The following is a 144,179-nucleotide window of genomic DNA, read 5'->3' as shown; positions in this document are numbered from 1 at the left end:
AAACTGTAGACAAAGACAGGCACATGGGACAAAGAAAAAAAAAGTTAGTTTTATAGAAAATTAAATAAAACTGAAAATAGCTGGAGAGAAAATAAAAAGCAATGCTTCTTAAACAAAGAGTTAAATCAACTGCCAATAGAGACAGAAATATCAATATCAAAACAAAGAAGGAAAGGTAAACAGAGATACAATGATGGACTTCTGAGATAGAGATGGAGAGAAAACAAAGAAGAGGCGAAGCAAACACTCCTCCAGCAGCCTGTGTTTGGTCATTTGGAAACTCTTCTTCTCGTTCTTGGATGATGTTCCCCTGAACCCAGTGTGTGTGTGCAAGTGTGTGTGTGTTTGCACGCAAACACACATTGGCCGCCATTGCTCGGGTTTTGCCTGCCAACATCAAAAATGAAGTGGTCAGCGGACAGCTTGGCTTGTCACAGGACGCAGTAGGCAGCCACGCCACATGTAGCTCAGAGGACAGGCCAAGGAGGGGCGGGGGGTGAGGACTGGGGGAGGGAGGGGGTTTCTTGGAGGAAAATAAAGGGGATAAGGCCGTAAGGAAGCGTCTCCGAACACCCCCTAACCTGATCTCATCATGCCACATCTGCTGATGTGAACCCGTGAGGTGCAGGTGCTCAAGGGAAGGTGTCGTCATCCATATTTGATGAGTTTTACACATTTTCTGTGTAAGGCTTACACTTTTTCATTGGTTAGGACTATAAGACCACCCCCCCCCCCCCCACATTAGTAATGAACACAACTTTGTTACTCCGGTCTCAGATTTGGTGACAGACGTCCTAAGAGTTGTTGAATTTGGTGTGTTCATTAGCTTTAATGTAATGTTGACCAACATGGTTATAACGAAAAAGTGATATTAATCGTTTAAACAACTATCTAAATCTGTTTTACAAGCATTTAGGGTGGCATGAATATGAATTTACCAAGAGGGGAACTCTTTTTTCTGATCATACAGACACCACATGAACGAAAACTTATTTTGAAAAAGTAATGAAAAAGGAACATTAGTCGTCCGTCCATCCTGTGATCTGGATCTGCTTCAGTTATATGAGTTGTTCCTTGGCTTCGTAGTTTCTTTCCTAAGTGAGTTTCAAGAAAATATGACCTAGTGTTTCTCTAATCCTGCTGAGAGACAAATAGACAGACAAACTGAGTGCAAAACATAACCTCATTGGTGCAGGTAAAAACAAAACACTAGTTCAAAATAACTTGAAACATTCGCAAAAATGTCAATATGTTTTTAGCTTTATCTACCGCAGGAACAAAAACCATAATGATAAATAATGTCAGATAATGCTATTTTACCATCTGCTTAAAATAGCTTTCTCAGGTTGAAATAAAAATGTCACTCCTGTAATAAGTACATATGTTACCAACCCGTAATCACTTTCAATGGTTAGGGTGAGGGCATCTTCATCCACCAGCGTCTTCCTTTCATTTGTATTGAGGCCTGCTGTATTCAGTTCAACCAGAACTGTTATCTAATTATTTCAAGTCAAATTATAGCTCTTCTTTAAAGTATGTTCTTCAAGTATGTATATGAAATACATCCTGAACAAATGTATTCTCCAATGTTATCCAGAAGAACAGAATTAGGGTTTATTTGAAAGAAAAAAAAACACATAAAACACTGCTTACTCTTTGAAGAAGACTATTTGGGGCATCTTCTAAGTTCAGCCTGTCCTCCTCCAAAAAACGACCAAATAGGTCGATTGTTCAGCAGCTTATTACGACCTATAGTCACGTTTTAAAGTTTAGCACCTCCAGTGGTCCTGTAAGAAACAGCAATTTGCGGCATATGGGCTGATGCTCCCGTTGATTGCAAACGCTCCGGAGTGTTGTATATTCACAAATAACCCTCTCTGAAAAATCCTAAATTGTAGAATAGTTTGGCCATTAAAATGCTTTTTGATTTGATTTCTAGCGAGAAGTGTATATTGTACTTTTAGAATCCAGGTCCAGTGGATGTGTAGGATCTATAGTTTGATAGATATTACAAAGATGATTTGAGGTCTCGCCAGGAGAACGTGTATATACTACGTCTTTCCCCTATTAATTTCTATTGACGGCAGCGTCCATGTAAAGTTGGCGTCAACCCTCACGGGGTGAAAACAGTATTTCCCGTCTCGAAGTTTTCATAATAAAACCGGAAGTATTCCCCTCACTGTCAAATTATTTTACAGTAATATCTGCCGTACTCATCCACTAAAAAACATCAGTTTATCTTTGTTGATTACACAACATTGATTGGTTTGAATTGTGTACTATGCTTTTGTGTTTTTAACCTTCAATTCGGAGAAACAAATAGTTTTTTCGGAGTTTAGGATGGCCGAAGACACTACGCTACCCATAATCCTCAGCTATCGTTTGGGACTACAACATCCGCTTTGCTTGATAAACCCTGTGATTAGTCCTCAAGCCCTGTGATTGGATGTTGGAGTGGCAGTGCGCCAAGGTTACGCCGAGCGTCAAACAGCTCTTTGAAATGGAATGAAACCACGGCAGACTATCCAAAACTGGACTCGAACGGGTCCAGCCCCACCCCCCAGAACTACACATGCTGGCTAATTGTGTTTCGCAACATGTTCTATGGCAGGTCTCTACTGGGAATTGTAGTTTTAAAATGTCCCATTATTAGAAGTTGCCAGTATTAAACTGTGTACATCCCTGGAGGTTTAGGGGATGGGAAACACATTGGTGTCATCACATTTAAAACATATAATTAATAAATGGGTGAAAATTGCTTGTGCCCATAATGGGCAGCATTAATATACCCACATGACAGCTAAGGTCAGAATAGCTTTATTTAATAGCTGGTCTTATGTCTGTGACCCCTCCTGTTGTTAATTGATAAGCCTGAAACATGCACTTGTCAAGGTTCAGAGGCACATTTTGCAAATATGGCAGTAGCCATCGATCATCTTAAGATAAGATATACTTTACTGATCCCAAGTTGGGAAATGTTTTTGTTACAGCAGCATGTACAACATGCAATTTATTGTTACTTTGTAATTCTACTCCACTACAATGCAGATGTTGACCTGATATTTTTACTCCACTACATTTATTTTAGTTACTTTGCAGATTCTGATTATTGATGTGAAATATAAACAACCCTTAAATCACCCGAGTGAAATTCAGGGAATATATGACCCTCCGGAGCGTTTGCAGTCAACTGGAGCACTAGAGGTCGAAAACTTTAAAACGTGATTATAGGTCGTAATAAGCGCTTGAACAATCAACCTATTTGGTCGTAATAAGCGCTTAAACAATCGACCTATTTGCAGCAGATGTTGAATTAAAAAAGACACAATATCACTATCTGGTATTATTGATTGAAGCAGCTAGAGCACAACAGCCTACCCCTGTCTGTACGTTGCGGTAGCATTCAGACTCGGAGGGCTCCTGTAATTGGGGGGACAAAGAAGGAAGAGCTAGCAAGGTTTTAACAATCCCACGTCAGCAGGGTTCCATCAGCCGTGAAACAAAAGGGACCCAGTGATTTATGCAGCAGAAGGAAGGAGGGAGCGACGACGGCGAGGAATTATCCGGAAAGGTCATCCTCAATTTCTGTCAAGAAATGATCTTTTCCCACTATGTAATAAACATTTATCTGATCCCTTTATTGGCTTTATTAGATCTGACAGTTTAGTTAAGCCATTTCCAGCCGGGCCGCCGCGGGTCGTGACAGTTAACGTTGCGCAAAAAGTTCCATTGCCTAGGTTCTTATTCACAGGACTGAAGAGACAAGGTCAGCAGGTCTGGGCCCGGTATTATTACCACTGTGAAACAAAGGCTCTGCACATTTAGATGCCCATAAATATCCCTCCAGCACATAGCAGAGCAGAACATCCAGACACTGTGTTGTTTAAGGAGAACAGCTGAATGTCAATTGGGTGTCATTACTGTAAAAGCTGCACTTATGAAAGAGGTAAATGGGCTTGACAAAAATAATGTAAACACCTCATGACAAAGGACGTTAAAAAGTGATTTAAGATAGATGCAATTTTAAACACAACCCTTAAAATGTGGCTCATAGTCGTTGAAAGGAATTGACTGCCGTGGTTGTAGCTACGTATGGCGACTTTCATATGAGTTTTAAAAGCAATATGCTAAAACAAACAGCTTGGAAGATGCCAAATTAACTCAAAAACAAAATTGGGAATTCAAACTGCACAGTTGTTAAGGCAAAATACGTCAATTTAGAAATAGAAAATGTTTATTCTGCTTTAAGCTTTTTATCAAAATGATAACAAACAATTATGAGATAATTGTGACTGAATGTAATATACTTTTTTAATTATTATAATTATATTTGTATTTATTTATTTATTTCATTCTCATTATAACTATTTAATCTCTCCTTTTTTTCTCACATTTAATCATTTTTCTTAGTGTGCATTTGAATGCTTACATGTATTTGTTTATGTTTTATTTTTTGTAAACAAATTTATAGATCTTCGAAATGTGAATCCCTTATTGTTTTTAAACAAAAAATGCATTTAATGCTTATTAAATTATTTTAAACAATAATTAATTCCATTTGACTGTAATGTTTGCAATTTGATTAAGCTTCTTTGTTTAATCATGACATGCCTGAGTGCTGTCCTATATTTGTAAAATAAATACAAGCACAGTTTTGAGTTGAATGTTCTATTCTGCTAAATGTAATTTAAATGCCACAGGTTTAATTCTGACATCAGTGTATTGAATTGTAATCAGTTAGTATATTGTTGATAATGTCTGAGTGTGTAGCATTCACAGGCTAATATGCTGGATGAGGTAATGACAGTAACATCCCATCTAGTGATTAGCAGGTTACAAATCTTTCAGAAAAGCTGATAAATGTTTCTTTAAGACACTCTCCCGTCCTTTCTGTAATGACAGCCAATCCTGCTGTTGACGCTCGCATCAGTATGCAGCGATAATGGTGCGGCCGCAGAAGCAGTTGGGATTGTAAACAACGTCTGTCATTCAGTTTAATAGACTTGAGGGCATTGTAATGGCTCTGTACCGCTTTCACATTCACTGCACCAAATGTGTAGAGCAAAACGCCAGAAGATCATTTTACCTCAGAAATAGATTAAATAAACCTCTTTTATAGCTCTATCTCAAGGACAGCCCCCCCTCCCCCACCACCACCGCTCCTAACTGTGACTGCTGAATATATTCTGTCTCTATTTCAACCATTTGTGCGGGCAAATTACAAAAGGTCTTTGAAATGAATTCTTATTTGTCTATTTCAATGTTTCTGTATTTACTCAGCTGTCACCGGGTGACTTACTGCCCATCTCAGCCACATTACCCGCCCTCTCCTTCCCTGACTTAACTGATAAGAACATCAAATAAAGTATTCTCAATCCTCTTCCGAATAATGATTTGCCTGTGCGCCCATGTTCCTCCTATTTCAGAATGTACTTCTTATTAGTGAGATTTATGAGGCCTCCAACACCATACTCTTGTGGTGGACCAGCCACTTCAGCATTAGTCATTGGCATCCCAAGGTTAATTAGGTTGATCATGTCTTTAAATAGCAGGATCATCATTGCTGTTCTCTTTCTCTACTCCCCCTGGTTCCCTCTGCCGGATTGCAGCAAGACTGCTCATCGGCTGGGCTCCCATTCAGGAGCTGTCAGGTTTTTTTCCTCTTTTCTTTTTTTTAACCAAATCCTGGCGCCCAATGTGGGGCAGGCGGGCTAAGTTAGCGCGAAAGTGAAGTTGTCACTCAGAGACAGAGGAGGTGCGGTGCAGTGTGGGCCGGAGGAGCTAACGGTTTGCCTGCGCCTCGCCTCCAATCCAGACCATCTGTGGCCCCAGCTGGAGTGCCAGCGATGGTCTGGCACTTGTACCGCGCCATATTTACAGATCTAAACACAAATGGCTACTGCCTGATTGTTTCACGATTCATTAGTCAGACAAGCTCGGCTCCCGCGCCAGCCCAGCTGTTACAGAGTAAACCTTTGTCACTTAATAGGGCTGCTTATTGCCTCCCCATCAAACGTATTGATCTGTGGCCTCCTCCTTTTAAGGTGAGGTGACTGGGAGCGTGGGGACAGACAGGATGAGGAGAGTGTGACATGGTGGGGGTCAGGAGGATGAACGGAGGGGTTTATTGAAACATGATCCACCAGGATAGAGGTGAAATAGAACAAAAATATCAACAATTGATCTTTGCAACTTTTACATGATGTTGTGTTGTTATGTCTCTATAGTCTTTAAGGAAGTTTACAACATTTACTTCAAGGTAGATATTAAAATGTAATCTTGATTTTGGTTAAAGTTGGGTGAAATCTAATCTTGTAGTATTTTAAATATAAACCAGCATGCTTCTGGACTGACATGGAAAATTACAATCTTTTTTTTTTATTGCGGTTGGGTTGGGGTTAGGGTTACAACTTTAGAAAATCCTCAAGCTCAAACATGAATGCTTACAGTAAAGGCTGTAGTCTTTTGTACTCCATTGCTCCTACATTTCTTCACATTGTGCTGTAATTACAGCTCTTAAATTATCCTGTAGTTTATTTATTAAATAAATAATTCACCCACAGTTGTATCATTTACATCATGTGTATATCAATTACCTTTCCTTGTTGAACAAAACGTTGTTTTTCTTGCATGCCTTCATGGTAAACAAGGAATACAAAGAACCAGAACATGCTTGATGACTTGTAGCAAATGTGTGGATGCAAAACTACATCAAGGCATCTGTTCAGAAAAATCGTACAGATGTACTGAAGAATAATCGTAGTCTAATGTATCCAGACGTATGCTTACTACTTACTCCGAACACATATTTTCACTAAACCTTACTATTTAAAACACTTCTTCATTGAGAATCAAACACTGAGTTTGTGTTTTAAATACGATTTTAGCTAAAAATGCATGTGTTTGTAAAGTAATGTGCATTCAACAGGATGAATTAGACTTATGCTGCATGAGTTATGTAAGAATGTGTTAACAGAATCTGAAATAGTTGTCCTGTTCTTCCTATTCTTCAAGACCTTTCTCAATATTGTTTTTTAATTCTTTGTTCAACGTGGAGTAATAGATCAAAAGTATATCAGGAATCCAAGGTAACACAGGGGGAGTAGTTGATGGTCGATTTGTAGGTGAAGTTTTCTTTTAAGCTGCTTTGTATAAATATAACTTACACTACTACTTACCGGGGCGAGGACTACTATTGGTCTGTGAATGTGAAAATGAAGGGAAATCTTTATGCTGCAGCAGAAAATTGTAATTTAAACATTTGTCTCCAAACTTCTTGGTGAAGGTATACAACAATACGGCTTTTCCCTCTTTGGTCTGAAACTTTTCAGGCCTTGAACCCGTCCAATACCTTTGGGATGAACTGGAGCACTGCCTGTGAGCCAGACCTGATCACCCAACATCTGTGCTGGACCTACTGTGTAATGTTATGGCTGAAATCCCTGCAAACAGGTTATAACACCATGTGGAAAGCCTGGAACTAGAAGAGTGGAGGCTGTTGTAGCTGGATATCATGAAAAGGTGATGTCCATCTTGAACAAATAATCATCATCATCATATAATACTTGGGATTTTTTTGTTTGACAACTGCTCCACTTTAGAATGAAATAAATACAAAATATATAAGTTAATAAATATTAAAGATGTGCAATACAAGATAAGATTCAATAAAATAAAGATATTTTTATAAACATATTAAGTTAAGTTTAAACGCCCAATAAAAGATAAAACAAAACAAAAATTGAAAAAAATATTTATATAAACATAAGAAATTAAAGTATGAATGTGCAATACAAAAACAAAACAAAAACAGTAAGGATATTTATTTAAGCATAAGAAGTTAAAGTAAAATGTCCAATACAAGATCAAATAAAAATAAAAACAACATAAGGGGCCCTATTATTCTTTTTACGGGTGTTCCCTTACCTGTAGTGTGTTGTATAGGTTTGTGTGCATGTAAATGGTATGAAAGGGTAAAATCCATAAATTCCCTCTAGAGGCAGTTCATCTCCAACACACTCCAACCACCTGCCTGAAACACATCCATTTGAACATTAAAGCATGTCACAGTAGAAACAAAAAATACAAATATGAAACCTGAAAATGAGCATAATAGGGCCCCTTTAAAGATTGGGATGTGGTTGAGGCCAGAGTCTCCAGAGCCTCCCCCCGCCCCCCCCCCCCCCCCCACCGCCTGATAAAACAGAAAGAGCAGCCTCAGCAATATGTGTATCGCTACAAAAATAAAATCTGTCCTGAAATGTACGGATCCATTCCTTAGAAGACAAAGAGAGGGGTAAAAAACTAAAAGGTCAATCCTCAGGTCAAGCGTTTTACACTAGTAAGTGGAAGAGGGTGTATTGATTTCACATTAAGAGCACCGGGACAGGCTCCACACTGTCAAAATAATTCACTGATCTTATCCTTTAAAGACAAGCTCTGCTATTGGCTTTCTGCCATTTTGAATCCTGCTCTAAAGAATCTATGATCGTCGACTGAGCATTCAGCTTATTGCTGCGTATGGCGGCCTAAGCAGCGACATTGATCCGGAAGCATTTTTGTGTGTAAATGTGTCACAGCTGATCACATGAAGAAGTAATTAGATTTGTTAAGGTTGGAGGTTGGCAATATAACAATGGTGCGAACAGGGAAATCCCAACAGAGCAACGAGGGTCGGGATTAACAAACACCGTGACATTTTTATTGACTCGCTGACTTCACTGCTGTAACTTGCATGTGCAGGCATACTGTCTCTCTCTACAGTGCTGTAGTAAAAGCATTACACGTCTCAGAACTTTAAATACTTGATGTAATTAACATGTTATAAGCTAATTAGCGCATGTTGATTAATGCTCTATTAATTCTCCATTGACTCCTTGATGGCTACATTGGACATTCAAGTGGCAAACGGTGTAATTAGCAGAGCAGGTCTGGTGGGTTTGCAGCTGTGCCGAGTTAAGATGATTTGCAAATCAAAGCCAAAGAAAAATTGGTGATATACTTCTGGTTGTAGTTTTAGATTTGATTAGGGTGGTCTTTGGATTAGCTCAACCTGGGCACTGGATATGATGACTGGAGGCGGAGCGCAACATTAATGCATGGAATCACAGCTGACTGCTGGAGAGAGCAGAACAATGTAAAAGTTTGACTGCAGCACGATGATTGGCTGCTGGAGATTGTGGTAAAATGTAACTGGACGCCCATAATGAGCTGATTATATGCAGCTGAGGAGTGAATGAATGTAGCCAGTCTTCCTGATAGAACTTAGCTTCTGCTTTAGCTTCAGTTCCATATTGAATTTTGGAAGTGTTAGTTGTTTTAGATTTGCTGGGTATGTGTACAGCAGTCCGTTTATGGCTCTGGGGGGAAAAGTCTATTGAATACAAAGTACAATATTTACAACATTTATATAGAATACTAGATCCTAAAAATTGCCTGTACTTGGTTAGAAGTACTTAGTAATGTTCCACTGCTGGTTTTTAGTGTTTCTACATACAGTATGTGTACTGGTGTTTAATGTAAGTGTGTGTATATAACAAGGTGTTAATGCAAATGTGGGTTTGCATATGTGCAGGTGAGTGTGTGCATACATGGGAGTCGAGAATCAACACTGTGAATGCCTGTGTGTGTTATTATGCATGTGTGTTGTTTTCTGCACACACACTCTGGGTGTTTCTCAATGTCAAGGAAGGCTGCTCCAGAGCCACTATTTCAAAGGATGCTACGTCATCGAGTCCCGCCAAAGGACTTTTCCAATGTCCAGGCTCCTTGGAATTCTACCGATCCCGGCGTCCTTCGTAGTGAGAAATCTCGAGGCTGCACATGTGTATCCTCCGCAGTCTTAAAATCCCCACAATGCTTTGCGCACAGACCAATTTCCAAATCTTTGGCAGAAATCGCGTTCCATTTAAGGCGGGGCCTCGCATATGACACACACCTGCACACCTGTTAGCCTGTTCCACCATTCTTGGTTTTCCGAGGCTAGGAAGGATTCATGCCTCACTTCTGAAGGAAGTGACCCGGAAGACATGTCCTACCAAGGAAGCGTCCTCAACATTGAGAAACACTCACTCTCACACACACACACACACACACACACACACACACACACACACACACACACACACACACACACACACACACACACACACGCACACACACACACGCACACATACACACAGAGGCTCAGACGTAGTACAGCTGCCGCCCCTCAGAGAGGCGTGCTGGGGCAGCGTGAGCCTCCAGTGCATCTATCATCACGCTGACAGGGCTGCCGTCCCCACACACTGTTCAAAGTGAGATCTTCAGTATGGCTGCTTAGCAAATAATTGATGGGGTGCTTCCCGGTTTTTAAGGAGAGGAGCGCTTAGACGGCAGGCCAGCGACAAGCACTTTTAAAGTGACGCGTGAATCACTCTTTCATGACCCATAAAGCCATCTGGAATAACAAAGTACCCGACAACCGTTTGGGTCTTTATTCAGAGTTTCAGGGACTCACCTGTGGAGGTGCTCTTTTTGTTTTAAACACCGATGACCAGTCCCCAAATACCTCATTGTCTTTTTTTGCAATCAATCTAGTATTGTTTCTAAGGCATCTTGTCGTCTTTCTGGGAAATACTGAGACCTACAAGTTGTCATTGTTACACAATTAAGTTCTGATTGGTCAACCGCTTAGAGATGAGTCGAAATGGTCCCGCCCCTTAGCCAGTCATGTACAATGTGTTGGAGTGCTAGCCAATATAAGTGTGAGTGTTAAATATTGATGTCATAATGTTACGGAAGTAAACAAATGAGTCCAATGGAGGCAGAGTGTGGGAGAGAAACTCCCTCTTGAGTGAAAACAGGGATTTTATTCTTTGCAGACCATTTACATGCACACAAACCTATACTACAGGAATGGCAAAACCCCAAAAATCACAATAGAGCCCCTTTAAGTCATGAGTCCTAAAACTTGTCATATGCGCTCAAAGCCACATCTCGAGTTATTTACCTCTGTTCATGTGGATGAGCCCGAGACGGATGCATGGTTAAAGCCAGTGTGCCTCAGAAGTCAAACTGTTTTGGCTTTATGCTCCACCGAGTCCCACTTACAACAGTTTTCTTAATACATCCATGGGTGGTACAGGAACATTTGGGAATGTACTGTCTTGTATAACTGTACCCAGTGCTGGAATTGGGCCGGTACTCACCGGTACGCAGTACCGGCACTTCTGGTTCTGACCCATGGAGTACCGGCACTTCTTGCTCAGTACCGGCATGCTGGCGGTACTCCGGTACTCATGCACCGTGCCAGTACTCAACACTCTCCCGCCGTTCTTATTATACATCCATATACAGTGCTGGAATTGGGCCGGTACTCACCGGTACGCAGTACCGGCACTTCTGGTTCTGACCCATGGAGTACCGTTACTTCTTGCTCAGTACCGGCATGCTGGCGGTACTCCGGTACTCATGCACCGTGCCAGTACTCAACACTCTCCCGCCGTTCTTATTATACATCCATATATATATATATATATATATATATATATATACAGCCGCCCGGTACTCAGTAGATGCGTCATGAGGTGCCGAACGGACATTCTCATCGCTCTAACCGCTGGAGTTTCACAGCGGCTGTCAGCTGTTTACTCCTGTCATTCAAACAGAACGTGCTGGAGAGGGGGCGGGGCTTATCTTCTCCATGTAAATACTGTGGTGGAAACGACTATGTCAAAATTAACCTATTTGACCGTGATTTAATAGTAATACACGTTTCAAAATAATAATAATAATAATGACGAAGTAACAACATACTGAAAACTGTTAGTAAAACCATGTTTTAATGCTTTACAATTTACATACCTAGATGCACGTGTGTTGTGTTTATGCAGTGCAACTCCCACCCAGTGGGTGGCTATGTAGAGTGATAGAACAGAGCAGGCACGCCCCCGAGAGAAGGAAAGCAAGTCACGTCACAAATTAGCATTTCTAAAATGTTAGCGTGGATTAATAAAAGTGCAAAAAGGCAGCGGTTGTCGCCGGAAGAAACTTCAAATACAGAGAATGCTGTGCCTGTGTTGGAAATTGTGTCTGATGGGGAGCTTTCTTTGGTTGATCCTCCTGCTCCAAGTTCTAGTGCATTAGCATTAGCACTAGCTCCGCCGCCTCCTCCAGAGCCTCTAACGTTAGCTGCTGCTGGCGCAACTGCCACCACCAACACCGGGCAAAGCGATGCACCTGACTGCTGGACAACGGACCAGGTGCAATATTTTTGCAAGACCAATGCATGGCTCCTTCTTAAAGATAAGAAGCTAGGATGTCGGATATGCAGAGATGTCAAATCTTTGGGAATACACACTGGACAAGGACTGAAACTGTCAACTGAATGGGGTGAGTGTCTCATTTCGGTGTTGACAAGGGCAAACAACAAGCTAGCCTGAGAAAAAAAAATCAAAGAACATAAAGAATCACAAGCCCATGTAAAAGCTGCTGACATCCTTACATCTGCTTCACGTGAAACTATTCAACATCAAGTGCAGTCTATGCATAAATCTGAATTAGACACCACTATCAGAGTTTTTCGAACGGCATATAAAAGTGGCAAACATAGCCGGCCATTCACAGACATGCCAATTGATTTGAATGTACAGAAACTGAATGGGCTGAACGTGGGCAGGGTTTTGCACTCCAATAAAACCTGTGGCGAAATCATCGACCACATAGCTCATGAGCTGAAGAAAAAAATGGCAAAAGACATTACAGAAAACCAAAGAAAACTCTGTGTTTTGGTCGATGAATCTACCACTATTAGTGGTAAAACGGTGCTTGTTGTGCTCAGCATTAGCTGATGCTGAGCCCGAAACGTTTTTTTGGGAGCTGATCGAGTTGGATGGAACAACGGCTGATGACATCACAAAGGCGTTAATGGAGTGTCTTGGAAGAGATTTTAACGAGGACTTTTTAGGTCAGTGTTTCGTTTCTTTTGCATGTGATGGGGCTTCAGTCATGCTAGGGAAGAGAACAGGCGTTGCTACCCAGTTGTGTAGTAAATTCCCAAGCCTGTTTGTGTGGCACTGCTCCAATCATCGTCTAGAGCTGGCAGTTGGGGATGTGGTCAAGGAGGTCTCAGGGCTCAATCATTTCCAGATCTTTTTTGACAAACTCTATTCCTTGTTCCATGCCTCCCCCAAAAATCAGAGGCAGTTAGCGCAGTGTGCGCAAGCAGTCAGACAGCGTCTCCTGGTGATAGGGCGTGTTTTGTCCATCCGCTGGGTGGCTTCAAGTGAAAGGAGCGTCAGAGCAGTCTGGGAAAACTACCGAGTGCTTCATGATCACTTCACAAATGCTGCAAACGACACGAGCAGGGATTCCAGAGACAGAGCAAAGTACAAGGGCCTGGATGATGTGCTCACATCTGCAACGTTTGTCAGCAATCTGGGACTGATGTACGATGCGCTCACAGAGTTCGGCGACCTCTCTCGGCAACTCCAAAAAAGAGAGATGACACTGCCTACAGCAGATAGGCTCTTAACTCGAGAAATACGAGTTTTTGAATCCATGGTCACCATGCCTGGCCCACACATGACTACAGTTCATACAGCTCTAGCTGAGAAGTCCTTCAAGGGTGTTGCCCTGCGTGAGAATGGCAGGCTTGTACAGATTCATGCAGGTCAGTTTTTCCGCAGTATGGTAGAGAATCTGAGACACAGAATGACTTCCACAACCTCCTCTCATGTCAGCACAAGAGAAATCCCATTACATGGCCGGGAGGCCCGGGACAATCAGCTAATCCAGGACATGAAAGTTATCCATCCTGGAAGTTGGCCTGAAGAGGAGTTAGACGTACAGTATGGGGACGTAGAGGTGCTACGTTTGTGCGAAGTGCTGAAAGTGGACAGAAGAGAGACTGTTCAGGGCTTTCGCGAATACAAGGAAACCAGGGCATCCCGTACACCTGCTGCCATGGAGCCTCTACTGAAAGCAGTCCGAACCATCGCTGTCTCCACTAGTGAGTGTGAGCGGGCATTCAGCTGCATGAACGATATCCTTACTGCAAAAAGGAATGCTCTCTCTGTCAGCCGACTGTCCAGCCTGGTTTTCATTAAATGTAATGGACCATCACTAGGACAGTTCAATCCGGAACAGTATGTGAGGTCCTGGCTGGCAAAGGGAAGGAGAAGTGCTGATGAAAGAGCCTGTCCAGCTCCAGCCCCTAATACTGATGTCCCCAAGGCCTTCTGGAGCCTTTTCTAACAATGTGAAGTATATTGCAAAGCAGCTCACCCAGTGAGAAGACTTTTGGCATAATGTGCCGATTTGTACAGATCCTGGAGATAGAAGGACTTCAGACCAACCAGGGAGTTATCTGATCAGCTTGGTGTTCAATGTAACTCTTTACCATGGCTCAGACTTTGTTACTTGCAGTTACAGTTTCTCATTTTAGATTGTGCAAATTTTGCATTTGTTTTTACATGTTCTTTGTTCATGCTCTTTATCATTTTTCTGAGTTGGAAAGTTAGATTGCATCATAGTTTACTTTATACATATTTGTATTCTTCAGTGGTGAAGTATATTGCAAAGCAGCTCAGCCATGTGAGAAGACTTTTGGCACTTTTTCGTTTTTCGTTTTTCTGAGTTGGAAAGTTAGATTGCATTCAAAATGTACAGAAATACTTAATTTTGTTAAAGCTTTTTATAAAAAATGCTTCTGACCAGAGCTTTGTTTCCTTGTCATTAATGTTGAACACCACCAGAGGGGCTCTCACCTGAAAGGTCTCTGCTTCATGTGTCTTCAGCAGAAGATCTAGACTTTGATTGCTATATTTTCAGTTAATATTGACCTTACTGAGCTTTAGCCATATCCGCTGCCTATCATAAAAAATGTTAAGTACAGTGAACCTTTCTAAAATATACAGTAGTAAAGAGACAAACCCACCAGCATTATAGTAGCCAAATTCTTGTTTGTGGGCTGTATATATAAAATTGACTTGAAAAAGTTGCTGATTTTAGAGTACTGGCACCTTTTTCATTCCAATTCAAGCACTGACTGTACCAGTGCTTTAGCCTCCAAAAGACAGGGTGTACGAATGTAAGGAATTACTTAATAAGGAAATCAATATATCTTAACAATTCACAAGTTGCAACATGAACAGTGAAGTGTGATGCCTGCAACGTCTGCATGCTGTCGTCCCACTTCCTGTTATTGTCCAGCATGTTTGAATGGCGTCTGGAGCCCACTGCACCTTCCCAGCAGATGGACTGCAAATATGGCCTCTGATTTATCTGGCCACTGATTAACTGTGAGAAAACAACACTCCACCAAATGTGTATGTGTGTGGTGGGTGGCGGTGGTGGCGGGTGGTGGGGAGGACGCTAATATATTCATGAAAATGTATTCATAAAAAATGATAATTGTGATCAAAACCCCTCAGAGGATGAGTCAATAAAAAGCAGGCGAAATTGACAGGCGCCTGTTATATGGACAGCACTTGCAATAACAGATGGGGGGGCAGAGGGATGGACTGTGCACGGCCGCCGGATTGATCACACCAAAGTGGGTGAGTGTTAAAATGTTACGCAACAAGCTTTTATTTCCTCCGTTTTGCACTATTTCATCATACATGATTCTTCTACGGTGAGAGGAATATTTTGTTCAATCTATTTTCAGGATGTAACACCTCTGAACGTTTCCAGTTGTTTGCTTGCAAGTCATTAAGGGTAAATGTGAGCTAATTCTAATCTCTATACGTTTCCATATCAGTAAGTAGATAGAAGTAAATAAGTAATTCAGTTTGGCTGTCTTTCCTCTGCAAAAAATGTCCTTTTATTTGTTACTCGTCGGAATTCAGCTCCCTTGTTGTATGAGCTTTAATTGGCGAGTTGGACAAAACTCAGACATGGATGAATGTCAGCCATTATCGCAGGCAGCCATTTGTGCTGGTATTTGACTCACTAATGATCGTCTTCCAAGCAGGGTTCATCAGCTTCATTGCAGACAGACAGACTGATTAAAATCGGAGCTAATTTGTCCCTCTAGTTTACCATTTCCCCAGAACAATCAGCTCTTCCACAATGCACACTCACAGTTTCCCATTTAAAGCACAGGAGTTTGGCGACAGGTTTTGCTGTGTTTCAAGGAATAGTAATATTAGTCCTAGTGTGGACTCTTGGCCTGGGCAGACCCCCTGCTGGTCTGTGCCAGCCTTGTGTGTTGGCAGGCCCACCTGGACCCAGCACCTGCTTCTGTCACTGGACATGGCAGGGTGATGAGTGTTCGGAGGAGGGTATTTGTTTATTTGCAAGTGCCTTAGGAATAAATCAACTCAAGCTGCACGGGGGCAAACCTTTTTGTAAGCAAAACAACATCTTATCAAGCATCACCACAAACTTTTAGTAGGTCAGACTTTTACTGTTGAGCCAAAAATGATCTAATTGTTTGTGTTGATCTCAAATATGTGGAGACAAATATCCATCATTTCGATATGAAATAGAAAGAAGGGTTCAAGCTCAGTATTTGTGATACGAACATAGCTACAGTGTAGTTATGACGATGAAAATCTTAGGTCAGGCTCCTCCAACAGTTCAACACAATAACACAGATAAACAGAAACATATAGTGCAAGTAAATGTTGCACTATAGTAATAGTAAATAAGCAATAGTAAATACAAAAAGAAAAATAGTTTAAAAAGTGAAATAGTGAAATAGTGCAATAAGAGTCTATACTGTATGCAAGTTATTGGAATATGATATATTAGATAACTACATTCTATGTAGCAGCCAGATGAATATTATGGATGTTGTTTCAGCAGTTCAGGTGTTTAATGGCGCGTTTCCACTGCAGGCCTCGCTCGGCCTCGCTCGGTTTGGTTAGGCCTTATTAGGCCCGGCTCACTTTAATGCTGCGCTTCCATTACAGTTTAGGAACTGGGGCAGTTACTATAGTAACGCAGTGTAGGCGGAGCCGTGACGTCATCTTCAATGAGAGCCCCAGAAAAACAACACAGCCGTTAGCTTTTATCACTCAGAGCTCACAGCTCCTGATATCTGTTCAGAAACTAGACAAAAGTTAAACAAGTACAAACCACAGACTGCCTGTGTCATGGCGAATACAGTCGCTGGTTTATTTATGTCTGTATAGGCCGTTGTTGTGAGTGTGGACGGTCGGAGCATATATAACGTTAGCTTAGCCAAGCTCCATTTAGAAAACATGCATTTTAAAAGGGTTTTTCGCCTGCCGTCTGTCTGCAGACTTGTCAAAGCATTAATTCATGGTTTTTACTAACCGGTATCAGTATGTTGTTACTTCGGCATCATTTTGAAACGTGTATTACAATTAAATCACGGTCAAATATGTTCATCTTGTTGTAGTTGTAGCCCCCTTGCCAGCGATTCTCTCTCTAGTTTAGCATACTCAGCCCGACTCAGCCTGGTTGTTCCTGGCCCTAGAACCACGATTTAGTCGGGCCAGAAAAAAGGTGAAAAAGTAGCCCCGGGCCAAAACTAGGCCAAGTGGAAACGCAACCAAAAACGGGCCCCGCACGGCTCTGCACGCTTAAAGCGAGCTACCCGCTACAGTGGAAACGCGCCATAATAGTCTTATGGCCTGTGGGATGAAACTGTCCCTGAGTCTGGTGGTTTTAGTTCTGATGCTGCGGTAACGCCTGCCAGACGGCAGCAGACAGAACAGTTTGTGGCTGGGGTGATGGGGCTCTTTGATAATCCTGAGGTTTTTCTTCCTGAGCCGCTGGGAGTAGAGGTCCTCCATGGATGGCAGCTCCGTCCTGGTGATGTGCTGTGCAGTTTTCACCAGCCTCTGTAGAGCCTTACGGTTGAGGACGGTGCAGCTGCCGTACCAGGCCGTGATGCAGCCAGTCAGGATGCTCTCTATGGTGCACCTGTAGAAGGTCAGGATGCTCTCTATGGTGCACCTGTAGAAGGTCAGGATGCTCTCTATGGTGCACCTGTAGAAGGTCAGGATCCTCTCTATGGTTGTTACTAGGGATGCTCCGATCGCCAATTTCGGGGCAGATCGCCGGAATCAGTATCGGCCGATATCGATCACCGATCCGATCGAGTGGGCGGGGCCTAAATGGAAGATTTAAACATCACTTTAAATCTTCCATTTAAAGTGATATTTAAACTCAGTTAATGGGGCTCATTCACTGGAGCTTCCACAAACAACAATCAACTTAATTATTACATTCAAATGATGTACATTATCCCGATTTTCGCGGGACACTCCCGATTTCCTCCCGGGGTCATATTTCTCCCGATTTCTGACAAAATCAGATTTACTCAGGACTGTTTCCACTCGGACTTTAATACAGCTACACCATTGTTTGGTTTCCATGGTAGCACGTCCCTTTAGTAGCGCGCGCAACTAAAAGTCTGAGAGGGTGAGGAAGACAGTCACAGCAAACAGAGCAACTCGACCCTCTGCTCACTCCTTTCCTGTAAAATACAGGTCCAGCCCACACATATGCTCCATCAAGGATGGTGCTAAAGGCAGCAAGGCAGTGCACTTACAACTACAATAAGTATGTTAATGTTAATCTAACACAGCTCTGGCGTGAGGCGTCTGATTAGCACAGCAGACCCTCCCGAATGATGTCAGTCCGCGGCCTTTGTACTCCTTCCCCGGAAGGTGTGTTGGATGGGTGCAGGGATTGGAGGACGTCGATCCAATCCCCTCTCCGGAAACGCGGGCGGGACAGCCAATGACATCTAAGGAACCTCACAGCTCATTTGCATACACACAGAACAGAGTTAATGACACCAGGGAGCCAGGCTGTAACAATGGTGCACCTGTAGAAGGTCAGGATGCTCTCTATGGTGCACCTGTAGAAGGTCAGGATCCTCTCTATGGTCCACCTGTAGAAGGTCAGGATCCTCTCTATGGTCCACCTGTAGAAGGTCAGGATCCTCTCTATGGTGCACCTGTAGAAGGTCAGGATCCTCTCTATGGTGCACCTGTAGAAGTTGCAGAGTATCCTGGAATCCATGTTGAACCTCCTCAGCCTGCGAAGGAAGAAGAGCCGCTGTCGAGCTTTCTTGGTGATGGTGGTGGTGTGATGAGTCCATGTCAGGTCCTCAGTGATGTGGACCCCGAGGAATCTGAAGCTGCTGACTCTCTCCACCGTAGTCCCATTGGTGGCGATGGGGGCGTGTCCCTCTCTCTGCTGCTTCCTGTAATCCACAATCAGCTCTTTGGTTTTGCTGACGTTGAGATGGAGGTTGTTATCCTGGCACCAAGATGTCAGGTTTTCGACCTCCTCTCTGTACGCCGTCTCGTTGCCTTCGGTGATCTGGCCGATGACGGTCGTGTCATCAGCAAACTTCACGATGGTGTTGGAGCTGTGTGTGGCCACGCAGTCGTGTGTAAACAGGCAGTAGAGGAGAGGGTTGAGCATGCAGCCTTGAGGGTCTCCGGTGTTGAGGATCAGAGTGGAGGATGTGATGTTTCCCACCCGCACTGCCTGGGGTCTGCCCGTCAGGAAGTTCAGGATCCAGTCACAGAGGGCGCTGTTTAGCAATTACATTCAATTACATTTAGTCAATACAGCCAAAAGTCAGATTATCTTTTGGAAAAAGAGTGCCTTATAATTTGTACAACATATGCCCACCTGTCTATGGAAGGGAAAACTGTGACAACATTATCACAACACCCACAACTTTTACGTTTACCTGAAACAAACCTACAGGCAGCAAGTAATGCATTGGAACAATCAGTTGAAGGAATGTTGTTACAGTAAAATGGACCATCCGTCAATCACAGTTTTTTGGGGATTTGTCTTACCAACTTTACTGACCCCAGAATTTGCTCCACATGATGACACCCTCACCAATGATGCCCAATCAGGCGTGTGTGAGCTGTGAATTCCACGTCAGAGAAGGAAATCCAATGAGAAACGTTTGTTTAACCTGCATTCTGTCAAATAGCCGGCAGAGGGACAACTTCATTTTCAACAGAAATAAGTCTGAATGAATAGAAAGTCTATGAGAAAATGCCTTACTTCCAACTTCAATGATGACCTCAGTAAACATTTGCCTAATGAGTTTACAGCCTTGACCCCTAAAAATGTCTTGTTTAGGATCCAAGGAGTACTCATTTCAACCCTCACGTGTTACTTTGGTTTATACAAACCAACATAGCCTTACCAAAAACCCAAACTCGAGTCTTCAAATAGAAGGCCACAAACCTATTGGTGACGTCACAACGACGACGTCGCTTTCTTCTGTTACTCAGAGCTAGATATTGGGTTTTTCAAACCCAACCAGTTTTGGTGGCACAATTAAAGGGAGAGAATATTGTGTTACTTTGGTCATGCAGCATACAGTTTTATCTCCACCAACCACATTTGTTGTATTCAAAATTGGCAACTCGGATACCTTTTTTTAATGGAAGATCCAACAAACAATACCACAGCTCTGTTGCAGAATGTTTTCCTCATACTGTTCAAGCAACAGTACAAGAGAGAATGATTCCCATTTGCACCTGCTTAGTTTGACAACTAGAAAAAAGACTGTATATTATAAAAAAACGAATTCAGCATTTGATCACAGCAAAGGTACAGTAGTTCAAATTTGTTCTGAATGAAAGCAATAACAAGGGTTATAACGTAGTTGTCAGAATCAGAAATCAGAATCAGAAACTGGTTTATTGCCAGGTAGGTTCACACATACGAGGAATTTGACTTGATGTCATGGTGCATACATCAAATATTAAACAAAAAATCTCCATATAAAACAAAAAATATAATATAAAGCAAAAAATATTTAAGGACACTGTAATAAAATATAGTTAGATAGCAATAAAATAAAGCAGTAATTTACAGCGAAATAGAAAGCAGTGAATTATAGAATATAAAATATGAAATAAGAAATATGTGCAGTAAGCAGTATTTGAACATTGTGTGCATTAATGTAATGCATATAGAGTCTACGTTGTGGCAGAGGTAAAGTGTCAGTGGGGGGCCTTGTTTAAGAGGCCGGTAGCCGAGGGGAAGAAACTGTTCAGGTGGCGAGTAACGTAGCTTTCAATAGCAAATAACTACCACCAAACACTGATGGAGATGAGGGGGGTGTGTGTGTGTGTGTGTGTGTGTGTGTGTGTGTGTGTGTGTGTGTGTGTGGTGTGTGTGTGTGTGTGTGTGTGTGTGTGTGTGTGTGTGTGTGTGTGTGTGTGTGTGTGTGTGTGTGTGTGTGTGTGTGGGTGGGGGGGGGGGGGGGGGGGGGGGGGGAGGGGCATAAATGAAGGGGTGGTGCAGACAGAGTTGGCAGCACTGTCTGAGCCCTTCAGTAAGGTCAGCTAGCTCGTCCCACTCCAAAATATCCCTGGGAGAAAGAGAGAGAAAGAAAAATGGGGGGGGGGAGTACATTAAACCTAACGATGCCTTGCCAAGAGTTGCTGAGTGTTGGGCATCGGGCGATAGAACAGGGGGAGATATATGGCCAAGACCCAGGAGTGGGGGTGGTGGGGTTAGAGAGAGAGTTGTTGAACCCGCTGGTGAAAAGTTAGAAAGTTAGTCATACTGCTCTCTCTGCAGATGCAAAATATTTAATGGAAAATCTTTTTCGATTCATTTCTTTAAAAACACTGTTGCTTTTACACAAAAAAACTTGTTTGCATTTTTTGCAACACATCCACAATGAATTGGGGTTTTGAAATGTGTACTCTAACCTGAAGCCTACCAACTGGTAGACCCCAGAAGTACGCTTCATTTCTCACAGTCTTTACATAACTTTGTCAATCAAACATTGAAACATCTTTTATCACAATTATTTCTTTTGAAAAGGAATATTTATTTTAACATTTGGGAACAGTATATTTACCCAAAGATATACGCTAAATGCCTTCAATCGTCTTGGAGGTGGCTAAGGTGTGATCATGTGACCTAAGTGCTATTTGTTCTCTTTTCTCTTTCAGACAAACCTACAAGAAATGAACAGGGATTTTATTAAGGCTTTCAACTCCTAAACCCCAGTTTAGTGAAACCTTTGTTACACTGGTAAGTCTAACTATTTATGTGGTAAAGAAGGACATGGCTTTGGTTTTTTGACTAACATTTTAGACTTTAATGACTGATTTTAAATGCCATTTTCTTAATCTCTTTCATTTTTTGTAAAGCACTTTGAATTGCCTTGTGTTGAAAAGTGCTATATAAATAAACTTGCCTTGCCTTGCCTTGCCTTGCCTTGCCTTGCCTTGCCTTGCCTTGCCTTGCCTTGCCTTGCCTTGCCTTGCCTTGCCTTGCCTTGCCTTGCCTTGCCTTGCCTTGCCTTGCCTTGCCTTGCCTTGCCTTGCCTTGCCTTGCCTTGCCTTGCCTTGCCTTGCCTTGCCTTGCCTTGCCTTGCCTTGCCTTGCCTTGCCTTGCCTTGCCTTGCCTTGCCTTGCCTTGCCTTGCCTTGCCTTGCCTTGCCTTGCCTTGCCTTGCCTTGCCTTTAATGGGCTCTTAAACTTCCAAACTAAAAATGTTAAATAGCCTACGTGTTTATTTTCAAAAGTAAAAAAACATGGCATTGCAGGTTTTTTAGGCTCTTTTCAGCAGCTATCAAACTGATCTGCTGTCATGACATTTAAAAAATATATAATAATCTTGATATATTTGTTAAATACAGTACATATTTGAACATGTACACCAGGGCTGGGGAACCTCCGGTCCCCGGGCCGTATACGGCCCGCGAGACAATTTGATACGGCCCTCGAGGTAACTCACGCAAAAAAGAAAAAAAATTAAGAAATCTAGACCGCAAAAGAATTAAACAAGCAAGTGCCTGTTTTTCCTGGCCAAGGTCAGGGTCCTTGAACACAACACGAGCCTAACGTGTCATCACGTGGTATATCTCTCGTCCGACAGGGGTTTAGAGCTGCCGGAGAGCACCAGGACGTCGCTCCGGGCCGGGACATCACAAATGTCAGTACCCATAAGGAGCCGTACACATGCTGCAGTTTTTTGCGTGGCTGTGTCTTTAGTTGAAAGCCCAGTGGCGATCTGTTCATCTGACATAGCCTACTGATCATACAGTCAATAACTTTGTTGTTATTAGCATCTGGTTAGCTATGCTAACAAATATAAGAAGCTTTTTCTCCAACCAGTGAGGTAAAGGCACATCTTTATATGATCATTATAGTTATAAAAAAAATAAGAGAATAAAGTAAACAGGTATAAAATACTATATGACAGTCAAAAAGAGTTGTTATTAATAAACAAGAATACAGTTTGAAAGGGAAGTGATTTGTAAAATATCCATAAAGAAAATAGAAAATCTGCTTACAGTTCTGTTTCATATGGGCGTTGAGAGATGTATCCATAGATCTCTTAATGTTGCTCTCAAAGTGCACCAGATTGATGCTTTTAACTTCAACATTTAAAAAAAAAATCCCCCCCCCCCCCCCACTTACATCATATTCACATGGATAGGAAACTAATTTGCACACATCTTGTGTCCATATCTTTGTTTTGGTGGTCATGCCACAACCGTGCACGTGAATGCATGTGCGACTCATGGTGAGATATCTGGATTAAAAGGTTGCTTTTTCTTTGCACAGCATGAAAGAAAGGCGAAATGAGTGGGCTGTGATTTTAGTATTTTTAAGCAGAGGTCAATAATTTGTACGGCCCTCGGAGGATGTTGAAAACATTGAAATGGCCCTTGAGAGGAAAAAGGTTCCCCACCTCTGATGTACACACAGACTCACATGGACACATTTTATCCGTACACTACAAATCTTTCAAATTGAAAAACCAAATACCTGTTTTTGCCGTCCAGAACAAAGCATTTGAGCTTGCCAGTTAATGTTTAATTTAATCAAAAATTAAACAGTTTGCTGATCTCGCACCACTTGGGTTAAAGTAACAAAGGTTTAAGCACAAAAAAAACACACAAAGAAAGGTTTACTGTCTGTAGTAAACTGGAAGCAAAACAGTGACCTGTTGTTAGTCACACTTTTCCTAATTTGCTCCAACGGTCATCAACCGATTTTAGTGAATTTTGTAAATTTGAAGAAATTACTGCTCCTGTCAGTTCTTTAGGGAGGTCAGTCCTGTACACACACACACACACACACACACACACACACACACACACACACACACACACACACACACACACACACACACACACACACACACACACACACACACACACACACACACACAGCTGACTGTTCTGCAACTCCACCACAATTGAGATACATGAATAAAAATGAATATTTAATATTTAAAGTGTTGATATTAATTATTCATAAAACCGGCACTTTGCAAATGGATTAAATTAATTATGTTGATAGAATTAGAATAGATATGGAGGTTAATATAATAATGTTTGTATTATAGTTGCTGTAATGGATTCAGAGCCATCTCCTATTAATTGGATTGATGACAGTTTAAAGCCGCCAGGGTCATTTGTGCATCATCAGGGCTTTACATTAGTCAAGTTGGATGAAGTGTGTGCACGACTTTTAGAAGAGGAGATTCAGTCTCCTTATACTGTAGTCCAAAACTTGACACTGTGAACAAAAGGGTGAAATTCAAAAGCAAACAGTGTCACGCATAATACAAATTCTCCTTCATTTGTCCTTAGGTAATAGATAAGGTTTTTATTACACAGTAAAACCAATTTAGTTTTATACCTCTAATGTATTTCAACAAACTGTATAATTACTTACGATGTATGGGCGTCCAAAAGTAATTTAAGTGTAATCAAGTCAAGTATGGTGCAAAATAAAACTCAATTTATTTTGTTTTGTTGGTTCTGGCTCCATTGAAGCCAACTTGTGTCTGAATTGAATACACATAACATTTAACATTTGAACTTTACAGAATCTACTGTACTACTTATTATTATTTAAATGTATACGTGCTGGTGATAAGTAGCAGTGGCCAGAGGCATTATTTGTTCTTGTTTTTGTAGGTCTGTCTCTACAATGACAAGACTCAAGAACAAACATATTAGAGTTTAAGTGTTAAGGTCACTGTAACCTCAGATGGTCGTATTCTCTTGCTTTATTTTGCGGATGTTATCTAAGTCTTGTCTTTTAAGTATTGCTGATAAAATGGGGAATATACTGATTAGTTTTTTAATTTCAACCAGTCATTGCATGTAAAATATTGCAGGTTCTGACTACATCATATCATTTTAAGTTTCCAAAAATACCCTGACATGTATTCAAGAGTTGAAGTTAATGAGGTTTCGCCCCACTGACAATATGATCTAACAATCAATATTTTTCATTTGAAAATGTAGAATATCAGCAGAAATTGCCAGCAATCAGCAGCTTCAATCCAAAAACATTAGCCCTTAAAATTCCCTATCAGTCAAACTCTAGTTTCAAGTGCTCCAATCCCTCCTTCAAGCCCTGTGCCAACACACTTCCTCGCCTTTAAAATCATATTACATTTGCCGAAGCCTGCGTATAAATTTTCCCTGCGTCTCATCAGGCTCCCCGCTCAGTATGGCCTCTCCTCTGACTGATATTGGCTCATCATACTTAATCTAGGGTGAAATTTCCTAGTCTGTGCTAAATGACTTGCAGCCTTCACGAGAGAGGAGATATTTATTTTTCTCAGGGCTAATGACCTGTCCCCCGGACCCACCCACTGATGGTTATTTACTAGGGCCCAGATGCTTGGGCTCAAAATGAGTGGTAATGTCAGTGGGTTCCATCCTTCATCGGGCCGCCCCTGATTGAATCCGAGTGATCCCATTGACATTGACTCTGTGACTTTTAAGGCCATTACCTTCCACCGCCCACGATGATCACCTCATCATCTCCTCCGAGCTGACAGCTGATTAGCAACAAATTACTGACAGGAGAAGGCTCTGACACCGGGTGCAAGAGGTTGGAGAGAGTGTGTGTGTATGTGAGCAGAGAGAGGAAGGGGGGGTGGGGGGTTGCCAAGGAGTCAGGAACCTCCTCCTCCTTCTCACATACACACTCAAATGCAGACACCCTGCATACAATCAAGGTAATAGCTGTGTCTATGATGCAGCGGTGCCCTCGCCACTAAGCTCATGGTAATGTAATAAGTGTGGAGGGAAAACGCCAGCGCTCATATGGTTAGCCTTCATGCAATGAGTACACAAGCAGCTGCTTTTCATTGGAGGAGAGGCAGCGCACTTCATTTGGTGGCTTTTTGTGTGGGCCTGATATGGTTTATCTTTAGACAAACTGCAGAAAGTGAAGGTTCATCAGTGGGTTCTTACTAGTTTCAGAGGTAGACTGGTAAGTGTCTCCAAGTCCTACAATGGAAATCCCCAAAAGTGCCTTAATCGAAAGCTTTACATTAAGTGGATAAGGGTTTCTTTGTTTGTTGATTGGGGATTCCTCAAAGAACTTAGTGTTCCCTGTAGTTTAACTGTAAAGATCACCTAATTCATCAAAGCTCGATTATATGTAATACTATTCTACTACTGTTCTTTGAACCATACCATAAAACCCATGTTTTTCAATACATAACAATTTGAAACAAAGATTTAATGATAAAAAATCTTGTTTACCACAAGGAAGTTAATAAATAAAAGCCTCCAAGATGCCACATGAAGACATTGAGGAACACAGAAGATCTTCTGCGAGAATTACCTTCTCCATTGGATGGTTTTTCATTGTCAAAACTTTGCAAACCTTTTGTCCGTTATTAAACCTTATCTTTTTATTTTGATCAAACTGTAACTGTTTAATAGCACATAGACTTTACTTTAACAATTCTCTTGAGACATACACATCTTTTTTTTAAATAATTTGCATCATAAAAGTAAACTGTTTCACAAAATCATTGAGAGTAATGAACTGAGTATTTTCTTTTACTTTGTCAATGCTTTACATCTTTTAAAACTGCGATCCCCAATCCAAGAACCTGTCTTGGCTGACTGCATGCTTAAATGAAGAATAATATTAATGTTTTGTTAACATAGTTTGACTTAACATACTGTACAGCATGTAATTCTTGAACTGTTGATTCATCTCTAATCCAGCAATGATATCCTGAATGAATACCTCTGAGGATCCTTAACAAAGGCTCCTGCCAGCAGCAGATATCCACTTCCTTGAGGCGAGGGAGGCACAAACCTTCCTCGCCTCCTCGAGGAGCATCTGTCTGGGCCTCCAGCCCTCAAGGACCGGACAAGATAGCAGCAGATGAGCAGTGAGATGCTCCATTTGCTGCCAACAGGATCCATTTTTAATGCTTGGGGGCCATTTAAAGTCCCCTTTTAATTACATTTAGGTCCCAATGTACTAGGACTCATATATGGAGGCGATGGGATGTGTTTGAAGTCTCACTGGCCTCGTAGGTACTTTGGTTCTGGTCTGGGGACCTTTGTGAGATGCTGTGGTTGACGGCTGACCTCGGCACTGAGTTCTTTACAAAGTTATAAGTCATATAAGTGGCAGAGGGTGTGATGAAATGGTCTTCACTTGTGTCTCTCTGGGACAGATACACTCACTGAACTGGCTGGAACAGCACTTTCCTGCAATTACACAGGCAGGACATCTCACATACATCCCACGGGATATTCATCCTGTTGGGTCATGGCAGTAGACATTAAGAGATACTGACACAGGTGGATTTGTAGTAACCCCCAGGTGCTAATCTAAAGGGATTGGGTGCATTGCATTCACATATAGAGCAACTGACCTGCTCAGGGTCTAACAACTCATTGTAGGAAATGGAGGCAGCGGTGACCTAACACTTAGTATAACAGGATTCCCTCCTTGCACGTGTGCCCGTTAGCAACCTTTATTGGACTAAATGGATTGCCAACTTGGAACACAGCTTTGAGTTCTTATAAAACATCCATGGTGTGTATTTTGGTTTATCTTTTTAGTTGATAGTATATTTGTCATTTATTTTGGGCTTGTGTTTTGGAAATAATATATTTGAGCTGCAGACAGAAGGTCTTCTTTTCGGTCCTTTGGACTGTGAACACATGGTCCATGTGGATCCTCAACAACTCTTCATACACATTTGCATCCTTCATCTAATAATAAGGCCTGGAAATGTATGGAAATGTATTGAAATCAATCTTTTTCCAAAGCATTTATCAGTATTTAGTTTTTGGTCCAGATGCTCAGAGTAGATATTCAACAAAGATTTCACAGCAGAAACCGGTACAAAGAAATTACAAGTATTACAAGTGTTTTGAAACTCTGCACAGTGTGGATCAAGGCAGTGTAATCCCACATGCAGAGTGAGAAACACAAAACTGCCAAGTCAACATGCCAACAGACACAAGGTATTTCCCAGTTCTGTTCTACCCTCGTCTCGGCCAAGCCTCCAACCCCATCTCCAATACCAGCAACAGGTCGAGCCAAATTGTCCCAAACCAAAAACATTGATTTGAGCTTTCCTTTCTTCAATATCGGTTTTTGTAAAGTTGTATTTTTAAATGTAATTCTTGGTGGCATTAAAAAAGGCCTAACATATCTTGAATCTTAAACTTTCTGTTGTATTGCTACCGCTTTGTAAAAATACACTAACAAGTAAAAGTCCTGCATCAAAATATACTTATAAATACAATGAAGTATACCTCAAGACAGAAGATGTACAGTACATTCAATTCACTTGGCTTACTTGTGGCTACAGCTTGCAAGCAGATTACCTTTTATTTAATTAAATTAACTTATAGTTGTTTTGGATTACTGCAATAATAGCAAACATACATTTATTATGAAGCAATCATATTTGTCCCCTTCCATGTTGATAAGACGATTGTATACATTTAAGGAACAACACGTTCTCACTCCCAACCCGTCACATGTTGACGGTCGGTCAGGGCCCCTCCCCGTCACTCTATCACGGACAGGGTACCCCTTGAGAGTCAGTTTTCAACGGGCAGGGCGTCCTATTGACTTGCATAGAGCTCCCTGAACGTTGGTAATAGACGAGTTGGGATAGCGGCTAAATGCTCTCCGCAGATCCATTCTAACAGCGTTTATCAACCTTTTTCTTACTCATTATCAGTGCTTGAATTGGGCCGGTACTCACCGGTACGCAGTACCGGCACTTCTGATTTTTACCCATGTGGTCCCGGCACTTCTTACTGAGTACCGGCGGCACGTCATGACAACAAATATGCCCAGCGTATACAGTAGATGCGTCATGAGATACCACCGGCTGCCGCGATTAGAGCAGAAAAGACATCACATAACGTTAGCATTTCGAAAATGTTAGCGTGGCTTAATAATAGTGCGAAAACACAGCGGTTGTCGCCGGACAAGGATTCCCTCTCTCCTTTCCTGCTGAAAGATGGTGAGTGTACTCAGAGACGAAGAGTCATTTAACCAGCCGACACATTTCTCAGCTGATACCACTCTTCCACATCCATACCAACACACCTACATCATATTAGTTGCATACATGTATTCCAATGGCTGGCAGGGCCCCATTATACAACAGGCCCAGAAACCAAGAAATGACAAGCATGTAATTCAATGGTAAAATGTCACATCTGGTGATATACAGTAAAAAGGACAAATTGAACTATTTTCCTCCAATATAAAACAATGACATTACAAAATGCATGATTATATACCGGAATGGCCGAGAGATCAAAAGATGTGGTTATAATGGGAGTGGATGGGACATTTTTGTCCCGAATGGCTAATGTGTGAGTTTTTTTGTTTAATCTGATTCTGTGCAAAAACTAATAATCCACCAAAATAAATGTTATTGCTATTCTTTGACATATCCGAGACTGTGATAAAAAAAAAGCTGACCCCCTCAACATTTATTATATGGAAAATAACTGCCTTTTTGTGCATGTTTTTCATAGAAAACGCAAATTCATGTTTTCAAACTGGCAGTTAAAGGGTTAAAATCCTGACCATAATTTAACATTTGGTATTTTTGATCAGGACTGAAGTTGATTGAAAGATTTAACCCCAAAACGTTTAAAAAATATTAATCTGTTGTCATTTTAGAGCAGTTTTTGGAAGTGGACATTTTTGTCCCGAATGACTAATGTGTGAGTTTTTTGTTTAATCTGATTTTGTGCAAAAACTAATAATCCACCAAAATCAATGTTGTTGCTAATCTTTGACATATCCAAGACTGTGATAAAAAAAAAGCCAAACCCCCCCCAACATTTATTATATGGAATATATCTGCCTTTTTGTGCATGTTTTTCATAGAAAACACAAATTCATGTTTTCAAACTGGCAGTTAAAGGGTTAAAATCCTGAACATAATTTAACATTTGGTATTTTTGATCAGGACTGAAGTTGATTGAAAGATTTAACCCCAAAAAGTTAAAAAATATATTAATCTGTTGTCATTTTAGAGCAGTTTTTGGAAGTGGACATTTTTGTCCCGAATGACTAATGTGTGAGTTTTTTGTTTAATCTGATTTTGTGCAAAAACTAATAATGCAAAAAAATAAATGTTGTTGCTAATCTTTGACATATCCAAGACTGTTATAAAAAAAAGCGCCAGTCCCCAGATATGTATTTTATGGAAAATAACTCATTTTCTCTGTTTTCATCATGAAAAAAAACAGCGGTTTCATGTATTCAAAATGGCATTTAAAGGGATAAAATCCTGAAAATGATTACATTCTTGGTATTTTCTATTAGGGCGGAAGTTGCTTTAAAGATTGAACCCAAAAAAGTTGTGAAAAAAACCTTTTAATATAATGTTTTTATCAAAGTCTTTTGCAGTGGACATTTTTGTCTCGAATGGTCAATAAACGTAGTCGATTTGTTACACAGTGAATTAAAGACCGATTTGAAAAATTGGAATTCCAAAATAGATCGAGAAAATAGCCTTGTTACAAAAAATCAGGCAAAGTTATTGCAAAATGAAAAGTGAAAATCATGAATCTGCTGACCTTCATCTTTCGACAGGGGTCCCACAAGGTTCAATCCTGGGACCATTACTATTTTCACTCTGTATAAATGATTTACTATGATATGATATGATGATGTATATGTATATATACGTATATATGATGTATATATGTGTATATATGATGTATATGATGTATATATATATGATATGATATGATGTATATATATCATATATATGATGTATATGATGATATGATATGATATACTACTATATGATTTATTTATGTCCTGACACAAACATCCAAATGTATGCAGATGACACTGTAATACACTGAACAAAAATATAAACGCAACACTTTTGTTTTTGCTCCCATTTTTCATGAGATGAACTCAAAGATCTAAAACATTTTCTACAGTATATACACAAAATAACCATTTCTCTCAAATATTGTTCACAAATCTGAAAAAATCTGTGATAGTGAGCACTTCTCCTTTACCTCACAGGTGTGGTAATGTTGTGAATCGAGTGGCCCATGGTGGTGGTGGGGTTATGGTATGGGCAGGCGTATGTTATGGACGACGAACACAGGCCACTCGATTCACAACATTACCCTAACCCTAACCCTACCCCTCACACCAGATACTGACTGGTTTTCTGACCCCCCCAGACCACCCCAATAAAGCAAAAATCCACGTTTCAGAGTGGCCTTTTATTGTGGCCAGCCTAAGGCACACCTGTGCAATAATCATGCTGTCTAATCAGCATCTTGATAAGCCACACCTGTGAGGTGGGATGGATTATCTCGGCAAAGGAGAAGTGCTCACTATCACAGATCTTTTCAGATTTATGAACAATATTTGAGAGAAATGGTTATTTTGTGTATATAGAAAATGTTTTAGATCTTTGAATTCATCTCATGAAAAATGGGAGCAAAAACAAAAATGTTGCGTTTATATTTTTGTTCAGTGTATATGTACATGGAAGCAATATGACACAAGTGGCTAATGAACTGACAAACACCATGGTTCATGTAACAACTTGGTTGGAACAATGCTGTTTGCAACTAAATATTTGTAAAACAGTATGCATCTTCTTCAATCAATCAATCAATCAATCAATCAATCAATCAATCAATCAATCAATGTTTATTTATATAGCCCAATATCACAAATGTTACATTTGTCTCAGTGGACTTCACAGTTTGTACAGAATATCAGTACAACAAAGTCCTCTTGTGTTGCGCCAGATGTTTTTGTATCAGGGGAGAGGCTACAGGTGGTGTCACAATACAAGTACCTTGGAGTCATGATTGATTCAACACTCAATTTCAAGGCTCAGGTTAAAAAAAAATGTAATAGGGTCAAATTCAGTCTGTCGAATTTTAGGTTCACCAGAGATTACATGTCAATTGAGGCATCTCTGATGTACACACACTCTATGGTTCTCTCACACATCACCTACTGTTTAACTACCTGGTCACATGCCAGTACAACAACATTAAAACCAAACAAACACTTAAAATACTGGACAAAAAAATCAGTTTTTTCGCATCACTGCCCAATACTCAAAAAATACAACTTGCTAAGCTGGGAAAACCTCATTAAACATGCAAATGCTTGCCTTTTCTACAAGATTGTCAACGGCCTTACCTCACCTCCTCTTAGACAGTTTATTAACTTACGCACAACTGCAACTAGGGTAACAAGAGGTGCAGCGAGAGGAGATTGCATTGTTCCACTCAGAAAAAGTTCTTTCAGTCAGTCTTCATTTTCTGTTAAAGCTGCTCAGCAATGGAACTCAATCCCACCTCCAATCAGAGACCAGACCACATTCACTTTATTTAAATCAAAACTCAAAATATGGTTAATGAGGAATCAGCTCTGCCAACACTGACCCAATCTTCTGCTCCTTACAACCCACTGCCTGTGTTCATGTTATTTTGTTTTGTTTTATTTTATTTGTTTTGTTTTAATGTTCTGTATTTTAAATTGTTTTATTTAAGTATCCCAGTAATGTCTGTTGCATGTTTTAAATGTATTGTATTTACTTGTTTAAAATGAAATGTGTTTTAGTTTGACTTTTAAAATCTGTCCAGGGACTACAGATGAAAAATAGCCTCTTGGCTAACTCTGGCACATTTACAGAAATGTTCATTAATGTGCACTGTCCCTGTTAAATACATGAATGAATACATTTAAAAAAAATAAAAATGACCCATATGGACAAAAGCTTCCACAGTGATACCGGAGGGTTACATTAATATTGACAATAACAACCGACCGTCGGGGAGCATTCTCATGTCGTCTATTATCAACGCTATGGGAGGTCTATGAAGGTCTATGGGATGCCCTGCCTGTTGAAAACTGACTCTCAAGGGGTACCCTGTCCGTGATAGAGTGACGGGGAGGGGCCCTGACCGACCGTCAACATGTGACGGGTTGGGAGTGAGAACGTGTTGTAAGGAAGTACAATTTTAAAGGAAAGGTCTTTGTTTGATTGCTGTTTTTTTTTTTTTTCTAACAAGGTCAAAAAGATTTCTTATCAAGTTTGAGCCATCAATTCAGTTTACTATTATCGTTTTATAGATTTATTTTAATTATCTGAAAACTGTGGACATTGAACATAAACAGTTAGAAGCACAAACAATGTCACAGCATGACTTTAAAAAAGCATTTGAAAATCAAACGATATATTTATTGTCTAAAAATTGTTTGTGAGATTCTAAAGAGTGACTTTATGGTTCAATTTACGATACAAAATGTGGCTGTACAGACATCTCCTCACAAATAGTTAGTTTATCATTATGATTAATGTCAGAAAAAACCCCAATGGCTGAATTTACCAAAAGATGATGGAGGCCACATAATTCTTCATTGAATGATAGTAAATGTTTTTTTTCCTGTAGCCAGAGGACCTGTGGGTTCACTCTGTGTTCAGCAGCATTATGCTTGATGCCATACATCATCATCTGTATCACAGTGTTTCTCTGTTTGTCTGCTCCCTCCCCTCATCCTGCTGAACTCTGGCCGCTGTGATGCATCAAGGCCTCTGTTTGATAAGCAGGGGGGGGGGCTACGGGCTGAGGTTAGCCCGGGCTCAGACCCGGTCTTCTCAGTCTCTGGCCTCTGAGAACATCAGGGCGTTTAAGACGGTGATGAAGCCTTCCCTCTGGTGGATTGGGTCACATTGGCGTGTCTGTCACTTAGCCCGGCTGCCTCTCCCCTCTCTATCTCCCTCTCTGTCTGCCTGTCAGGATGGCAGATGACAGCGGGGGCCACCGGGGGACCGCTGGCTCCCGGTGAAGCTTCATTTGCTGTCCTCCGTGGAGAATCCCCCCACCAGCTGTATTTCAAGACCGTCACACTGCTGTCACGGCAAAGACTCTGACAACAAGGCGAGGCCTCTCCCATAAAACATCAAAAGCGTCCGCTGCAATGAAAACACAAGTGAGGGGGGCCTTGTCAATCTTTACAGCCGCACTTCTAAGTGACTGTAGCCCACCGCCACCACTCACAGCTTCCACGCAATTCATTCATTTTCATGCCGCGCAGTCGGTGATCCAAAATGTGCCATCTATTCTGCAGCTGACATGTCCAAATGTCTGAGTTACCATATAATGCCGCACATAACGGAGCTGTCTGTGGAAAGTTTTACGATATGGAAATATGCTAAGAGCCTCTGTGATGAATAGACATTATGGGGCCTGAAATAACGCCAACACAAGCTGAGTGCATGCTTTGTTGTGGACATTCAAAGCCTTTTGGAATGACACTGACATTTGAGTGACATGCTCTCATATTGCTACACATGAAATACATTTCTCATAGTTGTTCGCCAGTTTGAAACCCACATTTTTTTTTCACATGCTAAATAAGTGCAAGCCAAGTGTCCACGTTTCGATAAAAGTGTGTGCGGTTTGGGTTTAAAAAGCTTACCAATTTCAGTAACCTTCATAATATGTGGCAAAAATGTGTGTACTTCCTTGTAAAACAACATTTTACACTTTACACTAACTTGTTAAAAAAATGTATTCCCTTACTGATAATTCATATACAAAGCCATTTGTTTAAACATTGTTGAAATCTGCTCTGCCTATATCCATTTGTACTACAGTAGCTAGTCTTCTTATTCTTTAACTTTGCTGGACGATGACTATGTTTCTTGGCACTTTAAAGTCAAACCATTTAAATAATTGAGCACTTTTCACAACAAGACTTAGAGAGGGTTATGGATGGTGGATCTCTTTCTAACAGTCAACATTGGTTTCATTAACCGTAAAGAAGACCTCTCTTAAACCAAAATGTTTTGTTCTACAGTTTCCTAAAACTTATCAGGCACCACATCAGACACATCTATGCTAAAATGTAGACCTTTACACACATATACACACATGGTTGTAGTATTCACTATCATCGTCAACACTAGAAATGGTCATATGACCTCACAGAATTCCCTGTCCCTTGAGAGAGACAATGATATGATATGATAATGATGACTCGCATGAAAAATCTGTCTGGTTCTGTAGGACCAAAATAGGTCAAAACTACCAAATTGTCTTTGACTTTTAAAAAAAAAAAAATTTAAACACACAAAAATAATATGCATGTTTAGGAAAAGTCAGGATTGTATTTCTTTATTCAACAAAGTTATTTCACATATAAGCTGTCACGGCTTACAGGATTTCAAGTAGTTCTAGAAAACCAGGATCAAATGCTAATGCTAATCTTAATGGCCCTGAAATTACGTTTATATAGTACTTACATATTGTTAGTGATCCATTTAACCAATGGGATATCATTTGAAGAAGCAAAGAACCGGAAGCTGTATAAATGTTGGCATTGGTTGGCAAAGTCTATTTTGTTGGTTGGCATACTTATGTAGAACAAGGTCTGGTTTCCAAGAAGGGACTTTGTTCCAGGATGTTAAAATCTCCATTTAAAGATTCCTTTAATCATCAACAGTTCAACAGAAAAGTACTTAGTAAATCAATAACCCTAAACCATATTCCTAACCCCTAAAACAACTCAGTTAAAAATCGCAAGCAAGAATATCTTCACTGTGAAGGTCTGCAAGTCCACCTGGTTCTCTCAGACATAGAGGTACAGGAACCTACACACACACACACACATACACACACACATACACACACTGACACACACACACACACTCTTAACACCCCCACAGAGATGAATCCTATGCATTATGTCCAGACTGACACGTAAAGAGGCCCTAGATTAACGGCTCCCCCCTCCAGACTTTTTATCCTCTCCGTTCCAGGGGCCACGCTCATTTACATAAACAGATAATCCTTGATAAAAATTTCCATTAGACAAAGGTGAAATGGATCAATTTCTGCTGCCAAGATAAATCTCACGTTTTACACCGACAGGGTCATTACACAAGCCACATTTCAGGAATAATGTATTTAAAAAGTCCGCCGATAGCGGCCATTTCCCGCTTTCCAATTACCTTAAAGAAAAGCTTATTCTGTGGACAATAAAGCACATTACGGCACAATATGATACAGTCCATAAAGATCAGCGTGTTTGATGAGAGGTTAGCGAAAGCTCAGCATATTTCGGAGGGGATGTCACAACCCCGTGGTTATCGCTGACACCTCGCTGTGCTCGCCATGCAAATGTCCTATTATGCCCAGTCCAAATAGATTAAGAGGCCTGTTCAGAAATAAACTGTTTTTTTCCTGTTTTTTTTCCTTCTCATCTGTGGAGTGAAGGTGGGAAGAGAGAAAGATGGGAGGGGGAAGACGATAGGTGGGTTGAGGAGGGGGAGTTGGATTGACAAGACAGCGAGGTGATGCCAGCGGTCCGGGGCAGGGAGAGAACGGAAAAACTCATTAGTTTGCTTCCACCCCAATTCGCCGCTCTGCACTTGACCTTGAGACATCCACTCCCCCCCCCCCCATGCCCTGCCCACTCCCCGTCTCCTGTTTTAGGTGAATTTGCACTGCAGGGCTTGGATGGGTATGGAGTCGGATGGGGGGGAGGGCGCTGGAGCTAAAAGAGCCTTCCAACACAGCGGGAACAATAATCAACTGGTTTCAAGAAATTGTTCTAGAAACTATTGTTTTTATCCTAGAATAGAATACTATCACTATAACTTGAAAGATCTCTGGAATATTGACCTTGAGAGAGAGGAGTTTACACGGTTGGAATGGTTTGAATCCATCCCACCCTAGTAAACAACTGCTAGTTTAAAAATATCTATATTTAAAGATTTTTTTTTTGCCAGAGAGTGCTTTTATTGAAGATACAGTGTTGAAATGGGGACATAGAGTGGAAGACATTGCCTGAAACTTTGGTAGTCAAACCTGTGTACTTGGCAGTGGATATCTGGCTATCGAGCAGCATAGGTTATTATTTTATTTTTGTAATGTTATTATGACCCTTAATCACATTTCATTGTTTGGCGGCAAACACGGGTGGCAGTAGTAATTATAACAAGAAGAAAGAAGGATGTCGTTTGATTTGTTGTAAAAATTAGAAAATAGCAAGTAGGGTTCCAGCCTAGATGGTTACACTCCATTTGTGAATCTCTAGCAAAATGGCTAATGTAAGTCATTGTTCTTGAATGGTAAATGCTAGGATATGTGGTCAGGGAGTGAGCCTTTGCAAGAGTATTGCCAATTTGCACCACATTTAGGATAACCATCTAGAAACATAATGGACGATTCCAACAAACAGGACGTTGACTGAAGAGACCAATGCTTGACTCAAAGTACATTCACTTTAATTTGATAGTGTTCTTCATTAACGTCATGTAACTTAAGTTCCGTAACAAACATAGGCCTACTTATTATTACTCTAAACCACAATGTTCTCATAAACCTAGCCAAGTAGTTTTATTGCCTACACATACAAACACAGGGCTCCTGCGGGGTCTTAAAACGTCTTTAAAAGTCTTACATTTGATAATCAGAATTCAAGGCCTTAAAAAGTCTTAAATATGATCAAAACAAATTAGAAAGGTCTTAAATATGATTTGAAAGGTAGGCTATACTTCTGTGTCTAAATGTGTTTTGGGGGAAATATCTGGGCTGCAAAGTAACCAGTACGGTAAGAGCCTTTCAGTTCCCCCAAACAATTTGTATTGAAATAAATCAACATGGAACCAGTAATCACTAACTTTGCACCCCCCCGGCCCCTTATCGGAGAACACCCAGCTAGTAACCTAGCAACCAAACTTCAGCTAGCGTGAACCTTTGCGCCGGTGTTACGGCCCGTTCACACTACAGCTTCAAAAAAAGCTTGGAGCTGGGCGTGTCTGAAGCTTGGGGATTTTATTCGAGCAACGCGACCAACAACCAATCACATGAATCTCCCGCCCCCGACATACAAAGCAAAAAACCCCGGGGATTTTATGCGAGCAATATATATATATATATATATATAAACTCCCCAAACAGGCGAAAACCTACCAGTTTCACCCACTGTCTCTGCCACCTCCCTCCATGACTGGTTCTTCCGGTTTGTATCCCGGTAGGTGAAGAGGGTCTGGTCATACAAAACCGGGTGATTGGCTACGACGATAATTAGTTTCTCCTCCATCTTTTTTTGAAATATAGAAATGAACGGCGGGATATCTCTCCCAGCTTAGACGCGGTTTGATTGGCTAGGGCTTGAGCTGTCAGATTTTCAGAAACGGGATTTGATTGGCTGGCGCTGGCGTCTCCGGCGTCAGAAGTAAGTTGAACATTGTTCAACTTCTGACGCCGGAGACGCCGGAGACTGACCGCTATGCTACCCACAATTCAGTTCGGCGAAAAGCGAGGCAACGTGACGTCACCCCATTCAAAGTGAATGGGCAGACGCATTGGAAACCGTTTTTGAAGCTGTCGAAGCTGTAGTGTGGACGGGCCGTTATGCATGCCCGCCGAGAGATGCATGCACCTCGCGGGAGCGCGCATAGCGTAAAGCAAAAACTCCCAGACATTTCAATGATTTGTACGGTAAAGTACGATTTGGAAATAATATAATTTCCTTTTTGGAGGGCATGCATAACACGGCATAACACCGGAGCCTCGCTGCGGGGAAACTTTTGCGCTGTTCCGAGTTTGTTCTAATCCGTCAAAATGACAGACTGCTTTCAGATTTTTCCGTCATTGTTAAAAAAAATCCGTCAGACGGAAAATATTCGGTTAACGCGACCACTGCCTCCGGGCGACGTTTGGGTCTACGTCAACCCTAAAAGTGGAGGTGCTGTGGATGCTAAATACCAATCCTACAACAGCAACGATGAAAGATTGTAGCCAAGGCAGCAGAGCTCAGAAGATGGCTCTTGTCAGACATACATACACAGAGACACGCACACACACACACACACACTCACTTTCACGGTTAGGCAGTTCTTTTTTTCAGGTTTTTGGCTAACAGTTTGTTTGTTTGTAGCCTTTATTTAACCAGGTGAAAGCCCCTTGAGATCAAAATATCTCTTTTTCAAGGGTGACCTGCAATTCTGTGTGCTGTTATGTTCAGTCATCGTTCTTATGTTGAACGTGAATACATTTGCTTTGAAAGTAATTATGGGACGTATTTCTTCTTTCATAGCAATTTTCCTTCATACTTTCTTGCCGTGAAATAGGTCTTAAATTCTATTCAAAGTGGTCTTAAAAAGTCTTACATTTGAGTTGGTGAAACCTGCAGGAACCCTGCAAACACTAAATATGTCACGACATTACCACATGTTTAGAATTGGGTCCGCTATGTTTAGTTATGAGCACAGGTTCTCCTGCCCCGGATGTCCTGTGGGTCATGTTAGAGGGTAGAAATAGCTTATCTGGTTGTAAAGATTAGAGGATTTGTTGCTCATGCTATACCTGTTGTGGGACCACTTGTGATCACATGACTAAAATCACAGGTCATGTGTGCATGAGCCACTGGGAAGACAATATTTTCTGGGAAAGAATAAAGACCCTGTGGTAAGAATTGTTTGGCTAGAAGCTGGAACATTCTCACTGCATCAAAGGGAATTATTAAAGTCCAATTTATATATTTGTTATTGTGCAACTTTTTTCGAATACTTCAGTAATTGTACTTATTTACTTTAACTTGTAATGTAGTCATTTACATTATCATATTCATTTTATTTAAACACCTGAAGCCAAATGCTGTAAGAAGATTGAATCAGAAACAAACAAAATAAATAGGTACAATAATGAATTAATTGGACTTATTGACATCGCTTAATGTTAACTAAGTTTACATCCTGCATGGAATAAGGAACAATAATTTGTTCAGATATGACCCACTCATTTGTAAATGATGATGGATGTATTTGGTATGAACACAGCCTGGAACAGACCCAGCGTGACCTCTCCTGCGATGACAGGCTGAAAGCTAACCTCCCCCCTTTCTCCCTCTTTTTCTGTCTCTGTCTTTCTCTTCATCACAGATACAGAACAACCCTTCTGCTGTGAACAAAGTGTTTCCCTTTGGTCCTGGCTGGCTGGGATCCTGAAATCTCCTCCCCGCTCCAACCTGAGGACGCATCCTTAACTTCCGAGGTATTTATCCTGCGTTAGGGCGCTCTGGTATTCTCCCTGCGTGGCGACATGTGCTGTAGACTCACAGGGTCGACATGCCTGCAGAGAAGAGCTGAGGAAACAAAAGAAATCAGCTGCAGAGATCTTCTCCGTCCCACCGTACACCCCCCCTCCTAACGCCAGGAGACATGAAACCCATTATCTTGATGGGATCAGGCAGCATCCATCTTAATACTGGATTGCATATGATGACAATGATGATCCTCAGAGCAACATGCCACCAGCCAAAGAGCTTCCTGGTACAAAAAGCTTGTTCCTCAATCTGGTTCAATCCAACTGTGAATTATTTATCAAACGAGATCCAAGTACTAGTCTGTCCATCCATTTTTCATCATCCACAGGTCCCAATCCTGTCATTTCCTTAATCATAACTTCAATTATTGCCCTGATCTAATGCACTAACTTTTAATAAATCATACCAGTTGAAACAGCCCCCACTTGGTGTGTTATTTATTATTGGCCTGATGCAGGAGCCAGTCTGGGGGTCTCACACTGGAGCTCATGCAGGGAGTTGATGTCTCTATGGAGGACCCAAACAGAGATACCATAGCGCCACCTGCTGCCTTCAGAGGGGAGTAGAGGCTCCGCTCTCCTCTCAGTCTCGCCTCTGGTTCATTGCTCTGCAGCTGGGAGTCTTTGTTGTAGCCACACAGTGAAACAGCAAGTAACAACTGTGTGTGTCATTTACTGCAGGTCACCAGCTGCTCATTCAGACATGTATTCCTGCATTGGAAGGGTTTTGGTATTATTTGCTTTACCTGTAGCTTTTTTATATATAAAAAAAATGTGATGTCTTTGTTACAATTCATTCAATTTGTCTTTCTCTTTATTTTGGCCCTACTGCTAAGTAAAGGCAACACGTGCTTTAAGGAAACACAAAATACCACATCAAACCATTCAAAAAATGTATAATAAATACAATTGAAATTACTAATGCTTTAGAAATACAAGCTTGACTTGTAGGGTGGCTAAAATGCTTTTAAATATTTGCTTGTTTTTCATTGTCATCTTCTATTTAACCCCTGTATACAATATGTTTAAGTAAACAGAAAAACATTTTTAATAAAACGTTCTAACATATATACACATTTATAAATGCCTGCTCGTGATAAATTAATTATTCATTTAGAAAATAATATAAATAACACACACAAAAACCATACATAGAAATAAATGAAAAATAAAATTGCAATTACTCATGCTGTAAAGTACGAGCTTGACTTGACTCATGCTTGTTTTTAATTGTCAATCTTTTATATAACCTATGCCATTTTAAAAATAAATCTCTTTAACATATGTGCACATTTACAGCTATGCTCATGACACATTTTCTCTGTGATCAAGAGATATATTTAATTAATTATATTGCATATAGAGAAATGAGCAGATTTACGTTGTAATTTTAATTCAATGACGATAATATTTATCATGATATCCTTCGTGGCCACATACTGTACAGTGAGTGTTTCCTCGGCAGCGACAGATTAGACTCCTCACTTTAAGGATGTTTTTCCTGAAGCAGCTCATGTTCAGTGGGTCTCCTTCTGCTGCTCTACTGTCGCCTGATGTCCTCAGCAGGGACAGAGTGACCTCTACAGGACGCTCACTGAACTGCAGCCTAACATCTGAGAAACATCATGATCACTTGGGATTTCCAACAGCAGCTCAACTTCATTGATTTTAACTTTTGAGTCATTGCATCAACTAAATCTGTATATATGAGACTGACTTAAGTCCTACATGCTATACACTGTGTCTCTCAGATGAGTGCAGATCATTTAAAAAAGAGCTGAGGTCATGTGTCAATTTTCTGATTATACAACCTTAAAAATGTTCTGCAAATAAAATAAATTCTATTATTTCCTGCTTTCTAGCAATGATATAAATACAATTTCTCCACACCACTTGGAGTATAAATCAACTGAACATCATTTATCAAATTACTTGATTTTTGTTTAACAGATATCAAATCGTACAGTATGAAAGTGTTGTTTTTTTGTCCTATACACCTTGTTTCCTGTAAAAGTATTACATTATATAATAAAATATGGGGGACTCGGGTACTCCTATTTTAAATCACCTGGGACTACTGTCCCTTTTTCTGCCCATTGTCAAAAATAAAGCAGTACATGAGATTAAACAAATTGTAGAGGAAGAAAGCTGTAAATAACCGTTATGTAAATGTATAAGAGCAATAGCAGTCAGATACAAAATTATACTCAAGTTGGCAAAACAATATTAAATGCTAAATTGGTCTGTATGGGCCAGAGTTAATAACAGTGCCTTTAATGTTATTTCAAAGTTTATTTCTGACTGAAAATTAGGTTGTAGACGGCAAATATATAAGTCCTGTCATTTCAAGATAATGTCAGCAGTACGTCATATCAGAAATCTACACATGTGGTATCTCACAAGAACAGATCATGCACATGTTCCGGTTCCTACCTCTACTGTGACATGTTCTTTAATGGTCAAAAAGTTATTTATTTTTCTCATACTGCCTGTGCCGCAGCACCTCTTTTCACCCTCTGTCTGAACCCAGAACTATGTCTGCTCTGATTGGTTAGCTGGCCGGCTCTGTTGTGATTAGTAAAATGCTTATAGAATAGCAAGTGCGAGTATAGTGATGCCACTATGTTCTGTAGGTAAACAAAGGAGTCTGATCGAGGCATTTGTGCTCCCTCTGGGGTGAACATTGGGATTGTAGCCTTTGCAGACCATTTACATGCACAGAAACCTATATAACACACTCAAAAGGAAAAAGGAAAACGTTGAAAAGCATTGCCCTATTAAAGTTAAACATATTTGACCTGCAGGACTACAGGGCTCCAACCTGAAACAAGTTGCTTTAGAGGAGAGGAGACAAGACAAGTAACAATCACCCAAAAAAGGTATTTTTAGGTTTTGAAAAATCCATAATTACATATTCTTTTAAATCTAAATCTTCTTTGGAAAACTCAAGAAAAGCAATCTGCAGCCCATGTAACCCTGCAGAAAGAGGATAAATACAACAGCGCATATGCAGGTCTAATCTACAGTCAATTGTGTATTAAAGGGCTTATTTTGGTTTTGTTCTGAAAATCAAATAAATAATAAAGTACCCTGCCTACATACTCTTTGTGTCAAAAAGCTTAAATTGTCTGAGTGATGAGGATGGACTTACAATTTCTGATCCATTCAGGATTACCGTGGAAGTTTCTGCCAGCTGCAGAAAAGTGCAACACGTCGCAGCAGTCGTTGAGGCATTCATCTCATTCCCAGCAGTAGCAGCTAAATGTCCCATAAAACAACCACCTCCTTAATCCCTCCATCCATGTCAAAATTGTTTTCGCTTTTCTTTGCTATCCTGGCAGGAATTACAAGATACGGAACCAGATGTATCTTCTAAGACTTAAAAAATAAAAAAGTCAAAGGAAGCCTGGAGATTAAGACCAATGCTTTTCAATATTGTTATACAGATTAAACTTTCCAACAAAAAAATACAAAAAGACTAAAGCATGAAAACCACTTCATTTCCAGAAAGAGCTCAGTGACCCAGATGCTACAAGACATTAGTGATGGAACATTTGTTGATGCAAAATTTGAGTTTTACTTCTTTTTTTCCTTGATTGTGATGAGTTGTTCTACATATGGCTTCTGAGCAGAAAAACGGTTTGGTATTGTTTGATGTGTCTTTCCTAATAGCAGCTTGGTTTTTATTTCATCCATTAAATATTTGGCTATTCATGTGGACAATACCCATTTATCAACATGGACATTTTGGGAAACATCAATGTGAATGATTCACTGTTGGCACAGCAGCTCATTTGTAGTCCATGCAGAAACCAACAGAAATGTCCAATTAAATACGGCATTCCGAAACAATAAAAACAAATTGTAGACCTGCACCAGGCTGGGAAGACTGAATCTGCAATAGGTACGCAGCTTGGTGTGAAGAAATCAACTGTAGGAGCAATTATTAGAAAATGGAAGACATACAAGACCACTGATAATCTCCCTCGATCTGGGGCTCCACGCAAGATCTCACCCCGGGGGTCAAAATGATCACAAGAACGGTGAGCAAAAATCCCAGAACCACACGGGGGGACCTAGTCAATGACCTGCAGAGAGCTGGGACCAAAGTAACAAAGGCTACCATCAGTAACACACTACGCCGCCAGGGACTCAAATCCTGCAGTGCCAGACGTGTCCCCCTGCTTAAGCCAGTACATGTCCAGGCCCGTCTGAAGTTTGCTAGAGAGCATTTAGATGATCCAGAAGAGGATTGGGAGAATGTCATATGGTCAGATGAAACCAAAATAGAACTTTTTGGTAAAAACTCAACTAGACGTGTTTGGAGGAGAAAGAATGCTGAGTTGCAATCCAAAGAACACCATACCTACTGTGAAACATGGGGGTGGAAACATCATGCTTTGGGGCTGTTTTTCTGCAAAGACGACTGATCCGTGTAAAGGAAATAATGAATGGGGCCATGTATCGTGAGATTTTGAGTGACAACCTCCTTCCATCAGCAAGGGCATTGAAGATCCCAAACACACCGTCCGGGCAACGAAGGAGTGGCTTCGTAAGAAGCATTTCAAGGTCCTGGAGTGGCCTATCCAGTCTCCAGATCTCAACCCCATAGAAAATCTTTGGAGGGAGTTGAAAGTCCGTGTTGCCCAGCGACAGCCCCAAAACATCACTGCTCTAGAGGAGATCTGCATGGAGGAATGGGCCAAAATACCAGCAACAGTCAGTGTGTGAAAACCTTGTGAAGACTTACAGAAAACGTTTGACCTCTGTCATTGCCAACAAAGGGTATATAACAAAGTATTGAGATGAACTTTTGTTATTGACCAAATACTTATTTTCCACCATAATTTGCAAATAAATTCTTTTAAAATCAGACAATGTGATTTTCTGGATTTTTCTTCTCATTCTGTCTCTCATAGTTGAGGTATACCTAAGATGAAAATTATCTCATCTTTTTATCTCATCTTTTTAAGTGGGAGAACTTGCACAATTGGTGGCTGACTAAATACTTTTTTGCCTCACTTTACATGTTCATTATTTGGCCCTTCCTTAGTAACAATCCAGTCACCTTGTTTATAACATAAGAAACACAGTCATGCTAATTTTCAGGTTTCATAATTGTATGTAGTGTCTCTACTGTGACGTGTCTCCATGCTTTAATGTTCAAAAATATCTTTATTGTTCTCATACTGCCTGTGCTGCAGCACCTCTTCTCACCCTATGTCTGAAACCAGAGCCCAATCTGCTCTGATTGGTTAGCTGGCCGGCTCTGTTGTGATTGGTCAACCGTTTAGAGTCCCACCTCTTAGCTTATCACATACAATGTGTTGAAGTGCTAGCCAATAGAAACGCGAGTGTTACAGAGTGATGTCACTATATTACGGGAAAAATCAAAGGATTCCAATAGAGGCGTTTCAGGCAGAGGGGGGTGTGGGAGAGAAACTTTCTTTTGCATGAACTTTGGAATGTAAGCCTTTGAAGACCATTTACGTGCACAGAAACCTGTAAAACACACTACAGGAAAGAGTCTGAGTTTCATCAATGAGCCCTGATGGGAGAACTTAGTGAAGGGGCTCCTCAGGGCACCTATTGAGGTTTCAGAGCAGAAAGACCAATGAGATTCCTCTTCATGGCAGATTTCTTTTGTAATTTAGGGAAGCCTTAATCTGGGTTAAAACAGTGTTTCATTAAATACATATTTGTACTGTGTACAACTACTTTATTAAAATGCAACACAGCAACAACGTACTACTTTTGACTTGAAATATTATATGTGCAATGGTCTGTAGAACAGATAAACCAGATTTGTTATGATTTCTGGTATTTATACTCTCTTCTTGTAATGTCGGCTTTCTCAGGTTGCTTCTCTTCAGGAACATGTGAACAGAGTATTTTCACACTCTCTCCCTCTGTGGCAGTCTGACTTCACCCCCCGCTCTGTGGGAAGAGCAAAGAGCTGTCCCCGACACTTTGTGTCAAGGCCTAAAGCACGGTCAGCCAGAGACATCCAGACGTCCTCAATGTGAAGCGGAGAGGATGGGGGAGAGTGAAAAACTCTGTGTGACACGGAGGAGGGGGGAGGAAAAGGCGAGGCCGCATCAGACGAGCTGCATCCAAGTGTCAGGGTCCCAAAATAGTGGCGAGCGACGACCAGACTGAACACACCAAACAAACAACAGCTCTCAGATCAAGTAAACATCGGCTAACACACGAGACACGACAAACTGTGAAGCCTCCCTCTGTCTTCCGGTCTCGTTAATCAGAGCTGCGGAGAAAGCAATCGAAGGGGACACCCGTCCTATTAGAGGAAGGTTGCAGCCGTCTCTCCCCTCCTCTGACCGAGGTCCTCGCAAACACTTTGCCTTTCGAAAAAGCGTTGACAAGCTCCCTCTGTGCAGTGCTGTGTGGACACAGAGGACAGAGTCTCGTCTCCAGCAGATGTCTTGTGGCGCCGACTATAAATAAAGCCAATGAGACCAGCCGGCCGCTGACGAGCACAAGCCGCCGCGAGGCCATGTTAGCTTTGCAAAGGGCCTGTCTAGTCTTGGCACGACAGGCGGGCTAACATTTGGCGGGCCCTGCTTTTGAAGCCTGTGATGCCTGAGATTTTTGTGTTTAGGATTTTGAGAGAAAAATACAGATTCTAGCCCCAAGATGTGAGGTTTTCTCGAAGTTGTTTACCATTGGGCAGGTGGGAGAGGAAATGGTGGAAGCTGAGGTTCACGTAGAGAGAGGGGCCTGAGGATGGATTCAATAGGAAACGTGTCATGCATTGTTAATTTCTCCTCTGTGCAATAGCATATAGTCAATTTAGCATTTGTTTAACATAAGTGAGAAGAGGTATAACATCTAATGTTTTTTACTCTAACGTAATGAGCCATTTAAGTGCAAGACTCAGGGAGAAACACACCAGCATAGCCTTGTGTTCCTTTGACGACCCTGACAATCCCGAAGGACATTGGTGGCCTGGGGGCTATCTGTCTATCTCTATTTAAACCATTCTAACAGCACATTGTTTAGAAAGGAGAGACTTTCACTTGCCAAGACAGTAGGCACCCTCAATTAAGATGCAATGTAGTGCTGTTTTATTGCACATTTCATTGAAAGACGCACCTCATGAAAACATTGTGATATTTCAACACTGTAGAAACGGCCAAAACACAAATCATCTCCTGCTTTTTATAAGTAACATTCAGAGATTAAGTTGGAGCAGTTTAATTTCATGTCCCATTACACGCCGCTTAATGCACAATTACATTGAGGCACATGTCTCTATATGTTAAGTCTGACAGAAAAATGGAGGACAGGAAGCAAAGGCAAGGATTGAGAAGATAAAAAAGGCCCAACGACAGATTGTCACAGTGAATCGGTGAAGATTCAGGAAGAAGGTGGTAGGGCAGGAGACGGGGAGTTTTTTTTAATGAACGACCACAGTGCATGTGAGAGGCGTGTCCTCTGTATGAATGTACTACGTTCTGTTTCCATGGCTTAAAAGGCAACACCATGAAACTCTCTGATAAACATTTTCCTTTTGAACAACTAATTGTCAGGTTTATATGAAATGTCCTACACCTTAGCGTAGAATCTGTTGAAGTACAAGCCAATAGAGCGTTACAAAGTGATGTCACTATGTTATGGAAGAAGGCAAAGGATTCCCATTGAAGCATCCCATTTACCAGCACAAAATACTATATGGACACAACACAGAAAAGGGAAAACCCAGAATATGTATTATATGTAATCTAGTCAAGAAAGATTTTAACTGCAAATAGTCTACTCTTTACATTCGGACAACAATTAACGAATCCAATTTTCTTAAAAAATAAATAAAACACACTTATCTGTTGCTGTCTCGTGTCTTAAGTTCATTCTATCAATTCCTGCAGCCAACCAAATGATTTGATTGGCTGTGTGCACTCATTGCACATCACCAGTTTCCAGAAGCTACTAGCATGACAGCATGCTAGCATTACAGCATGAAAGCCATGTAAGTTGTTTAAGTACTTACAAAATGATAGGGGGAAGTGACTTTGGAGAGAGGCCGAAAGACGGCTGTCAGTGTTGCCAACTTGACAGATTTTGCAACTGCTAGCTACTTTTAGAGAGCTGGCAAGATTGTGCTCGGTGTTTCAGTTGAATAATTTGTTTTCTTTATATATTTACATTACACCCCACCAAGATTTAAAGGTCCCATGTCATGGCCATTTCTACTGATCGTAATTCCATTGTTGAGGTATACAAAAATATATTTATGTTTTTTATATTGTGCAATTTTCCAAACTCACATTGGTTTCTCGTACAGCATCTCTGTATAGTAGGCTATGTGTATTCACTCTCTGTCCTAAACGGCTTGTTGGAGCTCCTGTCCCCCCCTCCCTGTGAGCCCAGTGGCCGTCTGCGAGACAGCGAAACCCAGCCTGAACACACACACACCCGCAGCCTGGCTGGGAGTTTGTGTGTGTGCTCACACACCGACTCACAGCCTCGCCGCGTCGGTGGAGAAATCGGTGGAGCTGCAGCTGAGAAAAGATTGAGTGTGTGTGTGTGAGGAAGCTTAGCGTAACGCCAAAACGCAACGGCTCCACGGATTGGTCCATTTGGACCAATGGGTCCATTTGCGTATGGGCACGTCACTGTACCCAGGAAGAAAAAGAGAAATCTCCAACGAGGCGTTCTGGGGCAGCACAGACAGGTATTATCTGTGTGTTAGAGTTTTACTCGCTACAGGGTGTACTTTGAGGGTTTTGACTCTGCAGACCGTTTACATGCATAAAAACCTTCATAACACACAAGGGGACGGGTAATAACCGGAAAAGCATGACATGGGACCTTTAATAACCTAATGGAAGGGAAGTTTTAGTATTCATGGCACAACTTCGTTTATTTACTAAACTGATTGTCGGTCATGTTTCCTGCCAGAAAAAAACATGACCAGATGACCAGCATTTATATTGTGTGTAATTACTAAAAGATATGGACAAAACCGTGAAAAATAATTGTGATGAATTTGAATGATCCTTTCATTTGACTTACTGCCTGGAGAAAAACCAACAAGTCAGTGTGTAAAATGGGCCAACTGCCAACTGTTAGCCTACAAAATCAATTAATACTGAGCAGCGACTGCAGCAGCAGGAGTTTCATGTTGTTTGCCCTTGCATGCACGAGTTACTATCTTAACTTGGCAGCTGACAATTTGCCAGAGTCAATGTGCTGAGAGGTGTATTAGACGTGATAATGAAGAACACACTTCCAGTTGAGAGTGAGGCAATTAAAGAGAGGTGTAAACGGCAGAGGGAGGACTGAGTGTGACTTCCCTCCTGAGGGAATCCTCCAACATCTCTCACACCTGAGAGTACTGTGGCCAACGCTCACTGTGACGAGGATTCTGGATGACAGTTAGCGACAGGAGGATGTAACACAGTCGCACAGTGCAGCGGGCTGACAGCCAGGAGACTGAAAGCTGCACTCACCGGCCTACATTTAAAGAGCATCTTGCAGGTGGAGTTTTTAATTAAATGTAACTAGTAAGCTTTCCTGAAATGTACCAATTGAAAAGTTAATGCAGGATTTTAGATGAAGTACAAGGCATTGGGGCAAAAATGGGAAAAACTACTTTTTAATTTCAACATTGCATAATTCTCATCACATCAAAGAGCTGGGACTTTAGAAGGAAGTTCCTCGAACACAAACACTTGAGGCTCGCTCCAAACGCAGGTAAATCCCCATAGACCAACTTTAGACTATATTTAACCATAGACAAACTTAACAGAATAAATACACATGTTAACATCTGGTCTAAAAACTGGTTCTGATCATTTCCCCATTCATGACAGCTGTACTTGGAATTCATTTCCCATTTAAATAGTTTTAAAGGTGTTTTGTGTAACATTTAATATCCCAGAAAACTAGCTGTACATCTCAACAACAACTTTAATAATAAATAAATGAGTGCAAAAATAAATTAATCCATTTAAACGTTAGTGAACAAATAAATAAAAAGGAAATGTATAGGCCTACGTGAAGCAAATACATTTAATGGCACATTTTATTATTATTATTTTGTATTTATTTATTATTTATTTCGAGTTTTTTTATTTATGAATTTGGTTTAGGTTTTGGCAAGTTCTGTCCTCCATACTTTTCAACTGTTGAAATAAGATAAGGAAACAATGTTGTTACCCTTTCATGCTTTAGCGATGGCTTTGTTTGTTTTTACTCAGGCAGTCTTTGGGCACGGTGGATGGGTCCGTTGCTGATGACGTATCTGGTGATTTGGAAGATGTTGTAGCAGGAACTTTAATATACACTGCGTTGTTTTAAACTTAATGGTAACATACGTTGACAAATGCGTAGTACGTACTATAAGCCCCAAAATGGAACAAACTGCACATATACCAAACTGAAAGGTGAGTTTGTTTTTAATGTAATATCTCTAAACAAAGCGGCATGTGAGCTAGCTCTGATAGCCTTTTCAGACACATCAAAGCTGTACAGTATTTAACCACTAGCTGTCAAACTGCTTAGACAATGATGTTATTCCAAAATTGACTTGGTTGACGACAATATTATTTACAACCTAGGGATTCATTTACAATTATTTATTTTACAGTTACTTCTTTGGTCATAATCGGCTTATAATGATTAACCAAGCAGGAACGTTATGTCAACAAAATCACTGTTATTGCAGGTGATACAAAGCTCGCACACCAATGAAAAAGATGGCATCGTTTCTAGATATGTAAACGTAATAATACGTTGTGCTTTGAATATTTGATGCTAATTAGATTACAGTTGTGTAACCTGTGACTAAAACTCTTGAGCAATGTTCTGGGGGTTATCGTTTGCTAACATGCTAGGCCTACAATTTACATATTTCTGAACAGACACTGGAGCTAGTTTTTCTCAAAAACAATTGGAGGGGAAAGAACAAGCTTGGTATAGTTAACGAAATGGGATTACATGAAAGACAAGCCAGTCAGCCAATTACTGTCAGCTAGCTAATATTAGCTCATGTAGTTTCTTTCATACAGATAATATCTAGAGAACTTGCTTTTCAATTATGCTTTTTTTTCTATTCCTCTTGAAATAGTGATATCATAAGATTTTAACAAGTGTGTCATTTCTTAACTAGACAGTAGAAACCACTTGTTCACCTTGCACTGGTTGATAGCTCAGTTAAACTCAAGCCAGAGTCAAAGTGTAACAGCAACTGTTTAGCCAGGCTATAATGTTAAATAAGACTTGTGAGGCTTTAATTGGATCTGGATGTGACTTTTTTTTATCCTCAGCTTCAGGTCAGACTACAGCTATGCCTCAGAAACCACAAAAGAGTGCCCAAACGGCTCACTACATCGAGCTGGGAAGTTATCAGTACTGGCCCGTGCTGGTGCCCCGCGGTATCAGACTGTACACCTATGAACAGATCCCAGTGTTTCTGAGGGAGAACCCTTACATCACCGATGGATACAGAGCCTACCTGCCCTCCAGGCTGTGCATCAAGAGGTAAAGAATATAAGAATGGGTTCAGACTCAAAAGCTAGACCACACTGAAACAGAAAAACATTGTTGGAATAATAATACATGTAAGTTGTGCATTTCATTACAACTGTGTAGGGGGAAAGGTTTTATTTCTCCACCTTGGTTTTTAGTGCCCATTGTTTATGCTAAAATACCCCACGGATATGTTGTATCATGTGCCTACTAAATGGCTTTTTTTTAGCCACTTACAAATTCATTGTTTTAGATGTGTTGATTATATGAAGCCACATAAGTTTTACAGTCAGCTACAAAGGATCCCAAATTGTAAACTTTCTGGAATCCAAACATTTTCTTATCGCATGTTGTGTGTTACTGCTTACTCCGCGACCCGGTTTCGGATAAGCGTTAGAAGATGGGTGGATGTTGTGTGTTGGGCTGTGCTGTTGCGTGTCATTACAGATCTCAAGCTAAAATATTATTTTAGAGAAGTATAATGCAATATTTCTTAAATCTGATGTATCTGTTTATATATCTGTGCAGCCTCTTCATTCTGTCAAATGAGACGGTGAACATCTGGAGCCATCTGTTGGGCTTCCTGCTCTTCTTCTTTATCGGCGTGTACAACATGGCCACAGTGCTGCCGGCCATCGGCGCCTCCAAAGAGGACTACGTCATCTACTCCATCGGACTCTTCTGCTTCCAGGTACAGGACCCAGCTTTCATTTCTCCATTGCCATGCTGTGGAAAATATGATTAGTATGTCTCCTTATTACTGTAACATTTGTTTGTGCATGTAAATGGTCTGCAAATAATCAGAATCAAGTTTATTGCAAGGTACCCTTACACATACAAGGAATTAGCTTTGGTGTCTGGTGGTGTGAACAGAAACAATCTAAGAAATAAGTTGCTTGGGTAAAAGAATTACAAAGAAACTAAGAAAGGCTAAAATCCCAAAGCTACCTCCAGAGAGAGTTTCTCTCCCACACTCCACCCCTTCCTAAAACACATCCACCTGACTCCTTTGTTTACCTCCATAACATGGTGACATCAGGTTACCTCCATAACATGGTGACATCAATATGTACCGCTCACGCTTCTATTGGCTACAGCTCCAACACATTGGCTGTGATAAGCTAAAGGGTGGGACATTTCCAACATATTTCTAAGCGGTTGACCAATCACAACAGAGCCGACCAGCTAGCCAATCAGAGCAGACTGGGCTCTGGTTTCAGACAGAGGGTGAAAAGAAGTGCTGCAGACAAATGAAGACCTTTTTGAACATTAAATCATGTAAACATGTCACAGTAGAGTCAGTCACTAAATACAATTGAAACCTTAACATTTGTATAACATGTCCTCTTTAAGAATATGTTCAGACCATTCTCTGTAAGACCTATAGATGGTTGTGCGTGAAAATCCCAATAGATCAGCAGCTTCTGAAATACTCAGACCAGCCCGCCTGGCACCAACAACCAGTTCAAAGTCACTTTAACCACCTTTCTTCCCTATTCTGATGCTCTGTTGGAGTTCACCAGGTCGTCTTGAACATGTCTATATTCCTAAAGGCATTGAGTTGCTGCCATGTGATTGGCTGATAAGATATTTGGGTTAACAAGCAGTTGAACACGTGTACCTAATAAAGTGACCAGTGAGTGTATTTCAGGTTTGAATTATAACTACCTATATAATGTCAAAGCCTGAACTCGTACATGGTCACTTTTTGAGACCAAATTGTAGCATCACTTTATGTAAAAATAAATAAGGATTAATTACATATATTTCAGGTCTGTTTTTACCTCAAGCTTTTGCAACAAGGTTTATCTTTATGTTGAGCAATGTGGTGATTCCAATTACCCAAAAGTCCTGGAAACTGAAAATGTGACAATTGCATGGTGTTACCTTAATGGAGTGGTTACAGAAGGACCATCTTCAAAACATTGGCAGTTCTTTCCTCAAATGAAAACAATTTATCCAGCAATTGGCTGGACCAGGCATTACAACCAGAGTCTTAAAAGTCCAATTAAAAAATAAATGTAAAAAAGGCTGAATTTTGGAATGAAAATGGCTAAGACACCTCTTTAAAAATCATAATATTTGCCCACTTGTTGTCTCGATGTTCATATGGCTGACTCTCCCCTTGTTGTCTTACCTTCCTCAGCTGTGTATGCTGTGTTCGGTGGGTTACCACCTGTTCTGTTGCCACCGCTCTGAGAAGACCAGCCGCCGTTGGCTGGCGCTGGACTACGCCGGAGTCTCCATCGGCATCCTTGGCTGCTACGTCCCCGGAGTCTTCTACACCTTCTACTGCAATAATGTGAGTTAGTCAGCCAGCACTTCTCTGGTTTACCCTGACTTGTTATCTTTGATTTTTCTGCAATATCTGCATGCATATTTAGGGTCTTATTTCCTCTTTATTGACAGCATAGGTGGTAAATATGATCAGTCAGCAGCTACCTCATACCTCAGCACCAGAGGTTGCGCTAGACTTTTTCACTGCCCGTCATTTTGACGGACAGGATCGTAAAATTTCCGTCAAAATTCAGTGTTACCCGTCGGCCTTTACACTCTGGGGGGGAGAGAGAGAGAGAACTGTCAACCGGGGGGGGAGGGCGGTCGGTCGTGAACTGTTAACGGGGGTGTGGGGGGGGAAGCACAGTCGGGAACTGTCAACGGGGGGCGGGGCGGGGCGCACGCTCGTGAACTGTTAGTGCCGTGTTATGCATGCCCACTGCACCTCGCAGGAGTGCGCACAGCGTAAAGCCAAAACTCAGACATTTCAATGATTTGTACGGCAAAGTTGGGTTTGGAAACGGTATCATTTCCTTTTTGGCAGGCATGCATAACACCGGAGTCTCGCTGCGGGGAAACTTTGGCGCTGTTCCGAGTTTGTTCTAATCTGTCAAAATGACGGACTGCTTTCAGATTTTTCCATCATTGTTAAAAAAAATCTGTCATAGACGGAAAATATTCGGTTAACGTGACCTCTGCTCAGCACATACTTTATTGTTTCCATACAAAGTGATTGAATTGGCACAGAAATACAAAAGAAGATTCACAGTATACATAACTTTAGACAATTGGTAAAGCACATTATATATCACTAAACACAAATCAGAACCAGAATACTTTGAAGCGAAGCATGACTTTGGAAGAACTTAGATATCTCTGACATTTGACACTTGTCCTTTCGTTTTTTGTAAAGCACTTTGAATTGCCTTGTGTTGAAAGGTGCTATATAAATAAACTTGCCTTGCCTTAAATGAAGTTGATTCTTTTGAAGGATTCTGTTAATCTGCAGTTTGCTCAGAAGCTTTCAGACAAAATGTGGTGCCTTCCCAGCGGATGAATCGCATGTGTGGTGGTCACAATCTTTGGAAAGATACATTTTCTTAAGTTTACTGGAGTTGAGAATTGAGTCTACACTCACTGCCTTTAAATTAAAAGAGCCCCTAAATGTTCATCTTCAGGTTCATATTAGTATGTAGCCTCTCCTGTGACATGTCTCCATGCTTCAATGTTCAAAAAGCTCTTTATTGTCCTCATACTGCCTGTGCTGCAGCACCTCTTTTCACCCTCTGTCTGAAACCAGAGCCCAGTCTGCTCTGATTGGTAATCTGGCCGGCTCTGTCATGATTAGTCAACAGATAAGAGGTGTCCCACCCCTCAGCCTATCACGGACAATGTGTTGGAGCTGGAGCCAATAAAAGTGCAAGTGTTACATAGTGATGTCATTATGTTATGGAAGTAAACAAAGGAGTCAGATTAAGGCGTTTCAGGTAGTGTGTGGGAGAGAAACTCCCTCTGGAGGGAACTTTGGGATTTTTGACTTTGCAGACCATTTACATGCACAGAAAACGAAAAAACCCACTCCAGGAAAGGGAAAATCCAATAAAGCGCAATAGGGCCCCTTCAGAGCTAACATTGAAGTGTTAATGTGTGAGCGCATCTGCACAAATCATCGCTCCAACATGTAACCACCGGCCTCCAATGAGGCTTTAAGCTCAATGTCCTCGGCCTTAGAAGCAGTTATTGAATAAAGCTGCTGCCGAGTGTGGCTGTGCCCATTGACTCATTGTTCTGGTGAATAAGCAACATGACACCTTTGCTGCGCTCTCCGTTTGGATAACAGCCTCTGATGACAGCCGCCCACCACCATGTTTTTCCTTTCCTGGTTGCTTCTCTTTTCATTTATTTATTTTTTTTACTCCTGAAGTACTTGGCTGTGCTCCTTCCTGCTCGCTTTCCCCCGCATATTGGAAGCGCCGGGTTATTTTGCCCCCAGAACGCAGCTGAAATCTGCTCCAGCCCAAACCAGATGGCTGCGTTCACGGAGCGGTCCGTCACTCCTGTTCCCCACCATATGACGTTCGCAAGTCTGGGAGCCGTCTCAGCGAAGGGGCCCTCCCCGTCCTTGCCAAGACTAGGGCTCCGCTTCTGGGTGGCTCCACTCCTGTGGCAAGCCAAGTCCCTACAGAAAAAAAAACATTTGTATATTTAGCCAGTGAAACTCTCATCTCATCACAGTGTTTAAGAAATGCAGATTTGGAGAAGAGAACACGGTGTCTGTTTAGGAGAAAAGCTTAAGAAAGTTGGCTTGAGCAGAGCGGGGCCTTGTTCCTGGTGTAAATGTATTCACTGTGAAATTCAGCAGGACTCGTCACATGAGGATGTGTGACTGGACGGAGGCCTACATCCACACAAATGGACAGAAGGGACTGAGACGAAGCTGTCCAGACTGTGCACAGTTACTTATAGAAGTTTTAAGAAACACTGAGGACTGTAATCATAAGTATGATGAATGCTTTTTAGTTTTTAGCACATACGTACATAGATCTTCATGGTTTTATCAAGGAACTTTGTTATATCATCATATGCCCCAGACCAACTGAGGTGTTTACTCAAAAATAGAGAAGAGGAAAAATAACCAAAGGAATGAAAACGTGGAAAAACAACAAACAATTGTTTACATTTTGTATTAATCTATCTTATATTCAGTCAATTAAAGATCAGGAAATAGAAAAAATTGTCTTCACAAGTTCCTGAAGCCCAAGGTGAAGTCTTTAAATTGTTGTTTTGACAACATAAATAGTGTATTTTCCGCACTACAAGTCTGGCTGGTCCTGCTACTTATACTCCGAAGCGACTTATATATTGTATTTTATTTTGTCTGACTGCGTTCAAACTACGGCCAATCGATGGCACAATATACAATCGTGACAACTGAAAACTGCTGTACCACCGAAAAAGTCACGGCAACCGGGCTTTGTCTTTGCAGACCATTACATGCACACAAATCAACATAACATACTACAGGAAATGAAAACCTCAAAAAGTATAATAGGTCCCCTTTAAACCGTCTTGAATACAGCTAATGAAATGTGTTCTTATGTTCAGGTTCTTTATTTGTACCCGTAGGTAGATTTTGTTTGCAGAGAAAAAGACAAGGGATCTATCCTGACACACTCTAAAAACAAACACCGACACATCTCTAATAAAAGGACTAGTAAAAACTACAAGTACACCCTTCTCCGTCAAATCTAAAAATATTTCAAAAACATTGATGTAATGAGTGTTCTCTGTGATGTTGGCTCCCTAGTTGGCTCAGAAGTAACAACAGGACAAAATCAGCTGTCCAGTGTGCAAAACATGCATATCCACAATTTGTCATTGAATCGTTTATTTGGCAGCGACAATGCACAGTGATGGACACTTAAAACATTCAAATGTGTCAGGCGTAACAGTGCCAGATTTAGCTTTGAGCTCATTTCCATCCGCACTCCCTCCCTCACATAAAACATTTCAGAAAATTACATTTTACAAACATAGCAAAAAAAGCAGTCCATGTAAACATTTATAAAAAAAACACATACTTTTAAAAGACTTAACATTGTCAAAACTCAAGAAATGGTGTTTGTATTTAACACAGATAAAGGATTCATTTGAATTTTAAAATGATCCTGTCGGCCGTTCATGTTCTTTTGCTGCTTGCCACTCTTTTGAAAAGTTCTGTATTTCCTTTATTTAGTCTGCTTCACCAGCTCTCTGAAAGGTTTCTGTTCAGTTTGAGGTGAATGCGTCTACATCTACGATCCTATAGTGTTTTCCTCCAGTGACTACTTCAGGTTCTCTTTTACAAACCTGTTGATGTCTGCAATACCTCCAATATTATGTTGTGGATGTTTTATGATCACCATGACTTTTTCATTGCACATTATACTACCACATTTTACGTGGAAGACTTTATTAAGTCTATTTATATGGCATTTTGATGACAGTATACAATTCCTTTTTTTCAACATACTATATTATCATGAAATATGTTATGACGTTCTAAACTATGGCTGTTCATGAATTCAGTTAATGCTATAGACTGTCTTATGACATTTGGTATTGGTTACTATACTAAGAGTTTAGGTTTTCTTTATGCCAATTCATTGTTTCTGACGTACTAGGACCTTTTTGTGAGCGTTTCCAATACATACTATATTATAACTTTTATTAATGACGTTCTTAACTATTGCTTTTTATGAATAAATCCAACAATACTTTTATGACTTCTAATACTTTTGAATGTTTTATTGACATTTTCATATTGTTTTATTGAAATGTAAGAATGACGCTGATCCACAGGATGTGTGCATTGTACCTGTGTATAGAAGGTGTGATTTGACCTTTGACCTTTGCAGTACTGGCGGCAGGTGTACCTGGTGACGGTCCTGGCCATGATCCTGGCCGTGTTCTTCGCTCAGATCCACCCTCACTACCTCGGCAAGCAGTGGAAGCAGATGCGCTCGCTCACCTTCTGCCTGGTGGCGGGCTTCGGCCTCATCCCCACCCTCCACTGGATCTGCCTCACCGGGGGCTTCTCCTCCGAGCTGGTCCAGGTCAGCACAGTCACCAGAATGATTTTTCAAAGGTTGATTAAATGTTGAGCTGTTTGAACATTCAATATGTCCAATCTTGAAGAAACAATATAGAGGAATAGTGCTAATAATTAGTTATTTTAGCTTTAAAATGTCTGCAATTCGGTAACTGTTTTCATTTTGCTGAGACATGTAGACTGTTGTTCAGTTTTGTCCACACGTTAGTTAAGCAGATGTTTGTCCTCTTCAGGCCTTTGTTCCTCGAATCCTGGGGATGTACTTCATCGCTGCATTAGCACTCATTTTCTACGTTTCAAAAGTTCCTGAACGCTACTTCCCAGGTGAGTGTGTGTGTGTCATGTTGTTTTCCAAAAAGGGTACACAAAATACATGAAAAACATCCTTTTGTACATCAGTTGTTGTGTAAATAACAGCCTTATGATCAAATCATGATCTTGAAGCATCCCTATTCTGCTTTTTAAGGCTTTCCCTTCCCTGCAGTGTGTGATTGTTGTGCATGTAAATGGTCTGCAAAGGCTAAAATCCCCAAACTTCCTCCAGAGAGAGTTTCTCTCCCACAAAATATGTCCTCTCCAAGCTCAGTTGTCTGTAAAGCTATCAATTTCATAGAAGACAAATGCTAAGAATTTAGTTTTGTTGCTAATTCCTTTTGTCTGTGATGTTGCTGCAGGTCAGCTCAACTACCTGGGCTCCAGCCACCAGGTGTGGCACCTTCTGCTGGTGCTGATGTTCTACTGGTGGCACCAGTCGTCATGTTTCATCATGGCGTACAGACACAGCGAGCCCTGCCCGAACGCCCCCCACCACGACTAGGGTGCTGCTGTGCACCATGGGATATCCGACTATGTCTAACTGTAAGCATTTCTATGACCTTATAAGTATTATTTTTGTATATCCACTTGGTCTTTAAAAGTATGAGTCATATATTCCCTGCGGACACAATTCTGGGTCAGAATGGCAAGAGCATTTTTTGGAAACACTATGCTATTAGTATAAAGGTATTAGTGCCTTTTTTTTAATCTCATTTGATATAGTATTTTGACTTTTTCATAAATATATTTTTTGACTTACTATTCTAATAATTTACTATATTTACTATATCGTTATTTACTATAACCTTTTGATTAAAGAAAAAACTTGCCCATGCATTTATCTTCAGTAACTGTGTCTTTCCAGGTCTCACAAAACTTCCATTAGACAGCTGCAGCTGATTGTGAACGCTGCAGCTCCAGACCTCTCTAACATGACGGGCACATGCCACGTCTCTTAAATCACATCCACGTTTCTTTAACTACGAATCTCTGCAAAGAGAGAGAAAACGAGGAAATGATTTTAAAGAGCAATGAGATGTCTGTTCCTCTTGAGCGTCACATTAAGCGGCGGGCGTTTTTGAGGAAAGCAACAGCTGATCCCTTTGGGATTGACTGTCAGTCAGCTGTCAGTCAGCTCAACAGCTGCAGAGACTTTTGAGGAATGTTGTCTGCACACCTGCACATTTTCAACATACCATACAATGTCGTTTTTATCGATTTGTTATATCGTCGACATGCTTAGATGTTTCTTTGATAGTTTTGACATAATGACGCTTTTCTAAAGATTATCTTCAATATAATGTACAAAAAAAACATTTAAAAAAACGACAGACATTAAGTCTAAATGTCTGGAAAAGCACTGACTTGTTATTTGCTGTAACAGTTTTAAATTCTATGCATTATGAAAATATACTATGATCATTTTATTGTTTAACCGATCAAACCATTTATTTCCTTCAGCTGGTGAACGGCTGCAGAGTATTCCAGCATGTTGAGGTGAAAGCAGGGGACACCAGGGACAGACCTCCAGTCCATCTCCTCAGACGCACACACACTCACCTGTAAGGGTCTCAGCCCCCTGCCTGTGGAGGAAACACCAGAGGGGCTCCCTTAAGGATGGAAGGGATCATGTGTTCAGTGTGTGTTCACAGGACCTCTGTGTGTAGCTGAACAGTCATAGCAGCTCTAACTCATTCTTACCACTATCACCACCAGACCGTGCGTCAAACTACAAAACTCCTTTGCACCGCAATGTCACACAACCTAAAAAGCAGCTTTAAATCATTAAGGTCGCAAGTTAAGGTTAAGTAGCATTTTCTATAAGAGTTGTTTAAGTGCCTGTTAATAAAACATGTAGCGCTTATTGAATTAACTGATGTACATTTCTGCCCAACTTTTCAAATGAACCACCTGTTTTTAAAGATTTGTGAGAATATGAAAAGCATCCTGCGCCCCCAAAACAACCTATTCCGATTTCCATTTAGTGATGATGCTTCTAAAACAGCTTGTTCTGGCAGTTCCAGTAAGTTATCAAACTAACTAGTAATTCATTCATGTTTAGTTAGAAAACCAAAGACTTGTGTTATCTTCATCAGTTTGTGTTACATTCAGTGTATTCATGTTCTCCTTCAGTGTGTGCATTAGCTGTGTTGAGACAATCTACTGTTCGAGTCCCAGGACTGTGACGTATACTGACTCTTTGTACAGCTACTACAAACTATCATAAACTGCAGGTGTGTCAGTACCTGGTGTCTGGATTTACATTAGTTATGTGTTGGACTGCACAGCCTTAATTATTAAACTGACATTTAGACCGACTGCAATGTTATCTTAAAGTGTTAAATCCCAGTGTATTGAACAAATGAGCAGAATACCCAATCACCTACCAGATACAAGTATTGTTTTATTCTAACATTTCTCCCTCACATCTTTATTTTATTATTATACACCCCCACGCAAAGAGAGCCGAGGCCTATTCAAATGGAGTGGTACATTTTGGCCGTTAAACAGAGCTCTGCCTCCAGGTTCTGACTTTAGGCCAGGAGCCTTTTAAAGGAGGACTTTGAAGACTTGATTGGGCTGTCTTAATTCAGTTGTTGGGTTTGTAGGCACGCCAGAGACCCAACTGTATGTGTACGTGAACTGAAAGACTTAAATACACTTCCATAAAGTTTAAAATAATGCTTTCTACAGAAGTCGGACATTTTTATTTGAGTTCTTTTGAGTTTTTTTTTAATATTCAAGCACTGATTTTAAATGTTAAATGTCTGTATCCACATGTATTGCAGTTCATATTGCAACTTTAATCTACCATTTGCAGCATTGTTAGCCATTGTACATTTGTCATTTAAATAGTTTGTTTTTGCAAAATGCTTTTTCTGCCTGCACTGACATTACCAACTGAGACAATAACCCTTTATCTGGCTTATTCAAGGTACTGTGCAATGTTGTACAATGGGATGGATTCCAAAATTCAGCACATGTTGGATAAGTCACCTTGACAGAAATGCTTCAAATTTCTAAAATACAAATGTTTAAGTTCTCACAAACGTAACAGCTGTCAGCTTGAGTCTTAATGTCTGAAACATGGCATGTAATTACTATAGGTGTTAAGTGGTAGCAATCTAATTTGGAATTAAAGTCATTTTTGTGTGATAGTTAATGTTTTTAAGTTTACGATGGAGGAAATGTCCTCTTGTGTTATGTATTTAAATTATTCATTATGGACCTGCTCTGTGTGTTATGGTTTCTCTGGAACATTTTGTCTTTGAAAAGCTCTTAGACTTCTTTTGTAGCAGAAGACATTTTGTATCTTGACTTTTCATATCGAACTGCTGAACTTGACTCTAAATAAAATGTTAAGTGTAAAACCGCTTTGTTTAAAATTCTTCTTGAAAGCATCCGCTTCCAGCCTCACTGAGATGACTCTTTTTTTTATTGCATCAAAAAAGTAAAGCAAAAGTAAAGCATGATAAATACAATATCAGATACCCTTGTGAAAAAAATCAAAGCTGGAAAGTAGTTGTATCAAATGGTTCCACTGGTCAAACACGGTGACCTGCAGGTTTAATTCAATGAGCCAAAGGTTGTGAAGGTAAATCAGTGTTAAAGGCCGTCATTCTAGAGCACACAGAACAAGATAATGGAATAATTCAGCGCCGACAAGTGCATCTATGCATATACAAATGACCTGAATACACATTATCTCATTGGGTTTTAATGTGTTTCTCTTTGTGAATACGCCAATTTTGTGGAAAGACATGCATTATTATTTGTTATATTGAACAAATAACATGAAAAGACCAACATGTATAATCTTTAAGACAAATGATGGCCTTGTAGCTAATGCCTGAAATCCCATTGTTCTGGCAGTCCTCAATTAGTTCATGTTATGGTTGCAACCCAGTCTCATGACATTTCGTGTTCACCAACACGATTTTTAATCTATTGATTCGTGTTCACCAACACGATTTTCCCCTTTTTTTCGTGTTGCACAGCACGATTTTAAAAGCAATGTATTTCTACTGGTAATGTGTTTCGTGCCTGCAGCACGTCTTTTTCTCCGGTCGGGTCGTGGAAGACCGGAAGCTGTGTGGTTCATAAAAACATGTTCTTACTCAATATCAAGCCACAATTATTGCTTTTATTTTAAATCGTATAATTTCGGACTTTTGTTGCCGTCTGTGAGGAAAATAAATGGGGCTCAGAGCCTCAGAATACTGAAATCTGTATTTTTAAATATGTTCCTTCTAATTTGTTATTCTTTTCAAAATAACACAATGTTATTTACACACCAATAACACACAATTATCCTTGCTTTTATTTATTGGTTTAATTCCATAATCTCTGGCTTTTTTGGCGTCCGTCAGGAACTGAATTTCAAAATAAAAATAACCGGAAACAGACGTATATAAGGGACATTTCGAGCATCATTGCGATTGTCAACATTTCTGAGTTTAGGATGGCCGAAGACACTACACTACCCATAATCCCCAGCTATCGTTTAGGACTACAGTCCCCGTGATTAATCTTCAAACTCTGGGATTGGATGTTGGAGTGGCAGTGCGCCAAGGTTACGCCAAGCGTCAAACAGCTGTTTGAAATGGAACGAAACCACGCCAGACTATCCAAAACTGGAATCGAACGCCCCCCCAGAACTACACATGCTGGCTATTGTGTTTCGCAAAATGTTCTATGGGACGTCTCTACAGAACGTTTTCCCCACAATTAGAAGTTGCCAGTATTAAACACATTGGTGTTATCAAATGTAAAACATATAATTAATAAATGGGTGAAAATCACTTGTGTCCATAATGCGCAGCATTAATACCCACATGACAGCTCATTGTTACTTTGTAATTCTACTCCACTACAATTCAGAGGTTAACCTGGTATTTGTACTCCACTACACTTATTTGAGTTACTTTGCAGATTCTGATTAATTATGTGAAATATGAACAACCCTTAAATCAGACTTTAGTTACACCTGAGTAAAATTCAGGTAAGGTGATTGTCAAGTGCCAACAATCAGGAGAGATATTTGATAGTTGGTGCTTGAGAAGACTAAACATGTATCTGCAATTTACATGAATGGAAACGAGTAATACAGTATATTCATTACTCGTTATTCTCTACTAATAGTTAATTAAAGACTGTATATTATGGCTATTTTGCACATCCCTTTCAAGATTTCAAGATTTTCAAAGGTTTATTGACATATCATATACACAACTACGGTGTAGTTATGCAATGAATGAAAAACTTGGGTCACAGGTTCCTCAACAGTGCATTACAAGACATCTATCAATATGTGTGTACCTCCACCATTAAACTGTCATATTCTGCACATTTCTTATTCTATCTACAATATACATAAGAGTATAATTAATGTGTATAATATCAGTTAAAATAAGTGCTTCAACATAGTTAACATTGCAGGAAAGCAATATATTAGACGTTAAGTACTTTGTCAGGCTTAATATTTATCTGTAGATAGATACCCCCAAAGTGTTTTTCTTATTTAAAAGAAGACCTTAATCTGTTATTTAATGTTTAAATAAAGGTTAATTCGTTTTTCTGTTTTGCACCTCCTCCTATTAATATCTTTGTACATCCTGCACTAAACTGTTTTATTGAGATCACTTATAGTATCTTCTTGATTTTTTATATTCTATATTTCTATCACAGACCTTCTACTTTCCCCCTATGAAAGTATGTACTCTTAATATTTTTGTAATCAAATATAACATAAAAACAATAATTCAATAACGTGCTTTAACCACTAGGAGGTGCACACAAGGTACACACAGCCATAATAACTTTTTTTATTATATTATTAGTGTAGGACACTTGTATGTATGTACAACATCTGAAGATGTGTAGTTTTATTCATGCTTTCACATAATTTTACAGCATATTGCTATACTATTTCAGACTCAGTATTTACATTCTTACATTCAAAGAAAATCAGTAATATCTTTAAAAAGTACAAGTCCTTTTATATCAGCTGTGCACCGTTATGGTGAAAATATAACCAATCTATAAATTAGATCAAATGTAAAACTCAGCCGAATTAGTGTTGATACTGCAAGGAGACGTATTGTGTGAAGAGAAATTGAAGATGTTGTTTAATTGTTGATATATTTATGATCCACATCAAGTATTCAGTTTCGGCGGCATTTCTTCAGTTTTTCCAAAGGTCTTCTCATCAGGGCTCTATAAATAAAGAACTACGGCAGATCTGTAATATGTAATGCAGCCGAACCGTGTATTACAATGCCGTTATGTGATGACTTTCAAAGAGAAAAGCAAGAGCACTCGGAATTAAGTATTATTTTAAAAATGTTTTCCGGATTTCATATCATATAAACACCAAATCCCAGCATGCATTGCGGCTAAAACATCCAATCAGCGAGCTTAAACCATAGCTGAGGATCTTGGGTAATCGCTCGAAATGCCTACATCTGTTTCCGGTTATTTTTATTTTGAAATTCAGTTCCTGACGGACGCCAAAAAAAGCCCGAGATTATGGAATTAAACAATAAATAAAAGCAAGGATAATTGTGTGTTATTGGTGAGTAAATAAAAGTGTGTTATTTTTGAAAAGAATGACAAATTAGAAGGAAAAAAAGATTTCAAAAAATACAGATTTCAGTATCCTGAGGCTCTGAGCCCCATTTATTTTCCTCACAGACGGCAACAAAAGTCCAAAATTATACGATTTAAAATAAAAGCAATAACTGTGGCTTGATATTGAGTAAGAACATGTTTTTATGAACCACACAGCTTCCACGACCCGACCGGAGAAAAAGACGTGCTGCGGGCACGAAACACATTACCAGTAGAAATACATTGCTTTTAAAATCGTGCTGTGCAACACGAAAAAAAAAGGGGAACATCGTGTTGGTGAACACGAATCAATAGATTAAAAATCGTGTTGGTGAACACGAAATGCCATGAGACTGGGTTGTATGGACAGATCTATACAACTGAGTTTTTCAGAAAGAACTTGTGAATACAAGAGTGGTGCTCATACGTTTGCTAGAATTCAACCTGCATGAAACAATACAAATCAACTAAATTACGACCAATTAGTCCACTAAAGTCATGTCTAGACTCAACTCAGCACACAGTGTTCTGCTGCACAACATTTGTATTTATCTGCTGCTGGAATTAAAATATATTTATATAAAATGATATCTTTTTTGCTTAGAGTTTGATGAGGAGATTGATGCCACACATCTATGCTTTCAATAGAAAGCATTAGCAGGTTAGCTTAGCATAAAGAGTGTTATGGGAAAAAAGCTAGCCTGGCTCCGTCTAAAAAGTAGGTCAGTCTGCCTACCATCACCTGTCTTTAGTCTTTTCGTCACCTTGAGGTTTCACGGAAACCCCTGGGACCCGAGGACGTCACTGCTCCAGTTCAAGAAATAGTGTTACATAACTTCCTGTAAACATATATTAAAAACCCAAACTTTTAGTACTTATTGTTACACTTCATATGTGTTGGTAAGCACATTTTGGTACAGTTGGTCAAAGCCAGGCTAGCGATTTTCACTTTTACCAGTGTTTATGCTATGCTAAGCTAAGCTGACCCCCAGTTTCCACTGGGTCCGTCTGCGCCGCGCTGCGCCGTGGTTTTGGTCCGACCTCCTCTAGCGCCATAACCCACCGGACACGTCCCATTACCCCCAGTTTCCACCGGGTCCGTCTGCGCCGCACTGCGCCGTGTTACGGCTGCGCCGCGGCGGTCGTAAGGTTCGCGGCCACTCTAGTCAATGGGTGCTATTCCACCACACACGCCGCGTTACGGCTCAGACGCGTCCCAGAAGCGGCTCGGCGCAGCGCTTCTCTAAAATTAGGATGAATCCTATTTTTGCCGCGGCGCAGCCGTAACTTAAGATCGGGCAGGCAGCCCCCCCTCGCAGGAAGTGGAAATGTGAGCATCCGGGCCAGGCCCATCCCCCACATATACTAATTTAGCAGACCCCCTCCTTCATCACAACACCTCCACTACGATACGCACAATGGACGACGATGTTTTCATCATGGAAGTGGAAAAACACACTATTTGATATGATGTAACCAATGCTTACTACAAGGACAACATCAGAAAGGACAAGGCCTGGTTTTTAGTTGCTGCAGTTTGTGGAGTGGAAGGTAACAACTACATATTAATGTTTTAAAGTTAATTAATACTTGTAGGTACAGTACAGAGCCATTCAATAAACACAATTTAAACAGACACAAAAATAAAACATAACTACGTAGCCTACTTACTTTCTTGTAGAAGTACAAATGTCCAGGATGCCTGAATCAATAACAAAACTGCGAGCCTGCACGCACGACGCTACGCTTCTGAAACGCTTCTGGGACGCGTCCGGTGGGTTATGGCGCTAGAGGAGGTCGGACCAAAAACGCGGCGCAGACGGACCCAGTGGAAACTGGGGGTAAGGGTCTCTTGACTGTAGATCTACAGATAGGTATCAACCTTGTCAAGGCTTCAGTAAGAAGCAATGAGCTTGGGTTTGAGAGCCACACACAGGAATTCAGAAAGTGTTCCACTCAGATGTACACATTGTTGATCTTTTCTTATGATTTGTGAAAAATAACAAACGATATATTGTGTTTTCATTCTTGAGCGTGGATTTGAATTAAAACGTTGTGGGTTCCAATGTTAGAAGCACTTTCTGAGAAAATGGAGGTACACCTTGTGGGATTTTAAAAGGGTTTTAAGAACAGTGATCTAATGTGTTTGTGTTTTATTCATTCCTTATTTCTAATAAAATATGTTGAGTTATAGAATACACATTTAAAATGAACATTACTTACCTCAAAGTTTACGGTTAAAAAGGATAAAACAGTTAAGAGCCAAAATGTATACCTGATTCAATTAGCATTTTAGGGAAGTACAATAAAGTGTGATCCCCTCTAGAAAGTGTAATGCAACAAAGATGACAGCTTCACATTGCTGTGTGAATACTAGAGTTAAATGATGCATAGAGAAAGATCTAATAAGAATAAAACAAAGTGGTTAAAGTCAATTCCCGAAGAATCTCAGCGACAAAAAAGGCCAACGTCTGTGCCGTGGTTTCAGAGGGACTGTGTGGCAAGGCAGAGCCTAGCTAGCTCAGGTAAGGCTTTGAGGTGCTAAAAAATAATATTGGTAGATGAGAAGGCAAGCCATAAAGAGCTTTTTGCAGCGAGTCGAACGTTAAGCTTATAATCACAGTGGGACTTCCGAGAAGGTTTTCTGCTCCGCTTCAAACGTCTTCACAAGCGTTAAGATGCAGCATGAAAGGCTCTCAGCAGGAACAGCTGAAAGATATGTGGCACCGTCACTCGCACTCCACAGGATTGATGTTATTCAAATAGAGATGCATTATAATATTCTTTTAAAAAAAGATGCATTTGTTAGCTTGTCGTTTCATGGTTGATTGAAGATATTCGCAAGAAAGAAAGAAAGAAAAAGTGCTCGGGTGTTATTTAACAGCCCCTGGCAGAACAGGAAGTCACTCCTTCATTGGAAAAGGTGCAGCTCCGAACGGGTCGAGGTCCCCCGGCTGTGAGGGCAGTTCCTCCTCAGGTCCACTGTGGACGACCATTTCTGTGAAGGGCACCGCCCCGAAGTCATCCATGCTGCTGTCTTCAAGATCGTCGGGAAGTGAGCCAGACCAGGACTTGCTATTGGCTGGGCCCATGTCGCTTGTGCTGTCAGCGACTCCTTGATACTGGCTGTGCCGACTGCCGTCCTGCGGATGGAAAGGCTTGGCTCCAAAAGGGTCCAGAAGAACCTCGTCTACTGGGAGAGAAGCTCCTTTGTCTGTCCCCTCGGCCATGGTTATATCAACGCTGATGTTCTCTTTAGAGTTGGAGCTGCTGAGGAACTCGTTGCTGCTCTGCGAGTCTCTGCAGCCGACCTTCTTGTGTCTGCGGACTCTCTCAGGTGTGCGGTAGGTCGACTTGTTGCTCTTGCGACCTCCGGTTGGCGTACCGTGGTGGCGTTTGCCGATGCTGCCGCCTGTTGTGGTTTCCTGCTTGTTTTTCCTCTGTCGGGACGACAGCTTCTGGAGGCTGCGCTGCTTTAGCCTCTGCTGCTGAGGGCTGGCCGACTCCTCGAAAGACGAATGGAAGATATCTTCTGCGCTTCTGGAGGTTGTGGGGAACGGGGCGATGGCACCTGGCTCAAAGGGAGAGAAGCCAAAAATGTCAATGGGCTCAGGGGAAATGGAGAGCGTCTGGCCTGTGGATACATCACTGCCGCTCTGGCCCGACTTAGACAGGTTCCGGTTGAATGGCGCTTTGGTAAAAACATCAAAGTCGTCCCTTGTTAGCTGCTCGTCGCTAACTTGCCTGAAAGGGGCTTTAGCAAAGATGTCTGAGTTCTCTGTTGGTCCGACAGGCGAGGTTCCTCCAAGGAAGGGGACAGAACCAAACACATCCACAGAATCTTCAGCTGGAGCAGCTCTCACTCCGCTCAGAGATCCCAGAGGGCTAATCAGAGTCATGGCAGGACTCTCCGGAGAACTCCTGGGGGTCACTACAGCTGCTTTACTGGCCAGAGCTTTCTTTGAGTGGCTCCTGACCCTGCTGGGGTCATAGTCTGAGTCGGAGCTGTGCATGTCTTCATCCTCCTCTCCCTCTTCTTCAGAGTCCATCAACAGAGGCCTCTGCCCTAAGTTCTCTGGCTCATTGTCTTCACCATGTTCACTATTCAGGCCTTCTTCCTCCTCCGGCTCCTCTTCCTCACTGCTCTTTGGCGAAGGAGGGTCAGATTCAAAGTCACTGTCGGACTCTTCACCTGGGACGCAGTGGCTCTTTCTGCTCACTTTGTGTTCCTTAGCCGCTACTGGTTGCAGATCCTCTGGGGTTGAGATGAGGGCAAGAACGCTGACCTCCTCATTGGTCGGCTCAGAGTTTGTCCCATCTGCACCTGCATAAAGCAGACACACATGTAAGAGTTAAACATGCAACCAGCCTTTCAGCATTTAGAATATTCTCTTGAATGTGCAGATTAAGTTCCTCAGAGTCTTCCGGATATTTTTAAATCTGATGTTTTAAATAACTGGTGAAAGAAGGAGAATCTTGCTGCCAGAAGGACACTTTCTCATTTCCCTAAGAATGCCTTATGGCTCCTTTGACCTCTGTGTATGAGGCATTACTGAAATCTTGATTACTTGGTTTGGAAGTCCACAAATACAAATCCCAACAGTTTGTCCAATATTGAAGCAGAAGGAGCAGCGAAGGAGAAATTGCACAACTCAATATGTCGTAAAAGCTGCTCTGACTCCTCTACTCTAACCCTGCAATAAGAAGAGGAGGCTTACAGGCTTTAGAAATGTGCCAGTCGGCTTTTCAAGATGCACACAATTGCTTTCAAATTTAAATCTTTTGTTGAAAAGATTCAAGCTGTCACTTCCCTCTAAAGTTAATAATGAATAACACTTCTTTTTTTGCAAGTACTACTCCTTACTTCTAAATGTATGTCCAAGAGATTTGAATAACAACATTTGAGACTAAGCCTAATTAGCGAGTGGATAGTCTCCAATTATATTGAAAATAAATTGTGCTATACACAAAGAGCCAATTTATTGTTCCTTATCAGTGGAAAGTCTATATTAGAAAGCAGAGAAGGGACCCCCTGCTGGGAGCACAAGAATGGAAACCTCTCCGTGTCTTCAACCACCCAAAGCTGGCAGGACGTTATGACAGATTAGCAAACAGCTTTGTTGTAAAACTCTCAACAATAAAAGATGAAAAGTAATATTAATGCACAAAACAAGGAGGGGGGGTGCTCTGCATCTGCCTGCTCCACCCGACTGCTCCCAGATTAGAACTCACTTCTGAGAGTGACAACAATAGAAACATCTTTCATCAGGAGATTTGCTTGGTCGTTGTTCTTTTTGATGGAAAGCTGAAGGATTACACGCTGCATCTGATCTCTTAATAGATACAAATAAGTGGGGAAAACATGCACGATTCTGTCCTCTTGTCTGATGGAAGATAAAATGTGTTTGAGATGTCCGACAGCAGGGGCTGAAAGAAGTCTTCCCCTAACATCGAACACTAAACCCAGATTGATTTGATCAAGCTGCAGAGTTCAACATTTACAAGCCTTTGTGACTCAACCAAAAAATGAAACAAGCTGCTAATAGAAGCTAACTGCTAATATGATAATATCACTGGCTTCAAGTGTTAGAGGAAATAGGGCGAGACGCTGAATTACTAACAGATTTATTTTCAATTGTTTTATCTCATTTGGAAGCAGGAATTGTTAAACTGACTGTGTCTTGGCTTCCTAAATGTTACATCTGCTGCTTTCTCTCTCTGTTGTGTCCAATCATCGAAAAAGTGTCTCATTAAATACCTGAGTGTGTTGGTCTGAGGGTCAGGTACAACAAGTGATTTACTTTTTTACATTTTATGGATTTACCGAATGATCATTAAAAAAAAAAACACACTATTTAAAAAAAAAAAAGCACAACAAAATAAATATTGAATATATAGTAGGCCTACATGTCTTCCTCCCGTGCTGACGGTTAAAGCTGCTGTGTTTGAACGCAAACCAGACAATAGAGGGGAAATCACGTAGTCATTTGAAAGATGTGTGTTAAATGTGTTTGAATGGACAGAGGAGCATTTTCCTTTTTAGACCAATCAATTCAAGCTGATACGTTATATAATAAATAAATAAATATAATTTAATAATTAAAATAGATAATTAAATGTAAGATGGTTGAGCTGTTTCTTACAAATTGAATGTCGCTCTGTTTATGTTTAAGGATTAAACTAAATTAAACAGGATTATATTAAATGTGTTAAAATATCAATTGGCAAAAAATGCCAATGCCAAAAACAACTCATTATACTTTATTTATTTTGAAGCAAAATGTTTACCGCGGGTATCTTATTATTATTATTATTATTATTATAAAAAGCTGCTCTGCCTATTTTATTAAATAAAAGCATGTTATCACCTGAAATGTTCTTGTTTTCGAAATACATATCTGAAGAATGAATTCCTCAGCGTAATAAATGGGTATTGGGGCGGGGGGAGAGAGAAACTCCCTCTGGCATGGATCTTGGGATTTTAGCATTTGCACAAAAACCTATACCACACTACAGGACAGTGAACATCCCACCAAGCACAACAGGGCCCCTTTGAGGCAGGGCAAACAGTGAAAACTGAAGTTGAATACACTACACAGAATGTGTTAGTCACCATCAGGGCTTTAGCATGCAGGACACCTGTCCGAGTATGCTGCTTAGTTTTGACATGCCTTAACCCGGAACTTGTGTTTAAACATTTGACATTCACATAACATGACATTGTACATATCATTTTGTAAACGTATTAAACAAAGACAGCCACGTTACCCAGGGAACATCTTGCACATGGTGTAGTGGTGGAGAGACTCTAAACCTTCACATACTTTAAAGAGCCATACAAAAGGAACCAAAGTGAAAATTGCTTTTAAATGTTTTTTTTATTTATCAGTAACATTCTATAAAGAAATACATTCACACTCACAGTATGATACAGAACAACAAGATAAGACAAATTATTGATCTATAGGTTGAATTCTTTCTGCAGGAGGAACCAGGAGCTGCTGGTAGCCAGGAGGACTACAACTGAAGCCAACACTTCTCGTGAGGATGAACTCAGAAAGATTCAGAGCTTTAGTGACCTGCTCTGGGGCTTCTATCGGGACGGAAAGCTCGACAAAGAATGCTAATAAAAAGGGGAAACCAACCCCGCAACAGAAAGGATAAAAAGCACATCAATGTAAACAATATATATAACAACATTCAATGTCTATGCTTGTTCAACCCCAACAATCTTGGGATATTATTTCACACTTCCTCACACTTTAATAACAGGAACTTAAAGTGCAGTTAATGGCTCTGGTCGTCCCCTTCACTTTTTTTGGCTTTGATGGTTCGATTATACTATAGACTATAGATCCATCCACCAATACACATGAACAAGATGTTTCGGAGTATGGCTGTCTCACTGAATGACAAATGAACTAAGCAACAAACAAAAAACTGAAAATGAAGTTTTACCACAACGGCCCAATAAAAGCAGGCAGTGATACGAGTAGAAACATGAAGGGGAACAGTAACAGTTCTCCAAACTTACCTTCAGCTAAACACATGAGCTATATTTGACCACTTATATACAAAAATGAGCATGAAGATGGGTTTCTCACTTGCTGCTCTAATGTGGAATAACAGCGGCAGTGAGCACTAACAAACATACAGCCCTTTAGGATTGTATGGATTCTAAAATATTCACCGTTGATAGAGGTCATCAGCAGTCAGCAAGCATTCCTATCAGCACAACAAGTTACATTACACTACTGCATGTGCCATCAGCCAGTCGTGTTCAGCATAATAAAACAGAAGGGACTATGTATAAGAGTAAAAGTTGGTCAGTTGGTGCTCAAACATAAACAGATCTATGTCATGGGATCAATCAGATCAGGAACAGGGAAGCATCACTTTTAGGGTCAAGAATTGCAGTGGTGTGTATGTTTTTGCTTCTGCTTATTTCTCAAAGGGGCCCTATTATTATTAATGTGCAGGTTCATAATTGTATCTTGTGCCTATACTGTGACAAGTTGACAAAAAGGTCTTTATTTTCCACATTTAGGAAACTACAGATGTATTCTTCTAAATGTAATCTGAGATAATAAAAAAAACGATTTTGTAATCGTTGTATGAAAAAGCGTGATCAGCATCGTCAGTCAGATTAAACAAAAAGGCACTTTGTTTTCAGAAATGGAAACCAAGCGACTTCCACTTTAAAAGAAAACCGTAGAAAAAATGTAATTGCAAGCCAAATGTTAAATTGAAATATGCTGTCACACTGCCAGTGACTGCTCTACAGCCTTATGACATTATTATTAGCAATCCTGCAGTTTCAGAGAGATCAAATCTTGGTCAGGATTGAATCCACACCCCTATCATATTTTGTGAATGCAGCAAAGCAAAACAAACTTTGGCCATACTGCTGGATGTATTTGAAGTGTTCTTACATACATGGGGCTGGCACTGTTTTATTTGTTTATTTATTTAGTTGGCACTTATAGACTGGTGCAGTTAAAAGTCATTAAACCAGGAAAAGCATGTTACCACTTCAACTTCCCTCGTCTCGAGGTCAACGTTTGATTGAATGTGTTTGTGGTTAACAAGAGCTTACAATGTGACCGATGCCGTGCGCGACCATGACGTAGTTTGTTCATAGCATTACGTATTGTTTCTGCCAATTGCACTACGCTTCAAGAATCCCAAAGTGGTGTTAATACATGGAGATTATCCTGCAGAAACAAACGTGCTGGGTATTCAAATGTGTGTGGGCAACAAAGCTTATTTCTAGCAATATACCAAAAGTAATTGCCATGGCTTTTTGTTTGAGGGACCCTTGTGATGCTAACTTCCGGGTGAGGCTCACAAAAATATGTAATCACTGCACCACTCTATGTCACATGTCGGTACACTAATGGCATGTCCTGATTGGTTTGTACGACAGAGAAACAATAACAAACGGACTGATTTATGCCAGTTGCTGGCAGTGTGTTTGCATTTAAAGAGCAACCTCAATAACCAGCTGACACACTGTGATGGCACACACATAGGAAGCTAATAGGCTGAAAGGAGAATTCTCTTCATGCCAGCCTGTAGGAATCACTCCCAGTTCATTTGACCGTTCTAACATTACATTCAGTACAAAAGTCCCTTCAATCTGTTTGGTTTCATTTTCTTTTTTTTTGGTTTTCCAATTTGAATTCAAATGTATATTCTTTAAGTAACAAGTGAAGACAATAACATATTTCCACACCTACATTCAAGTGCTTAGAAGTTTATATTGCATCATTATCTTGTCTCATTCTACTCTAAACTGTAGCCACTGGATTTGCATTAAGCCTGCATGTTTAAGGACACGAGATGAGTTTACTGTAGGAAAACTAAATCTATTCTCATTTCCCTTTAGAAAATATCTATGTGTTTTAGTGTTGATACGGTTTATCAGTAAATATTACAAACAGCGTTTTTGAACTGCCTATTAAAAAAACAATTCACATTTAAGGAACAGGAAGAGTACAGAGGCACAAAAGCTTATTGCTGCCACCGAAAGGTATATATGTTGAAATACTGCGCTGTGATATTCACATTGTTATACCAAGGCTATGATCTGTGTCAACCTCATGCAGTCTGACTGGTTAGTTAAGCCAAGTTCGAGCCGAGTATGTTAACACGGCCTGCGCTGTAAAGAGCTCAGTCCACACATGGACATTTGAGGCTTTGTCCAAACAATTCATGTATTAGTGCGGTATATTTGCAGTTTTAATGGCCGCAGAGAATAATGGTGTTTAAATGTAAACAGGTGGCCAATAGACACAAGTTTGGTAGTTCAAGTGTTCCTTTCCCTTAATGGTATATGGTAATATCAGTAGCAGGGCTGAGTGATGTTCGAGTATATTAGGGATTCAACAGGATGTACAACATTCACAAGTGAAGGTTTTTAGTTTTTTACAGAATTAAAAATGTCTTGCAACAACTTAACAACTTAAAGACTACATAAAAAAAAGAGACAAAAAGGGGGAGGGTGTGACAGGGCTCCTGTGAAACCCCACTGGCTCCAGTGTAGGAGTTCTGAAGAATAACCCCATTTTATGTCACATGTAATTACTGGACTCTACAGAGGACTTGGCCAGGTTTGGTCATACATTTGGAAACGATGGTTGGATTCAGCCTACTTTACTTAGTGCTTCAAGTGGTTTTAGTGGAAAATAGTGTTAAAATAAATAAAATGATGGACCTAGGTCTTCCGTCTGTAAACATGTGATTCCACCAGCAGATAACCCATTCACAGAGCTCTGCTGCTCAATGTCCTCACACAGAGGGCGAGGATGGTGCTCTGAACGAAGCCCGGTTACACAAACTCAGGGCTTCCTTACTTTATCTGTGAGGGCTCTGGTGAGACAGGACCCCAGGTTTAGGGGGCGGGCTTGGTTACTTCTCTTTCTGAATTGTGTCGTGTTGGCACAAACATGTGTCCTATAGCGCACTCTAGTAGCATCTTTTTTAAGTTTGATGTATGATCATTGCAGGCTTGATTGTACAACTTGGAGCTCAATCTTTCTGCAACACAGATTGTTAAATGGTGTGTTGTGGTTATTTAAAATAATTATTCTCGGAAGAGAAAATTGGCACTAAATATCTGGATCCAAGAGCAACATCCACTTCATCAAAGCAAATGATCCAAAGAGACAAACTGTAAGACCGAAGACAGCTGCAAGTAAAAACATGTTCAGCACTGGCTGAATACCAAATAAGGAACTTTATTTAGAAGATAAAGCCACTGGATTGTGTCAAGGATTGTTCTATTTTAAAATATTAAAAATCCATAAAAACTCAATCGAATGAGAAATCAAGAATAGTTTGCATGAAACTTGTTAAAAGCTTTAAAGTTATGTGTAGACTGATTGTGTAAATATTGTATTATTCTGCAATGTCTTCATCACTCAGCCCTTATAAGTACCAGCCATGTGTCTCACTCTTCACACTGACACGTCTCTATGGCCTCGTCATGTTACAGCGATGTTATGCAGCGGTGTTCTCTGTTGGACACAGTGAGCTGGAAGTTCTGAATGAACTGAAATAAAATGTGTAATATTATGCGCCTCACCACGAGTGTATATACTTCTTAGTGAGAGCCCTATGTGTTAGTACCTCGATCCGGCCACTTCTTTTAGCTGACTTGCATAAAGGTTTGTTACAGCACGGCAATTAAGAAATGACCGCCACCAAGCCCAGAATTAAAGGCAAGAGCTGATTGCAGTGAATAAGGAAAGTGCTTTCACCATTTCACTCATGCATCGGCTGTTGTTCCTAATGTATTTACAGAAGAGCCTACACTCACCTTTTCCTCATATGTTATGCTAAGGACTTATCTGCCAACCGAAACAAAATCGAATCATTGGTTTTGAATGCCTCACTGCGGGGTCAGTGTGGCATGGGAGCTGCTGACAGGAGGTCAGCTGGGAACAGAAGAGCAGGAGAAGGGGGAGGGCGGGGGAGGTTGCTCCACAGTGTTGGGTCCTCTCTGTAGAGACTCCTCTAAGACTTGCCTGCGCTGGCCACGAACGGGACTGAGCCGAACAGGTCCTCTGGCAGCAGGGTGGAGGCGGCAGGCGGCGCTCGCTCCTTTTCAGCGCTGGATGTTCTCTCCCCTGGCTCATCTGCATGGAAAGGTCCCAGAGGAAGAGGATTAGATCACCAATGGCTGGGAAAAACAACTACAAGAAATTCATTTTTCTATCAGCCGTGACCATTCAAGACACACACAAACAGATCCTTTCCAAACCTCAAGGATCCTTCTTAGGACATCTGCCACAAACAGCATCACATAACTTGAATGTCTACATTTTATATTGTTTATTTTTTAATGCAACTGAGTGTCATGCTCTGATGTTTTGGTTTTTTAAATGAACTTCATGCCAGAGGAAGAACAAACCACTTAGCCTTTTTATTATGACAGCCACTTAGTTACTTTAAGATGACGTTTTTTAATCTGCCAGCGCCAAAGACACATTTCCATTTTATGTTAATGTAATGGACAATAAAGTATTCTGAAACTGAATCATCTAAAGCTGCGACACTAAGGCAAGATGTTTTCAAACCACAGAAAGATTTGAAAACATTAAACACAAAGTCAAGGGTAGATATTGAATTATACTGCATTTGGTTATGATTTATTTTTTAATTTAGTCCATGGAAACTATTAATAAAATACGGTTTAACCTTGAGATGAAGTCGCTTCACTTCATGAATCACTCAAAAGTGACTTATGATTTAAATTGTAGAGGTATGAGATATCGGTAAACTTGTTTTCTTAGTCTTTAATAAACCAAACCGCAGTCTCAGCGCTCGTTATAGATAAACTGTAATTTATTTTTGACTGCTGCAATAAATAACAGACTCCTGCTATGATGTCAGAAACAAAACACTATCAAGCAAAGGGTCACTTGCTTGCTCGCAGTCTGTCAAACTCCCGGTCGATCAGCTCCTCCTCGGTCAGCTTGGAGAAGTTGTCCTCACCAAAGGGGTTCCAGCACGACATGTCGGGGGGGTTAGTGGCTGTACTGTTGCTGCTCTGAGAGGGGGGCGTGATCCCATCTGAAGCAAGGAGAGGGTTCCTGCTGTGGACACAGTACAACAGACACAACATGTTTAAGGTAGGACACACATTTCCTTACAAACTATAAGATGAAAACCTAAAACTAAAATCTAATTCAAAGAGAACTCTTCTCTTTACTGAAAACGTCTGAGGCAGTTTATCCAACATACTACTCTTAAAAACTAAGGGCTTATGACTTATGTTCAATCATGACTGACTTTTCATTGAAATAGCACTTTTATTTGCCCTTTATTTAACCTTTATTATTAAATACTCTTATTATTCTAGACTTTCTCCTCGCCTGTGTTTTGAAAAATTAGTATTCAGATATATTGTACGTATTTATATTAGTTTTTTGTCATTTTTTAACAGTTTTTCTATATTTACAATTCTCATTTTCCCTGTTTCTTGCTTTCATTTCATATGTTTATCAGTTTACCAACTCACAATGCCAATCACTTGTAAAGTATGTGAAAACCTACGCTGCAATAAACGGTATTCTGATTTATATTTGTAACTTATTTTCTATTGAACCTTTGCGCAGCTTCGTTGTGGAAAATGTTTTAAACATACATTTATGTACCTTGCCTGAGCTTCCAATAGAAATTAAGACTGATAATTAAATGGCTTAGTTGAATACTTGATTCTGATTGGTCTATTTGGACATTCAAAAGGTCTGTTAGAGCTCGCTAACAGACCGCTGCTAAGGATGATCAAGGGACTATGTGCGGTCATATCAATCCCCAAAAAGAAGTCCTGTCTATTTAACGTCAAATATTAGTTTTCTCCATCAGAAAACTGTGGAATTTTTTTAAATGTTTTTTTATTGAAGAACATGTACAAATGTCATGCAGGGTCACAACTGAGACAATGATCTTCATCCTTTCTTAGAACTACAGATGAAGCACTCCAGATCAGACTCAGATGGGTGTGTCCCAGTCAAAAGCCCAGCGGATGCCAGTGGCTGGGGGTGTTGCCAAATTGCTAGAGGGCGTTGCCCAATTTCCCCATTTGTTCAATTACAGGATTTAACCATAAGATGGCGCTTCATTCACAAAATACACAAAGACAACTGGGTGTTGATGAACTTAGTCTGTTTGCAATGTTTGCAGCTCTGCAGTTGTGTTTGCTGAATACTGTAGCATTTAATCACTTATTTGTTACTGTATGGTTTTCACATGTATTTTATAATGTATTGTATTATTAAGTAATATCATACATTAACCCCATTATAGCAGATGCCACATTGAATGGATGAACACATTTATGCATCAATAATTACAACAGAGTATTTCTAAATACAAGTTGTAAAAATACTTATATGTATTTAATATTAACCCTTTGGAGTCAACCGTCACACCGGCGTGATCAGATCACATGACCTGTTCAAGCCAGTGCCGCATAAAAACAACAGTCCGGACAACATTGCCGTGTGTTTCTGTCGAAAGTACTGGCTTGAAACTATATCCCAGTCTTTGTTTCATGCAAAAAGACCCAGTAAACACGGAGATACGATGATATAAAGTTAATACATTTCAAAAGTATGAAAAATGGAAGCACATATTTTAATATCTTCGCCGTATTTGATCATTTAACGAAACGGATAATACTGGAAACTGTAGATCCTGCTCAACAGGATGTATATGTGTATTTCTGTCGAAAGTACTGGCTTGAAACTATATGCCAGTCTTTGTTTCATGCAAAAAGACCCAATAAACACGGACATACGATGATATAAAGTTAATACAGATATATTTCAGAAGTATGAATAATGGAAGCACATATTTTAATATCTTCGCCGTATTTGATCATTTTACGAAACGGAAAATACTGGAAACTGTAGATTCTGCTCAACAGGATGTATTTAGGTAATCAGGTAAACGGAGTGATACGAAACGAGACGAAAAGAGACGAAGAGGGACGGCGGGAGACTGCGATTGAAGTAAAGTGACAGACAAACATTGAGAATTTAGATTTAGTTAGATAGATTTAGAGTTTTTAAGATTCAACTATGATGAAGAGAACTCTGAACGTGAGTCAAGCTTTAAGCTTGTTTTTTGACATGGAGGAGGAGGAACCTGTGATGTTGCCCTCTGTGTCGTATTGACAGAAACCGCTTTGAAGCGTGGCACAGATAAAGACAGAAAAAACTGATTTTTGTACATAATGTGTATATATATATTTGTATTATATTTATAATAACACTTTTGCCTTATCAGAATGAAATCCCATGCTACCTCAATCAAACTTTCACATTATCATAGTGACATCCCATGTATATATTTCCAGCTTTTAAATGGTTTCGTTGTGTATGTTTGTGTTACATATGAAAAATAATATCATTTTCAAAATCTGTTTTTACGTTTTTTTGTTGTGATTTTGGGTCCAAAATGTTCATATAGTAGAAGATCACTGCTCTAAACAAAGTCAAAAATCCTACATCCAAACGAAATAAATATAATTAATTATGATGAATACGTTAAGTCTTGTTCATTGTTTTTCACTTTTATTAAATGTTTGATATTTCCGGTGGAAATGGTGGACTATCGGACATTCAAAATGCAGCATATTTTCACTCTTACACACATATATTCTCCTTTTACATACATACATTTTCACTCTCACACATATATTCTCCTTTTACATACATACATTTTCACTCTCACACACATATATTCTCCTTTTACATACATACATTTTCACTCTCACACACGTATATATTGTCACTCACACATTCATACATTTTGCTCTCATATTCATATAATTTAATGCTAATATTTATACATTTTGCTCTCATGCGAAATCTACTAAAACAAAGTAGGTCATGGTAGTGGTCAGCTGTTAAACACAAAAGTGTATCTTAAGGGCTGTAAATATAATAAGCCTGTTGTCAATTTTAGACACAGGCTTATTATATTTACAGCCCTTAATAACATTCATTGTCTGGACTCAATGTGTGTCTTGGCCGTTTTCTTTGTTCCAAGCAAACGAGTGCTTTTTGTTTTGAAATCACTTCCGCGAGTTTCGCGGGCCTCCCCCCTCGCTCCACTGACCATTAGACCATTTAGTAAGGTAACAAGCAAAAGGGCAAAAACAACTCTCAGACGCTCTTCCGTTAACTTGTTTAATAAAGAAAAACAAATGGTCCGTAGATACACGGACTCATATAGCCTATGTATGTATACTGTAAGGAGAATGTATGTGCGTGAGAGGACCAGTATGAATTACGGGATAGAAATATGCAAACACAAACCTACAGACTGGGGGATGGGAGATCACAGGAGTGGGGGGGGGGGGGGGGAGCTGTGGAATGTGACCCTTGGGAGAATTCCTCCACACATTCCGATGGCCAATTCGTTTTAAACGCAGAGTTCGCAACACAGGACAGCATAGGCAACATGGGGGGTGGGGGCTGGTGAACGGTCTGGTCAATGTTTGTAAACACAATCCCCAGGATGTGTCCTAATCAGGAGCCGGGTAAATGAGAGACTGAGGAGCCCCCGAAAAACAGATCCCGAAATAGCTCGTCCTGGTTTCCGCAGCAGATAGGCCTACAGTATGGTGTCCGTTATGTCAGTTATTTTAAATAAAACGTTGAAAACTGAACTTGAAAATGGTTTCCTCTTTTTATTTTATTTATCATTTTCGGGACGGGGAGACGTGTGTGATTAAAAATTAATTTGCAGAAATGTAAAGTGATCTAACTAAGTTCTATTCATATTCTTGACGGGAAGAGCAGTGTAAATTGGCCATATGCATTTGAAAAGCAATATAAATCACAGTTATTATACAATAGGCTATAAAAGCACCATTGATAACCATTACCTTTATCCAATTCAAACTTTGGACGGGAAAAAAGGAAGGTGTACATCAGGAGTGGCAAACCCGCGGCTCTCGAGCTGCGGCTCTTTGCCCAGTCTCATGCGGCTCCTCAGTTCATATCGAATTTTAATTGTGTTTTGTTTTTTTTGCGCATATGTATTCCAGTTCACAAAGGGTTAACAACACACAAGTTCCAGCCCAATCGTTACACAGAGTTTTCAACAAAGAAGTGCTTTAGACAATCAAAATGCAGATCCTGCAGTACTGGAGGCGGGCTTTACTGCACTCGCGATGTGACAGTGAAGGGAGAGATCTGCTTCCGATTGGCAGAAATATAACTCAGATAAAACCGTAATAACTCAATATAATGTTGTCAAATCAAAACGGTAACAATTTGCAGTTGTATATGTGTATGTGAGAAGGCCTGCTCCCGGAAAGCTGGCTACTGGCACAGAAGGACTCCCGAAGTTGGTGATTCGCGGTAAAGAAATAAACAAGAGAGAAAGTGCATCTCTGTCAGCAGAGCTTCTGTCAGTCAGAGGGTTAGGTAAAAGTTGAGATGTCATGTGAGGAGAATTAACTAAAATACACTTTATTTATTTTATTTATTTATTTTTAAATAACTGTCATGAATCTGTGTGTGAGATATAGACAGGGAGAAAAAAGTCGCAAAGATCGCAAATGTGCCCTTTCATGCATTTGAGCCCCTTCCACATCCTCTGCACATTTCAAGAAGCAACATGCATAGTAAGATAACTACTTTTTTCAAATGTTTTTAACTGAGAGTTTGTGTGTGAGACACAATATTAATGGTTGACTATAACTAGCCTCTGGTCTTAATACTGGTAGGAGAGGTTTAAGTCAATTTCTGTCAATATCATGGACTGTGCCATTTATAGGAAATCTGGCTGAGCGGAGGTATGTGTTTCTGTGTGTGAGTGTGTGTGTGTGTGTGTCAATTATTGTTCATTTTTAGATTTTCATTTTGTATGTGTGAGAGATAGAGAGGGGCACATAGAGGAAGAGAGTGAGGGAGCACACAGAAAGGCTGAGAGCAAAAGAGAGAAGGAGAGAGAGGTCGGGGGACATACACCCAGCATGTGTGCCTGTGTGTACTGTATGATGTGGCTCTTTGCAGTAACACAGGACAATTATTGGCTCTTTACCTCTGATTGGTTGGCCACCCCTGGTGTACATGGTTGGGCTATACTGTAGGCCCAGAGGCGGCAGGTGCTGTAGGCTAGGGAAGGCTAAGCCTTCCCAAATATTTGTGTAACTGCATCCTGGTAAAATAAAAATATAATGTCTTTGACATTAGCACTGCTATGCAGCCACCTGTGCCCTGTACCACGAAGCCAGTTCAACAGACCCTGGATATGCTTGAGTTATCTTAACTAACCCTAACAAACGAGATCTCGCTAAACGGTCCTACGGCGCTGGTTTTCAACTCGGTAAATCAAGCCAGGGTTTCTCTCTCCAGCTGAGAACGCGTTCACGTGAAAGGGGCGGGGTTAGCTACATTTGACCAATCACAAACAGGGACAAGTGTACTGACAGCGCAACATCATACTTCATTAATGAAAAGTAAACTAATATTAGACAAATATGAACTTTAAACATCCATGATGACTTAAACATATAATCCAGGATACAAGCCACATAGCTGCACCTGCAAGGAGAATACAGAACAACTCGTTAAAAAATAAACTACCGAGTGTTTGAAAGCGTACAACAGTGTTATGATACTGCCCCATCTAAAACACGAGGGGATCTGACTTTATTACATTTGAGTTGAGTGTTTTGTCAACTTAATGTGTTGCTTAAAATAATACGTCTGCATACAGTATATGTGACAATGTAACTAAGTGTTGCACGGCCAGATACGGCTCGAGAAGCTGACTCAGATAAGGAAATATTGTGATATCGATGTGAGATCGATTATCTGAGTGATGATGTGATGTCAGTGTGATATGAATGATAAGTGCGACACGTCGGCGTCTTCTCTGCATACGGCAGTTTAAACTGCATTTCCTTTCTCCTGTAATATGACTTGATAGATTTAAACTCCGCACACTGAGCTCTGATCGGTCAGCAGGCGGTGCTTTCACTGAGTTGATCTCTTTTCTATAGACGCCGGAGGAGGGCAGCGTAAGATGAAAAAAAAAGTTATTTAGCCTTCCCAAACCTGCGCCTCACGCGCCGCCTATGTGTAGGCCTACTGTATAGGCTACATACAAAGGCCATTCAAGCTAGAGTTCTTCTGGAAATGTTCACATCAGGCACCTTCAAGTTAAACAATACTAAACAATTAACACAGTAGGCCTAAATTATGTGGATTAAATCACATTTATTTCGTTAAAAATAAACGAAATATGATTTTGTTTGAATGATTAAATGTCATCAGGCACCTTCAAGTTAAACAATCAGGTGCACACTTTAATGTGCCGCCACCTCCGGACTCGGCTTGACTCGGTTTAAAGAATGCACAAATGTGTTTAATCGTTTATGTCAGATATGTACTAAGTAGCCTAAATACATTTGTTCCTGCTCAAGATTAGATTCAACTTTATTGTTATTGCACATATTGCAGGTACTGAGACAACGAAATGCAGTTTAGCTTCTAACCAGGTGCAACAAGCAGCGAAAAGTAATGTGCACAATACTACAGAAAACAATTAACACAGTAAATTATGTGGATTAAACCACATTTATTTCGTGAAAAAATAAACGAAATATGATTTTGTATGAATGATTAAATGTAGGGTGAATTGCCCTAATGTGGGACATTTTTGCATTTCAGACTTCGGGAATATATTGCGATATGAAGCCGATACAATACATCAAAATCCAGTAGGCTACCATTCCGAAATCCCCAGTAATATTAGACACTAATGGCGCGTTTCCACTGCAGCGGGTAGCCCCGTTTAAGCGTCCTTAACCGTCCTCAAGCGGCCAGGCCGGTTTTTGGTGGCGTTTCCATATAGCCTAGTACCGGCTAGCGGGTACTTTTTCCCTCTTTTTCCGGCCTCATAAAATCGTGGTTCTATCAGACCAGGGCCAGGGCTGAACTAGTGACGTCAACACTCTCGACTGCTGATTGGTCAGAGAGAATCGTCACAAGATTGCGCGCGAGTTCATCCCTAGCGTCGCATATATATCTAGAAGCAAGCTTGCAGCATTTTTATAAACAGCATTTTGTAAACGGATGAGCTACAAAAATGGCTACGTCTAATAAGAAAAGCACACCGTGGTCGACCGAGGAGGTGACGACGTTCCTTCATCTCATTGGGGATGATCAAATCCAGCGGGAGCTCGACGGAACAACTCGAAATGTGAACAAAAACAAAGCCGATCGCCCCGCCTACACTGCGTTGCTACCCCAGGTCCTAAACTGTAATGGAAATGCGCCACGGCCTGGGCCGGCCAGCGAGGCAGCCCGAGGCCAGAGCGAGGACGCTTAGGGACGCTTAAACGGGGCTACCCCGCTGCAGTGGAAACGCGCCATAATAATACAGTAAACTATTAACACTGTACATATTATTGTTTGCCCGTGGGATTAGGATGATCGGTAGTGAGACCCGTGCTGCATTTTCCTCCGGTCGGATGTGATATAAAAACAAAGCGATTATTTTTGTTGTTGTAAACTCACGTGGATTACATTTAGTGCATTCATTTCAACTCGCGAACATATGATACATTAAATGATCGTGAGGATGATGATTGAAAATCGTTTGTTTGAGCCTGGATGCATTTCCTGATCTAAAAACATAGCGATGGATTTGTACTTACGCCAACGTGAATTAAACATTATTTTGTTAAATAAAAAGATGGGGATGTTTAGTAAATGATTACATGTCTCTTATTTAGCACAGAATATGATCCTATCCGTGACATATGGATCTTAACAAATATCCGCTATATCAGATACCTGTAGATCAGCTGTTTATTTCACATGGGTTCCAGTGTGGCAGCTTTTTAATCACGGGTCCCCCTGGTGGATCCATTATCCATTGCAGCTGGTTTCATTATAATTAAATGTATTTATCAAGGGGGCGTTTCAAGTCCTGCGGGGGGGTTTTCCTTTTCAGCAGGGGCCCACTCCGTGCCGATCACGGACCCGCACGGGTAGGCGTCTGAAATGGAGCGCTCCATCTGTAAGCATTGCCACGCACTACCCGCGTCCCTTACCCTCCCACCCCTCCATCAGTGAGAACCCGTATGGATACAAGTTTTATCAAAAAAACATTGTGGAATACTTTTTGAATAGTCATTTTTATATTTGCCATTTCTGGATTCATGATGGCTTTTTTCCAAGTAAAGAAAAGATATAGAGAACAAGAGAAGGAAAGAGAAGACAGACAGGAAGTTCACTTTAACGGGAACACACTGTGGGCTCTGGCACTGTTTAAAGGGTGGTTGAGACTGGTGGAAGTTCAGTGGGTCTTACCTGGGGTTAGAGTATGAGGAGTCGACAGGTGACGGCCCCCCCACCTGCACATCTCCAGCAGTGGGAGGGGTCGTGTTATAGGATCCCAGCGGAATCTGGAACTCAAGAGGGGAGGACATGTAGGGGAGAGTCTGCGGAGCGGGATGAAGGTGCTGCTGGTGCTGATGATGATGAAGAAGCTCCTGCTGATGTTGATGATGATGCTGCTGCTGCTGCTGTTGTTGGATAAAAGCCTGTTGGTACTGGTGCAGCTGTTAGGGAAGCAACAGAGGAAGAAGAGGGAGAAGGGAATGAGGGACGGACCTTTGTTTTCATGGTGCACAATGACGGCAACAAGATGATGAAATGTTGTTAGAAACCAGTTCTGGATTTGGAAAGCTGGGGACACAGTGGAGGGGAGAGACGGAGGAATGAAAGTCAAACAGCACGTCGGAGACCAAACTGAACAAATAAATCAATCCCAAATGCAATAAGGTTTAAACACTGACGGACCATTTCAACTCAACTAATCTTGCTAGTAACCAGAAAGCAAAAAACAAAACCACAATGGTGCTCTAGGACCGGGGTTCCCAAACTTTTCAGCCCGCGACCCCCAAAATAACAGTGCCAGAGACTGACGACCCCTGTCAACGGAGGGGGGTGAATACATTATTATATTTTAGTTTTCCGCGGTCTCGCGGAAATATCTCCGCAATGGAGTGAGCTTAAGTTTCACTTTTGATTGCATGATATAGCCCAGTGCAACACCTTCGTCAAACATGTTGCCACTTGTTTGTACCATTTTCAGGCAACTTGTAATCTGTTCAAGAAAAACGACGTGTTTTTTAGGATTTCAAGAAGCATATAAAACAAACAATGGATGTATTTTATGAACATTTATCCATGCAGAAAGTAGATTAAATGTGTTAAGAGTGAGATAGAGATTATAATATATGCATCCAATGAAGCATTGCATGAAGTCTGTTGATGATCAGTGGCTGTTGTTGGGGCTGCATAAACGTTTTTCTATTTTAGTTTTTTAGGCAGACCATACAGGCCAGCCCAATGGTCACCAAGGTTCATGTATTAATAGCATTTTTACAAAAAAAACAGGCGAGCCTAAAGACCCGGACACACCAATCTGACAACAAAGAACTGACACAGACGGACCCCGACTGTTGCCTCACCTCGCGTCTCTACGTTTTGGCCATGTGTCGCACTGGAACACACCGCAAAGACTTCAGCCGACGGCCAAGAAGCACGTACGAACTGCGCATGCGTGAGTGGCAATAACTCTCCTTACGAGCAGGCGGCGGTAGTGTGTATTCGTCATTCAAAAGAGGCAATAACCGGAAGACAGACTGTCACTACCCGATCTGCAGCCCTGCCCGATCTGTAGTGCGCATGTGCGAGATGGTCCGCCATATTGGACAACTCCGGACGGCAACCCAAGTAGGACACAGTGGCTTTTGGCAAAGCTCAAAAAGAAAACTCGAGAGAGATGAGTTATTCTTATTACAACGTGACTTCACTATTATTTAACAACTCTTTTTATTGGGTTCTTTTATTTGGGGTTAAGTACATTGTCAGAATAAGTGAGAAATTAATGTAACTTCTGTTAGACAGCTATCATACTGAATAAATATTTACTGTGAATGTATGCAAAAATGTATGGCATATGGCTAACAGAAGTTAAATCCATTTCTCACTTATTCTGACAATGTACTTAACCCCAAATAAAATAATCCAATAAAAAGAGTTGTTAAATAATAGTGAAGTCACGTTGTAATGACAATAACTCATCTCTCTCGAGTTTTCCTTTTGAGCTTTGCCAAAAGCCACTGTGTCCTACTTGGGTTGCCGTCCGGAGTTGTTCAATATGGCGGACCATCTCGCACATGCGCACTGCAGATCGGGCAGAGCTGCAGATCGGGTAGTGACACAGACCGCGTGATAACCGAGAGAAGAAGAACAGACTGCGTGATATAAACAAGCAACAAATAGCGTGTGCGTTCCATTTTCACTCTACAACGAGAAGCTCATGGGGCTTTTCCCATTGTGTCGAGAGCTGGAGTTAAATGAAATCTCAGATTTGCCTTCTTAATCGTTTGTTTGGGTCCCTCACTTCCGTTTCGCTTCTCAATCATGCACTGATTCGCTAAGCTAAACAGCCAATCAGAGTGATTTATTTTGCCGACTGCCTTTGGCCGACGGTTTTCGGCCGAAAAGGCTTCGGGTCGGCTGAAAAGACCCGACGGTGCGGGACACACCAATCCGAGTAGGGCGTGTCGACACTCATCTTCGGCCTGACGCCCACCAACGCCGATAATCGGGTTGGTGTGTCCGTACCTTAACATGTGAAAAAATGGCTTGGACCTCAGAGAGTTAAACTTGGGCCTGCGACCATAGTTTTACTGTATTTTGTTTTGAAAATCCACAGCGGAGGTTTGTGTCGTACTACATGCGGTGTATTTGGCATCTCTCTCAGTAGCCAACAATCTGTGAGTCTGTTGGCTCGGACATAAACTCCATAATAAATGTAGTCTACATTTCATAAGAGGTGTAAAACCTGTGAGCATTTTAAATCTTATTTGAACTAAATGCTTATATAATATGTGACCCGCTCTATCGAAATCAGTCGGAAGTCGCAACGGCTCATTTCAAAATAAACGTGGATTTACGTAAAAAACTATTTTTTCGGTGTTCGGGTGTTTTGTTTGATTTTAAACAAACAAAGTCTTGGCTTTCAGAATATGAAACTTTTATTTCCAAAATCACACGATAAATACATTTTTGAAGCTTGTAAAGGGATGATGGCACCTCTCACTCGCAATCTGCTCTTCCGCAGCGCCGCCCTCCCCCCTCCCTCCCGCTGACATTATGAATGTAAGAGTATAGTAATCATAGATAACACGGCAGGGTCCGTTACAGTTTGTTTTCATCTGATTTCAAATAAACAAAGTCTTGGCTTTCAGAATATTAAACTTGTTTCGGCAAATTCAGATGATAAATACAGCTTTGAAGCTTGTGACGGCATAATTACAAGTGGAGAACGGAGTAACTTAACGTCACAGCAGGCATAACAACAGCCGTGTTTCTCGTGAGTGTTTTCACCCGGGAAACAAACACAATACACACAAACGCAAAATTACACAAACACACACACACACTCGCGAGCTTCCCCTCCAAACTAAAATATCTTCCCTCCGTAGTATTTTGATAATTTGCTCCGCTAATAATCAATCAGATCGATGGATTCCAGAGAAGAAAAAACTTTGAAGGCCTTTTTCTCAAAATGATGACTCGGTGACAGTCATTATATAATGTGACATATTTCGCTTAATATTTGGTTTTATTTTCCATTAAAAGAACGTGCACTAAACAAATATGTATTGTTTTTCAAAAGATCTGTAGCCAAAAAATCCCATTCCAATTTGGATTTAGGACTACAAGGAGCACCTAGCAGTGTTGTTTAGGGAGCCCAGAAATACAGTGGACAACAAGGGCAGAAACGTTCAATATGGTTAATGATTCAGATTTTAGATATAAATCTTGCTATTGTTGCTCCATCCTCAAGCCCATTTTTCTGAGTTTTTCTCAAAAAAAATGTAGATTGGTCTGTGCTTGTTAAGTGCTGCAGCAATAAAGTTAGTGTTGAAAAATGTGCAGTCATTTAGCAAAGCTTTCCTCATCACAGAAAGGAGCAGGTCTAAGATCAGAGGGGAAATGCTGCTTTTTAACATTTAGCAGGTATCTTGGGAATAAGAATATGCTTTTTGTTCGAGGTGCTCTCTTCCCCTGCCTGTAAACTGCTTCATATGCCACGATGCAACATGGAGGAAACTGCTCGATTTCACCCTCTGTTCGATCCCCTTGTGGCTTCGCTCTGACCAGATTGCCTCTGAAATAAAACAGATGGTACGTGTTCGGTGGGAAACAGACTAAAAATTGCGCCGCCCTAGCAGAGCACATTTGGAGGACCTGTGTTTGTGTGTTTGATTCAGTAGCTGCGTAAATACTAGTTTTCAGAATATTTGGAAAGAGTCAGTAGGAAGTTTGAGCGTCTGCTTCCAATGCCGCTTGGCACAGAAGTAAAGCGATTCCACTAAAGAGGACTTTTGTCTGCCAGTGTTTGGAACAGAGAGCAATTTTAGGCCATTCTGACATTAAATTAAGTATTCATCTCCGTGTTACTTCACGCTGTGTCTCCATGTGTTTCGCTGTCATTTGCTCAAACTATTTATTGCCGTTTTGGATAGAATCTTCTGCTCTGAAATTCTGTCGTGACTTTGTGGTAGAAGAATGCTTCAATGTGTTGAACAAAAGCAAATTGATCTGGAAGACGTCCAGTTTAGCCCTGAGCCTGTTTTTCAGGTCTCAGGCTCGAAAATGACATTCCCAGAACAAATGACCATATCTTCCCTTCTAAAAGGGTTAAATTAATAATATTTTTCCTCAAAGTAATGATAAACCTGTGAGTTGGATGTAGAAAAGTCAGAATCAATATAGATGTTTTTTATTTTAAAGAAAATTTAGATTGAACATAGTAAAAAAACTCTAAATTATAGTGTCCGTCCAAAAATAATTTTTTACTTGTAGAGTGGCGAAGTCCCTCCCCTTCCGGGGGACCTCCATGGGACCTTATTTCGGAAAAATCATGTATTGAAGTCAATGGAGAGAGAAAGATTATCTTTTGATCCCGTTTGAATTGTGCAACGAATTACACATATGATGTTTGTCAATTTAAAAGATAATTTTGCAAGTCAACAAATGTAAACGTGTCGTAAAACTGTGAAGTAACACATTTGTTTGTGTGAAGCGCTCAATGAACTACAACTCTGGTCTCGCATACGTCACCAACACCAAGATGGCCGTCACGTTAGCACATTTCACCTCTTTCTTTCAGAATGAAGTGAAAAGTATTAAAAGAGGTGAAAATCACTACAAGTCTGGCCATGTTGAGAACTGTACATACACAAGGGGAGTTAGTCGGTTCTGCAAGAGCCAGCATGCGGGACCGGCTATACAAGGTTTCAGTGAGTAACACGAGTGTAATGTGTAACGTTAATGTACGCGACTCTGGGATTTGTAGTCTTTCTAGTTGCATATTTTCCATAGTCTTATATTTCAACAGTTTTAAGACAAACTGTGACTTTTTTGACATGGAAATGATTTTTTAAGATTGACAAACATCATATGTGTAATTCATGGCACAATTCAAACGGGATCGAAAGATAAGTTTTCTCTCTCCATTGACTTCAATACATAATTTTTCCGAAATAAGGTCCCATGGGCATGACTTCGCCACTCTATAGTGAAAACTACCCTTGGATGATGGTAAGGTAGACTAAAAGCTTTAGGAATCCAAAGTACAACATATAATAAGTACCCTGTATCAAGATTGATGCAAAACAAGTGACATTTGACCTTTTTAGAGAGGTTTAGCCAAAAAAACTCCACCTCTGAGGTGATTTGGATGGAAATGGGGGTTTTACCGTTTCTCTGGAACCCATTGGTCGATTTTGGTGATTGACATCTCTTTGACCGTTAGAGCCAATAGAATCGAAGGGGAATCTCCCCACTCACACACATGGTCAAACAAAAAGGTGTGGGCTTCGCACACTCAGTTTTGCATGAGTGAAGCTGTCTCTAGCTCTGACATCTGGAAACGGAAAAGCAGGTTTATTGCTCATGGATTATCAGAAATCATTTCAAAGGGACACAGACACATTGGATTAACCTATGGATTAACTTCAGCAGCGTTTTTATCGTTTTAATGCCATTGAAGACCACGTTTGACCAGACAAAGACACAGGTGAGCCATGTTAGCATTTTTAGCTACCTAGCGCCACATGTTTTGATGTCTGTTTTTGTTTATAAAGTCGCGATTTCGTATAATTGAGTGATAATGAGGGTACCCTTCGATTCTGTGTCACCTCACGATGTGAAACGATGTGCAGCAAAGATAAATAATAAGGTTTTGTGAGTGAGTTTCGGTGCAGTCATCTGTTAGCATATTTCGCTCGTTGCTAATTCAGAGGCTCAGCGTTAGCATTGTGGGTTTTATTTTGAATACAAAATAATAATGATCAGTTAGATGAGTTTCTTCCCATTACATGGCTTTAAAACATTCATAGTTTATTAAATGAACATGCCCTCAGACACTGTTTCCTGCAAGATGTTGCGGCAGTGCCCCGGTACCGGGGTCTCTCTGGCTTAACAGGTTAAAGGGCAGAAATCAAATCAAATTCAAGCCGTGGCAGCTTAGTCGCCACGTTTAGACCTGACAGAACTCACCATGGCTGCGTACTGGGCCTGAGCCTGGGCCTGAGCCTGAGCCTGAGCTTGGGCCTGAGCCTGGGCAATCTGCTGCTGGTACATGGGCTGCATCATCATCTGCTGCTGCTGCTGCTGCTGCTGGAGGAGGGCCTGCTGCTGCTGAAGCTGGAGGGACTGCTGCACAGCCTGTTGGTACTGAGGAGGGGAGCAAAGGGATTGAAACATCTGTTCTTCACTTGTGCTTGAAAAGTGGTGAAGTTGCATCGTTTGTAAGTTTGTACCTGGAGGTATTGGAGTTGCTGTGCATTTGCATGTTGTTGCTGCACTGCTTGTTGTTGTTGTTGTTGTTGTTGGTGGTGGTGGTGATGCTGTTGTTGTTGTTGTTGTTGTTGTTGTAGCTGCTGTAGACGCAGGTCACCAGGCTGTAGCTGCTGCAGGACCCGGTGCTGCTGACTGCTGGGCTGGGGCTGCACGGAGGGCTGCCCAGAGCCAGGGGTGGGAGCTGAGTGGACAGGAGTAGGTTGATGGATTTCTTACATACGACACAGCATTAAGCACAGATGCCACAAAATGTGTGTATTTGTGTACAAACAAATTCTGAAAGTACCATTTGGAAAAGTATTTGTGATTATGCTGTCGAAGTATGAAGTAATGCTATTTATTAGTTTGTCAAAAGTTATCGGACGTCAAAACAAGTTTTGATTTTCTCTAGGCCTGTGGCCTGTACGACGAAGCCGGATTTTCACTTAGCGAGCTAACTTCAGGGAAAACTCTGGGTTTCTGGTCCTACGACGCTGGTTCACTTCTTAGCGGGCTAGATCTCCATGGTAACTTATGCTGAGCGGCTAACCTGCAAAAATCACCGACTGTGTGAACGTGAACATTAATAAAATATCACCTCCCATCTTCAGAGCAATCTGACTATTATAACATTAGCGTTAAGAAAGCTTACTTAAATATCTGCCACAACATAAGTAACCGGATCAAAGTAACATTACGTACAGTCCGCGGCACTGTGAGTGCAGACTTCGATGTGTCCCATTATCATTCATATCACATCATAATGTATCATATATTTCCTTATCTGAGTCAGCTTCTTGAGCCGTATCTGGCCGTGCAACACTCACAGTGTCACAGACTGTATGCAGAAGTATTATTTTAAGCAACACATTAAGTTGACGAAACACTTGAGTCAAATGTAATTAAAGTCAGATCCACTCGTGTCTTGGACGGGGCAGTGATATCATAAACCTGTTAATGTAGCATTCAAACACTTTTTCTTTTACCAGCTGTATTCACCTTGCAGGTGCAGCTATGTGGCTTTGATCCTGGATAAAGTGTTTAAGTCATGGATGTTTAAAGTTTAACGTCTTCATATTTGTCTAATATTATAGTTGACTTTTCATTCAGGAAGTATGACGCGCTGTGCTATCAGTACGCTTGTCCATGTTTGTGATTGGTTGAATGCTCCAAATACCACCCCTTTCATGTGAACGCGCACCTAACTAGATAGGGCAAAGCTGGTTTGAGTTAACGAGTTGATAACCTGCGTCGTAGGACCGCTTAGTGAGGGCGCTTTTGTTTTGGATTAGGTAAACCGGGTAACGCAAACATATCCAGGTTATGTTGAACCGGCTTCGTCGTACAGGCCTCTGGGGTCCTCCATGAGGAATAATATTTTGACGTAAAACCAAATGTTGGCCTTTAAGTATTTTCTCTACCTGGCAGTCCTGTTACTTGACATCATAAGTATGTTTGAAAATCGTGGTAGAAAACACTCTGCTGAAAAAAGTAAATTGATATATCCATTGATTGAGCCCAATTAAAGCGCTTCGGGTGGATGTCTTAATGCTTACTGCACAATTTTTAATCTATCTATTACCTCTGGGTCATATCATCAGACAACATTGTTAGGGAATAATTCTCCTTTACTCCTAGATATCTAACCTTTTTGCCCTTTGACGTTCATGACCAACCCTGACGTCTGATATCTCCCTTAAAGGACACCTATCATGCTATGTTTGAACAATATATTGTAAGGCCATACCTATATAAAGTATATAAATATAGTTTTTTTTCAAAATACCAAAACGATCCTGCATTTTAGCCATGCCTCATTTCGCTCTATTTGCTCTTTCCAGCGCTGTTTTTGCAGGGGGCTGATTCTGTGAGCTGCAGCTGACCACGCCCCCCTGCAGGAGAGGGGAGCGTGCTCTGAGATCAGCTGCTAGGCTGCAGCGGGGAGAAGAGGGGGAGAAAAAGAGATCTTCGTCCACCGTGTTTTATTCTTATAGAAGTAAGAAGAGAAGTAATGGGGCAGAAACCCTCCTTTTTACGCAGCGGTCCAGACATAGACATCAAACGGCGACACATATTCAGTTGGGGCAGGGATATCTAGATACTTTCCAAGGTTTGACATAATGAATTGTGCGATGTTTTCAAATCTGTAATCAAAAAGCTCCTCAAAAACGCTATCGAAGCAGTTCCTGCCGTTGCTACGTTAGTTCAAACAGTAACAACGGACTATTTTTCTTAGCGGATGCATGTCAATTTAAATCAATACAACTATTTTTTAAATCACTAAAATCATTTTCTAAATCCATAAAAGCATTTCAATTAATATTGGGAGTCATGTCGTTACTTTGTCGAGAATGTGGCCATGTGTAACAAGCGGGATAACGTGCACATTGCATAATGTGCCTTCATGCCGATCTAGATCCCTCCGTTTCGCGTCGGGCTCCTGATCAGCCTGTCGGTGTTCTTTTCCCGATAATGACCGCGTCGCTGCACATTATCCCTTACATATGATTATATAGAGTCATTATTCATTTGTTTTAAAGCAGGAGGCGCAAACGCTTGCCTCGGGGAGGGAGAAAAAGAGCCACAGCGGAGAATAAACAGAAGGGCAACCATGGCAACCATGCAAGGGAAGTCTTCTTCGCTGCTTTTGTGGCAGACTACAGCGCCACTTACAGGCCTGGCATATGTACTACAGCGTCTCCACCGCTTTCGAGCAGCAATGGCCGGCCGTGGCCCAACCTCTCATTCCCCTGATTGGTGGAGAATTGACCAATAGCCGTAGCGCCACTTTACTGACGTCAGTAAAGTGTTCAAATCTGGATCAGTCTGTATCAGATCCGTTGCAGCCCCTTTTTTAGAGATTTGGGTATGGAGGAAAATAGAGAGGATTGTGTTTTCTGACACTTGGTGAGTTCCCTGGAACACCGGGGACACATATTCATGTATAAAAGTGCATTTTGCATGATAGGTCCCCTTTAAGGAATGAGCTGCCTCAGTCATATGTTGTTGTTCCCAGTTTATGACCGGTCAACTCTCGGTCACAAATGGTTTATCTATCTGTAATGTTCTGTTCTATGGACATATAATTGTCTACATAAACAGACGACGCGGACTACTTCTCTCATTCCGAGTGTCCATCTTTATTCAACTGGCACGTAACCTGCACACATGCATTACGTCCTCAACGTGAGCTCAGTCATCCAAGATCTTGTATTCTCCAAGATGTTACACTATCTATCTGTCTATCCATCTGTCAATATATCTATCTACCTACCTATCTATCTATCTATCTATCTATCTCAGTGCTTCTCAAAGTGTGGTCCGCGGACCACTGGTGGTCCGTGAGCGCCCCCTAGTGGTCCGTGAGTATATTGGTAAAATGTCACTTTAGAAATAAATAAATGTAAGTGTTCCACACTTGCGCGAATATCTCCGCAATGGAGCGAGCTTAAGTTTCACTTTCGATTGCATGATATAGCCCAGATAAACACCTTCATCACACATGTTGCCACTTGTTTGTACCATTTTCAGGCGATTTGTAAAAAACGATGTGTTTTGGGATATTTGTGGAGTTAGGTGGTCCGCGAGTGTTTTTTTATTGGTTAAGTGGTCCTTGGTATGAAAAAGTTTGAGAAACACTGCTCTATCTGTAAGGAACCGCAGTAGACAAAAGGCGTTGCTATAGCAACACATCATGTTTACGCTGCATTTTCTATGAGGTAAATATTACCTGCTGGCGGATATAGGTATAAATGGCATTTCTTTTGGCGATTTTTTCAATCTGACTTCATATTGACAATTGTTAACAACAGAGGGTGCTACATAACACACTTTCAGGAAAAGTCACGGACTGGGAGACTTTAATATGTTATTGAAAAAAAAGTTACATACAATTAAAAAAACAGCTGCGGGTAAAATGTCCCCGTTGGCGGTTCTAGTGTTAAGAAAATAGAAACTTCTGTATCATGTTAAATAAGAATCTCACTGATGTTGTACAAACCTTTCTGACCGTTGCTGACGGGTGCTGAGGGCACGGTCATCTTTACAGGGGTGACAGTGTTGGCGAGCGGCAGGACGTTACTGTTTGCCGCCTTTGGCCTCTGTCTGGGAGCTATTGATGTTTCCGTCGGGCCCACGGATTCTGTTATCCTGGGACAAAGCAGTCAAAAGTTGATATTTTAAAAAAGCAAGCTTTGCAGTGAGGGCAATCCTGAAGACTATTCTATTCTTAATTTAAAAAAATGGTCTTTTATGTTGTATTTATCCATCATTGTATATCACAAGTAAAAACCATGAGTTATCAGTACCTGGCTTTCGTCATGCTCCTTCTAGCAGCGACCTCACTCGCAGTTAGAGGCTCTGGAAGCGACGTAGGGATGGGAGAGTTCTAGAAGAAGGAAGAAGGGCAGGAAATAAATGTTTAATGCAAATGTATGCAGACGCTATTGCCACACAGACGCTTCAATGTGGTGACTTACAAAGAGATTTGGCACTGGACACTCTTTCCCAGCTAATTTGAAGGCAAAGTAGGACACTTGGTAAATGTCTGGTCTCTTCTCCGGGTCAGTTTCAAGCATATACCCTGGGAAAGACAAAGATATTGTTTTATACAGCATCAGTGAACATGATTAATGTGCTTGATCTGCAACTTCTTGCTTTGGCCACTTGGTGGAGCTGTTGGTCAATTTATTTAAAAGGAAGATCCACTGCAGAATGCATTTAGGGAGGTTGATAACTTGAAAGCAAACAAGGAGTACTTAAAACAGTTAAAACATGTAAATGCATAAAAACGTGTTTATAGCTCAATAGAAATAGTAAATGATTCTCAGTGCGTAATTTCCTACTCCAAAATCATTATAATACACTTTCTGACTTCATTTAAAGTCACAAACTTACTGATTAGACAGTGTAACTTGAACGAGTATTTGGAGTCATCTGGAACGATAAAGGTTCCGTCACAAATGGCAACTTGACTCTCCCCAAATGGAAGTGAGAAGAAACACAGCTTGTACAACAAGCATCCAAGTGCCTGTGGAGAAAACAGAAACCGTCATGAGAAACACAGGAACCCAGAAACTTTAGGGCTGTGGGTCACTGTAAATGTTCATTGGCACTGGGTTACCAAAAGCTGAAGAGATGTTCATGTTGTGTTCTTCGATATCAGTAAATAACGCACTGATAAATGTCCTAAGCTTCTATGTGTCATAAAACGGCGGTTGCTAACAAGCGACTATATCAACTATTAAATGTGATCTCGCCTCCTCTAGCTCAGCGGTGATGATGCGTAGTCACGCGACTGTGATTTAGTTCGTCTATAGCATTAAGTTAGCCTTTTATTTCTGCTAATTGCATTTAAGCTCTGAAGAATCACAAAGTGCACTTAATGTTTGGAGATTATCCTGCTGAACAAAACATATTCGGTATCATAAACGTAAACATAAATGTGTTGGCCACAAAGTTTATTTTCTGCAAAAATCTAATGAAGAAATCCCATTGCTTTTCGTGATGCTAAATCCCGGGGTGGGATACATAAATACGTCTTCACTGCACCACTCCATGTGTGCACCATTGTAATGCACTATATCAGGGGTTCCCAACCTTTTTTCCCAAGGGCCCCCCCAAATGACTACTGTTGGAAGTTGCGGCGGTAATTAAAGTTTAAAAGTCTCAAAAATGCTACAACTACTGTCACAAACTGTGTGAATGTGAAGTATTTTGTTAAAGGAGGATGAAAGCGTAATTAAGGAGCACTATTGGAGTGACTTTGATGGTTATTGGACTCAGGATTAATTAATTTGGATTCCCGCTGTATGAAGAAATGAAAGGACGGCGCAAGTGGAAACAATTCACAAAGGGATTAAACTGTTTAAAACACATGCTCAAAGTAAGCCGGATTTTGCCGTTGTGTTTATGTGGATTCAAAAGTCGGAAATAATCTACAAAATGGAGGAGACTGATCTGATCAGAGCAATTGACAAATAATCCAACTGAAACCGGCATGGACAATGACTATGTTTTAAAAATGCGCTTATCCAGAAAAGCCTGGTTTGGACACTTTACGGGCGGAAGAAACATTTATATTAAAGAAAGAATTATACATTTCTGTCTTTGTATACCTTTAATAGCTACTAACTTGAATTTTTATTCAAATGAATCAATCAATTATTTTTTATATTTTATTGTAGTGTAGAGACGAGGCCTTTTACAATTATATGTATATAAAAAAAGTCTAAATATGATATTTGGCCTCAAATCATTTGAGGCCTGGCGCCCCCCCTGCGATCTTTGGCCTCCCAGGTTGGGAACCACTGCACTATATAGTATTGTGCCTATTGCATTTCTTTAACAATTCAAAAGCATCTTTTCTTAAAGAAAACTGAGTTTTAAAGTAACCTGTCCAAATTGAAAATATTGCATAAATGTCACATGGTTATGATTCATAAAAGGGAATATTTGATCAAATAATCACTGAATTTACTGAATTACTGCAGTCATTTTAAGACAAAAATGTAATCCTGGTGACGTTGTTGCCTTTCTCTAGTGAGTGAGCTCTAAAGAACTGCTAAGCAAAGAATCAATGTTTTGTATGTCAATGCTTTAAAATACAGGCCCAGAGCCTGCTCCCCTGGCAATATGGCTGTCCAAACAATCCCACATGCTAAAGTACTCTGCTCCCAAATCATACATTCAGCGGGAGCTATATTTGGCTCGGGCACCTTTGCGTTGATGATACATTTGGAGATGAAAGAGAATTTGGAATTAGCCACAGTGTTTGGGGAGTTTTTCCTTTCAGCGCTCTTTCTGAAGATGGATAATATTCGCAGTAATTCAGTCTGATGCTAAACATTTTTATCTGAGTCAGGCGGCGTATCCTCCAACAAGGGCAAAATGCATGGATAAATGCATATAACATTTGTGTGAGACACTATGTATAAAACAGCAGTTTCAAACACGTGGCTAAAGATAGAACAGGAAGTGAGAATGCAGGGGGTAGTCTACACAGGAAGTTGGTGTTTTTGTTTTATGTCCTAGAGTAGTTCCTATAACCACAGCTTTTGTCAATTCATCTCATTTTTGACTATTACTGACGATAGGTCAATTCAATTCAATTCAAAACCTTTATTTATCCAGGTAAAATCCCATTGAGATCAATGATCTCTTTTTCAAGGGAGACCTGCAGCAGTAGGTTCCACAAGAAGACATACAAACATAAACAACAGAACAACAAAAGGACATCATACAGCAAAATGTACAGGGATTACAATTTACATATCTAACCACATGTACAGGTACCAACAGCATCTGATTTTGTAGCATCCAACCGAGCTTTAAAAACATGTAGTGGTACTAGCTTGGTAATTTTCCATTCTTTTTGCAGACTGTTCCATGTTAGTGGAGCTGCACATCTAAAAGCTTTCTTCCCTAAGACAGTCCTAGCACTTGGCACATTTAATAAAACCACAGCATGCGATCTCAGGCAATAAGTACTTTCAATTCACAGAGAGATCAGGGAGCAGATATAAGGTGGTAGTTTATCCAACATGGCTTTGTAAATGAAAAAGTACCAGTGACTGAGCCTCCGTACAGTAAGTGATGGCATAACCGCCTTGGTATATAGGGTACAGTGATGCGTAAGTGCTTTACAATTTGTCAAAAATCTCAGTGCACTGTGATACGCAGCATCTAACTTGCTCAGGTAATTGGCAGGTGCATTCATATATAACAAATCACCATAGTCCAGCACAGGTAAAAAGGTGGCGGTGAAGGACTGGTTTAGGTGGCTTACAGGTCAAACGTATTTAAAGCAACAATTGATACAGAGATGTGCATTTGATGGTGATTACAATTAAGGATGCATCCATGTATCTGCTAAATATCCGTATTGGCAAATAGGCACCATGTTTAAATGCTGTGTGTGTTTTTCAAATTGGTGAAGATGATCCTCATTTACATATTTTTGGGCACATTTTTGTTTTTATATTTTCATCGTTTTTGAAAGTGCAGCGCGTTTCTCCTGATGTTTCTGGCAGTAGGTTGGCCACCATACTGATCTGTTGCTCTTTTGTTTTGTATACGATTTGCGCTAGCTATGACGTAAGAGGTTAAAGGGTGTTCATTTTCATTGAGTAGGTAGTTTATATTGCAGCACAAAAAACAGAAACTGAATAGCCTCATGTATAATGGCAATACTATGTTTCATTTATACTGGGAAAAGAGGGAGACCTCCTTCAGTGAAACTTTGTCTAACAGCTTTGCTGGATTCCTTTTGTTTTGAAGACATTGTCTGTTTTGGTGAAGCAGGTTCATTAGTATACTAGTCTGCACTGGTTTGCAGACAGTGGGCTAATATGTAAATTGATGCTGGTAAATATAAAAGAAGCAATATGTATGCTTCTTAATAAAAACATCTTGATAAGGTAAGCCCAGGTAGAGCATGCACTGCATGTGCCCAGGCCGCCTCCTCACCATGACTTCGCTGTATAATGTTTCCCCCCCCCCCCATTTACAGTGCATCTAATAAAAGATAAAAAGGGCTAGCCAAGTACAAACATGTTGTATGCATAAAGTGTCGCAACAAAAGCCAGTTCTTTACGCGCTTGCCGTTTTAACTGGGTGCATCAATTTATACCGCTTTGCAAAATGGCTGCTGTCCAAGCTCTTGTCCAAGAGCCTATTTAACACAAGCTCATCAAGGTCCTAAACTGTGCCTCATTATCTCAAACGGAGGGAAAATGGTAGACGACTGGCAGCAGGGGAGAGAGGGATGAGGCGGAGTGTTGCGAATTATGTTGCTCAATGTTTTATGAGGGAAAAACACTGTTGGAGAGCTGGTGAAGGCAAACAGCCCGAGGCGAGAGGAGCGAGAGGCAGACAGAGAGGAGGAACCTGTCGGGGCAGAGTGACGCACAAGTCACTGCCAGGACAAACCAGTCCTGCAGGAGGCTTAACACGTACACACACACAGCCCTTACCCATATATCAGCCTTAGTGGTGATGGCTTTGCCTGCATACACGTTAATCATCTCTGGCGCCCGGTATGAAAGCGTTGTGTACCTTTGAGACAAAAACAACAGGAAGCAGTCAGTGATATCTTTTCTAAAGTGTAGTTCTGGGTACTTGTTTTTCCTTTATTATACTTTTTTTTCCCCTTATATATGCTTCCCTTGGGTCAGGCTATCAGCAAATTCAGTAATATTTCCTACCACTGTTACGCTGATGATACTCAACTCTATGTCTCTTTTAAACCTGATAATCCTGATAGACATCCAGTCCTTAATGGCATTTAGACAGTTTTGTAACACAGATAATCTAACAACTTCTTGCAGCTTAATGCAGACTAAACAGAGGTTCTCATCATTGCGTCAGACAGTATAGCTCCAAAAGTTGTAAAGAGTATAGGGTCCCTTTCCTCAGCTGTTAGGTCCAACCTACGAAATCTTGGTGTGACATTTGATCAGGCAATGCATTTTGATCAGCATGTTAAATCACTGACCCGTACATGCTTTTTCCATCTCAGAAATATTGCAAAGCTCAGGTCTGTTGTGTCATTAGCGCAGCTTGAAATGATCATTCATGCTTTTATATCATCCCGGCTAGATTATTGTAAATATTGACATTTTCACGTGTCTCAGCAAGTCATCTCTCAACCGCCTACAAATGGTCCAGATTGCTGCTGCAGACTGTTAACCAGGTCAAGCAGGATGACTCACATTACACCCATTTTAAAATCCTTTCATTGGCTCCCAACTCGTTTTAGATTGTATGGTTCTGGTTATTACATGTAGAGCCCTGCGTGGAAATGCTCCGGAATATATATGTGACCTTCTCCATCCTTATATCGCCAGTAGGTCCCTTAGGTCTTCAGACCGGGGCCTACTGGCTGTCCCACGGTCTCGTCCATAAACGAAAGGTGACCGTACCTTTCAGCTGGAGCTCCAACACTGGAACTCTCTCCATAGTCTTCCACTCTGCAGTCTCTGTAGAAGCTTTTAAAAAAACGACTTTTATTTCTATTTGAAATGTGTGTGATGTGTTCTGTTATGTTTGTTCCTTTCAGGACTTCACGTGGTCTGCGTTTTGTTTTCATGTTGACCGTAAATGTATGCCTCATGTGGTTATTGTATTAATTTTAACTGTTGTTCTTACTTGTGAAGCACTTTGTGAAATCTATTTCTGTGAAAGGTGCTATAATAAATAAACGTATTATTATTATTATTACTTCCAACATGCCACATTCTAAAAAGGACACTTTGTTTTCTCTCTTTGTATTATTTATTTAGCTAAATTAACCTGGAAGACTCAAACATAAGTTCATTTTTGCTCCATCTGGATCACCTAAAAAATATAAATGCTGCTTATGTGTCAATGCATCATTAAACTTTGCATTTTGGGGAAGCTGGAACGCAGCTTTGACACACCAACTTTTAAATCAATATTTTCTGTCGTTCAGTCTCAAACAACTCCTGAGAGAAATATTTTTCTCTTAAAATGGTAAAGGCTCGATTTTCTGTAAGCCCCTGTCCCGAAATTGACACCAGATGGACACACGAATATGGAATTGTGAATTTTGCACGAAGATGGCCCAGAACTTGGTCAACAGTCAAGCAACAGCCGAAGCAAGTACGATGCCTACAGAAGGTTTTTATATGTAGAATAGAAGATATTACTTATCTCCGTCATGTTGTTTCCATAGCAACAACAACTTCCTGTCAACAGCGTAAACTCGCCTTCAAAATAAAAGCATCTAAATAAAACAGGAAGTTACCTAAATTACATTTAAGAAATACAACTGCAACGAAAGTAACAAACACAATGTAATATCCTTTTCAGTTTCACAGAACACAAATTGGGGTATTTACATAATATGTTTACATGATTTTGTTGTGCAATAAATGCAATCTCGATGTCATCGTACTATAATACGATGGCTACACGACGGCATTGCGAGGGCTTCACGTAGTTGTGTTGCCTTCCTAAGACAATCGGGCAGCTTCTTGTTTCCTTCGTATTGTCTTCGTGAGGCGAAAAATGCCCGATGGCACCGGTGATCACACGAAGATGACACGATTTGACAAGATGCCCTCACACTGGCCTTAGGAAGGGCAAAATGGACACACAAATTCAACATGCAAATGAACCTTCGCAAGGTCCTTCGGCAATTTTTTGGCATGTCAAAGATGTTGCCACCGCTCACGAAGTTGCTGCCGGAGCCTGAGAAACTCCACCGGCGGTCATACGAAGGCTTAAGATGCCCTCACGAATGGCCCTTTATCGTGTGTCCATCTGGTGTCAATTTCAGGACAGTGTGACAGGGGCTTAACCAGCTGGTCTCCAACTGTTTCTGGCTGCTGTTTGGTGATGAGCAGGTTGTGTACAGGTATTTTGTGGCTTTAATAGAGCTATTTGTAAAAAAAAAAATAGCTGCCAGCTGAGGCAGATTGAGGTGATATTTCTCTGAAGGTTCATCACGGCTCACTTTATTTGCCTTATTCAGCTATTGTATTTTTGACTGCCATTTTGGTAACAAGCCTTGTGACCGTGATGTAGTTTGTTTATAGCATCACGTTAGATTTGGATTTCTGCCCATATCATTTACGCTTCAAAAATCATATAGCGGGGATAATAGTGGGATACTATCCTGCTTAACAAAACGTGTTCAATATCATAAACACGTGCAGGCCACGAAGCTTATATTGTGCAATATGCTGAAATCCAAATGGGAAAATCCCATTGCTTTTTCCGATTGAGCCCTTGAGTGCTAACTTCTGGGTTGGTCTACAAACATTAGGCATCACTGTAAAACAATTTGGTTTTGCTTGCTTTACTTAAATCAAGATTATTTCTTTGACCACCGCCTAATACACTTTTCATGATGTCACACGTGTGCTTTTGTTTTCTTGCACAGAATAAAAGAACCAGAATGCTGCAGCAAACATTGCCTAGTTCACCTTCTGGTGTAACAGAGAGCCAAATAAATACTGCTTCTCTTTTCAGCGTCATTCTGATAATAATAAACAGCTGATTGTGTTTGGAATAAGCCCAGGTGGGTTACACTAGTTCAGAGGACTGATGGATTGTGTGTGAACAGTGTCATGGTGAGAGAGAGTTTACACACGGTCATGTGCTGCTGATAAGCAACACTCACTGAACTTTATAGCAGCTATAAATGTGGGAAAGTTAGCAGGCAGAATGGACTGCAGTGATTTAACACATATCACACACTTCAACTGCAAAGCTAAAGTGTAGGGGTTGAGACCTGCATTTACCGCCATACAATACCCAATCATCTGCAACGGGTCCACCACACAGTCATTGTTTGCAGCGGCCCATTTACGTTTGGTTTACTTGCAGAAAGAGTATATGCTAGTTTATGGGGAACACAGTTATTCTGATCTGCTCCCAGTGGGCTCTGCAAGCACTAATTTGCCTTGTGGACACAAACAAACAGACCTTGGAGTGCGGCAGGTTGAGTGCCACGCTGTATTTGAAAACATTCTGGCAACAAGCCAGGTTTGAGTAAAGTGCGCAGGTGGAATTGTTGCCCTCCGATGAACAACATCACGAGACTACCTTGTTAAGGTCAAGGTAACAGAACCCTCAAACAAATCAACCAGTTGCTGGTATGCTGCCTCATTCAAACTCTTGATGCCTTTTTCTTTGACTGGATGGCACCATAACTCTGTTAAACCAGCAGAAATATTATAAGATATGTCCATCCCACAATTCATGCTGTACTATGTAACAGTAACACCCTGGAGGGAACTTTGGGATTCTAGCATTTGCAGACCATTAACAAGTTCAAAAACCTATATTACACACTAAAGGAAAATGTTCACATGAAAGAATTGCAGGTTAACTTCTTACATTTTTAAAAACAGTCCTGTGTTGCTAAAGGCCCATTATACTGTATGCTGGTGTTTTAAAGCCATTTTGTTTTGACATTAATTTACATACCACCTCACTTGCAGGACATGTAATTCACTGACGAGAAATCAAACCTACTTCTTAATCTCGTCCTCAACGGCAGTCACTCCTTCTTTATGCGGCAGCAAAATCTTGTGGGTGGAACTGCCGAAGTCACACAGCACGTAATTTCCCTGGTCGTTCAGCAGGATGTTTTCGACCTAGTGAGAGGAACAGACATACGTTTAGGACTACAATATAAAGAAAAAAACATGAAAAGTCAGTCAGTGTTTATGTGTAATGATAGATGCATGTAACTTGGTCTCAAATGGCTCGTTTGAACACAGTGTCTTAACCAATAACGGAGCTGCTTTCCAAGCTCAGAGAGTACATGTTTCTTCTGTCCCAAGTGACTATTCTTCTTATGTTGTTCTGCTCCTTTTTTAATTGATCTATGGTATAAGTGGTAAATGTGTATTGTAAATCTAAAGAAAAAAGTAAATGTAGAAATGTAATCTATTACAACAAAAGAGGACATTTCAGTATTTAATGTTATTCATTTGTTATTAGCCGTTCATGAGTAGAACTGGTCTGAAATGTCTCAAAATCATTTAAACTGCGACTCTGAAATCATTTGTGGCAGGCAGGTAAACCAACAACCAAGGTAAGAGGTAATCCCCAGCTCCATTATACTGAGAAGGAAATCAATTGTAAAAACGTGCATATCGCACTCAACTGATTTAATACATAGTGATGAAGTACTGAGGCAAAACCTCATTACTGTAACTCTGCCTTGTTATAGTCTGGTGATAGCTGCTCTGTGGCCTAGTAGACAGAAGGACATTTTCAATAACAGATTCTGAAAGCAGATTTTTTCAGTTGCGTTTCTTTTTGGCCTCAGCTATATTCGGATATTCCTAGCCTGTGCATCAACATAATTACAAAAGAAAATGTTATGACAAATGACTCAGTAAATGCTAAAACAAAACAAAGGCTGGTTGAGGAAACAATGGACAGTTGCAAAGAATGAAGAAGTCAAAGATTTTTGTGAAAATGAAACTAGGCAGGATCTGTGGCACAGAAAAAGAGAAGAGACTAAAAAAAGAGTATCGAGAAACATATTTCAAACTATCCAAGGGAAAACTGAGCAATTGAAAGCAACAGTGTCTCCATGCTGTTGACAGCTCAGGGTTAAGGGCCTTTTTCTGCACTCTCACTTCCCCTGGCGATGCATGACAGGGCCTCCGTGGTCTTTTGTGTCCCTCAGTGTTACGTAAGCCATGTAGGCTGAACAGGCAGATACAGACAGCGAACAGAGGACAGGCCTGTGAAGCTGAAGGGACCCCACTGTTTAGAGGCTTGTCCAACTGGACAGAGTACAGCGGCCTACTGACGGGGCACTGAGGAGAATTCAACTAGGGTGGGAACCTACCCTAGGCCTCCAAGCATCAGCAAAATGAGGGTAAATTTGGCTTGATTTGAAAATCTACTCTACAAATCAAGTTAGCTGAAAGTTAGTGAGGAATTTCAAGATGTACCAGCTATTGTGGCCTGTACAAAGAGCCAGTTTGGTGAAGGAGAAAGAGAAAGAGGAAAAGGAGTGGGATGAGCTACAGACACGAGGGTGTACGACACGGGGAAGTAAGGGGGCAAGCTGGCAAAGGAAGCGAGGGACAGAAGAGGAAGCTGAGGAGGTATAGTGAAGTGAAACTAAAGCCTTCTATCTACTGTTGATCGAGCAGATTTACAACATTTCAGTTTATAAACAGCATCTGACATTACACTTAATAAATAAGGTGTAAGGTTCCCTCTTGATTTTGTTGACATTTTGAAAATGAATTGCTTAAGATTGGTTTCAGAGTGTAACGCTAAGGGTATTGAGACAACTTTTTTTATATTTGCTCATTTAGTAAGAAATCCAGGGGAACTTCCACATAAAAGTCATGGGTTTTGGGGGTGGGAGAGAAAAATGTACAAAAACCTTTAAAACGCACTACAAGAAAGGGAAACAAAACCTTAAAAGCATAATAGGGCATCTTTAAGGAGGTTTTTGTTGAGGACGTTTTTAAGTGACACATTTTGCTTTTAGTCATCCCCGAACATTTTTGTCCACCGATTCTGATCCTCCAACCAGGAATATTGTGTTTTGGCCTATTCAAGACGGGGGGGATTAACGTTCTCCTCACCTTCAGGTCTCTGTGGATGACGGGCGTCTTGCATTGGTGGAGGCGGGCCACGGCCTCACAGGTGTCGCAGAAGATGTGGAGGACCTCGGCCTCAGTGAAGCCCACATTCAGCCGCTGGTTCATCTGCTTCACCACCTGGCCCGCTGCAGCAGAGGGGTGGAGGGACAGCTTTAGCTAGGTTCATCAGTTCAGGCTTGGAAACCAAATACCACCCAGCATGATCGATGTTTTTACAAAAACACAATTTTCCAACTGGCATGGTTGCATTTGTCCCCTGTATGCTTGCATTCATACTCAAGATGACCGGATTGAAACTTACATTTACAAGATGGTGATGGGAAATTGAAATGAATAAAGACATAGCACAGGATATGTGGGAATAAACATGTACAGAAGCACATCTAGTTAGCATCTCCAGTACATGGAGGGAATTTAAAAGGATCACAAAATGAAAATGGGCTTGACAAACTCAAATGAATGCTGGTAAAATCGCAGTTAAGTGGTAACATTTGTTAAAAAAACAAACAAAAACATTGTCTATGTCTTCAAACAAATATATTTATTAAAAAGATGGAGTTCTGCCATTCTTTCTTCTTCTATTAATTGGTTCTCTTTCTTTCATATTTTGTGGAAAAAATAGTTTGTTTACATAAGGATGTAACCAGAAATTTAGCCCGGCACGCTGTGAGGGGCGGGGCTCACACACAGCCAAGTCAGGAAACTCCGCGTGCAACAGTGTAGCAGCCAAATGAATAATATAGAGACAAGCAGGAGACAACGTGTGACTTACTCGAGGGGAATTTGAAGTTAAATGGAATTGGTTGCAAAACCTAATACTACATCTCCGGTGTGGGAATATTTTGGATTTAAGCCAAATCAACGAGGCGAACCTACGGACTTGAATGAGCCGGGCGGTGTGTCGCATTTGTTTTAAAAAGGTAGCAACAAAAGCTAGCAATACGACCAACCTTAAACTGCATCTGAAACACAACCACCAGAGCTCTGTTTTCCAGCCTGAGTTTGTTTAATTGATTGTTTTGCGATTTAATTAATTTTTTATAATTTAATTTGTTTTATTTATTATATATAATTTATATATTTGAATATTATTTCACATTTCATTTGCAATGTTGGATGTTCAATAAAAAGTTCTGTTTGACAGGATGTACTTGAATTATTATATATTATCATTATGTCAGTAGTCTAAAATGGTCTTACAACGGTGAAGACAATATTATCGTTTATTGCAATAATTTCCGGGAAAATGTATCGTCCAACAAAATGAATTATCGTGAGAGGCCTACAGGTGATCATATCATGGTTTAAGAAACCGAGGGGCTGTACCTTTACAGTATTCCATGAGGATCAGGAGCTCCCAGACGCTGTCCGACACTGCGTTGATGGTGGAGTCCAGGTAGCCCACAATGTTCTTGTGACCTGACAGCTCCTTCTACATAAGAGATTAAAGAAAATGGAACTGATTAGGACGGAAAGACACATGAGTAATAATGAAAAAGATGAAGCTCTTTAGGTCAAGAATGCCATTGTTAAGGACATAGCTTCAACTGCACAAGCCTAAAAAAAACACAGGGCAATTATGTAGATGACTACAAAGGGAATATGTGGATTGACTACACACACTTTTGCTTCTTTCAAAAGCAAGTGTAACCATGTAAGTGCTATTGAGTGTTAGTGTTCAATATTAGGAATGTTGCTCTGCTGTTTATTCATGCTTTTTAAGGGGACTAAGCACTAACAAATGTCCAACACTGACTTAGATACCTACATGTTGCCCTACAAACAAGCAACTTCTGAGTCCTGAAGGCACTTGTATCTACATACTGGTTGTGCTATGTATGAGCAGTAGGAAGGGAAGTCGTTGTCATTTGAACGATACTACTACTCTAACCGATACTGCTTATCGTACCGGTACTTTAGCGGTATTTCTATCGGTCCTTTGTTATTTATTTATTTTTAAAAAGGGAAAAGCAAAAACATTGGGAACAGAATGAATATTCCCTTTTTTTATGTACAAATAAATAAATTAACGATTATTTAGTACCCATCCCTAATGAGCCATGTCAAGTAGGGATGCTCCGATCGATCGGTCTCCGATCGAGATCGGCCGATACTCACTCTCTACCAATCGATCGGTGCTCTCTAAACATGCCGATCGCGAGAGCCGTTCGTATGATGTAAAATACATGACACTTTTCTCTGTGCGCGGCAAAACAAGCTCGCCAAAATGGCTTCACCGGTCTGGCATTATTTTAAGGTGTCCGAAAAAGACAGTAAAATAGCGGTATGCAACGTGTGTGAAGCAGAAATCCTGCAGCTCCGCCCGTTGTGACGGACCGGTGAGCGGAGCAACACACAAGAGTTAGACCTAACACACTTAGCTATGTTATCTACCTCTGGAACAAGCTAAACTAGTTATAAATATATTTATTCTTCACTGTCGGGTCACTCATTACTGGATCAGTGAGCTGCATGAGATACTGAGAGGCTGTCAGGAGAGAGAGAGAGGGAGAGAGGGAGAGAGGAAAAGAGAGCGCTTCCGCTCATTTCTCCCGTGTTATTATCCAACGTGAATGTAAACTTGAATAATGTACATCATTTGAATGTAATAATTAAGCTGATTGTTGTTTGTGGAAGCGCCAGTGAATGAGCCCCATTAACTGAGTTTAAACATCACTTTAAATGGAAGATTTAAAGTGATGTTTAAATCTTCCATTTAGGCCCCGCCCACTCGATCGGTATCGGCCGATACTGATTCCGGCGATCGGCCCCAAAATTGGCGATCGAAGCATCCCTACTGTCAAGCTATGAAAACCACATTCAAATTTGCAACTGACCATAGGAAAGACTGCTTGTGATCTCTTTCTCCGATAAAGTAAAAACATTTAATCAATTGAAGTCTTATAGTCTGTAGTCAAGCTACTGCATGTGGCAACTGGAGTGCTTGCTCTACTCCTTCATGTTCTTACGCCATGCTGCGCTCCACTAATCTTTCTAAACTTGATTCATTTGCTGTATTAAACCATGACAGTGTTTGTGGTTGTTGGTTGTTAACAACCAGCATGAGAGCAGAGATTTGCTGTGTGTTGTGGAAACCGCCACACCTAAGGCGACGTCCCAACAGGCTAGAACTGTGTCAATGAGTAAGGTCAGCTGTGTGGGTTAGTATTATACAGCTGATGAGGCAAGTGAACAGACACAAAGCCGGCCAAACAGCTCAGAGTGAGCTGTTCACTGACACACAGGGGTCAAACGTTCAGGAAGAGACATATGCCGTTGTCCAAGTCGTGCATGTCTGCTAGGTTAAAGGAGACATTAAAAATATCTTTGCTTTGAATGACCTAAAACACAACTAGAATTGTCTGCTGTACTGATGCAAGTGCAAGCTCTGTATAATACAAAAGTATTTGTCAATGTACTTGTACAAGGTATTATTACAAGCACACAGCCAAAGGGCTTTAGCTCTTGTCAGACTGGAAATGAAACAGGATGGTTTAGGAAGGTGGAATGAAGCAATTTATATGCACCTGGCTTTATGGGAGCATGCGTCTTTATGAGGGATTTTGTCCTACTTTAAACAGGAATTAAGGTCCTTAAATTAAATATGTGAAACCGACAATGCCCTCGTGAAATGTTCACATAATGAGTAAAGTGTCTTCCGGTACAAATGAAACCCTTTTTGCACTGAAGTTGGGAGAAATCTTTGTTTTCCAGGCACGGAAGGATTAAAGGGACCCCATTATGTATTTTTGGGTTTTCCCTTTCCTGCCGTTTGTAATATATAGGTTTTTGTGAATGTAAATAGTCTGCAAAGGCTAAATTCCTTCTCTCCCACACTCCCCCTGCCTGAAACACATCATTTGTAGTCCTTTGTTTTCTTCCGTAACATAGTGACATCACTAGGTAACACTCACGCTTCTATTTGCCTGCGCTACAACACATTGCAGGTGACAGGCTACAGTGCGGGACAGTGATTGATTGACCAATCACAACAGAGCCATCTAACTAAGCGCCTTGGACAGTCCTTTGTGCCTGTAGCCATCAGGCTGCACAACCAAGGGTTAACCCTGTGACCCTGCACTGAACATTAATCATATTTGAACTGTATGTACATGTACATACAACTTATACCTGCTCTGGTACCTGCATGTGTAAAATCTTTGCTTCTTCTTATTTTGCTGCCTTGACACGTGAATTTCCTATGGGGATTATTAAAGGTCCATCTAATCCTTTCTAACCAATCGGAGCAGACTGGGCTCTGGTTTCAGACAGAGGCTGAAAAGAGGTGCTGGAGCACAGGCAGTATGAGAAAAATAAAGATATATTCGAACACTAAAGCAGGGAAACATGTCACAGTAATGACACAAAATACAATTATGAAATCTGGAAATTAGCATAAACGGCCCCTTTAAAAGGATATGCAGCTAAAACCAAGAATTTGTTTGACACTGCGAAAGAACAGATAAATACAACTGTGTGGAAATCATTCAAATTATGAGCTTATTACATCATGTTCAACTCCAAAAAACACAGAAGCAAGCTTCTCTTTCAGTAAAGCTTTCAAATCAGACATAACCACACCACAATTACACATAGGTTTTTATAGGGTTCATTTTAAACGTCCTCTACCATGATTAAAAGTTGTGCAATGAACATTTATAAAAAAATTAATCTCTTGCAATAAAGACAGGCAGATAACATCTTTAACTTCTACAACCAAACAACGCAATGTTGCTCTCACCATGATAGTGATCTCTCTCTTGTACACATTTAGGTCCGGGACGTTGTTGACGTACATCCTTTTGAGTGCACAGCGGACACCACTGTGCGTGCGAGCCAGAAACACCACCGAAAAGCCTCCTGGGAAAACACAAGATGATGAGTTAGCATTACATTACTCAAATACTTTTCACACATGAAATGTGCTTTATTATAGTGTGGTGGTTTTCAGGAATACTATGTGGGGAAAAAGTTCTTATTGACCATGAAGAATATGTTAGGCATTGCTCACACATGACTTGATTCTCCACAAATGAAAAATAAGACCTATACAATCGCCAAGAGATTTTAAGGTTACACATACAGTGCCCGAAAACACGTAATTTCTCACACTGATATTCCAATTTCTTGTGGCTGTGGAACATTCAGGACTACAATACATGGTAGTCCTGAAGAAAGATTAAATCGTACTAACCCAAGAATTACATTTAACTAGGTGGGTGTATTTCTGGTAGGAAGTGGAATATCTATTGTTGACAGGGACAGGGTGTTTAGCTGCGATGCCAGTAACTGTTCACTATCCCGTGGGTCTCTGGGTGAACGGACTCTAGCACTGCAAGGGGACAGTCCCTGGTCTCATTAGGAGGGGATCACCGAGTCACTGAGTGGTAGGCATCAAAGTCCACCGTTTGAGGAGGAGGGGGAAAGGATCCACAATGGTGTGCTTGTTGCCTAACAAGTGACCTTAGGTCAGCTGAAAAACAGAAATGATTTAGGAATTGGGATCAAGTGGAGGGAAGCTCAAGTGACCAGTGGACACAAAGGCCCTCATTGAAGAGTGCATCATAGGGCTGCACCATATTGGAAAAAAGTGACATCTCAATATCGAGATATGAAGAAATATGAGTTATTACCCTTAATTTTGGATGCAAAATGTAACTTATTAAAATGCATCTATGTGGTGCACTTTGGGAGCTAACTTATTAGTCTGGATGAACAATAGTGTGCTCGAGTTGCCAATTCAATCATAATTGGTTGTCCATTATAAATATGAATGGTTCTGATACAGCAAATTAAGTCACACCCGCAAAGCATGTTAAACATGACGCGTTTCGAGATGGATCATTGGGTTGGGTGGGTTGCTGCAGGCCCCACTGAGAATAGCCCACCGTGGTTGACAGGAGACCCCTCCATCTCCCATATGGAGATAGTAGAGAGCATTAAGTCTACGCCCACGGGAAGAGTCAAGGTCTAGGCAAGGTTTGCACATGGATAAAATGTAACAAAACAGAAGTATTTTAAACTGTTGTGGGTCCTACTGGACTGCAAAATAACTCATGGGACACATTGGATTAGTCATGTTTTAGGATTAGTTTGTATTGGAACAAATAATCCATGCAGCTTTAACCTGGGTGTCTCCCTTGGATGTATAAAGAGAACTGGATACAGTGTTGGAGGCCGTTCATTTCTAGTTGCTCAGTGGTGCATATAGCCAAAATGGTCTGACTCTTGAGAGCAAAAGTACTTAAATGGGCCCAAAGAGCGTGCTCACTAGCCTTTTGCTGAAGCCCCGCCTCTAGTTTGATTCATCACAGCCAATATTGGCCCAGTCAAATGAATGGTGAGGGAAACTATTTCAGGGTTTGGCTTTTAGCGCATAATACAACTTTTAGACCCTTATGATTTGATGAAGGGCTATAAAGTGTTCGTGCTGGGTAGTTTATTTCGTTCAAAAACTAATTATTCTCTGAATTACAAACGTTTCTTTTACAGTGCAGGTCAATAGGGAAAAATACTGTTTCGGGCCAATGAGATTTGATGAACTTTGATAAGTTTAAATGATAAACTACTATGAACTACTTACATAGAAACAGTACAGGGACAGGTCAAATCCGTTCTGTATCCGATTTGGCCTCGTTTAAAAAAATGTCTAAGGATTTCGATGCAATTGATCCAATGATGAGCATTTCTACTGCTGACCGGCATTAGGTCAAGGTTAGATGCATATTGAAAAAAAAACTAAACAATAAAAAAAAAGTACAAGATGCTGATGAGACAACACACATTTTATAAAACATCATGCTGATGCTGCTGAAATGGGTTAGATACACAGAAGGATATCAAATACCCATAGCAAAGGAAACAGAATACCCAAACAGAAATGTGTCAGGATTAGTGTTGCACGGTGTACCGATACTTGAAAGGTACCGCGATACCCTGCCGTTAAAAACAGTACGATTCCTCCGTTTCATTAGTATCGGTACTTTAAGAATGACGGGGAAAAGTACTCCGGTGAGAAAGCGCTGTTTTAATAAGAGCCGTGTGTGTTCAGCGCTCTGCTTCCACTCCCTGCACTGCAGCCGTGCCTGCAGCCCCTCCCTCTCAAGCACGCTCTAAGTCCCTCCCCTCTCTCGTGTACGTGCTAGCTGCCAGAGCATGTGAGAAAACCATAGACTGTATATATAAAGAAAACGAGAAGCATGGCTGCAAGTGGGAGTGCAACTGCCGCTGCGCCTCGGCTTGTTGACAGAAGCGAAATGTGGAAGTATTTGAGCGATATCTCTGACAGTGATGGCAAGCCTACGGACACCACGAGGCCTGTCTGTGACACATGTTTTAGATCCCTGCAAACCAAGGGAGCCAACACATCAGACTTGGCTAAGCACCCGCCGACCGGCATCCAGAGCTGTTTAAAGAATTTAAAGACAGACAGGTTAGCGAATGTGATAGATAACATAATTACATCATGCTCAAGCCCATGCCCTCAAATCTAAGTCAAACAAGTGTAATTTATTTTGTGACAAACGAACGTTTTCGTAGTTTGACGAGGCAATTAATGGCAATGATAACTGTCTAATATGGCTATCTTTTTAGCTAGCTTACCAATGTGGCTAACATCTGCAATATACATTTTGTCTAATTATTTATATTACTGTACTATTACATGTTAATAAAATATAAAACAAATTATATTTTATAAAACAAAAAAGTTGTTTGAGATGATGCTTAATTTTATTTAATACGAATTATTGTCATTTATTTTGTTTGTTGTTCTCATTGTTTAAAAGTGTGTGTTATGGTTCTGGTGTGAAATAAAGCACAATAATTACATTTAAGACTGTTTCCCTTTTTTTAAGAAAAGTATCGAAAAAGAATCGGAATCGCAATTCTTGACTTGGTATCGGTATCGAAACCAACATGTTGGTATCGTGACAACACTAGTCAGGATTAGATTCAAATATATAAACTTGAAATATCAGAGATACATTGCAAGATACAATTGTTTAAATAATGTAAAAGATTGAAAATATGATTACATTTGCATTTCATATGAACTGAGATACACTGCAGACTGCAGTTGTATTCATACTGTAGACCTACTGACATCTGAAAAACTGAAATTCAGACACTGGAGCGGAAATTCTGCCAAGACAAAGTACAAGAGCCAAAGCTGTTTACGCCTGCTGCTTGCTGTTTATCGATCTGCCTCGGTCTGCACTGCGTGCTAAGGTTAGCTTGATGGTGACTGCGAACTGCTGGGCCTGCCTTAAATTGATTTCCTATAACAAGACAGTTGAGTTCAGAGTGATCCAGAAGCTTGGGGGGGAGGGGAGGGGGGGGTGGGAGTGGGAGTGGGAGTTAACTCTAGGCGGAAAACCGAAATCATATGAGTCTTGTGAAAGAGCTACTTTTAAAACAGCAGGATGCACACAGTTTTGTAAGATTTTCTTCAAGCTGTAACTCAATCATATTTGATGCGAGTGAGTTTATGATCCTGCTGCATAAAGAAAAAGCTAATTGCGAGTCACCTTTTTTAAATATCAAGCTTCAAGTAGTGCTTAACGTAATTTAGGCTGCGGATGTACTGAGTAGCGAATTTAAGGATTGACAGAGGCAAAAAGGTGCGGGGGGCTGCATGGGCCAGGTGACAGATTTAACAAGGTAAAACCCATTTGCTCATGCTGGAGAAAAAAAAGTATTCCAGATGTGTCATGGAGAAGATAAACTTATTTTTAATAAATCTATTAATCCATACTGACCCCTCACATTTATTTTTCTCGGTGTGCAGGAGAATAAATTCAATGATTTAATACATGGGGTACAAACACTATTAATTGCATCCCTTGGAGTGGACAAGAATAGTATTTTGTTTCAGTAAACTGCTGCTGTCTCTCAGTCCGGTTAAGACAGGTTAGCAATCCACTAATGTCCTGTCAGTGTGGATTGGCTTGTCAGTGTGGATTGGCTGACAGAAAACCTATGCGCTGCTCACTTATCGTAGTGAGGATTCCCAGTTAAACAGAAAACATGCATGCACTAAATTGTTGACATTCCCTCCTGTGATGTTCTGTCTTGGGTACATCTCAAGAAACTAACCATTTATTGATTCTGGCAGCTGGAGTTGTGTCTCTGGAGGGCAGGTGGCTTTTGGACAATTAAGAGAAGATCGAGGCCAACCCAAGCCATCCGCCCAAACGCTTCATGTCTGCCTGCTGGCCTGCACTGTGATTGACTGAGGCCATATTCTCACTAAATCACCACCCTTGGGGCTTTTTGTTGCCTCCCATGACTATGCCAGACACGCAAGTGGTACACTATTCAGTGTATTAATCCCCCGAGTGGCTCTGGATGGAGTGATTTATTTTAGAAGAGCTTTGTACCTAGCATACCAACTCCCTGGACGAATAAGGATCCGCTAAAGAAAACAAAAAGGTTCATTACTGTACAGGAGACTGTCCTCAACCCATTGGAAAAACAAAAGCTGTTAGTAATAGTAACTAACCGGAAGCAGGGATACTGATGTAACCCCAGAACCGCTTCTCTAATGGCGACAGAAATAACAAGCCCAACATCAATGAGATAAACAAACTATACAAACAAATTCAAATCAGGAACTGATCTCAAAGATCAGTAACCTTTCTCCAGTGCCATTGGAACTCAACCCCAATAGTCACGGGGCTGTTTCTTATTTAAGCTGTCAATCAAATGTTTACCATATTTCGTGAATCATCTGCCTTTTAAATCGATCTTCATATAGCCAACCCACAATGATTTAAAAAAAGTGTTGTTTGTTTTGTTTTAAGATGTCTTTTACCTTAAATGACATGCCAAACTTTAAACTGAATCCCAAACATTACGGAATACTAATCACAATAACATATTTTGCCAAGAAATGTATACTTTTATTCTGGAAGAATGAACGTCCCCCAACTTTTAAACTTTTCATTGATCAGATAACAAATGTTTTACCTCTGGAGAAAATGACATTGGAAAACTATAATTGTGGACATATTTTTCAAGCTCTGTGGTTGCCATTGTTTTCTCACTTGGAAAATATATCTGAGATATGACCAGTGATGGAATGGTGCATTATGTGGCTATTAGTCCTGACGGCCTAGTACTACTAGTACTACGCCGTCAAATACTAGTACTAGTAGTATATTAGTTGTGGTGTTGTCATTGTCTACATTGTCGCTGTATTGTATAATTATTTGTTTGTTTTACTTTGATGTTTTTATTTTTAATTTATTTTCCTTTCTATGTTTCTTTTCATGGCTCCGTTATCGTTATCGTGATAAGCATTTTTTGGTTTTGCCTGTGTGGGCATGTGCGGGTGGAGGGAGGGAGTGGGGAGTGTAGCGACTGTACTGTGATATTACAATGTAAATGGCATTGATTTATTGTACACTAATGAAATAAAAGATGTCTTTGCAAATTAAAAAAATGATTAGCTCAAAGTTCAAGTTACACATAATGATAATAGAGCCCAGCAATGCTCAGAGGTGTAACTGAACCCTTTCAGAGTATTGAAACACTGCTGATGGGCATGTCTATCTCATGGTGCTCGGGGCCCATTAGTCACATCTCACAGTTATTGAACCTCCCTCTCGCTCGTCTGTGAAGAGGAGATGGAAGCACTTCACCCTGAGGACATGGTCAGTGACAGTTGGAATGAAAACCCTGAATCAATCCGGCCAAGAAGAAAGAAAGGGGGGGGTGCTGACATTACAGCCTGGTACTGAACGAGTGCTGTAATTACTAGAGAGTTTTCCCCGGCCCTGCATCAAGCGCTAGGGACCCTGACATCACTGCAAAGCCTGACTAACTAGGACAGTCACAGGCAGCCCACATGACAGCCTGTAGAAGAGGCTTGAAAGAGGATCTCAACAGCCTTTGCGAAACAGATCATCGGCGTGCCTTGTGATCCAGGCGTAGAAAAAAAGATCTTCAAAAGTGGCCAAGGAGTGTCTCAACAAGAGGGGATTATATGCATGCAGCGAACAGAGATGATACATTTATAGTTTCTGCTCAGGCACAAGGCGCAGATGTTCTTCCTCTGAAGCATGATGTCATCTGTGATAACAGACCACTCTGACCAACAGTCTCTGTGTTCACAGCCCTCTTCCTCTGCCTTTTTCAATAGTTTCAACCCACAGCTTTATACTTAAGTAAGCGTGACGTCTTAGCTTGTTAAAAAGGCTACAAACAAAGTATGTAGTTCAATTTATAGTGCTTCCTTCAGCTGCAGAGCTGCTTTTAAGAGAGGAGAATGCCATTGATTTTGGAGTAGGCTTAGGTATTTCCTCCAGGAGGCCCCTATCCCCTAACATGAACCAATACTTCCTACAACAAGTTTCCACAGCTGTAAAGCTTGAGCATAAGAGCAACTAACTTTAAACAACCTTAAGTAGCCTCTGGTTCTAAACTACAAATTGTGTGATGGATGACGCACTTTCATTGTGCTTGCAATAAAGTGTTTAAGTGGCTATTTGAACACTTGCATGTTTTTGCCACTTGAAATAATTAAAAAGTATTAAAAAGTTAGAGTTTTACTTTAAGGAGCTCTTTTTTCCTTTAACCTGAAAATGTCCCTTTTTGACTTGTTTGTCAATTGCTCCTTAGGTGAGTGCTATTTCATAAGAATTAGACTTGGAAAGGGATTCCCTTAATAAACTCAGGGGAAAACTAGGTGAACACAAACCAAAAGTAGTTTTCTGCTGAGTTTCTATCAAAAGTGTCATCCAAAATAACGTACTCATTAGGCATCATTATACATTGCTTAATTGTCATAATGGCTAAAGGAGGTGCCAGTTTTACACACTAAACAATACAAAAATGGTATGGTCAGATATCCATGCTGTGCCAGCTGCTCTTGCTAATAACCAATCATGACTTTGTATCCCCAGCTAACTAGCAAGTCCTTTGAGATTATACAGACTAATGCAAGAGAGACTTTTGTTCTCTGGCTGGTTAATGTAGTGATCAAACATGATATTTGGTATCTGTGAACATTGAGTTTCAACAAGCTTGCAGAGACAAGAAGAGGAAGGCACCTTGGAACAGACATTCTGAACTGAGATGTGTTATCTTCTTTAGACACTGACAGACATCAAGCCTGTGTTACCCATTTTAGGTGAATGATGACCTGTTAAAAACATTGCTTAAGATGTTTCTCTTGAGTCCTCAAAGGTTACACTGTAGCAATGTTTACAAAAGCATCAATACCATAGGTTTTCATCCTGAAAATAGACATGCACTTGCTTTTAGCAAGCAGTTGAGAAATTCTGCACTCACACTTTTTCCTGACAGAACATCACACCACCATGTCATCTTTTCTGAACCTTTCCAGGTAAAAATCCTGATTTGGTTTTTGGGAAGATAAAAAGACAAATTCAGATTTCTCAAGTTGTTTTGTTTAAAGATAAACAAATAAAACATTGAACGCTGAAAAAAGTGTCTCATCAAGTGTCCTCTTCCAGACATGTCAAATATGCGTGGCCATAGCAAGGAGATAACCAAGGTTGTTTCAGGTCAGATATTTTTAAACTTGTAGAGGTGAGTGTGGAAGTCTGCCAAAACACAGAGGAGATAGTGGGATGCTGGGCCAAAATGGATGAACAGTGCATTCAGAGTGGGTGGTTGAAAACCACATGTGAAAATCTGACGTTTCAAACATCTGGGAGTGTGACTAGGTCATAAGCATCACATTTCAATGTGACACGTTTTAGAAGAAACACACTTTTATTAGGAATAAGGAATAATTGCAAACCTAGAAAAAGAAGGGTTCATCAAATAACAGCATCTTAAGATATTTGGTGGTATAGTTGTAATAATCTCCATTAAAACAAATCAAAAAAAGATTTAAAATAGAAACTCTGTCTCGCTTCATCAGACTTACAAGAACATCTGCTCTGTATTCAGCACCGCACTGCTCTTCCTTACAATGGAGAGGTCACTTTCAGCTGGCAAGCGCCTTGTAAATCTGCCGAGTACCATTGCAGAGTTTGAGCATGACAACATTGCTTAACCAGCCTCTGCCAAAATATTTCATTCCTGTGATGAAGTACTGTCCATAACATGTAAATCTGTTTTTCCTGACTTGTGCTTTTTGCAAGAGAGCTTCACATGGTTTCGGAAAGGACAATAATTACAATTCAGCACAATTTATGAAAAATCTGTTTTGTAGATTAATTCATACCACACCTACTTTGCCAATAAATTGCAGTGGCAAAGAATAATCAAGGTTACAAAACTGACCAGACAGTAAACCAGGGTTTTGTCTAAACCGGGTAACAGGGGCGCTGCGCCCAATTACTTTCGGTGTGCGCCCTCATACCAAAATGCCCATTTTCCCCATAAAATGTTGAAGTGATTCCAGAAAACAATATTCCTGTTCGACAAAAACAGTATAATCAGCTCCATAAATATGAAAATCATGTCAAAAAGACTGTCAGACGGCATACTTAGCTTTGTTTTTACGAAGCGCAGACGTCGCGTTGTTTACGTCCATGGCGCCATCTTGTATATCGGCATCATGTCTCGCGAGAATTTATACATCATCCTATATTTTTCTAGAAAAGCCCCGGGTAAACTACAGCTTAAATACTCATGGTCTGTTTATGCATTTAAATGTTGACCTGCCGAGCCTGCTACAAAATAGCTCGTAGGGGGAACAAACGTTTTTTTAGGGCTCATCTTTTGTGACTAATAATTATCCCATGCATGTTAAATGGAAATCAAGCCACCGCTTTTAGAAGAGCTCCATTATGCATTTTGGGTTTTCCCTTTCCTGTAGTGTTGTATAGGTTTGTGTGTATGTAAATGGTCTGCAAAGGCTAAAATCCCAAAGGGAGGCTCTCTCCCACACATTCCCGCCCCTGCCTAAAACACCAATTGGACTCCCGTAACATAGTGACATCACTATCTAACACTCACACTATTAGCTCGCGCTCCTACCCATAATACGTGAATGAATATTAAAGCATGGAAACATGTCACAGTAGAGGCACAAATCCTGCCTGATGATAAATCTGCCCATAACATGCCTCACTTCTAGAATGCACAGAGACTCCTGCCTGGCAAGCGAGAACTGCAAACACCACTGCAGTCACTTTGACGTATGAGTCACAAAACTGTCAACATGGACTACAGCTCCTCCGTGGCCTTAATAGCAACAAAACCTTCAATCAATCTAATTTCTACCCTGTCTCGGGTGAATAACTACAAGAATTTTAAAGGTAAATGCAAGTGTGTGATGAAGTCTTTCTGCAGAGCATGTCCATTAAAGGTAATAAGAGGAGGTGCAGCGATGAGGTATTTTATTTTTTTCTTTGTGGATTAGTGAGCTGGAAGACGCTGGCAGTCGACGCATACATCTATCCACAACAGTGGTTACAACTGAAGCAACAGACACAAGGGGCTGTGCTTTGGACGTTCTATGATGAAATTGGGAAAGAGACAAAGACGCTGCTGAATGAAAATTATATAAAGCTGAAAGTATTACAACAGGGTCTGTTATGAGGCCAAGTAGGGCCAAGTTCAACACAGTACTGTTGCACAAAGGGCATACACTAAATGTCTAATGTGGTTTCAAATAAACCGCATAATACTGGAAATAAATGCTGGAAATAAGGCAAAACCATAATGTCGATCGTTCTTATCCTCTGTGTGAAAAGTGTCCTTACCTTCATCACAGTAACATGAAAAGCATTGGGAATGAGTTAGTATAATGACAGACATTCAAGCTAAATGAATACTTGAGTGGTCAAGTTTCAGTGAGGGTCAGGCTATAAAACCTAAAGAAAATGTACTTGATGTTTTTCAGGTCAGATAAACAATGAGGTCTTTAGTGGCTGTAAAGGTAAATAAATAAATAAATAGTGAAGTATACCAATGGTCCATCATTTACGAACCTTCAGTTAAAGGGATAGTGGAAATACGCGAATTTTGGGTTTAACTTATGTATTTTTATTAAAAATAAGCATAATAAACAATTTTTTTTAATTTCATGCGCCTAGTTTCATTTTATTTTCAATTTTACTGCGCCCTCTCAATGAAACGAAATACTTCGGGAATCGTCGGGAATCTTCGGGTGATGACGAGGGCATAGGAAGACGGGCACAAACAATGGCGGACATTCAATAGCATTTGCATGTGAATAGCCGACCTTTATTATGGTACCGAGTATATTGCCATAAATATGATGATTGATTATCAGTAAAAAAATTCTACGTGACACAACGACATTGGATTAACCTTGAGATGCGTTTTTATTCCGTTGAACACAACTTTTGATCACAAATCAAAAAAGGTAAGACGTAATTATTGTAATATTTTTGGAACCGGATGTTGTTTACTTTATCTTTTCTGGCTGATAGCTCCAGGAATTCGAGGTCTTACAGTGATGACATTACATGTGTGGAATCTGTGGAGTCTCAGCTTTAAATCGTATATCTTGTTTGTGCAGTTAAGATAGTAATAAGGGCATTTCTACCGTGTGTTGTGTGTAAAAAAGCGTTAGCATTAGTTAGCATTGTTTCGCTCAATGCTAATTCAAAGGCTTGGTATTACTCTTGTGTTTTTTCTAGCTAACAATTGTTCTTATTGTCAGTTAGCGGAGTTTCTTACCTTTAAAAGGGTATGAAACATTAATAGTTTCATAAATGTTAAGAAGCCCTGAGACATGTGAGAGAAAAAAAACTGTGGGAGGGGTCCACCGGGGGGACCTTCGGGCTTAACTGGTTAACAATGATTAATATTTGTAAAGGCTACAGGTGATCTTAAGATGCGTGAGCTATGCTTAGGGACCTACCAGTCAAGATTATTTGTGCGTAGGGGTGCATCATCTGGCGCCTGGTCCTGGTCATCCTCGCCATTGCCCATGCCGTGAACCATCACCTCGGGCTCGGGCTCGAACAAATAAGGACGTAATGGTCCATCATCTGGCTCAATATTGTCACCATCGTCGCTTACTGAACCGGATTCAGATTCAGTTCCTAAAACGACATTTTCGTAGGAAAGCCGAGAGGATGTTTCTGACTCGCTATCATCACTGGATACCTCGTACAATCCTTCTTCTTTGTCTGGTATATTTGCCCTTCCACGTTCATTCTGCATAGACGCCATGGTTTGTTATCGTATCGTCTTCCTAATTTTTCGTCACTTCCGGTTTGGCTGAGTCGAACATTTCGTTTCTAAAAAACTTCGGGGAAGCTGCAATAAAGTGCTTCTAACATGCGTAAGGCAATTATTATATTTTTTTAATCAGGTGTGATTGTTTTGGTACGTAATTATGCTTGTATATAAGTTAAAACGAAACTATTTGAGGTTCCATTTCCACTATCCCTTTAAAGAAGAAATGCAATTGTCTGCTTGGGCCACTGTGTGTTCTGTGTGCTAGTTTCTCAGGTCTACATAGAGCTTTAGGTAACATTAAACAGCTTCTTGTGATCCTGTAAAACGAAGCTCCTACCACCTTGATAGAAACTCAGAGCCCGAGTGACATGAGACAAGTTTTCCCTTCTTAAAATGTGACTACGATAGATGGGTGTCTTTAGGTTTTTTTTTCATAACAAATAAGACAAACAACAAGATGTACAGAAGAACACTACAGTTTCTTTCGATTCCATATACCATTCTGCAGACAGGAGCTGCCGGAATCCCCTTGAAGACATTGGTACTCGCCTACTGTGCTGTGAAGGGATCCGGGCCTTCCTACATCCAGGACATGGTTAAACCATACGCACCAGCACGTGGACTTCACTCCGCAATTGGGCAATCGGCTCGCTTCTCTCTCACTGTGAGGGGAACGCAGATCATTTACGTATCTTCCGTCGCAAACTGAAAACCCACCTGTTTCGCCTGAACCTTGGCCATTAGAGCCACCACAAAAAAAGGAAAATGTAGCACTTAAAAGAGTTCAGCCTATTTCAAATGAATGCACCAGCACTTACAACGGTTGAATTTATTTTAGGTAAATCTATGTATTTGTTCTTGTTGTTCCGAGTTTGTATCTATGAGGTATTGATTGATTTTAAGTCACTTTTGGTAAAAGCGTCAGCTCAATGAAACGTAATGTGATGCGTCTCTCCACAAAGCTAATAATGACTGCCCAAACGAGGAAACGTGTTGAGTTGTACGCAAGTCATGAAATCTTATTTTCTCGAGGCGTGAGTAATACTTGGAAGTTTTAGAATTCATTATCAAACAACATATCTTCTGGTTATAACATATACTAATTACCAGAGGTGGGAACTCGAGTCACATGACTTGACTCCGACTCGAGTCGCATATTTTTGGACTTGAGACTTGCTTGACTAACATTGATAAAAGACTTGACTTTGACTTGGTATTCATGGCTTGAGACTTGACTTAAGCTTGAGACCGATGACTTGAAAGGACTTGACTTTTTAAAATTAAATATTTGCGTTTGTTTTTGTATTGAGATATTACGTTTAGTTTTTTCCTAAATTGGGTGATTGGGTGATTATAGCACCATGCGCGCAAACCTGGCAAACCCACTAGTAGGCAGGAGTGTCAGTTAACATGGCAGCTGTTAGCGTTACTCTAAAAATAGTCAAGTTTGGATTCAAGGATTATGTTGTCGATGACGCTAATAAGAAGAGAACAGCGGTATGCAGGGTCTGCAGCATAAAGATCAGTGACAGGACCACCACAACATCCAACTTCATTCGTCACTACAAAAAAACACAGATAAAGGTGCGTGAATGTGTTGTGTTAGCTAGAAAGCTAACGTTAAGTTTAAGCTACATTAGACTTGGTTTCAAATTGATTAAGCATTGCAAAGAGAAGACAAAACGGTAAATGAACACTAGAACCTCCAAGGGATTCATTTTGACTAACCCTGATACTGACGGGCTGTCAGGGGAGGGAGAGAGAGAGGAAAAGAGATGCCTCGTTTATTTCCCCTGTTATTATCAGAAGTTACTGTAAACTGTTGAATAATGTAGTTACTCTACTTTTAGTAGTTTGTTTAAATGTTTTAATTATGTTGTTTTTGTTTGTAGAAGTGCATCATTCCTTGATTTATTGTAAAATGAATCTGAACTTGTGCAACTCGATTTTGACAGGAAAGCAACTGGAGACTTCTAGAATTGTGTGAGTAACATTCTGTTTTTAGACTTCTCTGTTTCAGTGTGTGTACTCTGTATCAATGCTCTGTAGTTGATCTGACTGAAATTGTGATTTTAAATCTCAAAACCGCTACAGTATCTGTCAGGCAGAAACTTGGGACAAGTAATTTGACTGAAACCTTAAACTGAACTAACTGACTGCTAGGGTTAACTTTGATTTAAACATTTGTAGAATACTAAGAGCTTTATTGAGTAGGTGTAACTGTATTAAGGGTTAAACTCATAACTTTATAACTTAGGGTTTAATGTAATTGTAAAACCATTGGGCCACTTAAAATACAATAACAAGTCAGGAGGGAGCCAGTCTAGATTTCCTTTTGAGGGCCACCAGCTGCAGAGAGTTAACTAATTAAAGGGACGTGGCCCCACAGCTGTGAGAACTCAGCAATCAGGTGTCCATTTTAGGTAGCACTTTCCTGGAGCGTCAGCTTCAGCGTCAGACAGGCTAAGACTGACAAAGACATTGGAGTCCTGCGGGAGTAAGACTGACAAAGACATTGGAGTCCTGCGGGAGTAAGACTGACAAAGACATTGGAGTCCTGCGGGAGTCACGAGGGAGGCAAAGAGGAGGCAAATCCTACTTTGATTGAGCTAAAGTATCGCTGGTGTTTTATTTTATTTGGTTTTCTAGCCCCTCATGCTATAATCATGTGTATTTTCTCCATTCCTGTTTATGTGTCTTCTCGCAATTATCACTGGCCCCGTGTATCTCGTAATCGATATAACCGGCCTGCTGATCATCACCTCAAGCTCAACCTTGACAAGACTGAACTGCTCTTCCTTCCGGGAAAAGATTGTCCCACTCTTGACCTAACAATCAACATTGGCACCTCTGTTGTTTCGCCGACTCAGACTGCAAGGAATCTGGGTGTGACCCTAGATAACAACCTGTCCTTCACTGCAAACATCGCTGCTACAACCCGCTGCTGCAGATACACGCTTTACAACATCAGGAGGATGCGTCCCCAGCTGACCTAGAAAGCGACGCAGGTTCTGGTCCAGGCTCTCGTCATCTCACGCCTAGACTACTGCAACTCCCTCCTGGCTGGTCTACCTGTGCCATCCGACCTCTGCAGCTCATCCAGAATGCAGCTGCTCGCCTGGTATTCAACCTTCCTAAATTCTCCCACACCACGCCGCTCCTCCGCTCCCTCCACTGGCTTCCGGTAACTGCTAGAATCCACTTCAAGACAATGGTACTTGCGTACCATGCTGCGAATGGATCTGGCCCTACCTACATCCAGGACATGGTTAAACCGTACACCCCAGCACGTGCACTCCGCTCTGCATCAACCAAACGGCTCGCTGCACCCTCGCTGCAAAGGGGACCCAAGTTCCCATCAGCAAAAACACGTGGGTTTGCTATCCTGGCTCCAAAATGGTGGAATGAGCTCCCCATTGACATCAGGACAGCAGATAGCTTACACACCTTCCGGCGCAGACTGAAAACTCATCTCTTTCGACTCCACTTCGAGCGATAGAACTATTAACAAAGCACTTGTATACTAATAAAGGGCTGGCTTATCTAAAGCCAGTTGAGTAGCACTTGAAATATGTTTGCTCTATGAAGCCTGATGTACTTATATGATTCTGTTTTCTTCAAGTTGTATTTTGTTGGTCGAACGCACTTATTGTAAGTCGCTTTGGATAAAAGCGTCAGCTAAATGTAATTAACCCAATTAAATGAGTTTTGAATCGTCCTACTTAGTTTATAAGGAAATTATGAAGAGGAACAAATTAAATGATATCTATAGGTGCTGACGCTGTTGGTGGTTGTAGTGTTAACAGAAATGTAAATTAAATATGTCTAATGGCAAATGCCATATATGATTTTCTTACCTGGAATTCTGCCTTTTTGAACAGACTTTTTGAGTCCTAGCTATATTGTCTGCAGTTCTAGGGTTAATATGAATCTAATATTATTGTCATCGGTCTAAATTAGATTTCAAATAATTAACTGTGTATGTAATGAAGATCATAGTGTGGGTTAAATCCATTTTCATAACCACTGTCTTTTAACTGATTTAAATGCGGAAACTGGGCTTATTCATCAGAATTTTGTATGACTTGATTTGCTTGACGTGACTTGGGACTTGCTTGATACTTGTAGGTCAAGACTTGAGACTTGCTCATGACTTACACATGTAGGACTTACTCCCACCTCTGCTAATTACCAAACTAAATAACAAAAACATTTGTATTCTCTGACAAACATCTGAACCAAATACTTGTAGAAGATCTGTAAACAAATTCATAAATGTCCTCATTAAACAGTATAACCAATACCTTTTATTTTATAAAAAACACATTTAAATATGGTACTCCAGTGCATGGATGAATTAGATCAAACTCATACTGCATTAATTTAATTTAATTATAATACATTTGTTTGTCAATTATGGAGTGTTGGTAAATGAGAAATGTATCAATACATTGATTAAAACATAAAGCCTTCACTGGAAGTGCACTTAAGAAAATGTTCCGTTCCTTTACATAAATGTCCTTCTGTTTAGCATACACAATGTGACCCGAGGTCACTCCCACTTTTGGCTTGACACCCTCCTCAGATTGGTTGATGATGAATTGGGAGAAAATAATTCAGCAGTTTCACAAAAGAGGGGGAGGGATGGTAACGCAGAGAGGGAGATACAGAAGGCCTCAATGAGCAAGCACAAAGGCAACGATACCCATCATGGGACCAAGCGCTGCGTTGTACCAGCATTCTTTCTAGGATGCTAGCATAAGACAACAAAGGGGCACAATGTGCCTATTCATCACCAGTACAGTATGCTAATAATGTAGATATATCGGATGCATTCTCACCCACCTCCCATGGCAGAGATGGAGGATCAAATAGGTCATTAAAAAAAAAAAACTGATCACTCTGCCTTGCACAGCAGTGAGTGATGCCAGTGACAAGGAAAACAATTAGACCTGCACTTGTTTCAATCATATTGCAATGTTTATTGTGCAACTGCTGGAAAATCAAAACCATTTGGGGAAAGCAAAAGATCTTTCTAACTTAGGGTCACTAATAGTAATACAACTACTTTCACCAGAACTGTAGCATGGTGATACTTGTGTGATAAGTGTGGTGATAAGTGTTTTACAAAGCTCAGTAATCCCAACACAATATAATTTAGCATGACTAAAAGTCTCTAGCCATGCTAGAAGCTCTAAGGTTATCTTTGCTTTAAACTAGATGCTTGTCAGCATGATGACAATGCTTGTTTGCTGATTTTTCACCATCTTAGTCAGACAAGCTACTTAGAACAAATTACAAATTATGATAAAACACAAGATCCTTCAAGAATTCATAGGAAGCTTTGGTGTTCCAATTTATAGAAATAAAAAGTCATTCTATTAACAGATATCCTTGTCGGAAGGAGGATTTATCATCTGGGGACCAGGAATGTCTGCATCATCGATACGATACTTTACAACCATATTAATCAGCCGTATGCCAACTACCTTCATTTCATCAAAAGGTGTCAGTCCCAAAAGGACAGCAGATAGCTCCAGTATATTTACTTAACATCTGCCTTTTGCTTTACCTTGTAATAATCTAAGACATTTGCAACAAAGATCGTAGCAAACATACATGTTTCGAGTGTACCACTCTTGCATTGGTACATCTTTACGAGGGCAAAGGCCTGTTTGGTCAAGGCATGACGTTTTGTACGGATAACAAGTGGCAATGGACAAGGAAAAAAAGCATGCGCACTGTAAACACAGCAGCTGTTTGCATGGAAACTGTGTTTATCTTAGTTTGGGAGTCCCTGTGACCAGTGGCGGCGCCAGAGTATTTTTGTTGGGTAATCTATGGTAGGGCTAACCCATACAGTGGTGGGGCTCAAGTCAGTATTTGCAATGTAATTACATACACGCTATATCGCCCCCCGTGACAGTGAAACGCCACGCGTGAGGTTTAGATTATTTCCCTGTCTCAATCCAAATGGAACTGTATGAAATAAAAAGGCACATTTGTCTTGTAGTAAATAAAAAGGGCGACCTGGAGCCAATCCTGCAATTTCCCCACAGGTGAAAGAGTTGACATGCTGAAAACCCGACCCCTGCAAAAATCTCCCCAGACCTCCCGTCTGGGGAGATTTTTTGAAATACTAACATAAAATACACATTCTGGTACTCTCTTGAGAAGAAAAATAAATACATCTATTACTACACATTTAAAAAAAAATAATGCCATTTTAGTTTTTTGTTACTTTGTTCTGAAAGCTGAACCTGCTGCTCCACACAGAGAGAAGAGGAAGAGGCTGTGTGAATTACTTTACATGGTGGATAGCCCCCATTGTTCTGTGTGTCAAAATGAAAGACAGCCCACACACCTATCAATCATCAAACCGTGGGGTCTTATTTCATTACGTGTTGATTTCTATCAACACGTAATGTTGTATCGATGTATATAGAGATGTACTACAGCAAAAGTATTCTCCGTCGGGACTTCCTGCAACAACACCACGCCGTTATCGTGATTCTGATTGGCCAGAAGACATTATCAAAGATGTTTTATTGAGAAGACGATCACTACGTGACAAACGTTTTCAAAACCGTTTCTAGTCTTCGGTATTTCCAGACTAGTGGCTACTGAAATCAATATTACCAACTGCTGTCTGTGCAATTTACTCCGCGCGAGTTGGCGGACTTTATTTTGCTTACTTTAACATCATTTTTTCATGGTAGGGCTAAGCCATTTCTTGTATGACTGTAGCCTACCCCAGCCATACCCTGGCGCCGCCACTGCCTGTGACCAAGGCTGAAAGTCGTACACTGCCCTCATCTCTTCATAATGTGACCTACAGTGCATCAAAATAAACCCCAGTGTAAACACTTCAAGATTCGGCTGACATCAGGGCAAATTTGTGTGAAGCCAGCATGTTCACAGCCTTTTTTTTTGGTTCTGTGACGGTTCTCTCTCTCTCTGTGTGTGTGTGTGTGTGTGTGTGTGTGTGTGTGTGTGTGTGTGTGTGTGTGTGTGTGTGTGTGTGTGTGTGTCACCTTAAATGCACAGAAAATATGGTGAAAAATACTATGGATAGAATTAAAGAAGCACGAGTAGACACAAAGAACCAATGAAGGATAAAGTGATCTCTGATGCTTAGAAGACAGGGACGACTTCATTCAGAGGCAGCGACGAATTATAACCTTTCCGTTTACATGCATGTAGAACTGAAAACATAGGAATTGAAAGCACTGAGTCAAGGTCTTTCTGTTAATTAGAAAGAGGCATTGATAGTTTAACTAGAATTTACTTACACATGCAGACATGAAGTGTTTGCCTTGTACCTGTAGAGAGAGACGGGTACAGTAGCTGTGTGACATGGCCGTGCTCTGGTGAATAAATAACAGTGACATAAGGGCTATTGTGCAAGTTTAGCTGACAAGACATGTTCCAGACTCAGTTATCTGTTAAATGCTTAGCGGCTGTTCAGCAAATAGCTTGATTAAATATTCCGATCAGCGATCAGTTTGACTGCTTCTTTGCCTCAGTGGCCTCAAGCATCCTAGTTAAAACCAATAGAGATGATTTCATCAGAAGAAAAAAACGGACTAAGCTTCATCTGAGTTAAAGACATACATAATTATGTTACAGCAAGATGTACCGAATAAAATGGAAAATGTACGCAAGTAGGGTTGATGCTTGAGAACAGAAAAATACATATTTAATTGTTAGATATCTGGTATGCTGAAAAAAAACCTTATATTTAAAAAATGTAAATTCCTCTGTCATAAAAACAACAGATTTTGTGAGAGGGGTCTGCCTGCAGGCATCCACTCACAGGACAGTTCCGGTGCAGGCTTCACTGTCAGGACACCTCCACTCTCAGTACAGGAAGTGACGATTCTGACGAACACGTTTTTTTCCCCGCCCCCCGAAGGAATCGTCTGATGGAAGTTTTCAAATCACAATGGAGACTCATCACAGAGGTGATGAGTCCGCTCACCATGCACTTTGGGTCGGCCTTGGTCAAGCCCTTTTGACCCCCCCAGCCTGGTTCTCGTAAAAGTTGACAGCCATTTTTCGCTCAAATGACACCATGGAGGAATGTAACGGGAGTTGACAGGGGACTCTGCCCACCTCACGAGTGCCTATTTTGTTGGCTATTTCACCCAGTTCCTTCTACCGGGGACACTGCCCGGTCTCGGGTGTCCCCCCCACAGCCTGTGTCCAGGCATTTCCCCCCCCCACTCATCCATATATTAACGGATTTTGACCATTTTTGTTTCATTTTTCTCCTCTCCTCTCACTGATCGAATGGCAAACGCGACCCACCATCGGAGGGCCTCCACCAGCCCAGCCTAGTGCCGGTGCTCTGGCGGTCGGTTCCTCCAAACTGCGGGTTCAACTCTGATGGCCGGGAGGGTGTGCTGCGTTGGGGTGGGGGACTTCCCCCACTCTACGTGTCTCTTCCTTCCCGGGCCGGTCGATATGAAGCGTGACCAAGACGCACCGTCTGACTCAGGGGTCCCACCACGGGTCCAGCAGCGGGGTGGAGGTTCCCGGCTGGAACCTCTCCACCTCAGATTGATCCAATCACTTGCCAAGTATTTTTGAAATACTTTTCCAAATGGCTTCCAATGGAGCTTTCCTAGATGGTTTGGTGAAACAAACCATCTGAGTCAGGTTAGTAATGCTAACCATCGCATGTTTTACATCTATTACAGGGTGAATCTTTAACTGAAGCTTGACTTTAAAGCAACCCAACGGAAGTTTCATGTAAGTTTAGTTATTTCACTCGTAGCTCAGGCTGCGGGGGTGCTAGAGACGGGAGCACGTTGATACGACCTTCCTAGACGGAGATATGGCCGCATTTTACAATAAACTTCCGTTGGGTCGCTTAAAAACAAATATCGCAAATCGAATAATCGCAATTAGATTATTTCCCCAAATCGTGCAGCCCTATTCACCACTTATATGTGGCATTAGGTGTTGACCCCTATCTCCCCCTGAACAATCCACGTCCCCTACCCCTCTATATTGAAATATTATGGATCAAAAAGAGTTTAACATGATGTCCCAAATATTTATTTGTTTGTGCAACTATTAAACATTCCATCAATTTTCACCCATTTCCTAAACTGCAGGCACTGACAAGGAATCCCAGATGATAAGTTAGCTTTGAGAAAAAGGGTGATATGCTCACAGATGCATCCTGTTTCTAAATATCATTTCTTGGTTCCTCTTAGAGACAGCACGAGATAGAGCTTAAAAGAAGGCTAAAGGGAAGGGGATGGAAATGACTGTACCTACTCAATGTAGGAACTGTCCAGCTCTGCAGATATGTCACTGGAAAAAATAGCTAACCACACAGTGTCAAGATAACAGTGTCAAGATAACAGTGTCAAGATAACAGTGTCAAGATAACTTTTTTTAAAACATTAAGAGGAGATGGTGTTTGTTTTGAACTAAATTGGCTGATCTTTCAAACAAGTCTTTTACAAGGATATCCTGTGCTTTTCCTTACACTTCCAATTATAGTATTAACTGTTCAGCTTGGACAGAAACAGACACCCAGCTCTTACCATGACACAGATTGACGAGCAAGGGTCACAATATGTTACCTTTGCGCTCCAGGTAGAAAAACCAGTCACAGCCACTTCACATGATTATATGATGACATACTTCTGACTGCTTGCAGGAAGGGTTGTTTGTAGGGTTTTGTTTTTTATGAGATCATGTGTACGATTGGACTCAACATCATGTTTAAAGTGTTAAGTGTTGCTTGAGAAGACAACAACAGTGGCTGACCGGTGTAAACGCATTACAACGGCCCAAGACATTTCTATTCGGTGAAACGTGCTGCATTTTTTTGGAAAGATTACTGTTGGCAGAGTTAGTCTGTTTCATAATTGTGTTTTGTCAGTATATCAGATATGACTAGGTTAGCTATGTTAGCTTACACCATAACATCGTAAGAAATCATGTGTTCACATTTTTTTTAAAAGACGATAAAACTAAATGTTAGGTAAGTTTCCATTGACAGTTGGGAGACCTTATAATCCCTAATCATAAACAAGAAATCTGGTCCTGTGCATCACTTTTTTTTCCCGTATTAGTTTTGAGCTTCTTGCAGCGTTTTTATATTTGCAGCTTTTCGTTTATGCAGCGTAATTAGTAAACACTGCGAGTTTTGTTTTCTAAATGTGATGTCAAGTTGGTGAAGATATTTCTTCATTAGCATGTGTTTCTGCACATTCCTTTTTTATATTTGCATTGTTTTTTAATGTGCAGCGCTTTTCTTCTATTGCAGGTGTTTTGAGCCGTTGTAGCAAGTTTGCACCTGTCAGCCACCATAGCCAATGCTTACAAAATAATCTAAATTATTTAGTTAACTGTTATTTAATCATAGTGACTAAAACAATGGCTTCTGTTACGCTAATAGCAGGTACACAAAAAGTATTTTATACTGTGATTTTGTGTTTCATTTGATATTCAAGTCAGGTGGTGGTAGCTAGGGATGCTCCGATCGCCGGAATCAGTATCGGCCGATACCGATCGGGTGGGTGGGGGCTATGGGGGTCTTCCATTTAAAGTGATGTTTAAAACTCAGTTAAAAAGGCGTATTCACACAAAGGTTCATGAGTACTTAGTTCATGAGAACTCTTTAGTTCTCATGAACTAAGTACAGATCGCGTTCACACCGGAATAAGTTCCTGGGGAAGGATTAGGCAAATGAAGCCACTGACGTCACTTCTTCTTCTTCTGCTTTGGGTTTACTGGCAGGCCGCAAACCACTTCACGGCGTATACTGCCACCCGAAGTCCCCGGTCGGAAGTCCCCGTTGTTGGGGACTGGCTTCTACTGAAGCCTTCCGAATAAATCACCAGAACGCCGACACCTCCTCATCTCCACCGCCCCCATGTTTTCTTTTGTGTTGCCATAAGTTGTCTCTCTGCGTTTGTGTGCTGGGCTAATGCTAATAATGCTAATGTGAGGATAATAAAATGGCGGCTTCACAAAACGTTTTGGGAGTTTTACGGGGCGTGGTTTGCAATCCGCTCAGCCAATCAGACATAGGAACCTTTTTCTCCCACGAAAGTACCTGCTCTCTAGCAGGGACTGAAAAGGGGGAAAAAAAGGTTCTGATGAACTCATTTTAGTTCCGGCTCTTTTTGGTGTGAACGCGACATTTCGGAACTATATCGGAACTAAAGTGGGAAAAGTACTGCGGTGTGAACGTGGCTAATGGGGCTCATTTTTATATTACTTCAGTTTATAATTGTAACGGATCAAAAAGTTCAGATGAATTTTTCAATACATGATGCGCTTCCACAAACAACAACCAACATAATTATTACATTACAATTAAGTACATTATTCAAGTTTACATTAACTTTGGATAATAACACGGGAAAAATTAGCGGAAGCGCTCTCTTTTCCTCTCCCCTGACAGCATCTCATGCAGCTCACTGATCCAGTAATGAGTGACCCGACAGTGAAGAATAAACATATGTATAACTAGTATAGCTTGTTCCAGAGGTAGATAAAATAGCGAAGTGTGTTCGGTCTAACTCTTAGTGTGTGTTGCTCCGCTCACCGGTCCGTCACAGCGGGCGGAGCTGCAGGATTTCTGCTTCACACACGTTGCATACCGCTATTTTACTGTCTTTTTCGGACACCTTAAAATACTGCCAGACCGGTGAAGCGAGCTTGTTTTGCCGTGCACAGAGAAAAGTGTCATGTATTTTACATCATGTGATCGGCTCTCCTGATCGGCCTTTATAGAGAGCACAGACCGATCGGCAGAGAGTGAATATCGGCCAATAACGATCGGCGGTCGATCGATCGGAGCATCCCTAGTGGTAGCTATTCACATTTTAGAATGTGAGAAAATACACCCAAACTATTCAACGTCTATATCCTATAAATGAAAACAGTAGACAGAATTTGATCAATAAACTTCTTGATTTATAATTGTTTATGTGTAGCAAGGCCTGAAGGGTCTAATTGGCTAGATAGGTTCGCTTATCAAAGGATGTTTCTTATTATTACTCTGTGATAAATCATCACTACACCTTTTGTGAGGTGAAGAACATCTGCTGTATGGAACACCTTTGGTGACTTCCTCAGTCCCTGACTGTGTTACATAGAGGAGATTCTTGTTTCAACATATTAGAACAAAAGGCTTTGTTGAGCCATGAAGGACATTTATAATGTGTTCAAGAAGCCTGTTGACATCCTCAAGAGCTGTACTGGGTAGGTGCAGCAATTGCACAAGACATCGTTTACTTAATGTGTCTATCCAGCAAGCAATGTTGTAGTTTGTTTTAAAACGGTATGCAATTCAGTCAATTAATCAATGTAAACACAAAACTATCGTGTCTCTAAGCCACTGTATAAAGAAACACGTGTTGGTTCATTTATACTGCTGCAAATACAAGTTTTCCTATTCCTTTTTAAATCCCCATCGGACAAAAGCAAACTGCAGCTGGATCTTGAGTATGAAGCAGTTGAAGCAGAATGACAACTATAGCTGGATGAGTTACAAGATGGAAGTATTAATTCCAGCTATGGACCAAATCCCCGGTTCCCTAAGTAAATACCAATGTGTGCATAACATGAAAGAGCCGCGCGACCTATGTCAAACAAACTGCATGTAGTTTCTTGAGAAATTAGTGGATGTTTAGGGTGGAAACTGAGCTTTTACTGTGGAGAGCAAAGCAATTACAAGCCCATAAAAGTAACAAAGCTGGAAGAGCTGCTTCACTGATGTGTCTTGAGTTGTAATACCAAACAGAAGAGGGCGGGTGTCCTGTCCCTGAAAATACCAGTGCTCAATGTAAAAAAAAAAAAAAACAGTTCCACATTACAGTGTGTTTCTGGACAGACACTGTAATGTTTATGTTCTGTACATACCTTCTGCAATAAGCTCGTCCACGGTGACCTGATACCGGCCGATTGCAAACACTTTGCCCAAGTAGCTGCTGAGTCCGGAGCCGGAGCTGGACGCCCCTCCGAGCCCGCCGCTCTCGGACTTTGGCATTCTGGAAAACTTCTTCATCCTTTCCTTTCTCCAAATGCAATCCCTGTTATGAGGGGTTGAGTAACCACACAGTCCAAATTATCTCAGTTGTGTCCGACGTCCCCTATCTACTTATCTGAAGTATTTTCTTTTCCTGCATGCTCCGCGTCTGGTTCTTTTGGAGGGACTACTGGCTGTCGGGTGATACGACATGAAAGTACAGTTATTATACAGGCGTCAGGGGTGGGATGATACTGCAGTCAGTCTCCAGAAGCTCGTACCAGTGACCGCATACACACATAAATGGCCAAAAGCAAAACACTAATGTTCGTTGGCTAATGAGACATCACTGTAGATGGCTGCAGCCTTTGCTAGCATGCATGGACTCGGCGGTGTGCAGCCAGGAGGCTTCGCCAACAATGAGAAGAAGGCAGGGGAGAGGCACAACAATGCAGCTGCCACCGTGGTTGATAACACCACTTCTGGCGGAAAGGAATTCCTCCCTTAAATATATCCAGTCCTCCAAAAGTAGCGGCGCCGCTCCACACCCCGCGACCCGTTCACTTCACTCGGGCGAAGCGGCTATGTAGCTTGTTATTAGCTGCTGTAGTTAGCTCGTAACTAGCTACGGTAGTTAGCGGCTAACGAGATTCGCTAGCAGCCACAGTGGTTCCTCCAATAGCAAATCCGCTCGGAGTGCAGGTGGGCTAACAAAGTAGGCAGCCCGAACCTCACACAAATAAGGGTCCGCGTCTCCCCAGAAGCCCTTCCGGCTAAGGCGTTTTCATTCGGGTCACCTGTGTCATCTCCACTAACTCACATTTGGGCCATTTTTAGTGGAGCTTCGTGAAAGCTAAAACTTCTCGTGACTCCTCAGCGGTAGGATACAACATAAGGGTGGTTTGTTATTTACCCAATGAGAGTGACAACCTAACCTGACATGGCCCCGCCCCCTACCATTGTTATGATTGGTTTATGAGGAGAAAGTATGGAAGCCAATTTATACAACAGAGAGACACTATTGAATGAACTTGTGGATAAACAAAAGTAAACAAAATGCCAACATTATAAAATAGTAAATAGTTCTCTATTCAGTTCTCTATTCAAGTGTACAATACTTTGGATTTGAACTGAAGTCTCTTAAATTTGGATGACATAGTGCACCCTTTTACTGTTCTTAAATGATCCCTTATTAACCTCTTGTGTGAAAACATACTGTACCTAATACCTATCAAATATATATATATATGTATGCCATTTATCGAGCACAATGTACTGTGGTAAAATGTTACCTTTCCAATAAAACATAATCTTAACTTCATTCTCAGACAAACTAATCTGATAGCAACAAATAAGGGATTTAAACCATAAGAACAATACGTATCTTCCAAAATCAATTATATCATCAAGCGGCCATTAAACTAAAAAGTTCTATTGACCCAGATGACAGACCATTCAAAATGATGAACACACCACAGAATAAGAATCAAAATGGTTGATTCACCTGAAACAAAAAAAAGCGTTTTAATATGGTGACCCCGCATGAGTGGTAAAACAAAAACTATAACTGCTGTAAATGTTTTTACACTGTTCAATGCCATAACTTTAAAGTATGTCCTTTCCTTAATGGCAATGGGCTTCCGCTTCCCTAAGAAACACCCAGAAAATGCTGATCTATAAAATCATGGCATAAGTGAAAGACCAAGCTGTCTGGTTGAAGGAAATTCACTAAACGGACTGGAAAGAATTAAGTGCATGTTGAAATAAACAAACCTCAGGCCAAAGTCATGTGTTATCCTCAGTCACATTTATGTAAATTGTTAAACATCCTATCTTTGTGTCTTTGTTCTACCTGTTAAACAGTGCTGGTCTTTTTTAAGGCTATAACTTCCTCAGTTTGTGTTAACTGATCTTACAACACCCCCTTTGATTTTAATGATCATCTGCAGTGGAAAAACAATGTACATTTTCACCAGGCACAGCCAATGAGGAAGTGGTGTGATAACTGCCTCTGTGAACCAAAGGCTTTATGAACAAAGGCATGTGTGGAGGCTGGAGAGTCGACCTCATACTCATACACAATTTCAATCTTTTGTGGTCTAACTCGATGTCAACATCCCCCTAAAGTAACCTTTGTTCTCTATACATCAGCAACTAGAGGTGAAAAAGGTCTACTTTGGGTAAATGGTCATGCACCATAAGCACATTCAGGTCAATGGTTACAGAGGGAGCACATGGCTGAGATGGGGATTACATAAGAGATGAGGAGGAGCACAGTAGAATCACATGACTCTTCAAACCTCCATGTCTGGACACATCCTGTTTCTGCAGGGGGGGGATCTTTCCTCTCTGACACACTTACAGTACCATTGTCTGGCTGAGTGTGAGGTGTATGCTGCCACCTGTTGGTGTTTAAATACACAATTGCACACAGAAACTTTCAATACAGGAATATCCTCATTCAGCAAGTAAATATATCAAGAAACATCCATCATTCTGGGTTGTCGAGCAGAAAACTGAACCAGTTCTCAGGCTGACCTCTGACCTACTGGAAGTTTTGGGCGCAGTCAAGATAACTTTCCAATACAAGTTTGCTTCTACTGTACCAACATTAAGAGCAGAAAAAACACCAACCTTTCAAATCAGGATATCCTTTTTTTAACGTAATTTCAAAAGCCCTAAGAATATATTTTCTCACTCATCTTTTTATTATGAGTCATCAGCTGAAGTAAATGGACCTGAAAAAACAGATAAAATACAATGAGGACAAGTGAACTGGACCTTGAAGTTTGTTTTGGACGCATTGCTTACATGGCAAATATAAATGAACCACTCATAGTCAAGAGGTCATTGTTCTGTTTGACATAAGAAGTAGTAAGTCGTTGCACTCACATACCAAGTCAAAACGGACTGAAGTCCTGAGTCCTAATCTTTGAGTTTGCATCATAACAATTTCTTCCAGCACATTTTGTACATAGCATTTCATTTGTTGTTAATACAAATACATAATTTGTATCTTTGAGCTTGATGGATGGCAGCAGGTATTTTCAAGTCAAACAGCTCAAACCCAAATAAAGTCACAAGTCATTAAGTCAAATTGCAAGTCTTGTCCTATTTTGTCGAGTCAAGTCATTGACTATGTGACTTGAATTTTAACCACCAGAAAAGTATTTAAACAATTATCACACCTTTCAAAAATCAGGAAAAGCCAACTCTTCTAAAGTTTGGTATATGTGAAGGTGAGTTTTAGGATTTCATTTGGCCTTTGGTGTCACCATTTTTTTTAGGGCACAAAGGCCACATTACATTACATGTCACTTGTTAGACGCTTTTATCCAACTTACAATACTGTGGACAATCCCCACAGGAGCAATTTGGGGTGAAGTGTCTTGACCAGGGACACAACGACATTCTGACTGCAGTGGGACTCGAACTTCCTATCCTCTGAATCGAAGATCAGCACACTAACCCACTGAGCAGTAACCCACTGAGCAGTGAGCCACAGCCTTCCCTGGCCACATGCCAGGGGCACATAGGCTATTGAGGGAAAAATTATGATTTGGAGCTTACAAATAAATAACTTTTCTGAAAAACACACGAATGACACGGAAAACAAATCCCTTTTTTAATATCAATAATGGCAAACATTATAATCATATAGGCCTATGCCTCCTTAGTATTACCGTATATAAAATGAAATACTCTACTTTGAATAATTAGTGTTTGGTATGTTTTCTATCTACTACTTCTCCCATTCACAACTCCGAAATCAAATAAAAAAATCTAAAATTATATTAATATGTAACAAATATATTAAATTTCAGAGCAGAAGAAACAGCCTTCAAGGCTCAAACTCTGCACATAAATCATTCAGCAATGCAAAAGTCTGTGTGTGAGTGTGTGCGTGTGTGCGTGCGTGCGTGCGTGTGTGTGTGTGTGTGTGTGTACGAGAGTCTCTTTACATTTTTTCAACTCGAGCGTCAAATTCGTGTGACGCGTTCTCCCGGTAGCCAATCAGCAGTGAGGATCTCAGCCACCGGCGTTGAATCAGAAAACCAAAACATCAGCCGTTAGCTGTTAGCACACAGAGCTCACAACTCCTCATATCTGTTCAGAAACTGGACAAAAGTTAAACATGAACAAACCACAGACTGTCTGTGTCATGGCGAATACAGTCGCTGCTTTATTTCTGTCTTTAGGAAGTTGTTGTGAGTTTGGACGGAGCAGCTACAACGTTAGCTTAGCCTGATCGATCCGATCTCCATTCACAGAAAACACGCATTTTAAAAGATGTTTCGCCTGCCGTCTTGTCTGCACACTTGTCAAAGCATTAATTCATGGTTTTTACTAACCGTTATCAGTATGTTGTTACTTCGGCATCATTTTGAAACGTGTATTACAATTAAATCACGGTCAAATATGTTAATTGTGTTGTAGTATTGGATATAAGCCCCGCCCCCTCTCCAGCGCGTCCTGTTTGAATGACAGGAGTAAACAGCTGACAGCCGCCGTGAAACTCCAGTGATTAAAGCAATGCAGGGGCGCCGTAAGGGGGTGAAAAGTTAGGACGATTCTAAGGGCCGACAGGGGCCCCAAACATTTTTAGAACATTAAGAAAAATGTTTTAAGTAACCTTTCATCAATCATCAATAATTAACATTAATATAACGTTATATTGATAATGTATTCACTAAACTTACGATTAATTTACTTATTTTCTTCCAAAAGTTAATTATCCAAAGCATCAAACACCCCCTCTATTTACATGTAATGGTTTGGTCCTGCCTCCAAACGCTGTGCGGCACCGGCCCTTTCTAGCAGAGAGTGACGGAGCGTCCACACAGCAGCGTGCGTTGACGCTTGGAGGTGGGCGTATCTGAAGCTTGGGGATTTTTTGCGAGCAACACGACCAACAACCAATCACATGAATCTCTCGCCCCCGACATACAAAGCAATAGCAATGTTAAAACGAAGTAAACTGGATATAAAATCCCCAAACAGGCGAAAACCTACCAGTTTCACCCACTGTCTTTGCCTCCTCCCTCCATGCCTCGCTCCTCCGGTTTGTATCCCGGTAGATGAACAGAGACTGATCATACAGCACCGGGTGATTCACTACCGCTACAATGAATTTTCCCTCAATTTTTTTGAATATGAGGAAATTACCTGCGTAGTCTCTCCCAGCATACACGCAGTTTGATTGGCTAGCGATTGTACTGGCAGATTTGAATAAACGGGATTTCATTGGCTGACGCCTCCGTCGAGGCGTCAAAAGTTGAACATTGCTCAACTTTTGACGCCAGCTACGCCAGCAACGCTCCACGTCGCTTCCCAAAAGTGAATGGGCAGAAGCGTTGGAAGCTTCAACGCACGCCGCTGTGTGGACGGGCCGTGAGAGCATGTGAGGAGGGATGCTAGTACTTACGTGTGTACGATGTCTCAACGACTAACAAAGTCAGGCTTTCAAGAAAGAAAATAAAGGAGAGAAAGACAAGAGAGAGGGAATAAAGGGCGACAGTATGTCACCCAGTTTTTCACAAGAAAAAGTGGGTCTGGTCCATGAGGGGTGGAAATTAGTCTGTTAGCTAAGCTTAGTCCATTATAAATAATAATTCAGAGGTTTTTCATTTCACTCCTCTTTTAGCTGACATGTCATACATGCAGGTACATTTTTAGCAGGTATTCATACTAAATCAGTTGTCCCTCCCCTGGTGCCAGGACCAACTTTATCTTTAGGATCTTTAGGCTCCGCAGCCCTGTCCCCCCATAAGGCTTTGCAGTCTTGCCATGCTGTCCATTGAAAGCCAGTTGGCTAGAAAGCTGGACTTCAAGGACTTGATCAGTGACTTTGCCTGTAAGAAGGCTAGGCGCTGGGCTCTTGGTGAGTAAGGCTGAGCCAGGGCTCGTAATAACTGTTAAAGGGCAAGGCTATGGTAACGATATTGGATCACTACACACAAGATGCACGATGAGAAAAAGACTGAGAACAGGTAATAGGCTCTGATTTAGTACCACCATCAGGCCTTTTCATTTCCATTTCCGTTTTGTTGTCCGTTTACACTTTAATACCCGCTTATTTTGTAGTTGGTATGTATATTTAATAAAAAAATCTACTACTTATGTTATTTTTTTTGTTATAGCATTTTATAAATGATAATATTGGTGTTAATGTTCACTTTATTTTAATTTAAGAGGTCATGTATATTTAAGTTATATTTATTTAGATTTTTGAATGTTCCATTCAAAAATGTTATTAAAAAGGCATGTACACCATAAAAGATTACTATTGAGGTCTATTGTCAGGAATGTTAGTGTTATATAAAATAGTGAATTCTTCTACAGTAGAATGTTGCATGTCTGCACAATGTTATATGTTCACCGCTCAGTGTCAGTAAATATTGTGCAGTTAGTATTGGACTACAAGATAGATGCAAGCCTGTGCAGGTAGAGTTATTTAAAGCATAAATGAGTCGGTTGGGTTCTGGAGGTGTGGTTAGCATTGTGCTTGGTTGGCGTGGCCTGGGCCTGGTGGTGGGGCCCAATGTGATATAGTTTCATGGGGCTCAAAATCCCTGGCGGCGCCCCTGATGCGAATATTCGCATCTCGTCCAGTTTGAACGCAGCATAATGCATTTCAGAGACCAGACCACTGCTCTGACGCTTTTAAAGCAATTTCGAGATTTTAACAGTGTGAGGGGCACAAAGGCCATGGTGGCCGTAGGACGTAGCCTACAATTATTTGTGGGGCATAACGGCCAGACCGAGGGGCAACGACGGCCATGGCTGTCATGACCACCGTGAAATTCCTACCATAATAATAACCTTTTCAAATTTCAAATCCCTGTGTCCTTAATTCACCCAACCACAATCCTTGCTTAGTCTCTGTTCATCCTCAAACACAGTGATGGTGATG

At 40.8% G+C, this 144,179-nt stretch overlaps 2 protein-coding genes across 4 annotated transcripts; one reads left to right on the top strand and one right to left on the bottom strand.

Moving 5' to 3' along the window:
• Positions 1–50,559: 50,559 nt before the first annotated feature.
• paqr3a (progestin and adipoQ receptor family member IIIa) lies at positions 50,560–62,383 on the top strand. Its single transcript, XM_034216711.1, has 8 exons — positions 50,560–50,745; positions 51,628–51,841; positions 52,358–52,520; positions 53,976–54,131; positions 58,504–58,701; positions 58,931–59,021; positions 59,372–59,555; positions 60,474–62,383. Exons 1-7 carry the CDS (start codon positions 50,685–50,687, stop codon positions 59,512–59,514), a joined length of 1,026 nt encoding a protein of 341 aa, XP_034072602.1. The 5' UTR covers positions 50,560–50,684; the 3' UTR covers positions 59,515–59,555; positions 60,474–62,383.
• On the bottom strand, positions 54,796–138,185 carry bmp2k (BMP2 inducible kinase). Of its 3 annotated transcripts, none has more exons than XM_034216710.1 (16): positions 137,161–138,184; positions 112,874–112,992; positions 109,459–109,564; positions 108,115–108,257; positions 106,028–106,149; positions 101,998–102,079; positions 97,922–98,054; positions 97,504–97,607; positions 97,333–97,412; positions 97,026–97,174; positions 93,007–93,227; positions 92,744–92,920; positions 86,468–86,718; positions 78,051–78,220; positions 77,150–77,260; positions 54,796–56,285 (listed from the first exon to the last, which is right to left on the bottom strand). In XM_034216710.1, the coding sequence occupies exons 1-16, from the start codon at positions 137,303–137,305 to the stop codon at positions 56,158–56,160; spliced, it is 2,241 nt and encodes a 746-aa protein (XP_034072601.1). In that variant the 5' UTR covers positions 137,306–138,184; the 3' UTR covers positions 54,796–56,157. The 3 variants fall into 3 exon arrangements, with proteins under 3 accessions (XP_034072601.1, XP_034072599.1, XP_034072600.1); XM_034216708.1 differs by lacking the exon at positions 54,796–56,285 and adding an exon at positions 67,760–69,945 and having other exon boundaries at positions 137,161–138,185; XM_034216709.1 differs by lacking the exon at positions 54,796–56,285 and adding an exon at positions 67,760–69,945 and having other exon boundaries at positions 78,051–78,217; positions 137,161–138,185.
• Between the last annotated feature and the right edge of the window lie 5,994 nt (positions 138,186–144,179).

This window comes from Gymnodraco acuticeps, unplaced genomic scaffold (assembly GCF_902827175.1).
Source record: "Gymnodraco acuticeps unplaced genomic scaffold, fGymAcu1.1, whole genome shotgun sequence".
Lineage (NCBI taxonomy): Eukaryota > Metazoa > Chordata > Actinopteri > Perciformes > Bathydraconidae > Gymnodraco > Gymnodraco acuticeps.
Note: the sequence above shows the minus strand (reverse complement) of the source record. Positions and strands in the feature narration are given on the sequence as shown.

Coding starts and splice junctions, on each gene's coding strand:
- paqr3a (XM_034216711.1), top strand. CDS start 50,685: ATGCGTAGTACGTACTATAAGCCCCAAAATGGAACAAACTGCACATAT. Junction 58,702..58,930: donor TCTCCTCCGAGCTGGTCCAG/GTCAGCACAGTC, acceptor TGTCCTCTTCAG/GCCTTTGTTCCTCGAATCCT. Junction 59,022..59,371: donor TCCTGAACGCTACTTCCCAG/GTGAGTGTGTGT, acceptor ATGTTGCTGCAG/GTCAGCTCAACTACCTGGGC.
- bmp2k (XM_034216708.1), bottom strand. CDS start 137,305: ATGAAGAAGTTTTCCAGAATGCCAAAGTCCGAGAGCGGCGGGCTCGGA. Junction 97,413..97,503: donor GTCCAGTGCCAAATCTCTTT/GTAAGTCACCAC, acceptor TCCTTCTTCTAG/AACTCTCCCATCCCTACGTC. Junction 92,921..93,006: donor AGCAACTCCAATACCTCCAG/GTACAAACTTAC, acceptor TCCCCTCCTCAG/TACCAACAGGCTGTGCAGCA.